The sequence below is a fragment of the Peromyscus eremicus genome, chromosome X, assembly GCF_949786415.1.
Source record: "Peromyscus eremicus chromosome X, PerEre_H2_v1, whole genome shotgun sequence".
Lineage (NCBI taxonomy): Eukaryota > Metazoa > Chordata > Mammalia > Rodentia > Cricetidae > Peromyscus > Peromyscus eremicus.
Window position 1 is genome coordinate 115,216,830 of NC_081439.1, and position 144,179 is coordinate 115,361,008.

A 144,179-nucleotide genomic window follows, 5' to 3' on the forward strand; every position below is an offset into this window, starting at 1 on the left:
TAGAATCGCAACATATACAGACACTCATTTCCAAGGGAAGAGAGGGAAGGAGCGGCACCAGAGGCGTAAAGCCGGAGTGGAAGAACAAATCATTTTGGTTCTCCAAATCTGGAGAAACAAGCAGAAAAGAAGACAAAAATGGTAAGGACATACAGTCAGTGGGATTTTCTCTGTATCAATGATTTAGTTATAAATATAGATTATTAGTCCTCTTTCTATACCTGTAACAAATGTCAAACTCACTACCATGAGATTTCTAAAGTTGACTCTTTCACATTTGTTAAAAAAGGTAAAAATCACATATTTTCCCCCTTTCAGTTTAAGCTCTAAACTGAACTACTACATGTACAACAGCTGGTCCTAACTTCTATAAAAAGTTAAAACATGTCAAGCTCCTTTGCCAATATAAAGAGCTACATAGTTCCTATCACACTTGCCTTGAATTTAGGCACGAGAAAAACTCAAAGCAACAACTCCAAAGGAACGGGTCAGAGAAGGGAAGGCTGCAGAGGAGGGAGAGAGAAGACCAGCAGATGAAATACTCGGTCACCTCGAATCTGCCATTCAAGTATGGAAGTACCCCAAAGGAGACGACCCACAGGATCTACTGTAGTGGCAGTCATCAGAACAGCACGCAAACGTCAAGCGCTGTCTGCTGGAAATGTAAGGCTAGCAATGCAGTCCACGATTCCTTTTGGACCCTACAGCAGGGGCTCATCTGAAGTCCTAACTCTCTCACTGCAATTTTCTCTTGGTCATCTTTAGAAAATAGTAGTTTGCTTGTTTTTCTCCATGTGATGCAGACTGTCTCTTTACACCCCCTCAGAGTAACAATTTCATGTTTTAAAAAACTTCTTTTAGAAAATGGACAGAAGAATATGAGGCCTCAGTGTTGACATTAGCAGTTGCTCTTCATTGCTTCTTTAGCTGCCAGGATCAGTGGCGTCAAGCTAGACAATGGTTTGGCCAGTTCAGGAAGGGATGCTGTAACAGTTCTTTGGCTGAACCACTTTTCTCCACATCCATCTCCAAACACCAATTTAAGAAATCCCGAAATATTGGGGAAAGGTTTTCTGGATTCTGAAGTTCAAGAGTTCCATTTGTTGCTATCAGGTACAAAGCACTCAGAGGATTTTCACTGGGGTATGGAGGCTTTCCCTCAACCATCTCGATAGGCATGATGCCCAGAGACCATATCTCAACTTTGGGACCATAGGCTTTTCGTGTAACCACCTCTGGTGCCATCCAACCATAGTACTGTGTTTGCTTTGCTCAGGGTGATCTGGGCACAGAAGCCAAAGTCAGTAAGTTTAACTGAGCCTTCCATTCCCAAAAGCATGTTGTCACTTTTGATGTCCCTGTGGATCACTTGATCAGCATGTAAAAACTCCAAGGCCTGTAAACACTCTCTGCACACAGGCTGCAATATGTGCTTCGTCCACGTAGGTTTCTGTTACAACATCATCAGCGAGTGACCTACCAACAAGGTACTCCATTCCACAAACAACTCATCTCCTACCAGGTAACTGTCCAAGAAATTAACTATGTTGGGATTCTTTCATTCTTTCATCACCAGAATTTCATTAATGATCAATTTCTTCTTTGGTTGTTTCTGTAAATTAATCTGCTTAATAGCAACCTCTTGCCCAATACCACATCAGTTGCAGTAAAAATTGTACCTGAAGCTCCTTGTCCAATTTTTTCATATCCTGTGTATTTTTTCTTAGGGTCACCTATGCTCACAATAGTTCTTAATTTCCCCAGAATCTCTTCATCTGTCATCTTGGCTTTCTTTTTCTGTTTGTCTGAAGACTTGACTCCACCATCAACATTAGAATCACCAACTAGAGCAGGAATGGGGTCGATGACAGACCGTGTGTAAACTGATTTTGTATGATCTGGCCAGGGACAGTGACAGGAGGAACAGCGTCTTCATCATCATCGTCTTCCTCTGTTACTGCTGCTGCTGTTTCTGATCCCTCGGTATTCAGTGCTGGTGTTCCAGAAGGGAAGCCATCTTTCTCAGGGGGGTGGAGATCAGGTACTTCTGCTTCACAGTGTTCGAGTTGTAGAACTTCAGGACATCCAGCACAGCCCAGCACAGCCTGAGGCGGCTTCTTCTGCTCTAGTTTGGTGATGTTGGAGGTCTGCAACAGCCTCGCCCATTGTTCTGACATGCCAGTGAATTAACAGCCAACATGGATTGTGTGTTCAAAATGAGAAGGAGGAGAAATCTCTGACTGTTCTTTGTCTTTCTTTTTACTTCCTTTTCCTGTGCCTGAGAATATGGCGATGATTTTGTCCCTGGGTTTTTTTTTCCCCTCCTCTGGAACAGAAGGCAAAGGCTTCAAACTGTGATTGGCCGATAAAGGATCTTTTCCTCCAGTACTAAAAATGGTACTGCTCATTCACACAGGAGGTGCTATGGACTTGTCTTCTAGTTCTCTGTTTTCAGACCTGATTGAGAATTATGAAATGGCCAGAGAGGGAAGGTCTCTGCCTAACCCCCGGGCGGGCTGCAGGGCTGATGCAGGCGAGTGCTGTGCTGGGCGGCAGAGAGGCAGGAGGGCAGGGCCTGTATGAGCTTTTCCAATGTCTGTGAAATAGAGAAATCTTCAAATTCTTAAAGTGTGGAAGAATCCCACCACATTTGAACAGCTTCCTTGAGATATTTGTATACCAGACAATTATCCCATTTAAAATGTATCATTCACTGATTTTTAGTATATTCAAGGTGTGCATTTATCACCATGCTCAATTGTAAAACTTTTAAAAACCACTCTCCTAAAAGAAGCCTTGAAGTTATTAGGAGACACTCCCCATTTCCCCCTTTCCTCTCCTCCCTGGCCAACACTAATATGCTTTCCATCTCTGTAGATTTGCTTCTCCTGGATAGCTTATTTCAGTAGACTCCTGAGTATGCGAATTTTTATCTGATTTCTTTTCCTTAGCATAATGGGAAAGAAATTCCATCCATGTGGCAATGTATATATCAGTATGTCATGCCTTTTTAATATGTTTTTGCTTGGTCAAAGAATTTTAATCAAGCTCATGGACAGCAGTAAAATTGCAATGCCATGCAAAGTCCTGAATTTTGCATGTTGAAACCGGTCATCACTATCTTTCCTTGTAAGGTGTTGAAGGTGGGATGGGACCTATTCTTAAACCTTCTTTCTAGTGGTGAGATAAGGTGCAGATGTGCCACTCACATTGAAATTCTGGTTTGCCCAAATGAATTTAGGAGCAGTAGGTGGCTGTGTTACTAGGAGATCTTCAGTCCTGCAGCAAAGCCAATGATGCCATTCAGGAAGCACCCTGTTTTCATCCATACCCCAAAACGTGTTTTTTCCCCTTCATTTCAGTGGCATACAGAACCCATTGGTGAGGGCTAAAGAAATGGCTCGTTATCCCCCATAGTGTTTGTTTCCATAGTTGTCTTCCTCCCCACTCCCTACTCATGTACTAACCTGCTGTGGGATGTTCTGTATGGCAAATGTGTTGCTAATTAGTCAATAAATAAAACACTGATTGGCCATTGGCTAGGCAGGAAGTGTAGGCGGGACAAGGAGGAGAATAAAGCTGGGAAGTGGAAGGCTGAGTCAGAGAGACACTGCCAGCCGCCACGATGACAAACAGCATATGAAGATGCCGGTAAGCCATGAGCCACGTGGCAAGGTATAGATTAATGGAAATGGATTAATTTAAGCTGTAAGAACAGTTAGCAAGAAGCCTGCCACGACCATACAGTTTGTAACCAATATAAGTCTCTGTGTTTACTTTACTTGGTCGGGTTTGAGCGGCTGTGAGACTGGCAGGTGAGAGAGATTTGTCCTGACTGTGGGCCAGGCAGGAAAACTTTAGCTACACTAACCCTCATGTTATTTGTCCTGAAGAAACTGTTAAAGAAGGGCTGATGAGGGTAAGGGCACCTGCCACCACCACCACTGGCTTATGTTTTCCAGGAATAAGTCACCACTTCTGGCCCATAATCAACTTTCTTAGGGCCCACCAGTTTTCCACAGCAGCTGTACCATCTTGCAGTTCCATCAATACAGCACAGGTCCCAATTTCTACATTCTCCCCAAGTGCCACTGTCTGTCTTTTGTGTTATCTTAGTAGATGTGAAACAGTTTCATGTTTTTCATGTTTCCTCAGTAACTGGTGATGTTGAACATCTTCTCCTGTGCTTATTGGCCTTTTGCTCATCATCTTTGGAGAATTATCTATTCGGTTCCTTTGCTAATCAAAACTATTTCTAGAATAAAATATACAGAAAGTAAAGGCTATCATTGGAACCATTCCAAGGGTACAGTTCAGTGGTACATTAACATCACTGTGCAGCAATCAGAACACATCTCCAGGATTCCTTTCGTCATGCCAAACTGACACTGTACTCGGGAGACAAATGTCCCTCCTCCATCCCCTGACAACTGTCGTTCTATGCTCTTCATGAATACAGCTGCTCTTGGTTCCTCAGACAGCAGTTGCAATTCTGTCTATATTGAGGACTGGCTTTGCATGCCTGCAGAAGAAGGTTTAGACATTTTGCTGGAGGTTGCATTGAATTGTAGGTCAGTTCAGAAGTTGTTCCTATCTTAACACTAGTAAATCTTTTGCACTTTGAACTCAGATGCCTTTGCATCAGTTTAGGTCTTTAATCTCTTTATACATATTTATAAGATAATTTATACACAATGTACTTTTAGAGCACAAGCTTTACATTTTTCGTGTTAAATCTGTTCCTCAGACTATGTCAAAAGGATAATGATTTCATTATTCTATGTGATTTTTGTATTGTCACTGTAACATTTGGAATAATATTTTTTAAAAGAATTCACCGTGGTCAACCTCTGAGTTTACAATCAAAAGCTGTGACTCTTTCCCAGTTGTCCTTTTCAGAGACTCCAGTGTTTTCCAATGGCCCACACAATAAAAAATGAAACTATGCTATGAGTATGTTTGCTAATTTGGAAACCATCAACTTTTCTAGTGAACTTAACATTATCATAAAGATTCCAAACCAGTCCCATCCTATTAGAGGAAGGTGAATGTGAAAACTCTGCTTGTCTCTGGAACTTGTCTGCTAGCACTTTAAATATTTAATATGTTCCTTGGGTGAGTGGGTTTTGCTGAAATTCCAATCCTTTTTTAAAGGACATGGAAAATTCCTGGGTGCTGGTATTAACCTCTCCCTCTTTTTAATGGACTGAAACATTGAATCCAGTGAGATGAAAATATTCTCAAGGGCCAAGATCAGGACTCAGCTGTTAGTGTTCTGGGTGAATTTGGGTTTTAGAGGTAGACATGAATTCATTCCACCCTCTCAACTAGAGAGGTTTACTCCTCCAGTTTTCTTCATCCTGGCCTTAAAACATCCCAGCTAGCATTCTCCTCTTTAAATTTCGAGCTTCCCACATTTTATGCTTAATTAAAGGATAATTTTATTAAAATATCTAGTATACTAGTCAAAATTCAAGTATGTGGTAAATACAATTTTGTTTTACTTGAAGCAATATTTTCTTTTGTTCTTAAAAAAGTTTCTGTGTTAATCAGGAGTTTAAAATGTTTATGCACATTTTGTGCCAACTTATAAAAAGAAATTTGACAGACTGGAGGCATTTGAGAAGTTGTAAGGGACCTCAGAAGCTAGGGCAGGGGTCTGTGATCCAAGTTCAGTCTGTAGTCATGTTTTATTTGGCCATTCTGGTATTTTTAAAAATAGCCAAATTAGTTGTCAACATTAAAAAAATCAGGTTGTTTCACATAAAAATTGAGACTTGTGATTTTTCTTATTACCTCTAGCCCACATTTATTTCAGCATGTGGCATTCTGAGGTCCCAGGCTACAGTTTGCTGAGGTCCTCCCCTGTCCCATTACATTCGGGAGTTTGAAATGGTAGCTGCAGGAGGCCACTGAGACTCTGCTGAGCGGATTCATTAATCCCCTTCTGAAATGTGGAGACATCATTATGTCTCAGAGTTAGTCAATAGCTAATTACTTATCAGTTTCTCAATATTTGTTTGAACTCCGATGCCAAGAATGCTATTTATATAGCAGATCATGTTAATGAAGGGCTGGCTAATTATTCTACATTTTCAAGGGATTTTCTTGCCTGGATGGCATCCTTATGGATGTATTTAGGTTTTTTAAAAATGTAATTCATTGACAGAGGTTCTAAAGAAGCCACAGGTAGTCAAGATTGGTTGCATCTATACATAATGAGTCATTATTTTAACCTGGATTTCCAGCCTTAATCTGGCTTCTCCAAAATTTTCTCTGTTTATCTCTCTCCTGCCCTTTCAAACACCAATGATTTCCTTGTGTTTCCAGGTTACAAGCAAGCTAGTAGGCAATGCTCTGTCTAGTCAATGTTTGTGTGATGAGGCTATGGCTGTAGTTAGGTGGCAGAACATATACCTAGCAGGCAGGAGACCCTGGCTCCCATACCCAGCACTGCAACCACTACATTAAAAGAAGTACATGTTTGAGCACTTATTAGATAGTAGGTGCTCTCCTAGGTTCTTGGGCTATACAGCACTCCAAAGAGACGAAAATCCCTTACAAGGCAACATGCTGGTGGGAGAGAGAAGACAAACAGGTTGGTTCGAAAAGTTGAAGTCAGAATTAAGATGCAATCATGGGTTACTGTGAGTGTGGCCTAGGTTTGGGAGTGTTATTTCAATAGAACAATGGTAATAGAGGAGCCCTATGAGGGTGTGGGGCAAAGATTAATCTAGGTAACTAGGAAAATAAATGTAAGGCTTGGAAGTGGACCAGTGTAGTAGAACAGGGGAGAGGGTGAAACTGGTAGGAGTTGAAAGAGGAGAGAGGGGCAAGCTGGGAGGCATACAAGGCCTGTTGGCCATAACCTATGGCTTCTGCTTTAGAAACTACTGGAGTCCCGGGATTCTATTAGATAGCCCATGTATTATATTTCTCAAGTCTTCCACATTGCTCCCAGGCATGCAGTAGTAAGTCAATCTGTACTCTTCAAGTTCAGAGGCCCTGGACAATCCTTTGGAAATGGGCTGTTACTAGAAGGACCTAGAATGGCAGTTTAGGAAAGCTCCATTTGCAAGAGATTGTTTCTATACAAGAGAGGAACTTCTTCAGTCTATATGGACCTGTGGGGTCATATGGCACTCTACAGATAAAGATAAGAAAATGATGGCACCAGTGTCATTAGTGCCCCTTCTCTGGAGTAGACAAGATGGAAGGAAGAGGAGTGGGATCATATGGGCCACCAGTTTTTGGCTGTGGCAAGATTTTTGCATGAGTCAGAAGGGATTGTGGGTGACAGGTGGTTGCAAGGGGCGAGTGTAGACATGGACACGTGAGTATGTGTTAGTTTTCAGAACCTGCCCAACCTTTGAAATAGTACCTCAGTTAGTGCAGAAACATTACAACAGAGGTGAAAGCAGTCCATGTGGGTCACATCTCCAATCACTGACTTTGCAAAAGTAGCAGAGAAAAGGGAATCATGTCTGTCTGTGACTAAAAAGTGCCCCCTGCAATGCCCATATAAGCCAATGGTAAAGCATAGTTCAACAGCTCTACATAAATTTCAGTGCCGTGGACAGGAACACACATATAAGGTCTATCCATTCAAGTGTAGTGGAATAAAACTGGGGCTAAAATATCAGTAACCCCTTTAATTACTGAAGTCTCGTCCAAAGCTTTACTCCATTGCACCTTTACTTTCTTCAAATATAACAGACTATAGCCTTCATGAAGTTCCTGTAAGGAGTAAATGAGACCATTTACCTCTAGCATTTTAAATAATGTCAGAAGCATCAACAAAGAATATCTGTCGTTTGTATCTTCAGTCTTGCTTTGTTTTTTGAAAGCCACAGAAGTAAGGTAGTTTAGATTTTCATTGCATTCGTAGCAATTAACAGTATACCATATGAGTTGAGTTTTGTGGGGAAGCGACAACAGGAAAAAAATAACTAGAATCCTTCAACCGATGGCCATTTCACATCATGACTTAACAGGGAAGTACCTCTTGAGCAATTCCCAAATATAGTCTGAATCTTGACCAAAAAATGATTCACACTCCTAAATCTTTCCACCCTAGAAAACAAGTCAAGAATTAATTTTCATCCGTTTATGTTCATATGGACTGAGCCATAAATTCTCTAAAGCTTGAGAATTCAAAGGCTGATAACATTCAGCGACCTCTAAGTGTAATTTCTCCCCAGGCTGAGAGAGCTAGGCATATTTGTACCATAAGCATGTAGGGCAGAAGTCTTCATGCAGCAATCTGGACATAACATAGGTTTTAACCCTACAAAGGAAAAACCTCTAAATCCCTAGTTGGCTCTGCCTTGATAGGTTTCTCTGGCTTCTCTCAGCTCTCATAGTTCCATAAAGGTATTATCAGCCTGTACTGTCTGTGACCTTATTTTGAAAAAAACCATTGCTGACATTTCTCAGCAGCTTTCATTTCTGAAGTAACAGAAAAAATAGCTGAAAATAACACTAACATATTCTAATATGTGTATTCCTTGTTTTGAGTTGCTTTTACTACAGTGATATGTTTGTGTTTAAACAGTCAACAATGGAAATATTAATGGATGAAAAATACTGTTTAATTAACTAGCTTTTATCAGACTCCATGTCAACAGCTATATTTAGCAACCGAACTAATGGAGAAAGCTGCTGCAGAATTAGTCAGCACATCAGCCTGTTAAATAGCAAAGAGCAGAGGACGCCTTTTGTCTCCTCATTGAACAAGAGATTGAAAATGCATCTAATTTTAGCATTTCCAGAGCAGGATAAAAGATGTGAAACACAATCATCAGGGAAAATGTCACGCACGGCCTAAGCACACATTTGTCAGAGAAGAAATGCTGAGAGGGTGGTAACAGCACAGGTCTGCCCGGAAGCTGGAATTCATCACCATGAGTGGACCCTTTAAAAGAACTTACCGTTAAAAAAAGGCGTCAGGTCCTAGGGAATAATACTGGATTTTGAGTAGGTGGCAGGGATATTTCTTTTTCTAGAAGTGATTTCAGCATTTAACGACATCATCAATACAACTGAAGGGAAAGGTTTCTTTCCAGGGGGAGCTGTTACTTCCGTGAGAGTCTTTTGAGAGGAGGAGGTGGGCTAGATGCAGATCTCTGTGAATTTAGCCATCTTGGTATATTTGAAAGGGTTCTACTAGATTATGAAGGCAAATTTCACATTCTTTTTGTTTGTTTTTAAAGATTTATTTATTTATTATGTATGTTGGGGTTTTGCTTGCATGTATGTCTGTGTGAGGATGCCAGATCCCCTGGAATTGGAGTTACAGACAGTTATGAGCTGTCATGTGGACGCTGGGAATTGAACCCAGGTCCTTTGGAAGAACAGCCAGTGCTCTTAACCTCTGAGCCATCTCTCCAGCCAAAAAAAAAAAAAAAAAAAAAAAAAAAAAACTTAAACAGAGCATAAAAAGACTCTTGAGCTTTGATCAGGTGTGATAATGTGTTTTGAAATTTCAGTATTTCAGGAACCTGGATTGGTACAAAGAGTGCCTTCAATAAGTATTCGTTGATTATGGGAAGCATAGCTCAGTGGTAGAGCCCTTGCCTAGCAACAGGCTCTGGATTTCACCTCCAGCACAACAAAAAGAAAAAAAAAGCTGAAGAAACAAACAAATGGTTTCATGGTGAAACCACAGTAAAGTGAGCATACGTGTGACTCTCCCAATATTACCGCAGTGATCCATGAGGCCTTTCAAAATATATTTAAAGTGATAGAGGGAAGTTTTCACAGATCCAAACTGAGAAAGAGGTAAGCCAGGAGCCGCTGGTAGTAGGGTTACAAATCCATGAGAATTTCCCTCGCAGCAAGAAGCCAGGGCCCAGCACTACTCCACTATTCTACCCACACACCAGGATTTTGCCAGAATTTCAGGCTTAAACTCTAGCTGTCATGAGACCTCCACCTATTTTTGTGTCATGTATGTATGGACACTAGAGCGGCTAAATCTTTAGGGAGGAAGCAATGATCTCAGCTATTGGAAGATTGAAGGGCCAGGACTGAGGCCCTTGAAATCTGCTTTCATGAGCATGGTTATGTACAGGAAAATTTACATAGAAAATTAGTTCTCAACAAAATGACAAAGTTTCTAAGCATGGTGGGTACCATGAAGAGCGACCTATAACCCAGCATCTGAGGAAATGAATCAAACAGAATGATCTAAAGAGTACTTGACTTTCTCTAAGTTTGAAAGTATAGTTTGAATAAAATCTTAACATAAATCTTGTGTTTGCAAGATGGAAAATGCTATCTATAATATTGTCTTAGTTAGGGTACTTCTATGATGAAACACCATGTCCAAAAGCATGTTGGGGAGGAAGGAGGAAATGGTTTATTTGGCTTACACTTCCACATCACTGTTCATCACTGAAGGAAGTCAGGACAGGAATGATCTGGGCCCTCCCCCATCAATCACTAATTAAGAAAATGCCCAACAGCTTGACCTTATGGAGGCATTTCCTCAGCTGAGGTTCCCTCCCCTCAAATGACTCTAGCATGTGTTAAGTTAACATAAAAACTCAACCAGGGCAAATATGTTGCCATTTAGGTAAGAAAAAAGGGGAAGTACATAGCTGTGTATCTGCTAATATTTGCAGAATATGTTTTACAGATAAAATTAACCAGAAATTAAGGAAATTGCTTTCCTAAAGGGAATAGATGCTAATGGAATTCAAGGAATAATTCTGTTTGTTTTTGCATATTTTGTTTTATGATTACATTAATATTTACACATAAAAAAATTGGATATAAAAATTTAATCTCACATAAACATTTATTTATTGTATCACACTAAAAATACAACTATGCACCAAAATAAAAATTAACATAATAACTTGTTGCACAGTGCTTTCATTGTGAATATTCAGTGACATACAGACTAAAAAGAAGCCAATTGGGTTGGGCAGTGGTGGTGCAAGCCTTTAATCTTCGTATTCAGGAGCCAGAGGCAGGCAGATCTCTGAGTTTGAGGCCAGCCTGGTCTATAGAGTGAGATCCAGGACAGCCAAGGGGTATACAGAGAAACCCTGTCTCGAAAAACCAGAAACAAAACAACAACAACAAAAACCCTAATCATCATGGTGCAAAAGTATAGTCCCAGGATAAGACACAAGGAGCCTTTGAGGCCCAGTGTTTGAAGCTGTTATGGATGACATAGCTAAATCCCATGTCTTTGTTTTCTTGTTGTTTTGTTTGTTTGTTTTTTAATGGATATCACTAGATAGCCCAAACTGGCTTCAAACTCACAATCCTCCAGATTTAGCCTCCTGATCATGAAGGCTGAAGTTACAGGCATGTGCTATCACATCCAATTTTGTTTTTGAAGATCCCTATCTTCTAAAAGGAAAAAAAATGACCTAAAACCATTGACCATTTCTTACTGGCTTATCTCTGGTGTTTCTGGAGAAGTAGCAAAGCTGTCAGGTCTTTATACCATGCCTCACCCATGACTGCATATGAGTGGTTCCAAGGAGGGCATGCACTTAGGTCAAGGGGTTTTGCAGCTGAGGCTGACCCAAAAGGAAATGACCATATTTTCCACAGGTAGGAAATAAGTCCTTTCTCGATGGTCGATCCAGATGGCACCTCTCTACATGTGTACCATGCTGCGTCACAATAAAAAGAACTAGATTTCTCTGGAATACTGGATCCAAGGAAAGAAGAAAGTTAGGGGGCTGGGGACATGGGTCAGTGGTTAAGAGTACACACCTTTAATAATAACACCTGGGAGGCAGAGACAGGTGGATTTCTGATTTCGGACCAGCCTGGTCTACAGAATGAGTTCCAGGACAGCCAGGGCTACACAGAGAAACCCTGTCTCAAAAAATAGAGAAACCCTGTCTCAAAAAATAGATAGATAGATAGATAGATAGATAGATAGATAGATAGATAGATAGATAGGCAGGCAGGCAGGCAGGCAGGCAGACAAGTGCCAAAACATTAGTTGTTCTTTATTGAAGAATCTCAACTAATAGATGTGGGAGAAACTGCAGGAATTTTTGTATAGGCACCATAGTAATAACTGAGTCCGACAAGGCGTCTGTCTCTCTCCACCCATGTTTTTAGTAGTTGCCACTGTTTTAGCTGAGATATACTGCACCTACTGTAAGAATGTATGGTGCACAGAAGTTAGTACAGCACCGTCGTCAAATCCCAGGACATTTTCACTTCTCTAAACGGAGTTCTGTGGCTACTCATTCTTCCAGCCATTCTCCATACTCCATCTTCTCCCTGGATCTTGGCAACCACTCATCTATTTCTGTCTCCAAGGGTTTGCCTATTCGTGATATTTCTTATAAATCAGTTCGGTAACATACTTCAGATCTTTTGGTTTATCTTTAATACTTTGAGACAGAGCCTCACTATGTAGCCCATCTGAGACTAGCCTCAAAGTCAAGATCCTCATGTTCCAGTCTCCTGTATAATGAAACAACAAGCGGGTACTACTATGGGTTTGTTTGTTTGTTTGTTTGTTTGTTTTTTGGTTATTTTGAGACAGGGTTTCTCTGTGTAGTTTTGGTGCCTGTCCTGGATCTTGCTCTGTAGACCAGGCTGGCCTCGAACTCACAGAGATCCACCTGGCTTTGCTTCCCGAGTGCTAGGATTAAAGGCATGCTTCACAACTGCCTGGCTTCTTTTATGGTTTTCTATGAATTTTGTTGTTTCAGCTCTTAGATTTGTTATATCCTTAGTCCCATTTGTGTTTTTTTTTTGTTATTGTGGTTACCTCGTTTTGTTTTAATTTTTATGCATATGGGTGATTTGCCTTCATGTATGACTGTGCACCACATGTGAGCCTGGTGTTATCCATAGAGGCCAGAATAGGGGGTTGCATTCCTTGGGAATGGAGTTACAGACAGTAGTGAGCTGTCACGTGAGTGCTGAGAATTGAACCTGGGTCCTTTGCAAGAGCTGCTGGTGGTCTATGCTCTTAACTGCTGAAGCATCTCTCCAGCCCCTTGATCCTTTTTGAATGAATTTCTGTGCTTGCTAAGAAAGGGGTCCAGTTTCATTTTTATGTATATATATATATATATATATATATCTCCAATTGTCCTACTACAACTATTGAATTGCATTATCATTCTCTCTCTCTTAAAGATTTATATTAGGGGATGAAAAAAAGGATATAAAGTTAATTGTTTTTCTAGTTGTAATTCTGTCATAGACATTGTTTCTGGTTGTGAATATGTACATAAAAGTATATTCAATAGTGAAAGTATAAAAGCCAATGTGAAGCTCCACATCTTCCATTTTAATGGCTATACTAACTGTATAGAAGTTCATTGAGTTGGGCCTGCTTAATTTTGGTGTGTAATTTTTTATTTGCAACATTTTATAATAAAATTTAAAATAAATTTAAAAGAAAAATAATATAAAACTATCCTAAACATATTTATGCATTTTAAAATTATATATATGGGTGTTTGTCTGCCTGTATTATACTACATGCGTGCCTTGTGCCTGCAGAAGCCAGAGGAGGCCTTTGGATCCTCTGGACCTGGAGTTAGGGATGGTTGTGAGCTGTCATGTGGGTGCTGGGAATTGAACCTGGGTCCGCTACAGAGTAACCAGTGCTCTTAACCTCTGAACAGTCTCTCCAGCTCTGCTTCCACCCTACCCTGTCTTGGCATGCTTGTTAAAAGCAATTCACCAGTGTAAGGGTTGCTCTGATAACTCCACTTTAATTCACATATGGATTTATACTTATTCACATGCCAACAGCACATAGTTTTGATTACCACAGCATTACATTTACTTTTTCAATTAAGCAGTATAATTCCTCCAGCTCTGTTCTTTCTTTTCAAGGTTACTTTGACTGTTCTGGGTCAACTGAAGAATCATGTACTAGTTTCTGAAGTAAAAAAAAAAGTTGTGATTTTGATAGGAATTGTGTTGACTTATTCATAAATTTGGGAAGTACTGTTATCTTTATAGTACTATATCTTCTAATCAAGAACATGGTTTTTCCTGATTTATCTAGATCTTCTTAATTTCTTTGAACAATTTGCAAGTACAAATTTTATGCTATTGTCAAATTTCTTCCTAGGTACTTTATTCTATTATCAATGAAATTATTTTAATTTCATTACTAAATTGCTGGTATAGTGCAGAATTACAAATGATTTTTACATATTTATCTTGTATCCTACAACCTGTCAAATTCTTTTATTCCTGGGATAAATCTTACTTGGACATGGTATATAATATTTTATTTGTTTAATTATGGGTTACTAGATTTGGTTTGATGTGTTTTGCTGAGATTTTTATACTTGTATGCATAAGAGATGTTGTATACGTTCTTTTCTTTTTAACTGTCCTTAGCTTTTAGACTGTTTGACTTTGGTATTCAGGGTATCAGGAAAAGTTAAGAAGGTTTTTGTTTTAGTTAGGGTTTCTATGGATGTGAAGAGACACCATGACCATGGCAACTCTTATGAAGGAGAACATGTAATTGGGGCTGGCTTAGAGTTTCAGAGGTTTAGCCCATTATCATCATGGGGGAAGCATGGCAGTGTGCAGGCAGACATGGTGCTGGAGAAGGAGCTGAGAGTTCTACATCTTGATCCGCAGGCAACAGGAAGTGAACTGTGTACCACAGTGAGTATAGCTTGAGCAAAGGAGACCTCAAAGCCCATCCCCACAGTGACACATTTCTGCCTACAAGGCCACACCTACTCCAACAAAGTCACACCTCCTAATAGTGCCATTCTCTTTGGGGGCCATTTTGTTTCAAACCACCACAGGTTTCTTCTTTCACGTTTGGAAGAGTTTGTCTAGAATTGGTGTTAAGTCTTTGTGGGAAATTTCCAAATTACTAATTCAGTCTCATCGTTTATTTGTTGGCACTTTATTTTTATTTGTTGTAGCTTGCTCAGATTTCTTAACTCTCCTTGGGTTATATTTAGTGATGTCTTTCCAGAAAATGTTCCTATAGTGGGTGGCTGTCTGAGCCATGTCCTGAAGCACTGCCTCTAGTGACATAGCAGGTAGCTGTTACACCTGCCTATGACCTTGAGGTACATGCCCCTGGGGCGTGGCTGCTGGGGGACCCCTAAGACCTGGGATGCACATACGCTCTCTCTCTTCACTATCTCGTGATATGGGATGCTGGGATGGACCAGGGCAGAGCTTGCCATAGAACTGTGTTAGACCGTGCCTCACCCTTCTAGGATCCTACGACAAATTCCTTTATTCTGTCTTGTGAGTTAACCCCTAGATAAATTGCTTTGATCATTAAGCAGGCTCTGTGGATTGCTAGCGATATAATCCCATTATGTTCCATTTCATTTAAGTTATCTAATGTGTTGGCATACATTTGTTCATAGTATTCATGTGTAATTCTTTTTCACTTCTGTAAGGCCAATAATAATGCATCCTCTTTCAGTTTAGAAAATTGAGGGTTTTTTAATTTTTCCCTCTGGCCCCCACCTTCCAAGTGCTGGGGTTACAGGTCTCTGTCATGGCCAGCCCATCCTCTTGTTATCTAGAATAATTTCCCAGCTTTAAAAATAATCTGGGCCAAGTTCTTTTTCCTCACAGTACACCTAATTTGAACTTGTCTGACTCTTCCCATTCTTGGCAGTAAAGCAACAGAACGGCCAGTGTGTTCTTTGTGCATCACATAGGAAGGTGATGTTGGCTTATTCCAACATTAGGTAAGCTTTGTTTAATAGATTCAGGTGGTTTCACCCGATTTCTCTATTGTGAAGTATCCTATCCTTAAAATTAATAAATAATCACTGGTGTGATATGTTGAGGGTGTGTGAATGTATTTATCAGCATGCATTCTCTGTATAGTTTCAGGACCTTCCTGAGTGCCTTTCTTTTATCTCTTATTCAACACTTTGTGTGTGTGTGTGTGTGTGTGTGTGTGTGTGTGTGTGTGTGTGTGTGGTTTTTCGAGACAGGGTTTCTCTGTATAGCCCTGGCTGTCCTGGATCTCAGTCTGTAGACCAGGCTGGCCTCAAACTCACAGACATCTGCCTGCCTCTGTCTCCTGAGTGCTGGGATTAAAGTGTGCACTACCACTGCCTGGCTAGCATCAATTTTTAAAATGTCTTTTGATAAATTCCAGTTCTGCTTCATACTGGCATGTTCTGAAATTCCTCTCTGTACTGAAACCAAAAAGCCAGGTTACCTCAATAGAGGTCCCTAAAATATAAAGGGATGCCTTAGGCTGCTGTGCATGGCAATGTAGGGCTGTGTCTTCTCCCTGCTGACAGTACCCCTAATGTGCATGATAGCATAACATCATAGGGAAAAATCACCTGAGAGTACTGGTGGACTCTGGAAAGCAAAGGTGGTAGTAGTCCCAATATCAAATATTTATCTGTGATATTTAATTCATTTCCTAAAAGAGGGACTAGGGTTGAAATAAACTGTTAGTAGTTACAAATTCTGGTTGTTGGGATTATGAGTGCCTGTTCAATTATTCTTTCTACTATTTATGTAGGGGGGGTTGTTTGATTGTTTTTTGTTTTTTAGACAGGGTCTCACTCTGTGGCCTTGGTTGGCTTAGAACTTGCTAGGTAGACTGGGCTGGCCTCAAATGCATAGAGACCTGCCTATGTCTGTCTATAGAATGCTGGGATTAAAGATGTATACCACTGGCTTATTTTTAATTTTTGAAAAGGTAGTATCTAGTATTAATAACTTTGTATCAATGTCTGACATATAATTATTTGAACATATATGTCTATGTAAACATGATTTTTATTTGTCTGAAGGTTTTAAAATATGTGGGGAAACGTTCAGATTGTATTTCAAACTCATTTTTGTTGATTTTTTAATGTTATCTTATCCAAATCACATACCTTTTTTTTAAAAAAAGCATGCTGTTTACTCTGTACCAGTCAAATAAGACGAAAGATAACAGCACTTGTGTAAAAGCAGGAGTATGAAAATGTCAAGTTGGGGCCAGGCGGTGGTGGTGCACGCCTGTAATCCCAGCACTCGGGAGGCAGAGGCAGGTGGATCTCTGTGAGTTCGAGGCCAGCCTGGTCTACAGAGCTAGTCCAGGACAGGCACCAAAGCTACACAGAGAAACCCTGTCTCAAAAAACCAAAAAAAAAAATGTCAAGTTGGGAAGGGACTGTCACATTTTCCACTCACCTATATGTCTAATGTTGTTCTAGGGAGCTTTACACATGATCCATAATGCCATCACCAGATAATCTTGTGACATAAGTACCCTCAGTTGCACATGTGGAAATTGGAATAAATGAAAATCACACTGGTGTCCACAGAGGATTGCCAGGACTCCACAGGTCACTACTGAGGAACAAGGAGACAGGCACTGTCCTTCCTACCACTGAAAATACTGGAGTTCCTTTTCTGCCTCCTCTCTCTCCACAGACCTTCTCTTACTCTAAAAAAGAAGCAAACCCTCTTCCCCAGGCACTCTGACTTTGGTGCGTTTCCCAGGGGATAGAGACTTCCCAGGGACAAAGAGGCAAATTAAAGGTGTTGATGTTCAAAGTCAAATCCTGGAATCCTCATCACTGCATATCTGAGGCTTTCGCATCCCTGAGGGTTTCAAATTCTTTTGCTTTCAACAAAGTTGTTGAAGGATCTAATAGAATGGTGGGCTAATACATCGGTAAAATGATTTTTGGTGGTAGACTGTCATAATATATAACTAAAAAAACCAGGGCTGGAGAGATGGCTCAGCGGTTAAGAGCACTGACTGCTTTTCCAGAGGACCTGGGTTCAATTCCCAGTCCCCATGTGAAAGCTCACAACTGTCTGTAGCTCCAGTTTTAGGGAATCAGACACCCTCACCCAGACATACATACATTAAGACAAGACACCAATAAAATAAACATAAAATAAAAATAAATAAACAAATAAAACATCTAAAAACAACAAAAAAACAAAACAAAACAAAAAGAAACAACAGATTGTGTGACAAATGCTGTGAGAAAAATTCTTCATCCCTTCTATTTAGTTGTGTGAACAAAACTTAGCATTTACATTTTCTAAAGTTAGTAAAGAAAAAAATAAAAACTGATATTTGTGTTATCTAATAATAAACAATATTTATCCACAAATATATGAACTAGATAAAAAATACTTCTTCAGTCTCTAGGGAGTGTATCTCCAAAATTTTTGTAATAGCATATTTGAACTATTTTTATTTTTTTAATTTGGCTTTTTGAGACAGGGTTTCTCTGTGTAACAGTCCTAGCTGTCCTCGAATTTACTTTGTAGACCAGTCTAGCCTCAAACTCACAGAGATCCTCTTGCCTCTGAGTGCTGGGATTAAAGGCGTGTGCCACTACCGCTCAGCATGAACTATTTTTAAAAATTTATAAAGTTTTTTAACTGAAGATACCTAGCAGGAGAGACACCATGAATAAGAAGGTGGTTTCCCAGGGCAAGGCTTCCCATTGCATTTTGGGTGAGCTGATTGTGTGATTTCTCCTAATATGGGAAACTTGACTAAATCATTTATGATAGTGGGAGACTGTGTTCATGCTCTCCCCTACTAAATAAAGGTCTATGTCAGATGATCAAATCCAGACTCGTATGCATAAAATGTGTTACATTAGGACAAACCTCTGTTGCAGAAGGGAATGGAGATATGACTTTGAGGAAATACAGAGAACAACATAAAACGTTCAACTGTTAAAGAAATTAATGGCCTATATTTAAGTGCCTGCTATGAGCTGTAGTATATAGATTTGACTAGATATATACAATAAGTGATGTAGCCATTTTACCATAGGATGTAAATATTTACAATAGATCAAAAATAAATTCTTGTTTGTTGCTATTTGAAAATGGAATGAAAGGTTTCTATATATCAATTTATAATATATAGGGAAAGATATACAGGTTGCTGGATTTATTGTAGGAAGCATGCCAGCAGAAATGTTTGAAGATGTATAAGTTTATAAATATCCCTGGACCACATAACCAACAGGAGGCCATACTCACAGTTGAGCCCATGTCTACAATAGTTTTTCTACTATACTTGAAGGAGACATAAATCTATGATGTTAATTTTGATTATTAATTCTATTCAGTTTAGAAATAAGTTATTTGGTTGTTCAGTATTAGCAAGACCTTGTTCTTGGTGCCAAGAGGTGTACAGAGAGGAGTAAAATGTGTTACTTACTTTTTAGGAGCTGGAACCTTATAGGGGAGATAAACTGTCTTTAGAATCTTAACATAGAATTCGTGTAATAAGGGCAAGAGGTCTTGATGAAAACTTCCATGGGAAAAGGGAGAGATTGTTTTGGACTGCGTCATCATGGAAGAGTTTCATCAGGATAGAATTTGGACTGTTGAAGAAAAGGGAGATGGTAATGCGAATTTATTTGTCCACACACCTACCCATTCATTCATCAAGGAAACATTAGCTAAAAACAGATTAATACAGTGTAATTAAATGGGTCTTTAAACATACTATGTTTGGAAGAAATAAACTGCATAAAAAACATTTGTGAGACATCTAGGGAATTCTGAAACCTTGCTATTTGTTGACAGTAAGGATTTTTAGTTAATTCTTCTTAGTGTGATGATATTGTGCTTTTGTTAAAAATGAAGAAAGTCTATCTTTTAACAATGTATACTGGGGTATTTTTTATGGAATAGATACTTTACATTTCATTTTTAAAAGTTCAGAGTCTGTGGTTTGGAGGGAATGAGTGGAGGGAGTCTAAGTAAAATAAAATGTAGGTAACTGTTAAAGAAAATGTTTGATGCATGCAAGTTTATTGTACTATTTTCTCTATTTTGCCTCCAAAAATATCTTTAAAAGAACTTCCAGGTTCCAAGAAATTAGAGGGAGATAGAATCGGGAAAGACATGTTACACTTGCCACCATTTTGGGGTGAAAATACCTAGTATGTCACTGTTGTCTGCTCTGCTAATGGTATGATTGATGGATGCTGTCTGAGATGCTCAGGGGCAGCTTGAAAGAGGGAGTGAGTGAGGCTTTACTATTTCAGGAGAATTTATCAGACTTTGTAATTTATTGGATATGAGATCAAAAGTGATGGGAATTTTGATTTTGAATGCTGGGGGTGACATGTCCACAATGGAGACAGGAAATATAGGAGGAGAAATGGGTTGGGATGAGGATTGGAACAGAGTTCTACTCTGGACCTCCAGAGACCGAGCTACTCCGGAAATGTAGAGATGATAAGGAATTCATGGGAACAATTCTAGGCAGAAGGAACTTCAATGATAAAGACAGGGGGAGGGAAATGCACAGACTACATTTCACGGTCCTGCTAGTCTTCAAGTTGATGCTCATAGGCTCTGAGTGGAAAGTATGGTTGGCTGGAGAGGTAGATGCACTCATTGAGGTCATGTTGGTCCCCATCATTGCCATGGGGCTTGATGAACCTGAAATGGACCAAGTGTTTTAAGTCTTAAGCTCTCTTGTGGAAGGGGATCTTGATGCTCAGGAATGACACTTTCAGAAAACAAATCACTTACCTGAAATAAATAGCCAATTAGGATTGGTAAAAGGTGATTAGCATTCTTCTTTTGTTGTTTTGGAATTACAGTTTATTGGTTTGGATTGTGGGCTCTAGAGCCTCCGTATTTTATTTTTAAATCCCGACTCCAAAGTGACTTAGCCTCACTCTTCTCCTCTGTAAGGTAGAAATCATAGTATCTAATATGAGAGTAAATCAGATGGTGACTATAAACTACTATACTCCTGATAACCTAAAATTATCAGTCCTTATGATTCTCTTTTCTCTCTCTCTTCTTCATGGTGCAGGCCTCATGCTAGACAGATACTCTACCACTGAGCTGTTTTCTTATCCCTCTCTCTATCAGTACTTTTGAAGAGAAGGCAAAGGACTTGATTGCTTTGTGTATTAAATGCTCCATATTTCCTTCCAAGGGGCTTTAAGTTCTACTGAAATTGACTACTGCTTTCCTTATGTCTATTACATTACTAAAAAAAAAATAACCCAAGTATACTCAGGTCTGAGATTATGCTATCTGAATCTAACCTATTATTTATCTTCACACTAGAACATTACAAAAATGTTCTAACACAAACACTCCACTTGGACAAATCCTTTCCTTCTATCTTGGTTATTCAGCAACACTACCATAGTTCTTTACATGTTTTAAGTGAAACAATGTGTTTCTGAGATCTCCAGAAGTTGAATTCCAATGAAGGAAGATGAAGTGTTAAGAAGGCGAGGTTGGCTTTGGGTGCAGATTTAACTGGGGTGGTGTGAGAGGTGGGGCCAGGGACCTTGGAGCTCCAGGGAGCTTGATGAATGTCTACACCGGGGAGGAGAGTAGGGAAGAAAGAAACAGGAAGGAAGGTGTGGAGCTGAGAGTGGTGAGGGTTGAAGGAGGGCAGTAAAGGAAGGATAATTAATACCAACTGAGCAATGGAAGGTTCCCTAAGAAAGGGTTTGTCGGATCTCTGTGAGTTCGAGGCCAGCCTGGTATACAAAGTGAGTGCCAGGACTGTTACACAGAAAAACCCTGTCTCGAAAGAAAGAGAGAGAGAGAGAGAGAGAGAGAGAGAGAGAGAGAGAGAGAGAGAGAGAGAGAGAGAGGAAAGAGTGAGTCTGTAACTTCTTGTCAGAAGATATATTCTAAAGATAGACACTTGTGCCCCTCCCTTTGGCTAGTAGAATAGTGAAATAATCACAATCTTCCCAGGAATCTCATGCTGGTTGAAGGGAAAGGTTGAAGGAGGAACCTGCTTTCCGAGAAGAGATTTCACAGTTTTGACAACTTATGGTCAGACCACCTTGCGCGCTGTATTAGAGCCTAGTGATGTGTCAATGATAGGCCAGATCACACACAACCAGCACTGCTTAGCTACACATACTTTCTGCTCTCTATTCAATCCTAATCCTCATGTTAGATGGACTTGAGGGTCACTAGACCTCTTTATTTGTTCCTCTTCTCAATGTGGCCACGTAGAGTAAATCTCCTTTCTTTGCTTTTCACTATCACTTCTGTCTTTAATTGGCATAAGCAGAGACAGGTGGTAGATCCGATCTTGTTAGGACTGCCAGAGCCCAGGCTTTGATCCTAAAATCTCCAGTAACAGGCTCTCTGTCCAGAGCCATCCAGAGCTTTCCATTGTCAGTGCTCTTGGTTATTTCTTTCTGGTTGAGCCCAGGGCTGGTATGCAGGGAGCTGCTTGAAGTGTTAATTGTTCATTGCTTTCCCATGATGGCCTGGGGCAGATTCGCTTCTTTTCCTAAGCAATGTGTAGCAAGACTTATCTTGCTAATCCAGAAATACCAAACCTGAGTGATTCCAGGGCTCAGGGTAAGAAAAGAGAACTAGGATCTGGGAAGCAAGGGAGAGAAAGACATTTTGCAAATAGCTATTGGCTTCCTGGTAAAAGAGGCCACCACCTGGTTTGTGAAGCATGGAGAAAACAGCAATGTTTAGACTGCTTAGCTTAAATACACAGCTGCCCCACCTCTCAGCAACATCTGCTTCTGCATAAAGGACCTATTCTCTCTTTCAATCCTGCCTTCATTTTGTGTCAAGACTTTGGACTCCTTTAATGAACCTTTCTCCTGCCTCACCAGCTATTCCCTACTGACTATCTCTACCTTTCAAATTCACAGCAGAAAATGGAAGTTTTCCTCGACCCTATTCATCCCCCTTGGTCCTTTCCCTTTCTGCTCCTCTTTACAAGAAGAAATTTCAAAGCAGATTTCTCTAGTTCACCTGCAATTCTCTCAATCCTCTTCTATCAAGTCCTTCTACTTCTGTTCACCGGCATGGTCGGATTCTCCTGGATTTTTGCTTCTGCTCCTTCTGTCTGGAAAGTTTTCCTTGGTTCTTTATATGGTACTGCTTTTATACCGTCCAGGGCTTAAATTAAATGCCACCTTCTTACCCACATTATTTGCAACCCCATCTTAACCTGCCGTTTATCCAAGTGTGATTACTTTCTCGCTTACTTATATTCTCTCTTGCTCCACTAGTAAGGGAGAGTGTGTGCACAACTGTGCTTGTATCTACAGCATTTGGCACAGTACTTGGCACATGGTGAGGCTCACTGAACTGGAGGAGTGAAAGAAGGAGTCACTATGTGAAGCTCTGTCCTAAGTGTTTTAGGAGTGATGGAAACCCCTCTGGATAAAGGCTCTTTTCCTTCTGTTCCGCATGTTAGTAAGGGGGAGAGGTCGTCGGTGGGTCTCTCAGCATGAGAACCAAGAGATCTGCAATCGCGGGCTGTAATGGGGTGTGCAGGTCAGCGAGGCCCCTGGAGAGGCGAGAGGCCACCTTGGCTGCCTCTCTTTGTTGCTCCCACCTCCCAGGCTCTGGCCGCGGCTGCCTGCAGTGACTCGTGACTCCCCGGCAGCTCGGGAAGGCCTGCGTCCGCTAGGGAGGGGGCGGCGAGCGCCCCCAGCCCGCCCTCCGCGTGCCCTTCCCAAGCGAGCGGCTGCTCCGGGAAGCCGCGCCACCGCGGGCTCGCGGCCACCTCCCGCGCGCACCCGCGCACGCCTTGCAGGCAGTCGGGCCTCTCCCGAGGCGGGGCCCACGCAGCCGCGCCCCCTTCCCGCGCTTGCCTGACCCGCTCCCGCGCGCGCACGCCGCTTTCCCGCACCGCAGCCCCCGAGAGAGCCACGGGCAGAGCCCAGGCGGACGCGCGCTCCGCCCTGCCCCACCCCGGCCCGAGTGGGCCGCGCCCGCCCCCGCCCCCGCGCGTGCTCCCTCCCTCCCTCCCTCCCTCCTTCCCTCCCTCCCACTCCCGTGCGCCCCTCCCCGCGCGCCCTACATCCAGCGCCTGCCCGAGGGGGCTCAGTCCGCAGTCGCCGCTGTCGCCGCCGCGCTTTGGCCTCGGAGCTGGCAGCGGCCACTGGTGCCGCCTAGACAGCTGTGCGGGTGAGCATCCCCAGACAGTAAGCCCGCTTTCCCTCCGGGTGTGCGGGTGCACCTCCCGCGTCCCTGGGGAGCCGCAGCTCAGTGCTCCGCGGCCGCCGCTCGGGCTTGCGCCGACCTGCAGGGCTTGAGTACCTGCGGCCTCCGGCCTCGGCTGGCGGCCTCGCCCACGCGGGGGGCTGCGGAACCCAGAGCTCCAAGGTCCCTTAGGGTGCGTGTCTCGGCCTCTTCCCCGGGGGGTTTCGCTCCCCTGGGGGGGGGGTCGGGATTCAGAGTGGGTGGCTCTGGGTCTTTCCTCTGCAAGGATGGAGGGTTGTAGTAAAAAGAGGGGGCTTTTGGTTTTCTCACCCAGGATGGCGGGCAGTGGGGGTGGGGCGAAGTGGGAATACCTTTGAATTTTTTTTTTCTTTTCTTTTTAAAGGATAGCTAGCAGCAGTTGAGAGTAGCAGGGAATGATGATGATGATGATGATGACGACGACGACAGCGATGCGGGGGGTGGGCGTGGGGGTGGGGGTGCTTCGTTGGTTTTCCATTAAGGATGGCGCCTGTTGGGCTGGAGAGGAAGGTGGAACCTGCCTTGGCTCCTTCCATAGAGGTGTTGAGGGAGCTGCGTGGTGGTTTTCCCTTTGGGGATTCTGGGGGGTGGAAGGAGGGGAGTGCAAGGAGAATGGTGAGGGAGGGAGAGGGCTGGTTGCGTGGTTCTGCTCTCCAAGGGGAATGGCAGGGACATGGGGAATGGGGGTGGGGAGAGGGGACTGGATTTCAGCTCTAGCATGGAAGGAAGCAAGGGGAAGGGTCTAGCACTTGGGTTGAGTCTTGGTTGAGCCTTAGCAAGGTGGGTTAGGAAAACTGCTTGCTGGGTGTGACCTTTCTATTTCAAAAAGCTTGAAATTCCCACTACATGCTGTCCTGGGCTCTGGGAAAGAGGTTTCTGCTTCCAAAGTTCCCATTGCTTAGCACAACTAGGTAGAGGTTTGAATCAGAAAGGCTAAAGGAAACACTGAGTATGCTGTATTATTTTCTGCATTTGGGCCTTTTGAGTTTCTCAGGCTCATTCTGATTACAGTGACCCCCACAAGTAGGGTGGCACATTGGGAACAGGAGACAAGAAAGTATGAATGTGATTTCAGATTTGGTTTTTGAATTTCCTGAAGGGCAAGAGTGGGACAAATGTCTTTGCTGGAAACCCTCTGTACTCTTCTTTAAGTTATGCCATTGGGACTAAGCCTCCTTTGATTTGAAGTTGGAATAGATCCAGTTTTCCTAATTGGAGCTATCATTTTGTAATTGCTTGTAATTCTCCATGTTAGCAAATGTATTTTGAGTTTATAAAATACTGGGAATATTTTCGTTATCTTGATTAAGGCTGTTTTAATATAAATGTAATGTTTTAAAATGTAATGAGAATATTTACAGAATAGCACAAGTTTAAATTATGGGTCATGTGGAATTGGGTAAAGCATTCCCATCCTTGCCCATCTCCAGGAACCGGCCACTCCCCATTCCATACACTTGAAAAAAAATCAAGGGCTTGGGGTTGGTAGTTTGTCTTTGGAAATTCATGTCCATATTTGCTTAAGAAGAATGTGCATTAAAAAGCTGTGGGCCTTAAATGTGCAACGACTATAATGCTTTTCCACTTTGGTTACATAAGGTTCCAATCTAGCCTACCTTCAGTCTTTACAAACATGTATTTAACATTTTTAAGGGCAAATAGAATCTTTATGCAACAGGAAATTTGTTAGATAGGCCATGATTTGTACAAACCACCACACAGAAAGTACGCATTCTAATAATACCATATAGATTCTGTAACCATACGTGGCTTTTGAAATTCTAGGCTTCCATTCCAATATTTAATTTTTTGGAGAAGGAAAATATTTATTTTTCTAGCAAGTCTAGATTTGGGGATGAAATCTAGACTTTTTGTGTAACATGCAAATTGGTACAAATTCCTCTTGAATGAGTTCTTTGGAGATAATTTAGTATGTATTAAATGAGTGGATCACTTGAATAAGATATCGACTTTGTTTATTGCAAATGTTAAAACTAGAAATGTTTAAGTGGAAATAGCACATGGGTCTACATGATTAACAAAAATGCATTTACTTGTGCTATTGTGTATACCATTCTAATGTGTAATGTGGTGTGTGTTCTGCACCAAGGCAATAGTGAGAAAGAGCATATTTTCACAATATAATTTAAGCCTTGTGTTTTTTCCTTTGAGGAATAAGAATGCTGAAAGTGGTAAAAAAAAAAAATTCTCTTAAAAGGAGCAGTATGTTGGTGGGAAAATGGGCCTTAAGTTTCTCTCTAAACAAAAGGAGCAAAGGGAGTCTTTCTGTTGGCTTTTTGAGGACCTGTTGTATAATGGGAGGAAAAAAAGATGAAGAACTTTCAGAAATTAACAGTCTGATGAAATAGTTGTTCTAAATAATCTTAAAGATTTGGCTAGTTATTGATTGGAAAAGTAACTTGTAAATCAAGCCTTTGTGTAAGAAACTGAGCATCGGGCCTTCAGTTAGGATATTTATTTATTCATTTGTTGTAGTACTGGGATGGAACCCAGGGCCTCACACATGCAGAGCAGGCGCCGTTATCATGGAACAACATCCCTAGCCCAAGTTTAGACATTAAAAACAAATAATTTCTTGAAAGCATGGCAGCTAATCTCCTGAGGCTGTGCCCTGTTTTCCTAATCTCTTCCTCCTGGTTCTCCTCTCCCCCCCTCTCCCCCCCTCCCCTCTCCCCCCTCCCTCTCCCCCCTCCCTGGTGCCAGCAGCATTGGCTTTTATAACCTTGTGAGAGTTGAACAAATGTGCCTGCTTGCTTGAACTTTAGTTGTTATCTTGCTGGCGGCTTTCCTTAACTTTTGTCTACACTTTTTTGTTAATGTTGTTGTTAACTGAACTACCCAGTTGTTTAGATTTGGGATAAAAGGGAGTATGTTGTAGTTATTTTTCTTAAGAGATTTTTTTTCTTTCAACTCCTGTTGAACATAGCAAAAAAAGTTTCTCTCTCTCTTTCTCTCTTTCTCTCTCTCTTTCTCTCTTTCTCTCCCTCCCTCTCCGTCCTCCTCCCCCTCCCTCCCTTCCTCCCTCCCTCTGTCTCTGTCTCTGTCTCTGTCTCTCTCTGCCAGCACAGTGCCTAATTAAGCAGAATATGTGACCAGATACCAAGTATTTAAGAAATCTCTCCTGCCTTTGTGGTGTGACTATAGAAAAGTAAAGTATAGACGGTTAATCTGTTGTGAATAATTAAGCCATGTCTGGAGTCTTTGAATATCCACATAGTAGCTGTGTATACATTTAACATTCTTCTGTCCTGCCAATAGTCATTTCTTTCCAGTGTCTTTTGCTTGAGACATAGTTTTCATTTTGGGTAATACAAATAGCTTTGGATTCAACCAATTAATTGTTGAAAATATTTACAAAATTGACATCTTTATTTAACATTTATAGACTTTCCTTTGTTGTATGAAAACTGCATAGTATTCACATGGTATTGGAAAGCCTAAGTAATTTAAGATGATTTAAAGTATATGAGAAAATGGTGTAGATTATGTGCAAATTACAATGTAATTTTATATGAAAGACTTGGTCATCTATGGATTCTGCTATCTATAGGTTGGTTCTGGAACCAATCACCCATGGATACTGAGAGACTGTGTCTTAGAGTTTATGGATTTTCTCTTTTAATTTTTTTTTGTTATTATTATTTTTGAGCCAAAGTCTCCTGTACTTCAGGGTGACCTTCAACTCTCAATCCTCCTGCCTCTGCCTCCTAATTGCTGGGAATATAGGCATGTACCATTGTGCTCATCTTTCTCTTTTTTAATAAGTCAATATAATTGTATATAATTATGAGGTACAGTGTGATAAGTTGATACATAGATACAATGTGTTAAGATATTTTCTATAAATCAAATGGAACATATCAGATTAACTGATGTTTTAATTCACCTTTCTTATTTTCTTAGATATCTTCTCACTATGTAGCTGTGGCTCTCTTGGAGCTCACTCTGTAGAGCAGGCTGGCCTTGAACACATAGAGATCCACCTGCCTCTGCTTCTGAGTGCTGGGATTAAAGGCGTGGCTAAATTTATCTTTCCATTATTGTATACCATAGTGAGAAGTGGATGACCAGCCTCCCTTCCTATGATTTCAAATGTTTTCTAATGGCAAATTGAGACCCCCAAATTATTTTTCTGTGGTCAGTTTTGAATTATAGTTTGTTATGGATGATGGAGCCCAGAAGAGTTAATAGTATTTAATAGTAGCTTGATAAACCTTTGATCTTCTGCAGAGTACCATCTGAGATCTTAGAGAACACTTCTGTTTGTGGAATGTGCTGGACTAGTGGTTTTCATCCCCCGGGAATTCACCACACAGGAGTCAACTGGACAATGCCCAGGATTTTTTTTTTTCCAGATGCACTTCCTGGAATCTTGTCACTAGAGGCCAGGGATGTTGCTTAAATATCCTAGAACTCATAGGGCAGCAACCCCAGCATAAATGTGTCCAGCTTGAAGTCTCAGTAATGCCAAGGTTGATGTAATTTCCTCTGCAAACACAGGAACACATAATTTCAGAAGAGGAAAGGACAATAGCAGTGTGTTCATGTGACCCTCTAGAGTACTCGGCTGAGTTCATTTGATTAGACTTCAAAGTGGCTAGTTCCTGCCTCCCAAACTGAACAATTAGAATAACAGCTTGTGTTTATGGCACTCTGTTCCAGGTACTTGCATACATTACATATTTCTCTTACTTGGAAAATGAGGAACAAGGTTTGGAGAGGTAAAATAAGTTGCCCAGGGTCTCACTGCTGATTAGCCTCGGAAGTAGAGATGAAAATCTTCTGAAGTTCATGGTCTCCCTTGTGGTGGGCACCATTCAAAAATCTTAACTAGCAAAATTTTAAATGCTATACAAGTTCATTAGTACATATAGATACTCTCATTTGCAAGTTTTTTTTATAATAAAAATAGAGTATAGTATTGAGAAAATTGAAAATTACTTTGTCCTAAGTACCATTGAACTTGCTTGAAATTAATTAAAACCAGGAATGATAAATTTGGCCAGGCTTGGAGTAAGTAGCAAGGGAAGAGGAAAAAAGGGGAACCAACATTAATTCTTTTGATTGCATTTCAGAAATTATGAGTTGTATTGGCACTCATGATCTGATTGGCTCCTCTTAGTTCAACAGAATCATGAAGATGTACATTTTATAGATAAGAGTCTGAGACTGGGGGCAGGCATGGTGGTGCACTCCTTTAATCCCAGCACTTGGAAGGCAACAGCAACAAAGAGTTCAAGACTGCAGTACTGAGAAGTGACAGAGGTGGGATTTGAGTTGCAGTTCCATGGCTAAGCCACTGTCCCTGCCATAATGTTGGTGGTAAGTTGGAGTACCTGGTAGAGAGAGAGGAGAGTAAGTAGATGTTGGGTAGAAAGTCATTTTAGAGGCAGTGTATGTTGCCAATGGATTTACTCTACTGAGGTTGAAACTAAGGGGGTGAGTATCTGCTCTCTCTTCAACTGATGAGAATTGAATTCAATATGGAATTTGTTTTAGAGGTCAACCCCAAAAGACTGCAGTGTTTATTTTGGAGAACTTTATTCCCTGGTTTACCTGAAAATTTCAAGGCAGTGCTTTTTTGATAGCCACAAACCTGGGCATTATCTCCATTGGCATCCGTCCAGCAACTTGCCTTTCCCTTCATTAGAGCTGCCTTAGAGAACTCACTAATGACAGCATCTTGTCTTCTCTTTTTATACAATGTGAACGTTTACACTTGCTATGGAAGTTGTTTTTGTAATAAACATCAGATTCATACTTGTGTTTTCCATTTGGGGGTATTTTGTTTTGACAGCTAAATATCTTAACTTTTGATGTATTTTGTTTTAGAGCATAAAATGAGAAGACATTTTTTAAAAGCCCAGTAACAATCATTTTTTGTATGGAAGACTCTGTGTGTGTGTGTGTGTGTGTACAGGCAGAAAAGGGTCATCACATTTCACTTCATTAAGTTGGAAAGGAATTTTAACCATGATCTCCAGGGCCAGGGTGCTGGGAAAAAAGAACTTTTATTTAGATAAAATGCATGTTTTGATTTCCACATAGGACTGTCAGCCATAGATTGTGATTATGATTAAATGTCCTGATTCTGACCACAGCAGCCAGCCAAGTGCTGATCATCCACTGCGTGCAGGCATGCATAGGGATACTGCCCAGTTTTCTCCCCACCTCAGCGACTGTGCTTTCTTTTAGTCTTCGCTGTGTGGGGTGTGGAAACAGGCCTTGTGCATGGGAGGTTAGTGAGCTGCCACTGACCTGCGTTCTCCAGACTCCCCCCACGAATTTCAGATCACAGGAGACCTGGGGAAACTTGTAAGAATGCACAATCCTTTCTGTCAATCAGAGTTTTCAATAAGATTAGTGCTTCTCTGTTGTAGGCAAATAGAGAGAACACAGGAAGGCTTTGGGAAGAAAACGAAAAGCACATATGATCTGCCGTCTAGAAGTTAGTGACAGTGTTTTGTGCTGCTTCTAAAAATGCAGTCCAGTTTTCAAGGTGGACTCAAGTCTGTTGCAAAGTTGCTAACTTCAAAATACTCTCAGGTTGGGTAAGCCCTCAGACGATTATCTGACTTACTGCTGCATAGCTAGCCGGTCACGATCGTATTGCAGGTGGAGGGGGAAAGCTGCTGGGAGTTGGAGTTGTCCTCTGGCCTGCTCCCGTCTGCAATGTAAAGAAGGTAAGAAGGACTCATGCAAGTTTCTCTTTCTTCCATTTGACGAGTAGATTTCAATATCAGAAAGAAACTCATCCCTCCCTTCATTTTACAGATGAGGAAACTGAGGCTCAGTTCATAGAAGAATTCTGACTTGGGTTCTTCCTTTTTTTCTAATTTGAGTTAAGCTTTTTGGTGGCCTGCCCCTCAACACATCAAGTTTGGGGGCAGATGAGATAGCTAGGTGGTAATGGGGTGGCTGGGTAAGTTCAAGGGCCTCATCTGAGTCTCCAGTGAAACATGCTTACAATCCCAGCTCCCGGGAGGTGCTTGTAGGCTCTGCCCTAGGGAGGAGATCCCAGGGGGGATCCTGAGGGCCTCACTGGCCTGCCGGCCAGCCTAGCCTGCCTGGCTAGATCAAAGCATGTCAAGTATGCCAGTAAATGTAAAAATGAAAGGCAACTTTAAGACACTTTGGATGTGGTAGGCCAGGAGACCATAATTAAGGCTTCTCCATGAAAAAAGTTTTTCCTTTATAAAATGAGATACCTGTTCAGATTGCGGGAGATTTGAAACTTTTTGTCTGTTTTAGATCCTTGGCAGGAAATTAAGATATGGTAGATTCTGGCAGTATAGCCATTAATGCATACATGTAGATGATACATATGCACACACTTTATTTTAATCTGACTCTCAATAAGTTCCTGGGGGTGATCCTGGAAAGAGGGTTCAGTGGTTAAAAACATTTGCTACTCTTGTAGAGGACCTGGGTTTAATTCCAAGGACCTACATGGCGGCTCATAACTGTCTATGACTGCAGTCCCAGGAGATTGGATGCCCTCTTCTGGCCTCCTCGGGCACAGGCACTTATGTAGTACACATACATTGAGGTGAAAAAAATCATACAAAAAATATGAATAAATAAATCTTCTTGGGTCTGGAGAGATGGCTCAGCAGTTAAGAATACTTGGAGTTCTTCTAGTAGATCTGGGTTCAATTCCTGGCACCCACATCAGGCCGGTGGCTCACAGCTGCCTCTAACTCCAGCTCCAGGGATCCAACATGCTCCTCTGGCATCTGTGGGCTCCTATAGTCAAATTCATATGCGCGCGCGCACACACACACACACTCACTGCATCTGTATTTTTAAGTATTTAGGGTCCCTCCCTTTCCCCCTGGATGAAGACTTTCCTTCCTGAGCTGTGTGGTCCCCCTCTCTCTGGATGGCCACTGCATGTCTTTACTATAGAGCAACTTTGGTCAGCCTGTCCCACTGTGTCACTGTGCCCACTTCCCTTTCCTCCCAATCATCCCTGTAGCACATTTTCCAGCCACTACATCCGCCTTTCTTTTATCCATATTCGCCACTGTTGTAGTTACACTAGCTCAACTGGGCTAGGTCAGTTTCTCCACTAGAGATGATTGCCAGAGTAGAGGGGAGGTGAGAACATGTGGTGTTACTCAACACAGAAATGTCATTGGTAGAACAGACCGAACCAAATATGGAGAGATTGCATGGGCTCTATACATGGCAACTTGTGAATGCACAGTGATTTTTCTTTATAGCTAGGGTACCAGCACATGGAAAAGGGTGTGTAACGATGCACATGGATGCTTTATGCTGAGGGATATGAGTGGAACAAAGGATAAAATTGTCCCTTTGACTAGGCGTGTATTTTCAAATAGCCTTTGCTCTTGTTCATCACTATGCCTGATAGTGAATATGGTGCATCACCAGCAAGTGACTAGCTCCTTGTAGGGTTCAAAAGTCCAATGGCTGTCATCTGAGAATGGATTTTCCTTCCAATTTCAGCTACCGAGACATACTGTCTTTTGAATATGATAGATAAAATGGACACAGAAGAATCACGTAGACTTTAAAAATGCAGTACAACTTTTCAAAGGGAGCAATCATAAGTCTTCTTGGTCATGTCTTCACCACTTGTCAAAGCTATGTTTTATTTGAGCACATAAAATGTAGCATATGTATGCTAAGATACAAATGTTCCTGAGACATTCTAATAAAAGGAATTGGTAGTATCCATGAGATTGTATTTTTTATTTATTTATTTTTTTGAGACAAGTTCTCACTATGAAGTCCAGGCTGGCCTTGGATTCCTCCTGCCTCAACTTCCCAATTGTTAGGAATTTGGCCATAAGGTATTGCACCTGGAGACACATGGTTTTTAATTTATTTTTTCTTATTGAAAAAAAAAGATAGCTGATAACTCTGTGTGAATAGTTGGAAAATCTTGTGACTCGCTTCAGTTTTAGAGTATGGTTAAGGCTGTTGGTTCCTGTTCAGTTTGAAATGTATGATTTGTTAGGAAGACTTGAAGGGTTGGCTTTTCAGTGAACTATGACAGGTCTAGTTTTCTGCACCATCCCTGTCTGTGAAGCCCATTGCTAACATCTGCCTGTACTCACTTATCTTCACTTTCATGTGAATTTCTCTCCAGGCTTGCCAGAAACTAAGGTACCTGGGGCTGGGGCGTGGCAGGGAGAAAGTGGGAGAGGGAGGAAAATAGGGAGAGAGAGAGAGATAAATTAGAAAGTTGATGATTTTGAGAGAACAAAATGCATGCTCATCGACAATTTATAAACAAACAACACAACAAAAAGCAGACCCTGTGAAAGATCGAGACTCTGAGAGGAAGAACTGAGAAGGAATTTTCCAGTGTAGCAAATATATCACACTAAGGAGAGAAGCGATGAGGGGTGTGTTGGTATACACCTGTAATCCCAGCACTTGAGAGGTGGAGGCAAAAGGGTCATGAGTTTGAGGCCAGCTTAGGGGACACAGCAAGACCCAGTCTCAGAAAAACCCAAATCTAGAAAAGAAGAGACGAAATGAAGCCCCCAAATGCAAACAAGGTGCTGCAAGTGTGTGCCTGCACACGGAGAGAAAGCCGCTGCCTTTTTAAGGCCTCCTTGATCAAACGATAGATGACCGGTTAAGAGCTTGAGTTGTGACAACCGTATATACCAGGAAACTACTCTTAAAGTTGGGCTGTGCGTCTTTCACCCCCCCCCAAATTTTCCTGTGCCCCTTGCTCCTACTGATTGTGCTTTTGTGTGAAAACCCCTTTCCAAATTAGCTTTAGAAGTTTGTGGGTCTTCCTTTATACAAAAACCGGATTATGTCTTCGGTGCAGTCTTGTCCTCTGTATTTAAAGCAAAGTAATGTTACAGAGGAATCCTGGGTGTGGCTTTTCTGAAACACTTTCCTGATTACCTCCCAGGAAACTATTTAGTAAATAGTTTCATTGCATATCTGGACAGAAGGCAGATTACAGCCAGAGAGCAGTAATTGTGTAAATAGAAGAGCCGTGTATATTCTTACATAGTTTTCCCAGAAAGTCAAATGCTCACCAACAGGAACAGTGGGCTAGGGCTGTTGCTCAGTGGGAAAGTACTTGCCTTAGAGTCACACGGCCACCAGTTCAATTCCCAGTCCTGCCAAACAAACCGACAAAAACAAACAGAAAATCCAGGAAATGCAACAATTGAAATTTTTCCTCAAACTTATTCATGAAACAAAAAATGAAAAAAGAGAATAAAAGATATTTATATATGGTTATGTTACTAAAGATGGGTATATTTTCTGAGAAACTTGTCAGGACACTTTACTACTGTACAAACATCAGAATATACTTGTACAAACCTAGATGATATGGCCTCCTAAACATCAACAGATCTCTAATTTGATGAGTTGTGACAAATGTATATACCCAGGAAACACACACACACATACACACACAGTATAGAAAAATTCACAGTCCCAGTGTTTTTTTTTTCTCAGCTCAAGTATAATCAGGATAGGAATACATATAGCATGGCATTGACTGAAATCTTAAGTGGCACATGATTGTACATCTGTATCTTCAAGTACACAGAGACACATACGGTCATCTTATAGGAATAACCTATGAGCCTTCCAGTAGATTTGGGGCCGATTTGGGGCTTTCTGTGATTAGCCTCCATACCCTGTTTACACATTTATGTGTAGAACAGGCTTTTGGTATATCCAGTCTTTTCTCCTCTGCCTTATTGAATTAAATAATTATTGGAAGAAGTTGGGGGCTGCTGTAGTCAAGTGCAATTCATCCCCTACTGTCAGAACACTTCAAAAGTCAGGAAGTGTTTTTGCTGCCACTCTGTTGATTGCTGTGACCCTGGTCTGTGCCCAGTCCCCTGCCACTCCTGCTTTGCCCTGTGGCTGCCCTCTCTGACTTCCTTCCTGGTTTTCTCTTTATGTGTCTTTCCTGTTTCCTCATGCTATTTCTTATGCACTGCCTCTGCTGTGCCTTAAAAAAAGCCATTTTCATAAATGTCTCCAGACTGAGTAGACACCAAACAGGAATTCCAGCATCTTTGGGGCTGTGTTTCCGATTTTTCCTTTTGGGATCCAGTAAAACTTGCAGACTCCTTTCAAGTTTGGAGCCACCCTGGAGGTTGTAGAGTTGTGGAAGGCTGGCATTCAGAAAACTAAAACAGTCTATTTCCTGCTCTACATTACAACAGTTTGGAAACAATGAATCAATAAAACTAAAGAAAGAATTTATGATAGTCCTGTGATGCATCCTTTAACAATGCTTAAGCAGTTCAGTGCTCTTGAGGTAGAGGTACTTATTGTTCTTCAGAGTGGACTGAAAAGATATTATCCCCCTTCAACATTTGTCAAAGCCTGTAAAATGCATGGCACAAGTTATAGTCCAGAAGATAGACTTTAGTTCATAATAATGTATTAATATTGTTCCATCAGAGATTTTAGTTCATAATAATGTACTAATATTGTTCCATCAGTGTGGCAGATGTACCACACCAATGGAAGATGTTGAACGTTCAGTTCCAGGACCCTATCCTGGAATGCAAGAATCTACAATACCCAAGTCCCTTATATAAAGTGGAGTATATGAGTATATACATGCATATGAGTTATGTGTATCCTTCTGTGTATTTTAAACCATCTTTATATTCTTCACAATACCTAAGGTAATATAAATGCTCTGTACCTATTGTTATGTTGTTTAGAATAATTACAAGAGAAAAATCTACATACTCCACATACATGTAATATTCAATTCTGAATATTTTCCATACCAAGTTGGTTGAATCTGCGCATGTGCAACCTGTGGATAGGGAGGTGTCAGCTTTACCCAGAAGGACTGGGGAGGAAAATGGTAATAGCTCCAGGGCAGGTATGTGACAGCATCTTCTTGTTCTCTTGATGTTTTCTCACTTGCTTCTTGCCGTCTTTCGACAGCTCTTTGTTTCCCCTTCCCTTTGTCTCCTCCTTACCCTTGTGTGGTTATTTGGGGATTGTCTACTAAAGAACAAGGAGGGCCCCTGCATGAAAAAAAGATTGGCTGACATACCAAAGCTACCAGTGCATTGCACTTTAGAATTTTCTAGCACTCAGAACTTTATTGCTGTAGCAGTTTCTTTAGAATAAAATGGTAGGCACTACTTGTAAATGTCTTCTGGCATGGCATTTGAAAGAATTGTCACTTTGTAAACTTAGTTAGTTCTCATCCCTGCCATGTTTCAGACCCCATACATTTTCTTTATGTGTTTGTCATGGTCCCTGTAACAGATAATGGCAGCACACATGTGGATATGATGTGCTCTGTGGCTAATTGATTGTAGTGGAGCTGCATGTTTGCCAGTATGGAGCTTGCCAGCCTCAGCTTCTGACAGGTATGGGGCTGAGTACATCATAGAGCGAAATCAACAAGTGCTTAGTCAATGCTCACTCTAAAACACATCCACATAGGTGTGCTACATATTATGATGAAGAGTAAAGTCAATCTCTCCAAGCAAGGAATGTTCATTATAATTGGAGATGCTCTTAGCAATGCAGCAAAGATGTGCCTGCAAGAGTACTGAACTGGGCAGGGCAGGGAGTGGGGAGAGTCAGGAATTTTGAACCCTACCCAGAGGATCATTTGATTCTCTGAGAAAATAACTTCTCTACTTAGGCTTCAGTTTATAAAAAGACAGTTTCACTGGATTGTCTTAAGACATTTGTTGATATTTCAGAAGATGCTACATTTTCTTGTCATTAAATGAGATGTACAAGGTTAAACATCCCTAAATGCTCTGGTATTGGGACATTTCGTATTTCAGATTAGGGATTTATGAGTGGTGAAGTCTACACAAATACTCTAAAATCTTGGCAAAAAACCTAAATCTGAAATACCAGTAGTTTTAAGATTTCAGGGGAGGGGCTGGGTGTGGTGGTGCATGCCTTTTCATCCCAGCACTCAGGGCAGAGGTTGGCAGATACACCTCTGGTCTACATAGTGAGTTCTAGGACAGCCAAAGCTACATTGGCAAGACCCTATCTCAGAAAACAACAACAACAAAAACATACAGATTTCAGGGAAGGGATGCTTAACCTATATATATATATATATATATTTACTATTTGTTTTATGGTACATCTATTTATAACATATAATTATACTCATCATGACTACATATCAGTGCTTCTCCATGTGGGGTCCTTAGACCCAGAGCACAGAGCATCAGAGATTCTAAGTCTTAGAAGCTTGTTAGAAAGTCAGGTTCATGAGCTCTACCCAAGCTGACTGAATCAGAAGTGCTGGGGAATGGGGCCTCGCCACCTGTGTTAGAACAAGGACCCCCGTCAGGTAATTCTGATATCTACCAAAGCGTGACAGCCACGAGCTACACAAACTTGGGGCGGTGACTCTCAGCTTTGGCTCCATATAAGATTTGTCTAGGGAATCTTTGTTGGGGGTGGGGTACTGTATTATTCTGTATTGCTATAACAGAATACCCAAGACGGGGGGGGGTGACTTTAAAAGAACACATTTATTTCTCACTGTTCTAGAGGCTGAGTAGTTCATAATGAAGGCACCAGCACATCCATTGTCTGGTGAATACTGCTTATAGTTAACAGCATGGCTTCTTGATGCTGCATCCTCTGGAATGAAGGGATGATGTATCTTCACATGAAGTGGGGTGCAAGGCCCAGAGTGAACTCTGTCAGCCATTTTGTAAGGGAACCTAACTTTACTCACCAGGGTTTCCCCTTCCTTATGTCACCTCAAGACCTTACCTCTTAATGTTGTCTTGTTACTTACACTTAAAAATGGATTTCAGAGAATATGGAAATATTCACCTTCTTGCACCAAGGAAGGTCAGGAAAGCTGGTAGAGGAGAGAGAGGAAGGGAAGGCCACGTGGGGCGGAGGGGGGGCAGGGTCCTTGACTATTGTACAATCTGAAGAGGTCCTCAAGCCCCCAGAGGTGGTCCTGCTTTGGCAATGTTGCACTGCAGCTGCTAAATAGGAAGCACCATTGGGAAGCCTGGCCTGGGAAGCCTGGCCTGGGAAGCCTGGCCAGACACGCGCGGCCCGCTGGAAAGGTGTGCTTAGTGGAAAAGACACTACATATGGGGAAAGGCAGAAAGGCCGGAGGGCTTCACAAAAAGCAGTGGAACCGCTTTGGAAGGGCCTCAATTTCTTTCCAGGAGGGAGGAACCTCCATGTTCTAATCCCTTAAAGCAGTGCTTTTTAACCTGAGGGTCGGGACCCCTTTGGGGGTCATATATCAGATATATATATATACACACACACAGTAGTGAATTACAGTTATGAAGTAGCAACAAAATAATTTTATGGTTGGGGTCACCACAGCATAAGGAACTGTATTAAAGGGTCACAGCATTAGGAAGGTTGGGAACCACTGCCTTAAAGGGTCCACCTAGTAATAAATGTCACACTGGCTATTAAGTTTCAACACCTGAGTTTTGGAGGGGGCACATTCAGAGCATAACAGTACCCATATATATCACTGGTCTCTGGCTCCCCCAAGTGCAGCCAGTTTTGAGAGGCATTGGTTTAGATGGAAGCAGTACCTGTGTGCTCCTTAGTGGCCTAGAACTCTCGAGGTAATGAGGCAGCCAAAGATAGGGCTGTGGACAGGAGGCCAGAGTCCCACCCAGCGAAAGGACTTGTATTCCATGGGGAACACCTTGGCTCTTAAGTCAGACATAGGAGGAGGTTTATTTAGAGAAAGGGTGTAAAACTTCTTTCTTTCTTTTTTTTTTTTTTTCTCTCTTTTGATTTTTTGAGACAGGGTTTCTCTGTGTAGCCCTGGCTGTCCTGGCGCTCACTTTGTGGACCAGGCTGACCTCAAACTCAAAGATCTGCCTGCCTCTGCCTCTGCCTCTGCCTCTGCCTCTGCCTCCCGAGTGCTAGGATTAAAGGTATGTGCCACCACCCCCAGCTAGTATAAAACATTTGAGGTGATATATTAGAAAAATGATTCTGGCAGTTGCATGAAGAAGAGATTGTGCCCAACATTAGAAAGTCCAATAAGGAGCTAGAGAAAAGGTTCAGAACCTGTGTTGCATTCCCAGCACCTACATGGGGGTTCACAACCACCTGAACTCCAGTTCCAGGGGCTCTGACAACCTTCTTTAGCCTCCTTGGCACCAGGTACACAGGTGGTTCAGAGGCACACAAGCAGGCAGAGCACCCAGACACACAAAATACACTTTAAAATCTTCGGTCTTACGATGCAGTCAAGCTGCAGTTAACAGGAAGCTAGGACAGTGGGGATGATGAGGAAGAACAGGTCTGCACGTTTGTTCATGAAGAATGGCGGGTTTAGGGGTGGTCATGGGGCTGACAGTCTTAGAGTGACTGTGGTGTCGTGCGTCTGTCAGAATTGTCATATGGGCTCTGTACAGTCCTGTCCTTCACGCCTTCCATTTAGCTCTAGGTTGGGGAGTGGTCTACAGAGAGTTAGATAAAAATAGAAGTTATACTTGCCTAAAAAGCTACCCATGGTCATCATGTCAGAAGGGAAAAATGCTGTTTTCTTTTTAATATGAAAGAATGCTTGGAGTTGTGGGAAAGTTGTAAACTTGGCAATGAGTAATTCAAGCCTCCCAGTCAATTAAGTGAATTTTTACTTTATCATTTGTTTTATTTGGGAGCCACTGTAATGGTCATTGAAAGAACATCAATCTTCTTATTTTTAAAACACAACAAAAATACCATTGAACATTAGGGCAAAGGACAAGAATGTGAAGGGCTTACCTTTGACTGTAGCAAATATTTGTCGCTCCATTTTCCTTTCTGGATTTCACTATTTGACTCATGCTTTTGTATGCATTTTTTCTGAGTGCCTAATAGGTCTGGTTTCACACCTATTTTAAATGGCTCTTGAAATTTGTAAATATTATAAATATTTTAACATTTCAGTAAAAAGTAGACAAATATATATTCTTCTCCCTTTTGGCCAAAGGTCCCTGACTTGTATCAAGCAATGGTCATAGAAAGAGCTTGTCCTTAGCCTTGGAATTAGGAATGGCGAGACGTACTTTTCACTCTTCCACCTTTTGCGGGTTTAGAGGAAAGACACAGCTTAGTATCTGTACCTACCAAAACGTGTTCGCATCTATTCCAGTGCAAAGGTTTAAAATGGCTCATTGCTCTAACTTTGGGAAATCTGTGCATTTTGTAGTTTTTGAATGAAATGAAATCTGTAGAAAAATCTGGACTGATTGCAACTTTAAATGTGTAGCACATACAACAGATGCCTTTAAAGAAGAGAATGGATCTTTCCCCAAACTGTATAATGATGACACTTATCTCCAAATTGTGAAGAAGCTATGAGTACTTAAATAAATGTAGAGGGATTGAGGAGATGGCTCAGTGGATAAAGTTCTTGCCACACTAGCATGATGACCCGAGTTCAGATCTCCAGAACCTGTGTAAAAAAAAAAAAAATCTATGCAAGGCTGCATGTCTGTAATAATCCCAGTGCTATGGAGAATGGAGACAGGAGGATTTGGGGAGTTACTGACTAGCTACTCTAGCCAGTTGGTGGGCTCTGAGTTCAGTGAGAGACTGTGTTAAAAGCAGAGAGTGACCAAGGAAGGCACCAAGTAAGTGAGTGTACCTCCTCACATCCCCAAACAAAAACAAATGCTCAAGTAGTCGGCATGTGTAGTAAAATGGAGATAGTACAGAGGAGATTAGCATGGCCATCCATGATGATGGTATGCAAATTTGTGAAGTGCTCCATATTTCTAAAAAAACTAAATAAATGTAAAAACTTGTATGTAATAAATGATTTTCCAGAGTACAAGAGTATATTATCAGATATACTATATACTTAATCTTATTTTAATAATAAAACTTAGACAGTGTTAACATTTATATGACTGAAAATATACTGTAAATTTTCTTTTATTAAACTAATGTATTACTGAATAGCTAGTTATGTTACAGGCCTTATGTTGAAATTATTAAAATAAGGCATCTTTTATTGAACCATTTATCTCAGTAAATTATTTTCAGTTCTTCTAGAGGAAAGGAGCCAGCAGACATTTCAGCTAGATTTATTGTTGCATTTTATGGTAACATCAAAAAAATGTTTTGAATGGCACATATACTAGTGTTTCAGACTCACGTATTAATACAAGTAGGGGAAGTAAGTAACAGTAGGATATATGGGAAGTCCGAGCCTATTGGTTACCATCACAAGTGTCTCTAATTAAGGAGATACTTAGAGTTCACCCCTCTTTGATTTCTTAGGTGGAACATAGTATCCTGAAGAACATAATTAAGGATGGTTGCCATGACAATCACATCCAACACATCTGAAAGGAAACACTGAATACATGGAGATCATCCATTTTGATTGATTCAACTTGTCATTTAAGTTCATTTAAACAGCTATTGTCTCTGCATTTTGTTTTTTCACATAATTCACTCAATTATTAGCAACTTGGGGATCCTTTAAGCTTGGCTGAAAGTTATGATAGGGTCATCAGTGTCTATGATCAGAATACTTTCATTAAACCTAAAGTGTCTTAAATGCCTCAAAGATGAAAGAAATGTCTGGCTTATTCCAGAATAACAAAATGGCATTTGTAATTTGACTTACTAATTGGTCAGACTAGGGTAAGATTGGCAGGATTTATTTGCAAGTGTAACTGACTACAGTATTTCAGGTTTGTTTAAGATTAATTTGCTGTCATCACATTTACTCAAGGTTTGGCTGTTCTGCTTTTCGTCTTTGTTTTGCATTATGTCTGATCAAAGCCATGGTTCTGTTCTGTATAGTGAGAAGTGCACACATATAGTGCCTACTGTGTCTTTATTCTCATAACCCCAACTAGTGGGAAGTGGAACTAGTACAGAGAAGAAAGGGAGGGAAGGTGCAGATGCAGTCCAGGTCTCACTGTAAGTTGTCTCCGTGTTACTGATGGAAACTCTCAGTTAGGGAATAGAAGACGGCTCCATCAGGCTCAGTGGAACCCAGTGTATGAGCTTTGCCTCCTCAGTCCAACTCTTTCTCTCTCCTGCCCTCTGGAGGGTGCCAGGCAACATGAGATGCAAGGACTTCTGGAATGGATAGCCAGTATCCTGGTGTGGTTAATACAAGATTTTCAGCATCATCTGACTGGTAGTACCTCCCTACCCAGCAAGAAATTGTATAGGTAGCAAGACGGCATTTGTAGGGCCAAGATCTTAGGAAGGAAGATGACTCTTTTAAGTATAGAACCAGATTCCTTTTTAGTAAAACCCAATATAAATTGCATCTATCTCCAGGAATAATCCGTTCTGGAAGGGTAAGATGAAATAGGATATTGAAACTAGAGTATGAAGAGTTCAAGTTTGAAATTAAAGGTGGGTTGGGTCTAAAAGAAGAATACATTTGGTGTGAAGTATTTGTAGGAACATAACAAATTGTTCCCCAAGTTGATCGTGTCTTACGTGCTTGTCTGCGCTAAGAAGTGATGGCTGTGTATCTAATATTCATACTCGTTTGATTGTTTGCCTTTGTGAGGTTGGTTACCATTAGGAAATTCAGAAAGGTTGGGCGGCTAATGTAAGATAGAGCCAGTGTTTCACCTCAGCCTGTAAACAGCTGTGATAACGCTGTATTCTTTCACAGCTGCATGAAAGGGTGTGGCACCTTCTAGAAACAGCAAGTTTCATGAGTGGAGTGTGGGTGACAGATGAGATTTTTGTATAGACATGCCATGCAGCCTAGCTAGAAGTAGGAAAGAAAGGTTTTTGTATCTGCCATCATAAAATATTAAAACAAAAATGTAACATGAAATAAATAACAGTATTTTCTCTTGTGTAGGTGGGAAGAGGAGTAAAAGGTAGTCTTCTGAGTTCATTGTTGTTGTTTTCTTTTTCAAGACAGGGTTTCTCTGTGTAGCCTTGGCTGTCCTGGAACTCTCTCTGTAGACCAGGCAGGCTGGTCTCAAACTCAGAGATCCACCTGCCTGAATCTGCTTTGAGTGATGAGATCAAAGGTGTGCACCACCACTGCCTGGCCCGGAGTTCACTTCTAAACAACTCTCTTTGAATGTTAGCTCTTTACCACTGACACAGATTGACCGTGCTTTTGACTTGGCCAGCAAGAACCCTGTCTTTCAGTTAACAGTGTGTTCATTTGGACTTCAGAATAGTTGTCCTTAACTATGACAGTCGCCATTAAGATCTCAAAACCAGGCAAACCTATAGAGATCTCTCTCAGCATATAGAACTAACTGCACCAGCTCTTGTCTGGCACCCACAAAAAATGAAATGTGTAGTCACTGCCTGTTGGATAATCAGCCTGGAAATGGTTGTGGGGGCACAGGAGGGATTTCAGATCTGATAGCAGTACTTGGTTTATGTTTGTCCCATTGAAACTTCCTGAGAGCCTGTTCTGGGTGTGGGAACAAAGCAGTTGGCAGCTGATTGTGGTGACACATACCTGTGATGCCAGCAGTGGGGGAGGTGGAAGCGGGGGGGATCCTGAATTTGAGGCTAGTATGGATCACACAGTGGGATCCTTTCTCAAATAAACAAAACCCAGACAGGATCCTGCTCAGGGAGCGGTCATTCACCAGGTTCCCTGTACAAGTGATAGAAGGTACAAGATGGGGATATGTGTGGGTTTGTGGGGCAGCTGTATGTCAGGAGGACATTGTGTTGTGCGTTTGTGTCATGGGTAGCAGCAGCCAGGGGACACCTGTTTCCTAGTCCCACAGCACCATTCACATTGGGAAGATCCTGCAAACTAGCCTGCATCCTAATCCTGTTGTTGATGGGAGATAACTTCAATGGTCACGGGGTACCTCATCTCCATGGCAACACCTAAATATTCCTCTGGTGACTTGTGCTCTATATTCTGACTGGATCAGAGCCCTCCTGTGGCAAAATATTCTAAAGATGTTAAAAGAGAAAGGAAAAAAGGCTCAACTAATAAATCTCTTCTAAATGACTGAATCATTTGTTTTGATTACCTGGGTGATTGCCAAGTGTTCATTTAAAACTGAAATAGGCCGTGAGCTCACCCACCTAACAATGCTGAGAGTTTGAGCTAATACAGCTTGATAATGAGGGAGCGGGAGCCACTGCCAGGGCTAACGTTATGTGATAAACAGACGTTCACAGAAATGTACAGACCATCTTGGCTGTCTTCGTTAACTTTTTGGGTTATAAATACAAAGGAGAATGTGTTGCCATGAGTCTTCAAAGGAAGATATTTTTTTTTTATTTCTGACTTTTATTCTAAAAAGGTAATTTTGCTAATTTTTTTTTTTTTTCCAATTTAGGCAACCGGTAGCTGTTCTTAGCTGTGTCCAGCCCTTCGGGAACACATCCTGTGTGAGGTAAGAGCTACTAATTGCTACAGATTCTTATGCTGATCTCTAACTTTCCAATTTGTGGCATTATACAAGAGCTTTATTTGTTTGAGAAATTTAAGAAGGTTTATTTTAATTGGCTCAACCGATATTACTGCTTACCCTAAATATTAGCTCTCTGGGGAATGCCTTTTCAAGCACAAGCCTCATTTGCTTTGAATTTGAGAACATAGAAGTGAGTGTGGCAGGCACCACAGACCTTCAGAAGCTTGGCTTGGAAAGAAAGAAAGAGCAGCTCATGTTGCAGTGTGAACAGTAGGGAGCAGGAAAGCTGCATGGAGCAAATGCTGGGATGAGCGAAAGGACAACCGATGGTGACCGGAACACTGTGTCCTGGGTGGAAGGAGTCAAGTCGGTAAAAACCTGGTGGTAACACCACCCAGGAGCGTTTCCGCTGGGTCGCCTTGACGTGAGGCAGCATGCTTTTTCTGGTTCGCCCTCCAGTTGAGAAGCGGCCATTGGCGTATGTAGCCACACTGTTTGGACCTTTCATTTACCACACGCATTGGCTAGAGAGCCTTTGCTTCCTCTAGCCTGTGGCTGATTTATGCTCTGTGGGAATCCAGGCTTCCTTATTTCTTGAGAGAAGGGACACCCATCTTTGAAAAGAACAGGAGGGACATCTGAGAGAGATCTACTCCAGGTACAATGCAGAAGTGACTGCTTCCTCTTGTCCCCGTCTCTGTACTAATGAGAGACATATTTGCGAGCACTGTACCTGTTGAGATTTCCAGTTTCATACATGAAAAGGTTGCTCTGCCATTGTCTCTACCTAGGTAAACCTGCGAAATTGCTTCCCTCCCCTCAATTCTTTTTAATCACTACAGAAATACACAGGGTTACACCCCTGAATCTTGTGTTGAGTCTTCCTTTAATCTGCTGAGCCCCACTGTGTGCCAAGGCAGGAGTGTTGTGGCAAAAGCCAAGCACTTTAGATCCAGTATGGTGTAGGGCAAACCTAGATTATTTTCCCTTTACCAGGTAAAGGAGACTGAAAATTGCTTTATAAAATACCACCTTGCTAATAATATTGAAAAGGTCGTCATCCAGGCCCTGCTTCCACTCTGATCCTTGACGCCTGCAATTTCCACTACCTCCGCAATAAGCAGGTATGAGCGAGAAAGTGCATGATGCTGGCTGCAGATACAGCTGTGCCTAGGTCCAAATGGAAACTGCCTTTCACACCCTACTTCTAAACATTTTTTTGGGCAAATTAAACCTTTGAAGGAAATGGAGTTTGCAATTTCCACAGGAGGATGGTTAAGTTTTTAAAAATGATGTATCCCTTTTAAAGCTTTATACAGCATTTATCTTCCACAAAGTTTACAATTCAAGGACTTGACATTATTTCATTTGGCTGCCTTCAGTTTACAAAATTATTTGGAATATAGTTGAACACAACATAATTCTTTTATAAAAAATTCTAAAGGCTTACTTTATGTGTATGGGTGTTTTGCCTGCATATATGTCTGTGCAGTCCCTGCGGAGACCAGAAGGGGTTGCTGGATTCCCTATAACTGGATTCACAATACCCTGTGAGCTGCCATGTGGGTGCTAATCAAACCTGGGTCCTCTAGAAGAGCAGCCACTAGGCCATCTCTCCAGCCCTTACAACGTAATTGTTAGCAGACACAGGAGCGGGGCTAAACATGACTACTCTAATTTGTACTGTAGAAATGATAATATTGTTAATGAATTGGATACGTTTCACGTTTAAGAAATATTTGTATAACTGCCATATGGTTATTTTCATTATTGATTTGGCAGGGTTTGTTTTTTTTTAAATATTCACCAAACTAAATTTTCAAAGACAGTAGTCATAGTGATTTGATGTGTGCCATTGATTTGATGTGATCCCTCTCTTGGCGCTCACATAGTCAGCATACAAATCAGCACAGATGGATTACACAGGCTTAAAGAGTTCAGAACTCTTCCATCTAGAACCATGGTCTCAAGCTGGTAGGCTGGATCTGGCATGCAGAGGTGTTCTTTTAAAATGCAAGTGAGTTGCCAGCCTTGAAAACTCGAGAGATTTCACACTTTTAAACATCCACATTTCTGCCTCTTGAAATATCTGAAGTTTTGGCACCACCAAGCCTACGTTCCCATTTGGCTACACTAGGCTGAAGCCAAATTGCTGCTGTTCCTTTAGGGAGAGCAAGGCGGCGAGGCTTGCCACAGCCTCCAGCTCTCTCTGTAGTCTTCTTGACACAGGGTGGGAGCCTGTTGCCATACTAGAACACTGTGCTCACATAGGCACTGGGCTTTTCAACTTCAGTTCAAGATAACATTGTGGGTGCAAAGTTCAGATTGTCCTTTCTTACAGGAGATCACTTTGCTTATTTTTCTGGCCTGAGCCATCCATGTTTATTTTTAAGGGGGTGCCTTAAAAGAGTAGCAGGTGAACCCTGATAGGGAAGGGATACTTTCTGGTGGTATATAATTAAGGGGAGCATCAAAACATATGAGTGATGTTTTTTTTAAATCTTATTCTAGAAGATCCCTGTGGTCTCCCTCAGTGCTTCTCAAATTCGAATGTGCACATTGTGACAGGGCTGGAGATCCTGCTTGTCACACTGCTCCTTGTCTGGGCCTCCACTGCTCTGAGTCACAAAAGGGTTTTACTCTAAAGCAGCCTAAAGATGAAAAGCCTCATGCAGATCCATTGTTTTTTTCTTTGGCTTTAGAGAGAGCAGTATCCTCTTACAAAGGCTTGCTTGGGGTCAGTCTTTCTCAGATACATCTGAGGTCCCTTCTGATTGCAACAAGGTAGCTTAAAAACACAACTCATTTTAATACATCATACCACATGTGGTGGATAAAGAAAACTCATGTTCTTACTCTAAATTATATGCTTCTAGTAAAAAATGTTATTATTTTAGAGCAGAAGAATTAGGAATTATGGATAAGAACTTTAATTACCGGAGAACATATTTATGTGGCTCTTAGAATAGTTTGAACAAAGACCACAGGAAATAGACTATCAAATCCCTAGGTGTGAAATCACCATGTAAGCTGTAACAAGATAGAAAAGTCAGAAGATAGACCAAAAGATTCACATATCTCCAACTCAACTGTGAAAAAGTATAATTATAACAAAAAGGAAGTCATGCCCAGAAAATTGTCTGCATATAGAAAAAGATAATTTCTACATTATGTACGAAGTCATGCAAGTAGTGAGAAGGTCTGCATAGCCCTGGCATGAGGTAGATGTTCCAGAACGACTGGCTGAACGAACTCTTCAGGAGGTAGATTGGTAAAAGCCGTTCACATTACATCACAAAGTAAGTATGTACATGAGAACACATCTAGCATTAGTGGTATTTAAAGACAAACAATTGAAACATTAACCTAGTTCATCTTTACCCTTAAAACTAAGAAAAACAAAATGAAAATCTGATGCTAAGGTAGCCATCTTATTTGAGTGACATTAACTTGTAAATGGTGGCAGTACATGGCAGAAGTCAATCTTATAATCCTGTTTGGGGAAATGTGTTCTAAGAAACAGATTGTCCCAAGAAAAGGAGAAAAATGACCCATGTTCTAGGTATCCATCACAGTGTTACTTGTAAAAATAAACAATTAGAACAAAGTGTCCAGCATTAGAAAAATGGTTCATTTATGCAACAGGTATAATTTCTTTTCAATATTAGTAATTGAATCTAGGGCCCTGTGCATGCTAGACAGTCACTCTACAGCCTTCTTTTTACTTTTTTATTTTGAAACAGTCAAAACAAGTTGCCCACACTGGTCTTGGAACTTACTCTGTAGCCCAGGCAGGCCTTGAACTAGTGATCCTCCTGCCTTATTTTCTCAAGTAGCTGGGATTGCAGGCCTAAGGCTCAACAAATACTTCTGGTTAAGTAAATTCTGATGGATCTGTAATGGCCATGAATATGATAAAAATTTAAGTTTTGATGTTTGCTTATTAATATGAAAGAATATAGCTAGCAAAAACTTACTAAGATGCAGGCTGGAAAATTATGTTTTTATGTATGTATGTATGTATATATGTGTATATATACACATGCACACACACACACACATATATATAGTAGCTATAACTGTGCAAGGTGATAGGGATGTATGGACAAGAACTGGAGGGCACATGGATGAATGTAAGTACCATTTTATTTGTGGTTTCATGGTGCTTGTTCATTTTAACATAAGCTTGTACTCCAAGGATGAGAATCACAGAATATTCCTGTATATCACACAGTAGGTAACTATTTGAAACAAATTATCATAGGAGGATATTCCTGTTTATCATACAGTAGGTAAATAACCATGAAGCATAATGTCCTTTTGTCTTGTCTAGAGCTTAAACATGGAGTTCCAATTATACAGGTCTTTCTTGTGTATTTTTCACATTAGCTCAAATTTCCTGTTTCTCTTTCTTCTGTGTAGCACGAATCCTAATTGGTCTTAATAAAAACCTACAGCCAGATATCGGGGTAAGTGCTGAAAGATCAGAGAGACAGAGGAGCAAGCCACAGCCACTTCTTACCTCTATAGAATCCTCAGCCTGAAAAGGACCGAGCTCCTTTCTACTCCTACCTTATAGTCCTTTCTCCGCTCAGCCATGTAACTTCCTGTCTCAGCCTCCCTAGTGCTGAGCTTCAAGGCATATGTGAGATCCCAAGTGCTGGGATTAAAGGTGTGTGCCACCCCTGCCTGGCCTCTATGGCTAACTAGTGGCTTAGCCTCTACACTCTGATCTTCAGGCCAGCTTTATTTGTTAGATCACAAACAAAATATCACCACACTTCTGTGTTCTTGGTGACCTCCATGACAAAGAACACGTATTTTTTAAGAGCTGCTTGATGTGGGCCAGTACCAGGCGGGAGATGAGACTTCATTCTAGAAGGTCCAGCATACCCTGGAGAAGAATCTTCATTGTGTTCTAACTGGAGGAGGGCACTGTCCAGGCCACCGTCTCCATTCCTGTGCAGAAGCCTGCACCATTCACTTGAACGTTAACGGTCTTCTGCGGTGCCCTTCCCCTCAGCTGTGCTCTGTTTCAGATGTACTTGCTTTCCTTTTAATTAGGTCAGTTACTTCATGTCTGTTTTCCTTTTTTGACATGGTTTCCTCTGGCTTTGGCATCACATATTTTCCCCATATGTCATTGCCTCTAGAGCTTCATGTTGCAATCATTTTGCAAGGGGAATGGAGAGCACATGGGGGGGGGGGTTAACTTTTGACTCTGTTGCTTGCCCTTTGCTTGAATGAGCAATTCATATTTCTTTTGGGTCTAGTTCTGTTTGGTTTTGGAGTCCTCACAGTCGGTTATGTTTGGACTAGGAGATACTTAAGTAAAAATAATGGTAAGTCAAAGATATGTCTGGCAAAGGTGAGGCATGTTTGTTAAGGGTACTGGTTTATTTCTCTCCCGTCTCTATGGTGACTAAAGTGGAGTCTGGGATTTAATGGACTTAATTTTGACCTTCTGTAACATCTCCTAACTTTCCCAGCCTTTTACTGAAGAGGAATTCATTTTCACTTGAGGAAAGAAATCCACTTTACTTACAGAAGGAGTCTTAACCAGAATCTCAGAGGTGCTCGCTAGAGTCTTTGATTTTTTTCAATTTAAAAATCGTATTTTTTTAAAAAGTTTTATATGAATGTTTGCTCCCCTCCGTGTGTGTGTGTGTGTGTGTGTGTGTGTGTGTGTGTGTGTACGTACGTGTACACATTCCATGTGTTTGCTTGGTGTCCTCAGAGACCAGAAGAGGGAATCAAACCCTGGTACGGGGGTTACAGACTGTGATTTGCTGTGTGAATGCTGGGAACTGAACTCAGGTCCTCAAGATCAGCCAGTGCTTTTAACTGCCGAGCCAGCTTGGCCCCCAGAATCTTTGATTTTTACAATTTTCAGTCAGAGTACACATCACACACACATATATATATATATTCAGTACTACTGTGTCCAAAGAGTAATTTTCTTTTTGGTGAAATAAAGTATCATTTAGTCATTGTGAATGAATTCTTTGTGAACATATTATAAAAGAGTTTATTGTAAGGATATTAAATCAAAGGGAACGTTGATTATATACAATGTATTTTTTAAATTATCTCTTATTCATTATAGGATTATAAATTTACATGCTCATAAATGTTCAGACTATATCTCAGAATTTAAATGTGTTAAACTGCACCATAGAAGTCCATAAGAAAGTTTAGTCTGACTGGAAGTCATCTTTGGATACTGACATTGAAATCTGTCATTTCATCTGCATCTGACTCATGTGAATAAAGACAGAGTATCTGTCTGAGGAAGCTGGAGTCAAACCATGTTTGACCTCGATTGGTTGAAATGTCATATAGCACTTTGCAGGACATTTCAAAGGCATTCCAATTCAGGCAGTGCAATTATTTATCCAAAATAAAGTCAGAGTACATTACTGTATTTAAGTCTAGTGCATAGTGTGTTGGTCTACTTATGAAAAAATGTCTATTTGAAATCGTTTCACCTTCTCTTAGAGCAAACTCCCGTGTGAATTTTCCTTAAAACCCAAACACAGGAATCAGAAAATGATTAATAAGGTTTGCAACAAAGGCCACGGCAAGGGAAGCAGCCTGTGTTCTTCTGACCTTGCTCTGCAAGCACAAAATTAAATAGAGTTCAGATCTGTCATCAAGTTGAACTCAGGTCCAGTACAAATTGGTAAAAACAAAAACTTCATCTGAGATACCATAAAGTCTCCGTAGATGTGGAGATTGTTTTAAGATCTTGTCTATCATTACCTCTTCTATTTATAGGTCAAAGTCTTGAGAAGCAGCTACAGATGCACACTTGGGAAAGATCCACACTTGGGAGACGATAGTTGGCTACTCCTTAGTTTCTGGATTTGAAACCTTGACTCACGTATCTTATAACCAACTATGAACTCGGAAAATGTATTAGGTCAAGTTCATAGGTACATCTTATAAATTTTGTTCTGGCCATCATGAGAAGTATATCTGAGATCAAAGCTTTTAGGGAAATTAATCAGAGCTTCAGGCCAGAAGCCGTCAGTAACACTAAAGTGGAACAATACTTCTGCCATATTCATTATCATTATTATCATATGAGCTTTATGTTACATGTTGAAAGCCCAGTGTAATGTGCTGATAATTGTTATAATTTATTTGTTTCATTACTTCTTTTATTGGTAATATTTCAGCTTTGCTTAAAACAGCACTAAGAATGAATTTAAGGAGAAGTGGATGAATTATGTAGAATTCATTTAGAAAAGTACCCACATTCTTTTGTCCTGCTAGCCAGATAATCTTCACACACTCTAGACCATCTCTCACTGAGAATATCCAGTTGTTGGAGAAGTAGTTTCTTAAACTGTTCTTTACCCGAAGAGAAAAGTTATGGTGAATAGGTAGTTTAGTGTTTATCTGTGGTCCTCATTGGGTTTGTGGGCATCCCTTAAACCATGAGATTTGTATATGTGACAGAACTATGTCTCTCTATCGTTCAAGACTCTGAAAAATAATTTACTTAAGGTATTCATATGTTTCTTTCCTAGAACTAGTAGAGATTTTGTGAGCGATGGTAAACATTTACATACATAATTGTTAGTGTATACTAGCTAAGAGATTCATAACCCATTTTGCCTTTTTAAAATTTTTATGTGTATGGGTTTGATGGCTTTTTTGGTTTTTCGAGACAGGGTTTCTCTGTGTAGCTTTGGTGCCTGTCCTGGATCTCACTCTGTAGACCAGGCTGGCCTCGAACTCACAGAGATCCGCCTGGCTCTGCCTCCCGAGTGCTGGGATTAAAGGCGTGCGCCACCACCGCCTGGCGATGGCTATTCTTGGTTGTGGTATTTTGCCTGCATGTATGTCTGTGGCCACAAAAGCCAGAAGAGGGGATCAGATTTGCTGGGACTGGAGTTGCAGACAGTTGTGAGCTGCCATGTGGGTGCTGGGAATTGAACTCAGGTCTTCTGGAAGAACCATAAGTGCTCTTAACTGCTGAGCCATCTCTCGAACCTCCCCTACAGTGATAACTTTTGCTCCTTTTAATGCTTTGACTGCAGACTAAGTGGAGACGATGTAGTCCACCCTTTGCATTGGCTCATGTGACAGATGTGAACTGGGAAACAATACAAAATGCTCCAATATTTTAAACTCGGTGCATGTTCCAAACCTTGTCTTCTGCATTGTGTCAATCTTTATAAACTACACGGGTTCTTGACCCGTCTCTTGGTCCCCTCCTGAGTGTTTCCCATTTTTCCCACTGGAACTGTCTAAATAATAAAGAGTAAAGAATTTTATTGAGATTTACCATCTTAAATTGCATTCACCTTTCCCCCAGGAAACTGGAAGCTCCCAGGGAGCAACACTCCTGGTAGTTCTTTAGTTTCTCTACATCATTTATTATCCAGTGCCAGGGGCTTGGTAGACATTAACTTGTAACACGAATTCCTAAATGGTCTCACCAAGTCCTCCGGCTGAAAAACCTTCCTCGGCCCAAAGCCTTTAGTTCCTGTCTCCTTTTGCCTTATATACTTTTCTCTGCCCACCCGTATAATTTCCTGTCTCAATTTTCCTGGTGCTGGGATTAAAGGCGTGTGACTCGCAAGTATTGGGATTAAAGGTGTGTGTCACCACTGCCTGACTCTGTTTCTCTCCTAGACTGAGTCAATCTCATGTAGTCTAGGGTGGCTTTGAATTCACAGAGATCCAGGTGGATCTCTGCCTCCCGAGTGCTAGGATTAAAGGTGCGTGCCATCACTATCTGGCCTCTATGTTTAATCTAGTGGCTTGTTCTGTCCTCTGATCTTCAGGTAAATTTTATTAGGGTATACAATATATCACCACATTGACTGGTTATAGAAGGAATTGAATGAAAGGCATTATATCACTTACTAATGATGGAAGTAGCTGGTATCACACAGAAAAATCTCAGTATCTGTGTTTCACTCTCTTTTCCTCCAGTAGCCATATTATTGACATCATTGTAGATTTCTGTTGCATGGAACAGTCTTTTCTATCTCTTTATAGCATAGCACCACCCCATCGATTTTTATTAGGTTGTTCGAGAGAAAAGTTGAGCATTCAAACACTGAACACTAGTTCATATCACCTGGATCCTCTAATTAAACCTTTTACAACATTTGGCTTATCATATCATCTGTCTTAAATTTTTGGATGATTTAACCCTAAACAAGCTGGCATATATTTCATTCCATGGCTTCAATTTTGACATTTTAATGCGGTTATCAGGCTTGACTGAAATCTTGGCATGCATTTTGGTGGTGGCTAAGAAGAGGTACTGACTTGAGTGTGAAATACAATTTTCAGACTCTAGGAATTTTATTTCTGCCAGCAAGTAGACAGACACATATACTGTTATCTTTCCCACCACGTTTCATGATCACAGTTTCGAATGATTGAGTCTTGGAAGGACAGCCTAGGAAATACAGTTAAGGGTTCTTTTCCTATGAATGAAAGCAGACAGTTGGGATGGAGGAGAGTAGCACAAAATGTGAGTTTAGGTCCCACAGTGTGGGAGGGGGCTAGAGTTAGATATTGAGGTGGGAAATCAAATCAGGAAGTTATTTACCAGTGTGACATCACTTTTTCTGTGACATCTACAGCGTGGTTAGGGCTTATGGTACCTAAACTCCATGGATTTAGTAAGTACTAAGAGTACAGAAAAGTCATTTTAGTCTGACAGTTTTTACATTATAGTCCATAGAACTCTGGAATTTACAGAAGTGTTTTAGAGGTTGGCCCAATAGTTGACTTACATTTTAAAAATTTATTATACTATTTTTAAAAACTTAAAACAACAGACACATCCAACTGTGTTTTATACTACATTTTAGCATTCAGAAGGAACACTTACTGATCAACTTTAAAATAAAATAAGTAAAGGTTATTAATGTCAACCTAAAAAAGATTTGACTAGCACTTATCAGTCATCCATCAATGTCAGTGTAGCATTTCTGTTGGGAGACTAAAGACAAAAGGTCTTCAGAAAGGCCATTACACTAAAGCCATTGGTGTTAAGGTATTGGCCTGTGAGAGCTGATGTTACATTTGGGTTTCCAGTTACAGTGAGCACTTACCCATCTGTTATATTTAGTTTTTTCTGCTGCCTTCAGGAATCTGGGAATGGATGAGTGGACACTTTAAATTTGAAACAGCCATAAAGAGGAATATACAGTTAAGAAGTTGGAGGCTGGCTCCAGCATCATCCCTCAGATAGGGCTATGAGTAGATTAGGAAACTTCATTAAAAGCCTCGAAATGCATGTGTGCAACATTGCTGTGCGGTATGAGATTTTTAAGGACTCTCCAGTTGTGCCAGCAAACCCTTCACATGGGTTCGGCAGAGTCCTTTCATTTGGAGACAGTAGTACTCACTCTGCTTCCTTCCATTCCAGACGGCATTACTCGCCCATAGTCTTAAATACCTTTTGGAAGCCACTGTCTGCTTGTGTAGACTTGCAATCACTTGCAAAGTTTTCACATTTTTTCCATATCTATATTTTATTCCCCATCTTTTTTTTTTTTTCTTAAGAGACCGGTCTCATACGTAGGCCAGTCTTGCTTTCACCTTACTGTGCAGTTAAGGGTTAAAGATGACCTTGAACTTGAGGTCTTCCTGCCTTTCCCTGCCTAGTGCTGGGTTTCCAGGCTTGTGTGCCAACACTTGAGTTTTATGCCATGCTGGGGATGGGATCCAGGATCTTGTGCATGCGAGGCAAGTGCTCTACCACTTGCACCCTGAGCACTGTGCACCCATAAACCTCTACCAACGTTTGATGGCGGACACTTTCAGAGTTGATTTTTTTCAGTGACTGCTTGCATGCTTCTCCTCTGTAGTCTCAGTAACATTTGGTTCTGCCTGTTTGTATTGTGTATGTCCGTATGCCAGTCTGTTTTACTTGGGGATGTATCTCAATGCAAAGCTAGTGGATTTCTTCGCCAGTTAACTTTGTATAGTTTATACACTCACAGTCTAGCTTTTTGAACACTGCCCTAATGTACCTAAGTTGGCATAGCATGCCATGAAAGAAAGATGGAAAATAAATTCCTTAATTTTACTTTTAAAAGTGATAGTTTTTTTTTTGTTTTGTTTTTTTTTTTTTTTTGGAATTCTGGCATAGAGTTGGGAAAAAATAGCTGACTCATTTTAAAACCTAAAACTCTTTCTGTGACCCAGACTCAGCTGACTTCTCATTAAAGCAGAATATACTTGTAATTCTTATTTTCACCAGTTAGAAGCTAGATAACTTCTTATAGAGAGGTGTGATCATCCTTAAAAGAGTTGTTGTCATCAAATGTTGGTTCTTCCCACCTTCTCTGTTGGATTTGGAAGGCAGGAGAGCAGCTAAATTGGTGTGTGCTGGACTCAGTCCCAAGCCCTGCTCTTAAAGTCAAAGTGTTGAGTGCGAATTATTAAAACGTCACTAACATTGCTGCAGTTTGAGCAGAGCATGTGGGATGGACATGAAAGGTTCTGGTGCATGGCTTTTTGTACAGAGAGCTCTCCTTCTATTCCTCCTTCATTCTGTCCCCCAAATTGGCCCATGAGGCTGACTGGGCATATTTCCTTCTGGAAGTCTTCACTAGCACTCTTGAGGTAGCTGGCAGGAAGACCCTTAAAAGCATATCTAAGCAGTTTTCCCCACTCCTGTATAGGCTAATCCTCGACTTTCCACTTTGGTTTCAGCTGCTGTTGCTTGGCTTGAAAAATAGACTTCTACTGTGTCAGGAGAGAATGAATTTAAAAGAATTAGATATAAAGAGCTATATAAACTTGACCAACTGCTTCCAACAGCACATGGCCCTTTACTGCCTGTAAAAACTCATTGGCATGGGATAATGTGCATGTCAGTCTTGAGAAAGACTATTAGGTTGCAGTGCTTTTGATTCATCTACCACTGACTTGCCCTTTGATCTCAAAATGTGACTGACTTCTCCTTTGATGGCTTCATAATCACCCATAATAAAATTGATTTACTATATATGGTGTAAGAGTTGAGTTTTAAGCTATATCTAGTTTCTGTTATAGGTCAAATGTATGGAAGACTTCATTAGAATTTAGGTATGCACATTAAGCTTTCAAATCAGATTTATTTTTACCAATAAAAGTTAGTTTGTATAGAAATACTGCATATTCTGTAGTTCATATGCACAGTGATATATATGTGCATGACTGAGTTGAGAAGATGAATGGTATCAACTATAAGACATACGTTGGAAGTATTTGGAACTTGATTACACTGTGTGATTCTGGCTCGTGGGAGATGGGAAGCTTTCTGGATCTATGCTTAGAACAGGTGACAGTACTTGAGCTTCTATTCTTAGTTTGACCTCACCCCCTCTCTTAAGGTACTTAATCCAGTGTCTTGGTTCGTCCATCTGTAACACCTAAGATGCTGTTCCGTTAAAAGAGGACCTGTTTTACATTTGCTAGCATCTGAGGATTTAACATAGAAGGTGGCAGGCACAGCAGCTCAGATTGCTGGGTAGTGAGTATCTGTTTGTGTGCCTAATGACAATCTGGACAAATTACTAATTACTACATTTAGAAAGTTACAGCTCTGGAGGGAATTGATATCTGATATTGTTGTTCTGTGTGGTCTAAGTTACCATCATAACAGTAGGAAAATAAACCCCGTCCTGGCTGTGTTACAGAGGGATTAATCACTTCTTCAAGTCATTGCTAAAGCTCTAGCCCTTTGAAACAACAGAGAACAGAAGCGGTCCTTCTTTTATTGCCTCTTCCTCCAAATAAAAGTCTTACAACTAACTTTCGTTCTACTGCTTCACTGGTTGAAGTCTTTTCAAGTTAGTTTCTTCATAAAGAATGAAGGATGGACCATGTCAATTACTAAAAGCAGCAAAAAATACCCTATACAAATATGTAGCGGAGAGTGCTTTGAGTTGTACATCGAAGCAAAGAACCAAAATTCCATGAGCTTGCCTTTTATATGTTTGTCCCCAGCTACTTGTGCCTTTGCAAAGACTCAGATGTCACCTGAGTAGAAGATGATTAGAATAGTTCAACTCTGGGTGAAACTGAAAAACCTGTATTACTATTTTCTAAATCCAACGGACTTGAAAGTTTGGGCCAACATGAGGGAGAGGATTCTTATCACAGGGATTCTTGGTCTTTTCATATTCATCTACCTTAAGGTTTTATGCCATGTGATACATGTGAGTCATGTGAAAAATGAGAATGTTGACTTAGAACTAGGCCTGGTTAACTTATGTATTGATGTTAGCTACACAATATTGAGCACATACCATTCATTAAAATAATTCTATAGGGAAAGCAGGACAGCTATTAATATCCCCATTTCATCGATGAAAGAAAATTAGTTTTCTGGTAAATAACTCGGTAGTTCGACCATCATGTTTGTGGAGACATTGATTTCAAGACTGGTGTATATCCTCTAGGTACAGCACACTAAAGTCAGAAAAAATGCTCATTACTCTTAATTTTGCTAAATAAAAACTTAAAATGAGTTTAAGTTCAATCTCGTTATCTCAATCCAATTGTACTAAAATTTAAATTGATTTTTTGTGTTTTGAGACAGTCTCGGGAGGTTGTCTGAGGTTGCCTATTACTTGCTGTATATACTAAGCTGTCCTTGAAATTGTGGTAACACTTCCATCTCTGGCTTCCACGTGCTAGAATTATAGGTTTGTATCATCAACTCTTGCTTAAATGATTTGTGAAGTTGTTCAGAGAGATTGAAAATTAACTATCTTATTTTACATTCCTGAATTCATGTCTTCTCTGTACAGTTCCTGATCCAAAACGGTTATTTATATAAGCTTAAATATGTATTTGTAGCATTAAATGGGGGGATACTTTGGAGGGAAATAAGAGTAATTAGGTTTTTCTATACTTCCACAGTCCTGGTTTGCTGCAACATTCCACGTTAACATCTAGCAAAAATAGATAGCCTGTGTACTTTTAAACAGTTCCCTCAGAGTCGCCCACCATCTGGCTCTTACACTCTTCTGCCTCCTCTTCTCGTAGATCTCTGAGCCTTGAGGGGGAGGTGTTTGATCAAAACTACCCCATTTAGGTTATGCCAATTTATAAACATCAGCCCTTCCCTTGCAGCCCACAGTTACTCTTTTGTAGTGTTTGCTGTGAAATTGGAGTAAAGGGGCTGGTGATACTGCCTTGCCTTGTGTGTCTGTAGAAATGGGGTCATCAGTCACAAATAGTCAAGGAGCTTCCATCCCTTCTGTAAGTTACTTATGTGACCTTTTAAAAAGCAAGTGCCTGTTTCAGAAAGGACTGAACTTTGAGGCTCTAGGAGTCAAGGTACTCTTTTGGTTTTGAAGCAGGAACAATTGCAGGCTGAATTGGAAATTTTCTGATGCAGATATAGTTGAAGATTCCGTGGCAGACTTACATAATGAACAGGGCTGTTACTTTTGTTTTCCCCAGCATGCAGTAGTTTTAAGGTCAGACCTGTGACTCAGAGTTGTGCACTTTCTTGGTAGTATGCATCAGAGTGGTATGTCTCCAGTCTCATCCCAGAAGGGCTTGTGCCCAGCTCAGGTTGCTCGCATTATAATCCCCAGCTGGGAGGCCACCTTGCCTTTTTTTAATAGGTAAAGAAAACAACACGGACATTTGGAAGCCAAGTGCTTTAAAGTTGTTTTTCAGCCTAAAGACTTCATGAACACCAAGGCACCCTCTTGACTGAGAAGTAGGTCCTGCATGGCCACCAATCTCTCATGGTGTGGCTCTGCATGAATATGTACATGGTCAATATAAGTGTTTTGCTAAGGTGAATGTTTTAAATTCATTTCAAATCAAAAGCAAGGCCCTTTGATTTACTGTAAAGAGTGCAGATTTGGGATCAAAAGCCGCTTGCTCTCTGGGTGGCTTATTAGGTAAAGGTGATCTTAAGCATAGTTGGCATAAGATTTCTAGATGGCATCTTCTCTGTATGCACAGAAATAATCTAGGCTTTGGGAACTACCTGATTCATTTGAGATTTCCATTTGCTTTTCTCTCTTTCCATATTTTTTCTTTAGGTTTTTTGAAACAGGGTTTTCTTTTTTGTGTAGTCCTAGCTGTCCTGGAACTCACTCTGTAGCTGGCCTTGAACTCACAGAGATCCACCTGGCCCTGCCTCCTGAGTGCTGGCATTAAAGGTGTGCACCACCACCACCCGGCACCTATTGCCTATTGTCTTTTAAAAAATTAATTAAAATATATAATATCTCCCTCTTCTCCCTGCAACCTCTCCCATGTTGACACCCCCAAACTCCCTTTCAAATTCATGCCTCTTTTTGTTTAGTTAGTATTGTTACAAAAAGAATGAAAAAGATAACAGCTACTTAGCTCCTTGCTTCTTATATGCGTAGTCTGTCTCGAAACATCAGAAGACAGCAGTAGCTGAGCGTGGGAATATAGCATGCCTGTAATTCTATCACTCGGGAGGCTGAGGTAGGAGGAGCATGAGTTTAAGGCCAGCCTGGGCTACATGATGTGACTATATTTCAAACATCTCCCCCCCCCCAAAAAAAAAAGGAGGAGGAAGAGGAAGAAAGAAACAGTGGTGCCAGTGGTTGTGAATTCACAGGGGGAAGTAGATATCTGGTGACAGGCAGTGGAAGGGAGACTTCATTATATACTCTTGCACTTTTTTATTTTTTTGAGACACGCTCTCACTACTTACCTCTGGTTGTTCTGGAACTTGATATGTAGACCAGGCTGGCCTTAAACTCACAGATCTGCCCACCTCGGCCTCCCGAGTGCTGGGATTATAGATGTATGCACCATGCTGGACTCCTGTCTCCTTTTAAAATGTATGTATTTAAGGGCTGATGAAATGGCTTTGCAGGGAAAGGTGCTTGCTGCCAAGCCTGATCATCTGAGTTCAATACATGGAGAGAACCAACTCCAAGTTGTCCTGATCTCTGCCTGTGTATACACCAGCCAATAAAGAAATAAATGTAAGAATACTTAAAAGCATATATTTAAAAAATCCTCATACAAAACGATGCTAGTAGTAGCATTTCTTATACTAGCCAAAAAGTAGAGATGACTCAAATGTGTCAGCTAATACATGGATGAACAATATATTGTGCATATATATGAATGTGAATATCATTCAACCATGAAACAAGGTATTAATTGATGTTATAACATTCTTGAAAATATCTAATGGAATAAAAATAGTGGAAGATATCAGACATAGACTACCACTTGTCTTCATTAGGGTTACTATTGCTGTAGTGAAACACCCTGACCAAAAGCAACTTGTGGAGGAAAGGGTTTATTTCGCTCATGGTTCCATATAGCAGTTCATCCTCAAAGGCAGTGAGGGCAGGAACCTGGAGGCAGGAGCTGATGTAGAAGCCATGGAGGAGTGTTGCTTACCTGCTTGCTCATCATTGCTTGCTCAGCCTGCTTTCTTATAGAACCCACGGCCACCAGCCCAGAGATGGTACCACCTACAGTGGGCTCGGCCCTCTCTCATCAGTCACTAATTAAGAAAATGCCTTAGGTAGATCTTATGGAGGCATTTTCTCAATTGAGGTTCCTTCCTTTCAGGTGACTTTAGCTTGTGTCAAGTTGACATAAAACTAGCCGGGATACCACATACTATATGATCCCATTTATATAAAATGTCCTGAACAGGCAACTCCATGGAGACAGGAATTAGTCTTGTGCTTGTGAGAGGCTGGCCTGGGGTGGGGAAGGGAAGTAGGCTTGTGCTTGTGAGGGGCTGGCCTGGGGTGGGGAGGGTGCTGGTCGTGGGGAGAAAGAAGAGTGACTGCTTAGAAGGCCAGACTTCTTTGGGAGTGCTTAACATCCTCTGGAGTTAGATAGTATGGATGGATATATAACTAAGTGAATATGCTGTAGACACATTGAAGTATGCATATTAAAAGGGTAGATTCTTATGCTGTGTTATTTTTATGGCGTATTTCATCTGAGTAGATAATGATCAGCTTGGTGAGGTCTAGAACTTGGAAGCTTTAACAATTACTGTGAACATGTAAAACCATGCACAGCTTTCTTGAGTTTCCACCCAAGAAATATCCTTTTTATCGTTCTGAAATATTTTTATATACTATTATGGGTAACTCCAGAAGACTACCTTTACTACCCTTCACCGATGACCTTTCATTTTATAGAGGGATATTGTTAACCCAAACGAATCCCTGATTGGAAGCATAGGTAAAATACTAAAGACGCAGGGTTGAGACAGTATGACTGTGGGCCTTCCCCAAGCTCTGCCACTAGAGAGGTGATGGGAGTTTGCAGGGGAGTCTCAGGAAGACATTGAGAGCAGTCTGCTCTTTCCTCCAAGTCGATCCCACAGCTATCCCCTGCCTCTGTCTTACTACTTCTCAGGGGCTGTACATTGTTCTTGTCCCTTTCCTTGCGTTCTCTTGGGGTGAGCCGAGTCATAGGGTTAGGGAAGGGAAGGGTTAGCTTTAGGAGTCCTGGGTGATCTCTGTAGGCCCGACAATACAGCTTTTCTTCCCTGGTCATTGTGGATAGCTGTCTGGAAGGCCAGGTGCTGCCATTTCATCTATCCTGTCCACAGGCCGGTTAGAAAATTCTTCTTGACTTTTAACCCAGAAGTCATCTTGGCATAGACATGTGGGAAATTTTTGAAAAAAATGCATATTTGATCATGTATAGGATAAATGGTGTATATTTCTAACACTTGAGACCTTAGGCCTTGTTGTACTTGCCCAAGCTGTGAGCCAAGGTAACTATTTCACCTGAGCTTCTGAACCTGTCCTATACATGGTTTAATAAAATAGGTCTTTCATATCTACATCCCTGGTGTTCATTGAAAATTAGCTTACAGAATGCAATTGTAGTTTGCATCCTGGAGATGGTTTCTGGCTATCAAGTAGCCTCTTTTTGTTGTTGGTCCTGAGAAATCAACTTAGGTTCTGAGATGTGTATGACGCAGTTAACCTGCCTTATTCATTCATACTCAGAAGTTGTGTGGGAAGTCTGTTAACTCTAGGTAGGAAAGGCCTCCTCGTCCACTCTATCATCTGGGTTTTTTTTTTTTCTTGTAGGAAGGATATAGGAAAGACTCACTCCTAGATCAGGCAGGTGCCCTTCAATTTGCCTAGCCATTCCCTTGAGAATTCAAAGAGTTTTGTTCTCACATGGTCTCTCTCATGTGTTCAGAAACCATTCTTACTCAGGTTTGGATATGCAGCCCTCTCCTTTGGGCTGTTGTATTCCAGCCTCCATTCCTCTGAGTCCTGAGGACTTTGAACTTTGCTCGAAGTTCTCCAGTTATTCACAGGCCCATGGTCTTTGAGACTGGGCTCTTGGCCAAGATTCTGAGCTCTTATCTCCTTTCCACATACCTCCTGTGAACTGGTGAACTTAATAAATTCTCCTTGCAGGAAGCTGAGGTTTGGGACAGCTACATTTTTGCAATATTTTTAAATAAATAATATATAGTGATTGCTGTGTGTCAGTCACTCCCCTGAGTAACAAATATGCTTTATTTTTCATAAGAATGATATCACACACAGGCCAGGCAGTGGTGGTGCACACCTTTAATCCCAGCATTCGGGAGGCAGAGGCAGGCGGATCTCTGTGAGTTCGAGGCCAGCCAGGTCTACAAAGTGAGTTCCAGGAAAGGTGCAAAACTACAGAGAAACCCTGTCTCGAAAAACCAAAAAAAAAAAAAAAAAGAATGATATCACACAGGTCTTCACAATGAGATCACATAGGCACTATTATTATTTCCAGTTTGCAGATGAGCAAGTTGAATTACAGAGAAGTTAGATAAAATATTTCCCATGTCATAGAACCAGAAAGTGGTAAAGGTAGAATTCTCCTCTAGACATTGTGGCTCCAGAGTCCATTCTATTAGGCACTGCATTATGTTCACCTGAACGTTATAAAGTCAATATATCCATATTAAATTTGGAGAAAATCAATTCTTTATCTTCAAGATGATGTTAATTGTTGAACCAATCTCATGTAAAATTAAGCCTTGAATTTTCTTTATGGGGGGATTTGAAAAGTTAAGTGTGATTCACACCACTCTGAAGTTCATTAATGAAGTAGAATAATTGCTATTCATTACTCTTTGTCTCGTTTTTCATACCTTAAGAAGCAATCTTGATTTATGTACATTTAGGCACACATTTCACATATTTGTTCTTTTTGATTGTTACACTGCTTGAAAATAACATGAAGTTTAGAAAACAAGATGGGCTGAAATTAAGGTTAATGTGGCAATCTTTCCAAGTGTATGTCCTTTACTAGCTTTTGCTACATTAGACCTAGTTAAGATCCTTTTGGGGGGTGTTCTAATGGCCTGTGTTCAGGGTCTTGCCTATGTGCAGGCCTGTGCTCTCCTACTGAGTTCTGACTCCAGCTCTGCTGCTCTCCTTTCTGTCAGACCTGTTTGCTGCCCCCTGTGTTTTCATCATTCTTTTCAATGTACTTGCTAACTGCCATAGAGAACACATTGCATTGCTTGACTCTGGGAAATTGGAAATTAATCACGATTGTTCTTAGGTGTCAGTGGTTCTCGTAGACCCCCTTTCAACCTAGTCTGTCTATCTTGTAGCTCATTGTCAACTACCACTTTGAAGTTAGCCAGAGTTTATGGTTTTGTCAACTAGATTCTAGCCTTTGCATGAGAGAATCCACCATATTTCATTCCCAGCTCAGGGTTAGTGATCTCAGTTCATCTCCATTGATAATTAGGAAAGATAAGGGACCATGATCATCATTTACTATAAACTTTATCCCTAGGTTTTGTGCCATAATGAGTAAAGACCCCTTGGTGGAATCATCTTGATTGGGTACAAGGAACAGTGCCTTGTGTTGGAAATCATTTTTACCATGACCATGAAGCACTCTATGCAAATGAAAACACCCTCAGACTTGGCCCACAGTATATCCCAGTCCTTCCAAAATCTCTGTTCTCATCATATATAGACTGGCTGCTCAAAGACAAGTTACCCATTGGGGCAGCGATCTGTTGGTAGACCACACACCAAGATCACTAGGTCAGTTTTCACAAAGTAGTGCCTGGCACAGCAGAATAGCTCTTTCCACAGAAAGTTATTCTTGTTTGCTTTCAACATGAGTCACTGTGGGCTACCACTCTCTTGGATGTCCCTGTAAGTACTCGTGGGTGGAGTCTAGATTGAGAGACTTGTAGAGCAAACAAGACAGATAGAAGCCAAGTAAGCTTTAGCCCTCTGTGATTTTTCAATTTGCCACAAATCTAGAGTGGCTCCATTATCAAAATAGTTAACTCCAGTACCTAACAAAATGGGGACTTCCTGAGTCACATGCAGATCACTTCTTGGTCTTTCTTCCTATCATCCTCACACTCCACCATATTAAGTTCAGATTGTCTTTTGGGCAAACCTTACTTAACCATGCATGAGTTTCTTCAACTTCAACATTCAGTTCAATAGCTATGCTCTGTTTACAGTTTGAAAAGAGGAATGCATAATATTGTAAAATATTTAACATAGTCTTTTAATAAAAAGAAGATAGATTATATACCACTAGTCTGAATATTTCACACCAGAAAGGAAGGCTCACAAAGAACTAACTCTTAACAATCAGGGTAGTCAATCATAGTTGTCAGCACTAAGGATAAAGGTATGAGGGAGAGGGTTGTAGCTTAGTGGTAGAGTGTCTGCTCAGCATGTTCAAGACCCTGGATTCCAGCCCCACTACCAAAGAAAGAATAAAGGCATGGGTACTTTATTTGGCCTGTTCTTTTTCCTTTTTAGGATATGAATCAGCTGAGTGAATGGTAGACTAAGGCCACAGAATGCTTAGCCCTCTAACATCTCTCAGAAGCTTGAAAGGCCCATAACAGGTGGAGTTGGTAACTGCCAGGACTTGGGATGACTGAAAGGGTGTTTTGAATCATGGCACATGGCAACATGGAAATAAAACAGATATATCACAAGTGGATGGTAGAAATAGACTAGGAGAGAATTTTAACACCTAAAATATGACAAAGATTTATCCCTACCAGTAGTGTCTCAGATTCATAAGACATTTATTTTCCCTTGATCTGATGGTCTATATTTATATTATATATTCTAAAATTTTTCTGGGTTCTTATTTCCTTGTTCCACTTTTCTCTTCATTTCTCATCTAAATGCAATCTCTGTTTTTTTGTTTGTTTGTTTTAAAGTCTGATATCATCATCATAGAGACTTTCTTTGATAGCCATATGTTCAGTGTTATTCTAATGGTAATTTCTGGTGAGAGTCTCACAAAAATATCTATATGATGTGGTTTTGATAGTTTTTGTATCTTGGTAAGGGTCTTTAAAAACATGGGAAAGGACAGACTTAAGGGACAAGAAACTTTAAAGCTATTGCTAATCATGAGATGACATTTCAAAAATCAAATAACAGACACCATAGCATATACCATTCTTAATCCCTGAGTGAGTATTATAAAGAAACCATAGGGCATGGAGAATTGCAAAATAAATTATTTTCAGTAGACTTACTTGGCATTTTCAAGTTGCCTCGCTATTTATAGTCTTCTTTTTGTGTATCTTATATCATTTGTAATGGGCCTTCCCTTTTCCATAGCCACTCCTGTCTTTTCTCTGAGACTCAGAGACCCTTTAGGTGAGCAGAATTCTGGGTTTTCATTTGGCTCTTATGTTACGAAGCAGCACTTGTGTGGTCCCAGCGTGTTCCTTCATTTTGCTCTTTCATGGGTATGCTGGGAATTGTGACATTTAAGAAGTGACATTGCAAAATTGGACATGTCAGTTGGCAAAAGGGCTCTTTTCAACCTTAAAGATTGCCAGGAACCCGAGATGGCTGAAGTGGCTCTGGACTTATTTCTGGCAAGAGTACACAGGGCAAAAAATACTCTGGACAGTTCAACATTGAATCACATCATATCATAGTACATGACGAGATGCTTTAATCATGTGTTTAGACTCAGGAGAAATGGTGGAGGGACTTGTAGCCTGACAAAATTATACTGGGAGAGACTTACAATGTATTTATTGGTAGTAGGAAAGAATAAAATAATGTATAAAAGTTTAAGCTGAAACCACCAAGACTCCATAACAGGTTGTAATTAGGCTCTTGCTTTTGGCTATGACTAGTGGCTTTAATTGTTTTAATAAGTTTTCAGTAATTCGGAAATTTTCTTGAGTAAAAAGAAAATGGAGTAAAACAGAAGGCTGACCACAAGTCATGCTGTGAAGGAGGAGGAGCTCTTGAGCTATATATGGACCAAGTGGGTCACCGAATTTGCTTTTTGACTCTTGGGTTTCACCCATTTGAACTTTGAGTTGTGATCCTCCCAGTGGCATTCAGAGGTAGAGTCTAAGGTTGTATTGCATGCAGCATGAGAATTCTCACAAACGGGATTCCATTATGAGCTTACCTTTGGTCTTTCTGACCTGAAATGCTAGATACCGTTAACGTGTGTTTGCTGTCGACGTCTCAGAAGAACCTCACTGGAAAGGGCTGGCGAAGTGCCACTCTTTCACACTGGCTCCACCTCACACCTTCTCTCCTATTTTCCTACTCACACGGAATTTCAACTTCAGGCAGCTTTTGGACTCTTATCTCTTCCTTTGCAACTAGTAACTCCTCTATCCCATCCTATAATATCCCTTCTACCTAGTCTTTTCCTTCTGTCCCCATTGCTAGTACCTCTTCTTCATTTAGCCTACCATACATATCATCTGGTTAAATGCAGTGCCCTTCAAGGCCATGCCCCAGCCTGTAGACTCTGTAACAGTGATAGCTACCCTTATCACTGCTTACATCACTCAGATCTTACCCTGCTCTGCACCAATTGGGGAAAAAAGCTCTGTGTGTTCTGGCTTTCCTGCCCCTAGCTATGGTTACATCACTTCCTTATCACTCCGCTTCTGACAACCTTCTCCCAACCAGAATTCATCCTGCTTCTTGAGCATGCCTCATATTCCTCTCATAACTTGACCCACCTTCTACCTTTTTCTCGAATGACCCCTCCCATTCTCTACACAGTACTGTCTTCACTATTCAGGAATCAGTCATGGCATAGATGCCATGATATCTATCAAGTGTTTTCTGGTCCCCATCCTGATAGGATTTCTGTCAATGACAAATAGTGTTAACATTGTATATCTTTCCTATAACATGCTCTGCCTTGCATGGAAATAATTTGTATATTTATCCAGGTAACACTTCACAGTAAGGACCGTATTTTATTTTTCCTGTTTAGCAAATCACTTTGTAGTACATAGTAGTAGGACATCTGTCTAAGTGTTGGTCATATAAGAGAAATGAGTGGATAGAGTAGCATAATCACGGATGGATCCCAGTGAGACGATAGAATGCATCCATGGATTGTTGGAAGACAAGGATGAGTAGATAAACTCTGATGTAAATGGTCTTGAGAGGATAGATCACATGCTAGAGGGGACTGAAGGGATTTGATGCCTAGCACTCAATAAAAAGTTATGCTGATCTGGCTAGCGTAGGATAGGTGCCAAAGAGAATTGTTCACTATCTGCCAGCCAGCTCCCCTAACAGTGTAAACAGTACACTGATTATCAAAGAGATTGTTCAATATCGTGCAGTTAATGTATAACAAGATCAGCTCAAATGCCAATGAAGTTAGTGAATGTTTGGATATCTGCTAAGTAACCATCAAAGTGTCTGAACAATTGAGCCAAGATGGGACAATTTATTAACTGTTCTTACTGAGAAATTCTTTTTTTCTCATGGAAAAGGGCATTTTAAAAAAACTGTTCATTTTGTTTCTTTTTACCCTCATTTTTAATTAGTTCTTTGAGAATTTCATGCAATGTGTCTTGATTATATTCACCTCCCCCCCTCTGAACTCCTCCCAAATCCAACCCCCCCCACTCTGTGTTGTCTGTTTTTAACCCCATCAGGTAGAGTCTGTGCTGCTCATATACTCTTAGATGTATGGCCTTCCACTGAAGCATGGTCAACCTTCCAGGGGCCATATCCTTGAGGAAAACAGACCCTTCTTCTCCTAGCAAATGTCAGTTGCCAGTGGCTATTAAGCTAGTGGTTGGATTTGGTAGCCACCCTTCCCTCTCTGTGCTGGGCTTTTGTCTGGCTAGAACCTCTGAAGATTTGGGCATGCTGTCTTGACTGGTGTGAATTCTTATGTGCAAATACCCTGCTGTACCTAGCCCTGGCTCTTAAAATCTATCTGCCCCCCTCTTCCACAACGATCTTTGAACCTTGGGAAAAGGGAATGCAGTGTGAGATGTCTCATTTAGGAATGAGCATTCTTCAGTCTTAGTCTCTGCACTTTGATCAGTTGTGGGTTTTCTGTGTTAATCATCATCTGCAAAAAGAAGCTTCCCTGATGAGAGTTGAAAAATATACTAATTGATGGGTATAATGATAATTCATCAGAAGTCAGATTAATACTATGCCATATAGCAGAGCAATAGTGTTATGTTCTCTCCTATGGTCTATGACCTATCTAGCCACAAGTTGTTAGCCCCAGTAATGGAACCAAATGTGGGTTTCATCTTGTGGAGTGGGACTTAAATATAATCAGAAAGTGGTTGGATATTCCCATAACATTCATGCCACTATTGCCCCAGTGGACCTATCTTATCAGGCCAGTTATTACTATAGCTTGCAGGGTTCATAGCTGGTAAGACTGATGACTGTGGCCGGGTGGTGGTGGTGGCGGCGGCGGCGGCGGCGGCAGCGGCGGCGGCGCACACCTTTAATCCCAGCACTCGGGAGACAGAGGCAGGAGATCTCTGTGAGTTCGAGGCCAGCCTGTTCTACAGAGCGAGATACAGGACAGGCACCAAAACTACACAGAGAAACCCTGTCTCAAAATAACCAAAACAAAAAAAAAAAAAAAAAAGACCGATGACTGCTTTTCTCCTCTGGTAGTGTGCATAGTACCTTCTAGCCAGTAGGGATGAAGCTTCCAGGTGAGTACCAGTTTGATTTCTCAATGTTCTATGACTCAGGTATGTGGTATCTCTACAACAGGGTCTTACCATCAAGTTCTGTAAGGTAACCAGGAACATTGACAGTAAATAGCCCCTAATGCTTTTAGTTTGGTAAAAGATCTAATTGTGTGAGAGTTGACATTAATGCTAGGGGCCAATGTCCAAAGAGACAGTACATGTCTTATAGTCTCTTAGGAAATCTGGGTTACATGGTTGGTGTATGTTGCAAGTGGAATAAATTCAGTAGTAGGTTGAGCACCAGATCACACTGTCATTATTGACTAGTGGTCACAAAGTAGTTCTCTTATCTTTGTATATTCTCTTCTATTTGAGGCAAAATAGACCCAAGTATATTTGCCTGCTTCATGAAGCCATATGTCCATAATCTCTATTTGCTTTTCAAAATGAACCAACACCTAAATGAGCAGTCGAGTTGCTATAAAACCTCCATCCCAGTGTCAAGCTTGAAACCAGAGTTGATGTCCTGTAAGACCACATTAGATCCACGGGGCTTGCTGCTCACAGCACTGTTAAGAGGGACATTTCCAGATACACTGACTACTGAAAGGAGTGCCTCACTAAAACAGAAAGTTTAGGACTTTTAAAGGTTAATCATCAAATAAAATAAGAACACTTCCCCTATGTGAAAATTGTGCGTTGATTTTAGGGGTGTGGTATTACTGTAACTAGTCAGTCTGTTATAATTTAATCATCCTGAACAAGGAAATGTCTGGGAAGGTGTGGAAGAAAGCACAATGCCCGTACTTATTTTCCTAGGCTAATTTTTTTTTAACTGAACAACCTGAATTTTATTCTTATGCCAGGCTCCAGATAACCAAGAGTAGGCAGAAATTTCATTTATCTTTTTGAGTAACTTTTCCTTGAAAGCTTAAAGGTCAAAAGAGTTAGGAACTCATTGACCCATCTGTCCACATCACATTTGCATACTCTGTGCTGCAGGAACATGGGGGCAGGCGAAGCAGTGCCCTAGCCCCAGCCTGGAGTGTCCATGAGCAGACAGACCAGTGGTTGTTAAGTCACCAGCCCAGGGCCTGTCCCGGAGTGAAAGTCTGCTCCCTTTCTTGGAGTTCATAACCAAAGCCACTCTTTTTTCTTCCTTTCTTCCTTTTTTTTAAAAACAGGGTTTCTTTCTCTGTGTGGCCCTGGCTGCCCTGGAACTTGCTGTGTAGACCAGGCTGACCTCAAACTCTCAGACATCTTCCTGCCTCTGCCTCCTGAGTGCCGGGATTAAAGGCGTATGCCACCACTACCCAGCGCTAAAGCTACCCTTTAGATTCCAGATAGGACTGTTTTGGAGGACTAAGTGACACAGCCAGTGAGATGGGAGCCAGGGCAAAGGAAAGGTCCTAGACAGACTTTGAGGCTTTTCTTAGAACCTGTTCACAATCGCCAAGTATCCAGCCAATGATGACCCGTGGAGCTACTATAATGTGTGACGGTTGATCTCTGTATTCATATTTTATCATTGTCTCTGGCAGCAGAAAGTGTAAGACAGACCGCCTCTATTGTAGATGCAGCAGGGTTGTGCTTGGGTGGGACCTTTACCATTCCGTCCTCTCTGGGGCTGGGGCGAGAGTGGCTCCAATTGCTCCCCATTTCACTGATCTGCTGTTTGCTGGCACATAGCCAGGAAGACATTAAATGTCCTTAACGCTCTTAAGTTCTCTCATTGTAGTGCCTAACCTCCTTTAACTACACTGGTAGCAAAAGTCCATCTCCTATAGTTACTTTTCAATTAGCAGGATAAAAATGCATTATTTATAGGACCAAAGGCAAGCTCTGGTGGCATATAAAGTGAATTAATAAGGTTGGCTCAGCATTAAGCTATGTCAGAGCTGAGTCCAAATTTTATTCCGGTACAGGGATGACTTTCTATGTGGCCTCTCTGGCTCTGAAGCTAATTTGGATGCTGAGTAGCCCCACAGGTATTTATATGTAGCGTTTGGTATTTTTACTGGGTCCTATTCTTCTCCCTTGGATCACCTAAAATGGTTAAGAATTTTCTAGTGGGATTAAGGTTGTGATCTCAGGGGAGGGGTGGGACATCTGCTCTTGGTTATTTTTGTGTGAGCTGCTTCCCCTTAAATGTATGTTCACCAATGAGCCACAGCGTTATCATCTGGGCTTGAGAGAAGACAGGTCTAGGTGCTGCTCCGAAACTTGGCCTCTGAGCCATGGCTTCTCAAAGACACTCAGGTAAAAACTCTCTGTTCTTCTCTTATCTTAATGACACTGTTCCAGGCCAGTGAATCTGTCATTTGTCTAAAGATAATTTTGGATTGAGTGATTTTAGTGTTGTGTAAATGGTAAGTAAATCCCAGCTGGTATCTGTTTTGTTCTCATGCTATTTCAAAGATGAAAGTGTTCTTCCTCGAGTAAGCTTAGACATTGGATTTTTTAAAATTTGTTTCACATTTTCAGGATGTCTTATGAAACTAAGAAATGATGTGAGGAAAGAAGTTTGATTTTTGTTGTTGTTGTAGGGTTGGGTTACTAGGAATTTTGGTCCTTTATAAGGCTGCTCTTCAGCTCTACAGTGCTTGAAATCTAACTTAAGGTGTTTGGGAAAGGTAAATTGAAACAAGAGAGGGAAGAAGGATTATTTGTTACTAAAAGTTTCTTAAAGGACTTAACACATCTCTCCTTTTTCTGAAGAGTAGTCTTCCTTTTTCTAAAGAAACAGTTATAGGTCTCTTTGTTGTGGAAATTATGGTGTTTGTTATTCTTACCTGAAAAAGTTTCCTATCCCCTAGATAAAGACCAGGAGTGAGGATTTTCCTCATGTTTTCTAGCCTGCCATTAAGGAGCCTTTTGGCCCTAAAACAAGATGCCTGTGAAATAGGGTGGAGGCTGGAAGCCCAGTTCTGTATCACTCCACAAAGCTAAGAATGGGGCTCTTGCTCTCTTGCCCTCTGCCCAAGTAACACTTCCCTCTCTTGGAGCTGATGAAGAAAGATAGATGGGCAGAAACCAAACACTTGGTCCTGTCTCTCAACTTTCAGGTTAAGGGGCGAAGTTACTACTGATGGTAGTCTTTTTATTTGATTCAATTTTTATTTTGGGAAGTTTTATTTTTTGAAACTCGGGATTGTCTGTTGATACACTTTTTGAAGAAATGACCTTTTTGATGGTTGAAAGCACATATGCTGCAGTGGCGTCTCACACTTTCATTCATTAGTATCTACTTCTTGCTTTGTTTCTAAGTGTTTAAAAGCTGTTTGAGGATTTTTCTGTAACCCTCAGTGACAGTTTTACAAACATGGTTGCCACATGCCTGAGATTGTGGTAATCTGCCAACCAGGCAGCTGTACCAGTTGTCCTAATGGACCTTGACTACACATCAACTACCTAAGTTGTGAGGTAATAATAATAATAATAATAATAATAAATAACGATAATGTAATAAAATAAAATAATAAATGATAAAAAAATACCTAACTTGTGAGAACAATTGTTTACACTTGGTACATGATTTTTCAAGTCAAGAAATAACGCTTTGTATTGTGTTACATTCATTGGTCTATAGAAGCAGAGAATAACTAGTTCCATAGAGGAGAAAGAAGTCCTCACAGAAGAAAAGTCAATGTTGCTCTGAAATGGGCTTCAATTGAGCAAAATGAAGGTTCAGATCTTTGGATTTGGATTCATTTTTAGTGGCCATCCACACAATCAGAGGACATTTTAAGAACAAAAATGTGTACATTCAGCATTGAACATTTTTGTCTGCAAAAGCATCAGTTCAATTCCTTTTACTCTTTTGCTTACTCAAGGCCCAGGATGAAGTGTGTAGAGAGAGTTAAGATCATTTTTACATCCTACAGTTATTAGTTCTTTTCACCAGCCAACTGCCCAGTAGCCCTCATACATGCCAGGCCTTTTTAATGCCAGAAATGGAAGTTGAGAGTTGGGGGACGAAGAACCGAAATGGACTGCCTTCTTAAATCACTGAAGAATAGGAGGCAGAAGATTAGGCTGAGGGGAAACCCAATGTTATTCTGTATTCTTTTACTTTTTTCATTTTGATTCTTTACATCCACTGGATTCCAGCTGCAGTTTCCCCTCCCTCCACTGCTCACAGCCCCTCCTCTCCTACCTCCTCTCTCCCCTAGAGCCACTCCTCCTCCATTTTCCTTCCCTAAAAAAAGAGCAGGCCTCCCAGGGATATCAATCAAATGTGCTGTGACTAGGCACAAACCTTCATATCAAGATGTACGAGGAAACCAGTAGAGAGTCAGATGCCCCCTCCCACTGTTAGGAGTCCCACAAGAATACCAAGCTGTGTACAACCATAATGTTTATGCAGAGGACCTAGCTCAGGCCCATTACAAGTTCCATGATTGTCACTTCAGTCTTTGTGAGTCCGTGTGAGCTCTGCTTAATTGATTCTGTGGGTCAGTTACTGTGATGCCCTCTACCTCTCTGGTTCCTAGAATCCTTCCTCCCCATCTTTTGTGGGGTTCCCTTGGCTCTGAAGAACTAAATATGATTGATAAAAAAGTCAATGAAATGGTTCCTAATGATATTTTGCTAAACTCACAGATTGGTGCCTAGCTCAACTGTCATCAGAGAGGCTTCGCCCACGACTGATGGGAGCAGATGCAGAGATCCACAGCCAAACACTAGGCGAAGCCAGGGGAACATTTTGTATTCTTAATGACCACTAAATGACTGCCTACCACTTTCGCACAGCTGAAGAAATCAAAAAGACATGGTCCATGGTCACGAACTTCCTTCCTATATGAGAGAGAGAACATGCTGCATGTGGCATGTACAGCATTAAGGGAAAATTTCCCAGGCAGATAGAGTGGTAGTAGGATACCAACTTTGTCAGGTGGAAAAATAGTAGCTGATTTGTTTTCATTTACTAATACTGTATCCAACCCTTCTGACACCAGACATAAATTAAAATGATGTTATCTGCACATCAGTGACCCAAAAGAGCTTTTAATTTTTTTACCAAATGTGGCATTCTAGAAAAATTGCTAGTATCATTGAATCATTGTGTTCATGTTCTATTTTTAAGCTAGAAAAAAACACTTGCTGAATTTTCTATGATATTTGATAGACTGCTTTTCAGCTATGACTCATAAGCTCCATCTCCCTGAGGCTATTTAGGTGTTTATTTCCAAATGTCTGATGACACATCCAGGTGTATTAGCAGGTCTGTGACACAAGTGTCCTATTCATCAGCTGAGGCTTCTTTCCATTTGTTGAATGTCCTCAGGAGTGCAATATGTCCTTTTCTTTGGAAGCCAACGTTCATTGCTATGGCACTGATGTGCTGCACTGAGCATTGAACAGACTAGGAAGAAGCTGGCTTTTGTTTTCCATCTGGGTGGTGTTCAGTGTTTGCACTGTTAGAGTAGTCAGGCAAAGCACACAAAAGAAGGCTGCCTAGATACAGCGCCCGCTTCCTCCTGAAATGTTGATTTGAACCACTTGGTTTGAGGGACAAGTGGACTTTAGCAAGTTCCTACTTTGTTTCTCGGTGCTAATTGGGTAGGTGTATGATTAAATTTGAAGCTAGGTCATTTTTCTTTTTTGTGTGTATACATCTGTGTGAGAGTGCTTAAGTGTGTGTGTGTGTGTGTGTGTGTGTGTGTGTGTGTGTGTACGCTCACACACACGTACTTACAGAGGTCAGTGGTCAGTGTTGGGTGTTTTCAATCCCTCTCCACCTTATTTTTGGAGACAGGATCTCTCACTGAACCTGGAGCTCACCAGTTGAGCTAGACTAGCTGGTCAGTAGAAGGTTCAGGGATTGTCCTGTCTGTCACTTCTTCCTCAGGCACACACCACTGCACCTGTCTTTTTATGTGGGTATTCTCACAATGAGCATCTTACTGATAGAGACACCCCCAGCCTCTTCAGTCTCTTTGTTGAGACATTGAGGTTTCTGTACGCACCTCTTGGCATGTTGCATATAAATCGGGATTTTTTTATTTCTGAAAGAGGAAGCTTGCTTATTAGGTGAAGAATGATGTATGTTCTGAAGCAGGCATAGAAAGAAAGTCAGGCTGCCACCTTAGAGTAAATAGGTAACATTTGATCACTCAGCCACATTTCTCACTGTATTAAGCTAAGCATCCAGAGTTGATTTCCTTAAATACATTTATACCAAAGATATCTTACAAAAATCAGATGACAGTTCACATGACTGGGAGGTATAATTTAGTTCTGGGGACCTTAGGAAATGGGAGGTGAGATTTAAAATCAGGACATAGTGTTTTGCATTGTATTAGGTTCCTTCATCTGTGAAAGCAGAAGGAATTTGGTTTACGAAAGAGAAAACATTTTCTCAGAAGGAAATCAATATTGCCTTGAAATAGAGGCTGAGATCATTGGATCAGAATCCATTGTGAATGCCTGTCCACACACTGAAGGTTTAGAAGGTTAACAGTGGCGACCTTTCTCCACCTGCCTGCCAGCAGGGCACACTGAAGGATTTTGATATGTAAGGTCCTGGACTAGGTCCCTGGGCTCCTATTATAGTGGCAGAATTTTCTGTGACAGAATCCTCACTACCATGTACAAAGGAAGGCCACATTGAGATTCAAATTCATCAGAGAAGCTACCCTAGGACACGATGTCCTCCACAAAAGAAGCAATAAAGGAGGCAGCACTGTGATCACGTGTAGCAAAATTTTCATTTAATGATGTATGACCTTTCCAAGTTCAAACCACCGTAGGGCAAGGCAAATGTGTCTGGAAGTTTGTAGGGTATAAAAGGTTGAACATTTCGTGTACTTACAAATTGCTAAAGGGATAAAATTATGTCTTAAGAGATAAATGCTACTGGAGTATGAGATCAGCAGGAGTAGAGAGAGCTCCACCAGAGGGGTTCATTTTTCTTTCTCATATAATTTCTAATGAAGGCCAGGAGGGGGATGGCAAGCTTTTCTCCTCCCATTTTTTCCTCTGAAGTGTGGCTCCATCTTCCATGGTGCCCAGCACTTAGGATATTTATTCTCCTTTAAAGACCTCTGTGTGGGCATTGCTATTTGTCAGATGGGTTCTTGGCATTGTTAATTCCTGTGACTGTTCTAGTCTTGAACATACTACCCCTATTTTCTGTGAAGTTTTGGGGTAATGACTATGTCACCAGTAAGAATATATTCTCCAGCTTTGTAGTAAAGCACATGCTGCAAGGTTTGAATAGTTTTGTACGTTTGTACGACATAATTAGACAGGCAAACGAAGTTGGATAATCCAGGCTGCCCAAAGTTTCACTTAGATTTCTTGCAAAAAAAAAAAAAGTTTGTGAGTTTGACATTACTAATATACTTTAAGTATTCCAGCTTGTTTGTGCATTAGGCAATAAAGCCAACATTCCTAGATTTCTATTTTATCTTGATTAATAGGTGTTTCCACACATAGAAATGACTTAAGTCAACTGTTAAAAATCAGTCCTAAAATAGTCCCTTGGAAGCCTGTTTTCTCCAGCTGTACACAGAGTCTGGGCTTAAGTATACTGTGGTGGGGAATCTGAGGTGATCCTGATTTCTCCTGGTTTTAAAATACAAAAAAATTATACTGCCAAAAGCGAAAACTTAGAAGTACTGAGACCCAAGGCCTTTCTTATTGGTACCATTAACTTAGAGTTGGCTCCTTTAATGACTCCATTGGTATGCTTTAGGACACTGTGTTAAAGGAATGATATGGAGGGGCGTGCTTTCATTGATGGGCATTTTCAATACACTTCGGTAAGGCATGTCCAGCCTGCAACCCACAGACTATATGCATCCCAGGAGAGCTACAAACATGGCCCAACACATTTGTAGATCACAGCATCATGTCACAGTGTCAAAAGGTTGGAACCCCGCTCCTGGATACTTCTCTGTTCATTGGTGAGCTGTGAATTCTTTTGTCATTTGCATGCCTAGAAACTGAGCAGGTCACATTCTGTAGGTGTGGGACTTAGCAGTGAAGAACATGGACTGGCTCTGAAAATTCCTGCTTTTAAAGTGAGGAAGGCTTGGCACATACCTCTCTGGTATTAGAAACCATAGTGTAACTCTCCTTTTCTGGAAAACCTCTAGATACCAGCTAGCCATAGTGGCTCATGCCTATAAAAATTTTAACAGTTAAGAGGTCAAAGTAGAAGGTTGACCACAAGTTCAAGACCAGCCCTGGACTACAGAATTAGACTTTGTCTCAAAGAAAAGCCAAAACAAAGCTCCTGGATACCCAGAAAGAGAGTTTGCTGTGTTTTCTAACATTTTTTCTTTTTGTATGACCCAGCACACTATAAAATTAGAGCTCAGCGATACCAAAAGCAGGGCTCCTTTTAGGTGCAAATCAGTGCACTTCTTGAGTATAGAAATATTTAGAATCCACTAATGCTTTTCTAGACTTTGAAAGAGTTGATAGTAAAAAGAAAGAACTCAGTAAGGGAGAATGACTGCTTTTCAAATATGGCCCAAGATGATAGGGTCTGAAGGGCTGATTCCATTAGGGTTGGTGTGCTGCACAGATTGGTTCCTTGCCATTGGTTCTTAGGAACCACTGATCATTTGAGTTCCTTGTAGTTATTCTTTCATTTTACTTATTTTGTGGTACCAAGGGTTAAAACCAGGGCTTCGTGTGTGTTACACAAGGATCCTGCCCCTAAGCTGTATTCTCAGCCTTTTGAAACTTAAAAAAAAAATAAATCATGAGATGACAGTTTCATTACATCGTGTAGGCTAGCTTTGAACTCATTCTGTCGTGCAAACAGGCGTTGGACCTGTGGTCCTTCTCTATCAGTCTCCTGAGTAGCAAGGGTCACAAGTCTGTACCACCAGGCTGACATGGTATATACCCTTACTAAAGAATCACTTGGTTTCTCAGATCAGCCCTTAGCAAGAAAACAAGAGTCTTGTATGAGGTGGAAGAGACCAGCTAGAACAAATGGAGAGTGATTTTCCATAGGCTCCAGGTACTCATGCCTGTAGGCGACAGGAAGTTGAACAGATGCCTCACAGTAACTTAGTAACTCGGGGAGATAGGCCTGGCTTCCTTGTGTGTATGCACTGTGTATTTAACCTAGGCACACAAGGGAACCTCCCTGGTATTCTTCCCTATTGACCTGACGGTGATCGAACTGTGCTCGGCAACTGTTGTACAGAAACATGGCTTATTCGCTCCCGGGTCAGCTCTTTGAGACGAGGGGCCTGGAGGTGGGAGTGTAAAGCAGTGGGCATTGTGTGTGTTCCCTGGCTTCCTTTCCCTTGGTGAGTGACAGGCCGCAGGGACTGACTGACAGGGGTCTGAGTGAGAGTTTATCAGCCTCTGGCCAAGCCGCCCAGGCGGGTTCCCAGACAAAGGGTGTGGTTTCCTTAGCTCACTCTCTGCTATTTGGTTGCCTATGGCAACAAGATCCAAACAACTTGGACATGTGGTTGTATTTAAAAAAAAGCCTTGGGAATGGAAGCCGGAGCAGGAGTTTGGGGCCGTCCACTTGGTGGAAGAGCTGCCGTGAGTAGAGGGTACCTGCTCCTTTCTTCCCCACTCCGCTAAATTACATGCTGGACGACTAGTCGAGGTCAGACAGTCACAGTTCTTGGATTCCTAGCATAAATTAAATAATTGCTGTCTATCTAGTCATGTAAATTCCTTGTTTTAAGTGGGAGAGGAGCAATTAGCACATGTGTAAAGAAATTGGGAACTAATAGAAACCCGAATTCGGTGCCTGCCTGGTGGCAGGAGTCTCTGAAAAATGACTTACTTGGCGGAGGGGCTACGGAAAAGCTAGCAAGGCTCTGGGTCTTGGCAGGCCTGTTCTGTATGGTTATCTAGGGCCACAGCTGGGGTGAGGGTGGGGAGCAGAGGGAGTTGGTGCATGCGAAGGGGATGGAGAGAGGAGGGTCTTGAAATGATTAGTTTAACCCTTCGCAAAAGTCAGTTTTCCAGATTATACTTGAAACTTTTGAGAATATGCTAAAAGGTAACACTTGAGTGAATAGCAGTAATCATTGCTTTGACCTGAGAAAGATTTGATTTTGATTCTTCATAAAACTGCACCTCACTGTGGCAAATAATTCATAATTGCAAATGTACCTGTGCCAGGCAAGAATGCCACTCTGTAGCCCTGTTGTCCAGGCCTCAGCTATCAATAAAGTGTCTGGGACAAAACTTTTTGGGATCTCTTTGAGGAATGAAACTGCTTCTGCTGTGTTTCAAGTCCACTTTAACATTTGAAACAAGTTTGTGAGGGCCGCAGATGTGCCTGGTGGTAAGGACTTAGCTGTTCAATTTCTGTTCTGATTAATAGAACTGTGTAGATGGCAGGGAAGTGGGACCACCAGGAAATACCCCCCACCCCCCACCTCCTGCGAAGGTGACATGGTGTGAGGTGAAAGCTAGCAGGGAGGCTTCTGGTCCAGGAGCAGTGGGCCCAGCCCTGCTGTGCCCTCCTCCTTTTGAATTGTCTGTGCTAGCCAATAGGGCAGCACACGGACCAGTGCTGTGGTGCCCAGGTACACCTGCCTTCCCAGTGGTCTTCTCCCTTTTCCTGTCCCACCTCACCTTTCTGTTCCCCTCTCCATTCCTGGTCACTGTTTAACAATGGATGAATCTCCCAGAATCCCCGTGTGGTGACATTAGCATAAGTACTGGTCTACTTGTCCTCCTTAGTGTCCTCTGTGAGTCAGCATAGCTGACATGTCCCCAGGGAGTCACTGGCCCTTGACGTGTGGCACTTAGACTTCAAATCAGAGGTATTTTCTTCCTGGGAGCCCCAGTGAAGTATCAGTTGCCGTGGCACTTGGTAACTAGCCAGGCTTAAGTGGAAGCTGGGCCCCGAGGACTCAGAGTTTTCCTAGCTACCCTTGTAGTTCCCCCTTGCTCATTTCTTCTGCTTGCTTGCCTCCACAGGTCCCTCCAGCTATAAGGTGGGCACCATGTCTGAGAAGTTCGACTGTCACTACTGCAGGGACCCCCTGCAGGGGAAGAAGTATGTGCAGAAGGATGGCCACCATTGCTGCCTGAAGTGCTTTGACAAGTTCTGCGCCAACACCTGCGTGGAGTGCCGCAAGCCCATAAGTGCTGACGCCAAGGTAGCTTTGCTTCCTGAGGGGGAGCGGGGCAGGCTGGGCTTCATGCACTTTCTTGCAGCCTTGTCAGCGACACCGCCATTTTGAGTTTTCATCACAGCAGCCTTAAGTACTTGAGACAGGCTCTCTGCTTCCCAGGGTACTTCTGATACCCCTAGCTTAAAAAAGGAATAACATGGGCCTTGGACTAGATGGTCCACTAAGGCCTTTGTCAGCTCTTGCGTTATACAGGTTGAATGGTTTTTATCTGAAGTGCTTGGCAACAGAAGTGTTTGAGTTTGGATTTTCTTATTTTATAATTCTTCCACATATTTAATGAAAGATCTTGAGAATGATACCCAAGTCTAAACACAAAATTTATTCACATTCTGCTTATCCTCTGTGTACATAGCCTGAAGGTGATTTTGTACAGTGTTTTTATTTTTTAGTTAAATATAATTATATCATTTTCTCCTTTCCTCCTTCCAACCCCTTTTGGGCATTCTCCAGCCCCCGCACTCTTTTTCTCAAATTCATGACCTCTGGCCTCCTTTTCTTTTATTGTTGTTACTTTTTTCAAGTAATTGTGTGTGGAATGACATTTATGTGCTGTAGCTAAAGGTACTGGCAGGGTCTTGTTTTCCCCAGGGACACAGGATAAACTATGTGTTGTGCTTTGACATTGTGACTGTGACCCAGCACATGAGACCAGATGTGCTTTTCTTCTGTGGGATCTGTTAACCCTCAAAAAGCTTCAGATTTTGGAGCGTTTTGGATTTCAGATTTGTGATGAGGGTTCTCCTACCTCTCCTCTTATGTCCTTTGGGAACTATGAGGCTTTCGTCTCCACTACAGTATTCTTCCTGTTACTCCTAAAAGCACTCACCACAGGGCATCCCCACATGGAAGGGGCTGACATCTGAGTGAGTAGTTACCTGGCCCTGGAGAACCTGGTATCTGATGGTAAGGCTCCTGCCGCTGCCCCCAGTGCCCCTCACAGTGGCCACCCTGCTCTGCTTGATGTCCAGGAGGTGCACTATAAGAATCGCTACTGGCACGACACCTGCTTCCGTTGTGCCAAGTGCCTTCACCCCTTGGCCAGCGAGACCTTTGTGTCCAAGGATGGCAAGATCCTGTGCAACAAATGCGCCACTCGGGAGGACTCCCCCAGGTGCAAAGGGTGCTTCAAGGCCATTGTGGCAGGTACTGGCCCCTTCCCACCCTGAGGGCAGACATGATGTGTGCTTGCTTGTCATGGTGGGGCTAACATTGCTGTGAGCTGCTTTGAGATTTTAGCATATGTATGTACACATATACATACACGTCTATATGCGTACATATATATGCTCGCACACACGCACACACTCGGAGACTAAAGAACACTGGCGAGAGCAGTCTGTGCCAAGAGAATGAAGTGAAAAGTATGTAGCGTTTTCTCCTTTGGGTGTAGTAAGTGATCGATGCATGCTTCTTCCTCTGGCATTTTGGGGTTAGGTAGCCCCCTAGTGAAACTCTAAGTCATTGCAGGGGTGGAGGTGGGGGGTGGGTGCTCAGGTACTTCCTCCTCAATAGTACTGCCAGGATCCCCACCTGTAACAGAAGCCTGGGTTGGCATGATTGCAAGTAACACACAGGGATAGGTTGAGGGAGGCCACCGACTGCAGGGCCTGCATCCCCTCACCTCTGGGGTGGGCTGGGGAGCTGAGTGGATGCAGCCCCCTGCAGAGCCTGTCAGTGGGGCTATTGGATTGCTTCCCTTTGCAGGAGACCAGAACGTGGAGTACAAGGGCACCATCTGGCATAAAGACTGCTTCACCTGCAGCAACTGCAAGCAAGTCATTGGGACCGGAAGCTTCTTCCCTAAAGGGGAGGACTTCTACTGTGTGACTTGCCATGAGACCAAGTTCGCCAAGCATTGCGTGAAATGCAACAAGGTATGTTGTGGTAATTGTGCATTGAGTGTCGTTCCCTAGTGTTTGACAGTTTGCAGAGCTCTTGCACACGCACACTATCTCATTCCATCCTCATGATAGCCCTGTGACGTAGGAATTATTGTGTCCATTTTACAGACGAGGAGCCTGGGGTTAGAAAGCATTGCCACAGCTCTTTCTGGCTGTCAGTGTATGTGCCCCTCCATTCTGAGCCGGGCAGCCCTGACTCTGGAGGCCTGCCTCCTCCACTTCATTGGCTTCTGAAGAGGCTCACCATCTCTAGGCCTTGGTGTCTTCATCTGTAAATTGGGGATAATAATAGCACCTGCCTCCCATGGCTGTAATGGCGATGAAATGAGATACTGTAGACCAAAGCACCCAGCACAGTGCCTGGTTGTTGAATCTGAATCCCGGTGCTACACTCCCTGGTCTAGGCCATCACATCTGGAGGAATCACTTACCAGGATCAGCCCTGGCATGCCGAGTGCTTTGTGTGTGTTACCTGCTCTAAGAAGCTGGCTGGGCAGCGTTTCACCGCTGTGGAGGACCAGTATTACTGCGTGGATTGCTACAAGAGCTTTGTGGCCAAGAAGTGTGCTGGATGCAAGAACCCCATCACTGGTAGGCTAAAGAGTCCTTGCTAAGTCTGCCAGGCTAGGTTTTGTGCATGGTAACCATCTCTCATTTCCTGGCGTCGGTTTCATCCACAAAAGGCCCCCAGATAATGCCCATCTGCCCCTACCATTGTGGCCCCAAAGGGCCCCCCCAAGTAGTTTGGATTATCTCCCAGGCCAGGTTAACCTTGCAATGCAGAACACTTCCTGACTACTGTTGACCAACTAACCATGCCAGTTTACAAGCCTGAGAGCAAGGCACTGCACAGGGGTGAAATGGGGGGGGGCAAGGACAAGGGGTGGGAGGGGCTGGTGGCGGGAGAGCGAGGAGAGGGAGGGAGGGAAAGGAGGGAATGGGGAGGGCTAGGGAGTCTGGAAAGCTAAAACCTGGCATTATACCACCCCATAGTGGAAGGCTAGTGCAGAGGGGCCTGCTAGCAGGGTCATTTTTATTTATTTTTAATCTTTTTGTGATCAGAAGCAAAGCTAATCACTTCATTCCTCATCTTGCGGCCGCGATCCACGTGCCCTGAGCCCTTTCCCTTGCCTCCAATTTTCCCATCTCCCCGGGGAGCCTTGAAATGTACATTTGAGAAGACTTTTGCCATCCTCAGGGAAAAGGACTGTGTCAAGAGTGAGCCACCCAGTCTCTAAAGCTAGGAAGCCCCCAGTGTGCCACGGGAAACGCTTGCCTCTCACCCTGTTTCCCAGCGCCAACCTCCGGGGCAGGCATCCGGGTGGAGAGAGGACTTGTCCCTCGTGGGTGGTGGTTCTTTATAGAAAAAATCGAAGCTTAGCAGCTCCTCGAGGCCCGGTAAGTGCACACCCCACAAACAGCCCAAGTTTGCCTCCTGGTGGCCACTTTGATGCCATGGCCCTGACTTTAAAAGACACTGGTTATGCTGGGAGGTCGGTGCGCGTCACAGAGCTATAGTGGTGGTGGCATGGGAACAGGGGTTCTTGAAATCAGGGAAGCCATTGGCTGAGCTCTGGCATCTTTTCAGGTCCTTGACAGCCATAGAAGGGTTGCTGCGGCGCGGGGGACAGTGGCGGCGCGGGGGACAGTGCGCGGTGGGAGACAGTGCGCGGTCGGTCGAGTAGAGGGGAGCAGAGAGCCGGGCAGACACTGACTGTGTGCCTGTCGGCTCTATGATCGGGCAAGTTGTCATTTTATCTCTGACTCCTGGCTTCCTCATCAGTCTTCATTCAGCTGTCTCTCTGTTTTCTTGTGCTTTTCCACAGGGTTTGGTAAAGGCTCCAGTGTGGTGGCCTATGAAGGACAATCCTGGCACGACTACTGCTTCCACTGCAAAAAATGCTCCGTGAATCTGGCCAACAAGCGCTTTGTGTTTCATAATGAGCAGGTGTATTGCCCTGACTGTGCCAAAAAGCTGTAACTTGACAGGGGCTCCTGTCCTGTAAAATGCTTTGTGTCCTTTGCTCACTCCCTCTGTACCATCCATAGGGGAGGAGTGGGTTTTCACCTCTTTAAAGTTGCTCCTTCTGTCTTTTCTCCCATTTTACAGTATTAATCAACCAAGGGCACACAGTGATCATATTAGAAATTAGCAAAGAGCAACCTTGCAGCAAAAATAATTTCTCTGTTGCTGCAGTGGAAAAACAAAAAACAAAAAAACAAAAAAACAAAAAACAAACAAAAAAAAACTTAGATTGACTCTTCTGCATGTTTCTCATAGAGCAGAAAAGTGCTAACCATGTAGCCACTTGATGATGTAAGCAAGAAGCATAGGTGATAAGGCTCCCACTGAGATGCCTTCCAGGGCTCATCTGGGACCCACTGTGCGGTCACATGACTGATGTGCAAGAGTTGTAGCGGCTGCTCCAGCTCCCTGCTCACCTTAGTCTGTGGGCAGTAAAGAACTTGCCAGAATGCATGGTTGAACTTCATCAGAACTCTGACCTTCCTTCTGTTCTTTTGTGCTTTCACATGACTAACACAAATTTCCAGAAAATTAACATTTTGAACTTAGCTGTAATTCTTAACTGACTTTTCCCCATACTAACGTTTGATTCCCCCACGTGGCGTGTTCTCTGAGTGTTCCTACTTTAAAGCCTGGAGCACACAGGTGGTTTGGAAAGTCTAAGAAGATCTGAGAAACAAGCTTGTTTCAGAACAACATCGTCACAGTGACTACTTCTGGAAGCTTAACAAAACTAACCCTCCTGTTCTTTTTAATTTTTTTTAAAAAATTGTTTTGTTTTAATTAATAGTAAAAATAGTTTATGGGTTTGGAAACTTGCATGACAGTATTTGAGCCTCCTCAGACGTTCCTGCAGTTTTGAGATTCATCCTATAAAGAGACAAAAACTCTAGAGGGCCAGCTGAGCAGGCACAGGGCTGTCGTCAACAAGAATAGAACATTTCAAAATCGGGACAAGTTGAATCCCTTGTAACAGAGTTGTCTGCTCTTTGTCTGTGTTCAAGACTGCAAAGTCCTTTATCTTGTGATTCTTAGAACTTTCCCTCAAGAGTTTAACAGGTCTCGGGGGAAGTTGGGGGTGGTTTCCCACCTCCTGCTTCTCTGAAATGCAGGATACCTACCTACTTAACTGTATTCTCCATTATGATATTACATATATAAAGAGACAATATCAAAGTAAACATGTAATGAAAATACAGATTCATATATTACTGTAGCAGTGGTTGTAGATGCCGACACCTCATTTCCACATGTTGTCGTTAGCTGTTTCCATCTAACGTTTCAGTGTATCCTTACGAAAATAAAGCAGCATAGAAAGAACACGTCTCTTGTCCTTTTCATTCTGCCCAGAGGAAGCACATGAATATAATGTGCTGCTACCCCAGAAACTCGGGGACCTTGTTCCTGACATCAAGATATACTCAGTTCAGGCCGGGCGGTGGTGGCGCACGCCTTTAATCCCAGCACTTCGGGAGGCAGAGGCAGGCGGATCTCTGTGAGTTCAAGGCCAGCCTGGGCTACAGAGTGAGTTCCAGGACAGGCGCAAAGTTGCACAGAGAAACCCTGTCTCGAAGAAAAAAAAAAAAAGACATACTCAGTTCAATGCTATACACAAACCTGTTGCACTGCTCTGGTCCAGTTTAAAAAAAAAAAAAACCAGTCTCAAAGTGTTGCCCAGATTTCCACATTCCACAAAAGGCAAGAACTGATGGTTCTTACTGGGACAGGATAGCACAGGCGGGGAGCATCCCCGATGAGTCCACTTGAGAAGGAATCGAGGTTTTTCCTCCCTTCCTTCCTTTCCCTTTGTTCCTCTAGAGCCTGGGATCCGTGTGCTGTTGTAGCTTCATCACCTGCCCTTCCTGCCTGCATCCTCCCTGTGCTTGGGGCATATGTCTCCTGTTGGGAGACTGGGGAGAGCAGAGGGAGAGGCTGGCTCGGTATCGTGTGCATGTGTGGTTGGAATGCCTGAAGCTCATACCCATCCACCCTCCCCCTACCCTGGGGGTGATTTTAAGAGGGCCCAAGGGGTCAACAGCAATGGCAGTGGCAGTGGGTGACTGCTGTGCTCCCTTCCTGTGCCCAGTCCTTCCTCCCATAGGATGCTCTAAAAACCTTGGGGTAACTTTGATAAGCTACACTTCAGCTAAAGGTGGGTTGGAGGGGTGGCAGGGTTAGGCTTTCACAAGCCCCACTCTAGCAAAGTAAAAATTGGTCCTCTTTGGTGGGTGTCAGACTGTTGAGAAATCCTGGGATCGGAATGGTCTCTCTTCTTCAACTGAAGCATTTGCCGTCTGAGAAGGGTTGAGACCTGTCAGAATCCACCTCAAGACACTTGTCCGTTGTGCTGCAGACTGAACCCAGACCTCTTAATGATCATGAAGAGTGTGGAACGTCCCCCTGGGTGTGTCTCTTTTTAGAGAGGTTACCTGTGGAAGCCCCCCTAAACCACTGAAAGAGCCTATCTGGGTTTCTGAGGCCCCGCCTCTGCACCATGCCGGCATCCTCCACCTCTGTGAGCTCTGCTTTTCTTGCTCTCAGCCTCGCCGTTCTGCTCAGCACCCCTTCCCTTCCCAGAGTTCCAAACCCCCCTCCCCAGCATGAGGTGTGTGGCCTCCAGTCCGGTGGCCACTCGGTCTCTTCTCAGCTTCATGTCCCTCAAGTCTTCGCTGACTCCGGCTTCTATCACTTCAGCCGTTCTTTCATGGCCTCAGCTCTGTCACCCCTCCTGTGCTTCCACTGCGCTGGAAAAACGTTAGCTGGTGTCCTGACTTGTGCTGAAGAAGAGCCACATGGCCTAAAATGCCCAGAACCACCTCTACCACTTGCTCCAGCCTGCAATAGTCACTTCCACCCCCAACCCCCCCAAAAAAAACGCCCTGCCTTCCTTACCCAAGAAACAGGCCCACCAGGCATGTCTCTGCAGCTGTTTGCCCTCAACACTGATCTTTAGAAGCAAACACGTCCTTCACACTGGGTCTAATCTCAACCAATGCTGGGCCCATTTTCCAGGTGAGAAAAGCCCAAGTTCAGAGAGATTAAGCTTGCCTAAAAGTTACACAGCTCATTGGAGAGAGGCCATTGTGGGCATACTACTAGTATGCCAATCACGACTGCACTGTCACAGAAATGGACATATCAATAAGGAAATTCATCAGGATACCCACTACTTTAGAAGACACCTATTTATTGCATGACAGGGCTCAAGAAGAATGGGGTTACATATCTAGTTACTACACTGTCAGCAGAGAGGCATCACAAGGGCAAGAACATAGCAACCTATTGCAAACAGGGTGATGACTGAAGCCAGGTTGCCTGGGTTCAAATCCTGGGCAAGTGATGACTCACTAAGCTTATTTCTCACTTAAAATGAGATAGAATGGCTCGTTTCAAAATCGTATGCATATGATAGGATCATAGGAGAGCTTAGTGGGGGACTGGTATCACGTTAATATGCAATCGGTGTTAGCAAGGACTCTGTCTGCAGCACCAGATACTGCTTTGGTGTCTTTGACCTACTCTACAAGTCACACGATACCACTCATGAAGCGTGTGGAGGGTTGATCCAAGTCAGACAGACTCGGATTTGGACACTAGTGCCACCACTTTCTAGGCGGGTGATCGAAATACATATCAGTGTCTGTGTACTGCCATGTTGTTTTAGGTAGAAATACCCACACGTGCCTCCCAGAGATGCTGTGAAGACTGCCCAGTTTGGCCTCCCTAGGATCTGGCACTTTGTACATGGATACCAGACTTCAATGGCCTCAGTGCAGCTGGGGAAGTCAGGAAGAGTGGCTAGGGCCTATGGGGAAACAGGAATGCTGGGAACGGAGACCTGGCTGCTGCTTTGACTAATTGGGGAAGACACTGAGAGTGAGCATTGACCTTTGGCACTAGCTACTCCTATGTCTCAACACCCTAGCTCTAGCCACAGAGGGTGGCCTTTAGGAATGAAAACGCCCAGGGATTGCAGTAAGGGTCCCTTTGCCTGATAAAGAGGTCCCAGAGGGGAGGCAGCATGTGACCACACCTAGCCAACTGGCAGCTTCTTCAGCTGGGGTTCCAGTCTTTGGAGTCCTCTGTAGGATTCCTTGCAGTACCCATGCTGTACTTCTGGGGAGTCTGGGCACTGAGCCTGTTCAAAGCATCATGCTACATGTTGTGGTCATGGTAACAAGGGCACAGGAAGTGCCCTGCACTGAAGAATCTGTGTCCCTTAGGGGACAAGACATAATAATAATAGGAAGGACAATGTGAAGAAGCTAACACATGAAGAGTGGTCTTACAAAGTCTTAGCACCTTGGAGCTGTGAACAGAACACAGTGGTTCCCACAGGTGGATTGATAGGACCTGGTGCTGATAGGAATGAGAGATGTCCAGATTGTGCTGATTCAAATATACATAGAAAATGCTAGAATGTTGGCAAGGTATTTGTCACCAAGCCAGATGGCCTGACTTTGATTCCCAGCCCCCACATGGTGAAAGAACTGCAATTTATCTTCTGACCTACGTCTACATGCATGCTATGAGACACCCACCACCAACCACACAAAATAAATACATGTAAAAAAAAAAAGAAAGAAAAAGCTCTAGAATATTAAGCAAGGAATGGTTGCCACAGTCTTATAAACATCAGATCACAAAGACGAGGGATAAATAAGGGCCTAGCTGTATTAAAAGCAAATATAAGTGAGGTAAAGCATGACTAACAGATTGAATTAACTGATGGATTTGTTCACTGAGAATTTCTATCTTCCAGCTTGAGTCACCTAGAGTGCTAGGATTACAAGCATTGTGCTACAAGGCCTGCACAAACCATATTTTAATATGAGAACCTTGGAGCCAGGTGGTGGTGGTGCACACTTTTAATCCCAGCACTTGGGAGGCGGAGGCAGGTGAATCTCTTCGAGTTCAAGGCCAGCCTAGTCTACACAGTGAGTTGTAGGACCACCAGGGCTACATAGAGAAACCCTGTTTGAAAAATCTTGAAAAATAAAACAAAACAAAACAAAACATTAGAACCTTGGGCCAGTAAGATGGTTCATTGGGTAGAGCACTTGCTATGCAAACCCGATAATCCGAGTTTGATCCTTGGAACACATGTAAAGGTGGAAGGTGGGAGAGAACTGACTCCCGAAAGTTGTTCACTGACCTCCACAAACACACTGTAGCATGCATGTTCCCACACTCAACGATGATGATGATGATGATGGAAGCCAAAAATTATGCAGGCATGTCAGGACATATGTCAGGCATGTTACAGTAATGCCACGAAGAAATGTGTACATTAAGAGCATCCAAACTGCCTCACATTTATAAAGAAAATAAAGGGGGAAAAGTTACAAGTTGGGGAGATGGCTCAGTTGGTAAAGTGTTTGCCTCTTAAGCATAAGACCTGAATTTGATCCAAAGCTCCCACATAAAACCTTGGGATGTGGTACTCATACTGGTAACTTTGGTGCTAGGGAGGTGGAGACAAGACTAGCCTAATCAGTAAGCCTCAGGTCTCAATGAGGTCTCAAAAAATAAAGTGAAGGCTCCCGAGGAATGACACGAGACTGATCTCTGGCTTCCATTAGCATATACATATATGTGTGCATACCTCACACTCATATGTGTACACACGTGGACATACATATGTCCCCCATAACATTTGCAAAAAAATGTTTTCATCAGAGAGAAATACCAAATCTAAGGGTTAAAAGGCCCAGGGGAGGAGGGAATGGGTTTCTTTGAAGAGAATGTTTTAAAACAAGACAGTGGGGATGGTTACACAACCTTGTACCTACATACTTGTGTTAAAATGGTGATTTCTAACTGGGTGAAATGGCTCATACCTGCAACTACATGGGAGGCTGAGTCAGAAGGCAGCTTGAATTCACAAGTTCATGACCAAACTGGGGAACACAGCAAGATCCAGACTCACTCACTAACTAACAAATAAATAAACAATAGCAGAATGTAATTAATACATGATTATTACATTATTTACTGTAGTGACAAGGAAAAAAACAAAACAAAAAGCCTACTTTAACAATGGATCAGCTATAACAGCTCAGGCGGCAAAGAATAAAGACTGGTTCTGCTGGACTGTGATGACACATGCCTTTAATCCCAGCACTTTGGAGGCAGAGGCAGGTGATGTCTGTGAGTTCGAGGCCAGTCTGGTCTATAGAGAAAGTTCCAGGACAGCCGCGTCTACACACAGAGACACCCTGTCTCAAAAGCCCAAAACAAACAAAAAGACCAGAGTTTGAAGATGCATTTTTTTCTGTTCCAAACCTGGAACTCTGCTAAATCACCAAGTAAACGCATAGATCTGATTATTATTTGTTAGACTTGCCAATGGCCTGCATTCATAGCTTGCTTGACACTTGGTATCACCTTTACATCACCACCAGTGCATTTTTATTATAACGAAAACAAAGCTTGTTTTATCTGAGACATTTATTTCATACGGCACATACTTACAGAAAGTATTTCGGCACATGACATTTGTAGAAAAACACATCAGAAGCTCATCTTTCAGGATGATTGCCTTTTGCTGTCTACATGTAAGAAGCAGTATCTAAAAATAGATCTTAAAGCTAAGGCCTCCTGCCCTAATACATAACAAAGGTAGCAAAGGACCAAGAGTCAGAACATAAAATTACCTCCTTTTGGGAATCCAGGATTGGCAGCCAAAGGAACACTGGCCTATTTTAAACCATTTGTGACTCAACACTGAAGCTTGGTGGTGTTAGGACAAGGAATGTGTTTGCTACTTTTATGGACTCACATCACCTTTGTGTGCACATGTGCCAATGCACACATGTGTATGTCCATGTGCCTGGCACCAGAACTGAAGAATAGCACTGCTCTTGTCTTCACTTGTTGCAAGCGCCCACAAAAGGCAAACATGCTTTGTTTCTATGTCCCAAGCCTGAGTGTATACTGAAGGACAGGCCTAGGAAGCAAGTCAGAAAAGGCTCTAAGTACACACTATTGAAAGGAATTAATGGTACTCTGTGAGACAACAGCCAAGTACTGTCGCAACAAAATAGAGCTCATTTTGTGCATAAATCCTGCTAGGTACTTCAAGATGAAACACTAATGAGAGAGAGCATGGTTCTAAACTTAGATTTTCTGGTTCTGGCATTTGGAGGTATCAGCACTGGACAGGGATGAGAGCTAAGTTTAAAAAGTGTACATATGAGGGGTTGGGGATTTAGCTCAGTGGTAGAGCGCTTGCCTAGCAAGCGCAAGGCCTTGGGTTCGGTCCTCAGCTCTGGAGAAAAATAAGTGTACCTATGTATAGGCAATAATGCTGTGCTGCTCCACAACCTTTGCTGTCTATTAGGAACACTGGGACAGAACTGTAGTGAACACTCTGAGTTCCTTACACGGTCTGGTATGCTCTGCGAGAGCAGACTATGTTTCTAGTTGTTGAAGTAGTGTCACCATTAACCAGAATCAACTCTGTTAGGGTTTCAAAGAGATCCTGACATAGAGACACTCCTTTAATAGGACTTTTTGAGGGACTGAAATTGATTATTTAAAGAAAACATCCTTGAGGAATCCCCTGACATACACCCATTGATAGAAAGCCCAAGAAAGACAATAGAGAGTTTTGTCAAGGAAAACAGAAATCTTTTTACTTAAAACTCTTACTAGAGAACAAGGTGACCATTGCATGGGATTTTTTGTTTTCCTGTTTTTTGATGGTAAATTCCTTTACCAGTTTCAAGTATGGAGAAGACAATTTTGAGTCTTGGCCTTGGGAGTTTTAATGTGGAAGATGATCAATCCCCTAGGCTCCATGGGGTTTATATATCTAGCCAGGGGAGAAAAGAAAAGATTAGTAAAGTAGGTGCTTATGGTGTCAAGGTAACTCACCCCAGTTTCCCTTTGGGCTGACTCCCTCTGAACATTCTGACACCCTACTGCTCTTCTCTAAATGTCCCCATCAACACCAGAAGAGCCCATACTGCTTTTGGCAAGGAGAGCTGTTTTGGGGGTGTGTGTGTGTGTGTGTGTGTGCGCGCATACATGCCCATATGCATGCTCATGTCCCAGTGTGGAGGCCAGGGTTAGCTGTCCAGTGTCTTCTATTGGTTCTTTGGCTTTTTTTTTTTTTAAATAAATACAGGGCCTCACTGAATCTGGAACTGACTCAGCTTACATTGGCTGACCAGCAAACCTCAAAGGCTCCTCCTGTCTGCCTCCTCAGTGCTGAGATTACACCTGTCTTTTTTTACATGGTTGCTGGGGATCAAACTCAAGTCCTAAAGGTTGCCCCCACAACTATCTTCTCAGCCCTAATAACTTTTTTTTTTTTTTTTTCGAGACAGGGTTTCTCTGTGTAGCTTTGGTGCCTGTCCTGGAACTCGCTTTGTAAACCAGGCTGGCCTCGAACTCACAGAGATCCGCCTGGCTCTGCCTCCCGAGTGCTGGGATTAAAGGCGTGAGCCACCACCGCCCGGATTTTGAAAACTTGTATTTTATATGTGGCAGGAGATGCAGGGTGCAGAAATTATTCTCACTATCTATTCTCTCCAATATAACTTAATGGAAGATTCTTCTAGATCATTCCTGCAGACTCACCACTGTCTTCTTCCTCTCCTCCAAATGCCATCCTGGAACAGCCATAGGAAAAGGGATTTTCGAGATCAGTTGTTCCTCCAGCTAGATTAAGGTGCGACAAAACCTTCGTCAAAGGAGCAGAAACAGATTTGCCTCTCTTCTTACTGTCCAAAGGTGCCTGAGGAGCTTGGTGAGCTGTCATAGAATCCTTCGAATTGTGTCTGCTGCTACCAGCAGTGGTCTTTGTGACAGGTGATTCAGTCATGTGACTAAAGTCTATAATTTTGTCACAAACCCACTCCTGATTGGTGGTGACACTTAGAGCAGATCGGATGGTGGGATTGGCTTCCCTTGTTTTTCTGGTTCTCACTGTTCGGGTAGGTGGTTTTTTGGTAGGCATTCTGGAATGAAGTATTGTAGTTAGAGTCCTGGCTATTCAAAACCATGAAAGAAGCTTTATCATTTAACCTCTGAGAAGTGCCTTGGATATAATAAACAAACTCTCCACATCCTAAAATGAAAAGGCTGGAAGGGATCATGTAGGTCACAGAACACACTGGCATTCAAATGTATCTTAGACAGTGCTAAGGTACCCTGAAAATACAAGGGCACATGAGCAGCTGAGCATGCCCAAACCCAGGAACTCTGTGCTCTGTGTGTGTGTGTGTGTGTGTGTGTGTGTGTGTGTGTGTGTGTGTGTGAGAGAGAGAGAGAGAGAGAGAGAGAGAGAGAGAGAGAGAGAGAGAGAGAGAGAGAAAGCATACGCATGCGCGCTGAGGCTGCCAAAGGAGGATACTTGATGCTCTGCTCTATCACTTTCTACCTGAACCTGGAGCTAAAATGGCAGCCTGCAAGCCCTAGAGATCCTCCTGTCTCTAGCCCCCAATCCCATCACTGGGGTTATAGGTAGGCATGTGGCCACACCTGGCTTTTTTTGTGTGATGCTGGGATTTGAACTCTAGTCCTCATGCTTGAGCAACAGGTGCTCTTCCCTACTGAGCCATCTCTGCAGACCCCCCCTGCCCTACTTAAAGTCAGTTAAGGACACCGATGGTAAGAAGCAACCTGAGAACTGGTGCAGGAGTTGAATGCGGTGCCCCTTTTCAACCGGAACCAGAACTTAGCCCCTTGGCAACCACTCCAGTGGGCCTCAGAGCTTTAGAATGTTTTAGGCTATCATCTGGGCAGTGCTGCTTCTCAACAAACAATTCCTACTCCCCCGACTTAACCTCTGAGCCTCTTTACCCAGATGTGAAATGAGAATATGATTATCAATCTCTAAGTAACAGTGAAAATGAGAAGAGACAGTATTTTCACATCTTTGAATATCGACTATCCACTCAATAAATGAAAGCACATTCATTCACCGTGCAAACACAAGTAATTTGGTGTCACATGAATCTGGGTTTGAATTTGGCAAATAAAGTCTAAAGCCTGTGTGTGCCTCAGTTTGTTTGTCTGTAGAAGATGGAGGTGCCAGACAGTGGTGGTGCACCCCAGCACTTGGGAGGCAGAGGCAGGCAGATCTCTGTGAGTTGGAGGCCAGCCTGCTTTACAGAGCTAGATCCACGACAGGCTATACAGAGAAACCCTGCCCTGAAAAACCAAAAAGATGAGGCTGATGATCCTGACCCAGCAAGACTGCTGCGGGCACTATTTTGTTTGCATTAAGCAGGGTGCTTGACATGAAGTTTGGTATATGCAGACTAAGTCTTCAAGCAGTAATAAATATTGTCAGGATTCTAAGAATATCACTCATACTTCTCCCACATTTATTTGGATAAATAAGGTGCTAAGTGACTCACTTAATGCCCCTTGCTTGAGTCGTAGAGTCCTTTGGGTCGTTTTGTTTGGCAGTTTTCGTGTTCCCATTAAAATGTATTTTCTTCTCCATATCAACCTTACCCGATCCCGCTTGCAAAAACACTAGCTTTGGGGGCCTTCTTTTGGCATTTTTGTGGTACTTTTTGTGCTTGGTTAATGTTTTCATTCCTGGAGGGGGAGAAGGGAATTAAAGCTGGAACTTCAACAACCAAGACAAGAGAAATCAAACCTCCGATCCTGCTGTGCTAGGGTGTGTGTGTGTGTGTGTGTGTGTGTGTGTGTGTGTGTGTGTGTCTGTCTGTCCCTGCCTAAGGCAAGAAGGGCCAGGCAGGCAAGGCTCTGGGGCCCAGTCAAGCCTGAGCAGCCTCCATGTGACAGGCCAGCTGAGGGGCTGTCCAGCATGTGCACTAATTTGCCTGACTCTTAATTCACTGGTGGTGATGGGGAATGTTTCTTTAAGGAATCTCTTTGCTAGTAAAGGCTGATGGGTCAAAGGTCAGAATTATTCCTTGACTCCCTTGCCCTCGATCTGCCTTTGAGTCTGGTTTTTCTTCCAATGTCCTTACTGCCTTCAGCTCTCCTGACTCAAAGTCAGACCGAGACTCTAGTCACTGTGTTCTGATTGCATTTTCACGACACTGCTTAAGCCCAATCGTCATTTTGGTAGTACCACTGTTTGCTTCTGTGTCTAACCATGAGGACCACGCAAACCTGGTGGGAACATCTCAAGGGAGTCCTCATCACTTTCTGTTTCGCCTTCATCATCAGCTTCATCCTCTTCAGACAGGCAATTACCAGATATTTCTGAAGCCTGTGGTTAGCAGAGAAAGTCATGTTTTAGAATTTCAAAGAAGTAAGAAAAGACTAGACCGATGGCTAATTTTTGGCATTTTGAATAAAGGGTAAAAAAAAAATCAGTCTCTTTAACTGGTCTCATGATGGGCAGGTGGCCTTAATTCTGTCATTCAGCTAGGGCGACACTCGAGGATAAACTTTCAAGAGTGCAGGCAGAACCAACAGCCCTCAATTCACATTCATCCGCTATCAAAAGCTATTGGGATCCAGAGCCTCGATAGCCTTCACCCAGAGGTCCACAAGAGAGGCTACCAGTGGCAGATTAATCTGAGGGGTTCACTAATAAATCTACACACACGAAACTATTCCATACACTTTATTCTTCTGAGTCAGTTCTCTCTACACAGCTTCTATTCTGCTCTCATGCCTAGCTCCTTTCTTGCCAGATTCCTCTCTACATCTTTCTGTTGTTCCCTCTAAAAGCTATCTTGATTCCTTCAACTCAGTTCTGCCTCATCTTGGTCTTTCTCATCTTGTTCTTAGCCACCTAGTTCTTCCCCATCAGGCTCTTCCTCATCTCCCATCTTGTCCTCCTAGTTCTCCATCCAATTCTCCCATCTAGTCCCCCAAGTCTCTGAGGTTTATAGTCATATACCCATTTGACAGCAATGCTCTGGCTAAGGCAAGGTCACCAGGCTTGAATTCTTATGGGGCATAAAGGCAGGTAAGAGTTTTCCTCAGGCAGTGACTGTCAGGGTTTTACAACCCTGGCTCGAAGCAATCCTGTGCTCAGAATGCTAGTGAAGCCAGAGTGGGAAGAGTCAGCAAAGACCAAGATGAACTCGGGAGCAGCTGCTGATGTAAAAGGTCTTGGGCCAATGAGTTGATGAGCTTTGAGGCAGTGACTCAAATGACTTCAGAAATGACATTTCTATCAGACACTGTCCTGCTCCTTGATGGTGGGGATAACTATGACTAGTAAAAAGGGCAGTTTGTAAATGAATGTTAACTGGCTCAGAATGTAGAGAAAAAACAAGCCTTATGAGTGCATGTGCTATACTCAGAAGACATGTTAGGAGAAGCAAATAGAAAACAGATGCAACTCGAAAAACCAAAAAAAAAAAAAAAGAAAGAAAACAGATGCAAAAAGCAGTCACTAGAAAGGGGGAAGGTCTAAGTTCGTTTGCTGAAATGAAGAATTCGGGTTCATCAAAAGATATTAAAAGATAGGAACACACACCTCCAAAGGACTCCTACTTAGAGCAGGTAAAAACTCCCGTAAGTCAGTAAGGAAAGGCAGGTCACAACATAGGCATGTGATGGGAAAAGCACGTCACCAAAGTGATGCCCAAGTGTTCAGTAAGTGCATAAAAAGTGCTTACGTTACCAGAAGATGTTGATAAATTCAACATTAACATCAGCAGCTTCTCCCCAGCAGAAAACGACAATAAGACAAGGCACAGACTGGGAGAGGAGAGAGCTACAAATATAACAACAACACCAACAACACCGAAAGTAGGATCTAGAACCCTCAAGGAACTATCTAGAACACTAGGAAAAAGACAAACCAACCCCAACATTTTAGGCAAGAAGACCTAAGCAAGCATTCATGCATGAGAACGTGAAAGCAAACTAGAGACAGAAAAACAAGCTCTGGGTTTTTAAGGACCAGGGAAACACAAACGGGACACCGTACTTCATTACCACCAGACTGGTAAAAATGAAGAGATGCCAAGCGCAGGAAGCAAGAGGAACTCATACATACTCTGGTAGGAGTGGAGACTACCTTTGAGGCACTCACATCTGTCTTCCGTGTCCGCTTCATTATTTCTTCAACCCTCTATTCAAAGGGAAATAAAAATGAAAATGTAAAAGAGATTTTAAAAAATAGTGGCCCTGAAGCAGGTGATTACCCCATTTTATAGCAAGCAATGCCTGTAATTGTCCCCAAACCACAGACTTAACAAAAGTCTTGGGGCAGCAGCTGGGTTCCTCTTTTGTCCCTGATTTCAGCCATAAAATGCTGTGAATGGCAGTAATTGTTCTTCTATACAACACAAACACCCAAATGGCAATCCCGTGTTCCCATTTTCACACAGACTAAACATATTATTGCAAAGCAATTAGAACTCTTAGACCATGGCAAGGCAAACATTAATGAAAACAATGCGCTTCAATGATGCTATGGTTCTAAGAGACCTTGTCCCTAAACCAACAGAAGACTGAGGAACGATGTTCTCTAGGGAGGGATAAGAATTCTATCCACTGCATAAGGTGAGGAGAGCTGTGGTTTGCTGGCTACCTCAGAGTGACAGAGACCTGGCAGTAGTCCAGCCTCGGCAGGGACTTCTACACGAACCACATGGAGTTGCATAAAATGAGGCCCTACCTTACGAACACCGGCCTTTCTAACAGGCCTCCACTGCCCCCCCCCCCCAACCCCATATGTAGCGCCATCTCCTGCCCAGTCTAGAAGAAACTCTAACTTCCACTAACCTCTGTCAGCCTGGAGTCATCCTGCTAAAGGGAATGTTGGTCCTACAGGTTCGATATATTGAGACATTGCTATAATGCCATCCATGAGGTACAAATACCACCAATAAGAGGGTAGCTTCCTATATAGAAGTCAGCACCTTTGGATGAGCAACCACAGTGGGCAGACAGCTAGGAACTCACACATACCTGACTGAGGATTTTCGGAAAAATGTTGCTAACTTGTACCCAGCTTTAACACAAAGCACATGCAACAGAGAATTACCTTTTTCCTTTCTAATCTTTCTTGCAAATTTTGTAGCATAATCTTTTCCTGTTCCTTCTTTCTTGTTTCAGCAATGTCTTGAGATTTCATCATGGTGTTGTTCCCTTTCTAGGAAAATTTGTGCCAAAATATCATTAGTTTCAAAATATCTGGATGACAAGAAAGTTTTTAGCTGAAAAAAATTAAATAGTTGCAAGTCTGGTGGCCATTTATTATCCATTTTCAAAGCCTTGTTAAAAAGCACAGATTGAGGCCAATGTCTGAAATGCTTCAGACATCATGGTTACACTTCTGAACATGTGCCTACCTTACTTTAAGTCAGTGGTTCTCAGCTTTCCTAATGCTGGGGTCCTTTACTATAGTTCCTCGTGTTGTGGCGACCTCCAATCATAAAATTATTTCCATTGCTACATCATAACTATAATTTTGCTAGTTGTGAATTGTAATGTAAATATCTGTGTTTTCTGATGGTCTTAGGCAACCCCTGTGAAAGGATCCTTTGACTCCCAAATAGATCATGACTCCCAGGTTGAGAACCACTACTTTAAAAGCATGCGTTTTTGAGTTATTAACACAGCAAGGAGTCAACTTTCTTACATTCCTTAAAAGCTATGGAAAAATTTGTAAAGGTTCCCTGCCAAGGAATACAAGTATACGCAATCATTTAAGGAGATTACATGTAACCAGTTCTGATGAATGACATCCTAAAACTGGGAATATAGATTGGGCTATGGCAACGTGGGTTTTGGAGACTGCAATGCGAAAGTGCAGCCCCCCGAGAATGCTGTCTGCAGTGCACTCCCCCGAGAATGCTGTCTGTGCAGTGGCCCAGCCGGCTACTTGGCATGGCAACTGCACTTTCTAAGCAGGTTCTCTGGTACAGCAGCAGCGGCAAGGTTACAAACCTGTAGCTGTCCTTTCTGCTCTTCCGGTGGCTCGAAATGTCTCATTGCCAGATCTTTTGCTTGCTGCTCATCTTTGCGAGGTGAGAATTCTGCTGGGACTTCATCCGCTCTCTCTGCCAGACCTTGTGATTTTTTAGCAACACTGAGGGTATTTAAATAACTTTAGTATTTTTCTTAGCTGCTAGCACATATAGTTTGCAGGAGTATGGAAGCATTAATGGTGAAATTGCTTGAGTATAGTAATACATTTATGGAAGATTTACTATATTTTCTGGGCTTCTTACTATCCGAGTTATATGTCACCCTTTTTAAATGAGGCCTTCGGGCGTACCAAAGGATTTCTAACAATGACTACTTTACACACGTGCACATATGCAAGAGAGGAATGGTTGACCTTTAATTACGTTAGGTCTTATTTAAATGTGAACGCACCCAAGCTCACCTAGGGATGATGATATGCAATCTGGAGGAGGGTCTAACGGTGTGCCAGTATTTAGTGCTTTCAAATGCTAATTAGCTCTGTTTGCAGAAGACAAGGAATAATAATTTCCAAGTTATAAATCTCTTGCTGTTCAAAGTATCGCCTTCCTCCTTTTTCCAAGCAACTGTACTTTAAACACTACTTGGAAATAAAGTCAGTACTATAGTATTCCTTGTCCGCAGTGGACAGGGGTTTACAAGACACAACACAAACTGGGTCTCTAGATGAAGTTACGAGAACATTTCAAGTTTAAGTCAACATAGCTGGACTTGAAATGTGTTGTCAGGGACAACCTTCTAGGACTAATTCACTGGCTAAATGGGACCCTGGTGACATAGAGATGAATCTCATTATCTTTCTGTGTCTGTCTGCCCCCTATCCATGTCCCTCTGCCTTTCCAGTGAAGGCAAACAGAAATATCATGCAGTTGTCTGGGTGCTGCTGCTGAGATTGGAATCCTGGAAATGACCTTGGTTTCTTTCTACATTGGCCTAGCACACCTTAATGGTGCTGAATGTATGGAGACTGAAAAGGATGTGGGGAGATGTTATCACTCTGCTCAGCCAGTTATAACACCTCTCTAAGTGTTTCCTACTTTCGTTTTTAAATTAGTACTTATTTTTTTATGTATATGGTGTTCTATCTGCATGTACACCTGTGTGCCAGAAGAGGACATCGGATTCCATTATAGATGGCTGTGAGCCACCATGTGGTTGCTGGGAATTGAACTCAGGACCTCTGGAAGAGCTGTCAATGCTCTTAACCACTGAGCCATCTCTCCAGCCCCGTGTTTTCTACTTTCTTCCTTTTTCTTTCCTTTCTCTTTCTCTTTCTTTCTTTCTTTCTTTCTTTCTTTCTTTCTTTCTTTTTTGATGGGGAGGGTTAAGACAGGGTTTTTCTGTGTAACAGCCCTGGCATTGTTACCACAGTGCTGTGAAACTGTCCTGGATCTCGCTCTGTAGCCCAGGCTGGCCTTGAATTCAGAGATCCACCTGCCTCTGCCTCCCGAGTGCTGGGATTAAAGGCGTGCGCCACTGCCGCCCAGCTTTTCTTCCTTTCTCTCCTTGACTACAAAGCAATGATTGACTTCTCAGCAGAGAAAAAGTTAATTGCTGTTTTGAAACTTAGAATTTGAGGACAAAATTTCAAAGTGTGGACTCCCACCGAAGTTTAAGGCTAGAAAGGACGATTTTGTGATCACCTTTGCTTTGTCTCTTTCTGGACTCCTCCACTTTCCTTGTTGCCTTTTTGTTCAAAAGCAGCATGGTGCATCTCTACGGAAACGTTCTTGGCCGATTCACTGCTTGGCATACTTCTATTGCCAAATTCTAGTTTAAAGAAACATGTGAACAGTTGGTTAGGGAACCTATTTCTTCTCAACTCCTCGAAGAAATGAGGGGTAAATAAATGAGACTCCCCCAAACATTAAATAAATGGTCAGACCAAAATTAATCACATGCTAATTAGGGGAATTGTTCAAAACGCCAACTCCTCCCTAGCAAAAGAATTAGCATGTTGTCTCTTTCAAACAAGTGCATATTCAAATACTCAAAATGCAATGATGTGTTTCTACTTCGGCTTACCTATTTAGAGAGGTAAATCAAGGACTCTATGAGGAAAGGTTCAAATATGCTGAAGCCAAGCTTATGCCTGATCCAAATGAAGAGTAAAAATCTTAAATACTCAACCAATCAAATATCTGGTATATGTGTGGAATTTGTGTATCATTTTTATTGCCATTTACCTGAACTCTGACAACTCTATATACAAGGGGTTATCATACAGTGGTAGCTATAAGTAACAAAAGAAGCCAAGACTATCATTAAAATAAGGTATATTTTACACGTATCTATCTATCTGTCTCTGTCTTTGTTCTCTCTCTCTCTCTCTCTCTCTCTCTCTCTCTCTCTCTCTCTCTCTCTCTCGTGTGTGTGTGTGTGTGTGTGTGTGTGTGTGTGTGTGTGTGTACATATAGATACATTCTCACTATTTACTGTCCTGGAACTCACTCTGTAGACCAGGCCAGCCTTGAACTCACAGAGTTCTGCTTCTGCCTCCCAAGTGCTGGAATTAAAGACATGCACCACCATGCCTGTCTCAACACGGAGGCATATTATAATATTAAGTTTATATAACTATTGTTGTTTTAGATAAATTATGTAGAAATTAAAATTTCTAGACACTAAGAACGACTAACTCATAATAAAAAGATCACTTGATATAGAGAATTCATTGGATTTTCTTATAAAAGCTGAATTCCCAGTACATTTGAGACCAAGTAGCATTGACATGTGTAAAAATGCATGTTACAGGCAAAGTAACAGTGTGAACATGCATACAGCACAAATCAGGACATGCCACATGCCATATATGTATATGGAAACTGGCCTGTATCTGATGAAAACTTATTTAACCACATGTATCTAAACTCTTGAAGAACAAGCTAATATCTGAGCTGGAATGGACCACAAGGATCATAGACCAACCCTCTCATCCAACTTATGCTTCTAACAATGGTTCTAAAAATGAAATTTCCAAACAGAGGGGTGAGTAAGCAGAGAAGTATTCCACTGGACCAGTGCTTGGTTAATTCTCTTTATCTAAAAGGAAGACCACTTCCCAAAGTCCTGTTACTTACAGAACAAAATTGTGATGATTTTCAAGTACTTCAAGATTTTCTGTGTTGCTAAAATTAATTTCTTAGGGAAAGAATTTACCTGTGTTGATCATACGCTTTTCTTTTTCTTTGTTATCATACTTAATGCATTTGGCACATACAGGATATGTGGCAAATTATAATATTATAATTCTTAGGTAAAGAATTTACCTGTGTTGATCATACGCTTTTCTTTTTTCTTTGTTATCATACTTAATGCATTTGGCACATACAGGATATTCTGAACCGGGGTTACTTTATACAATAGAGAAGTCTTCGCTGATAGTCTTGATGAGACTGGTAGAGGAGATGGAGGTCGGATCTTTTGATTCTGCCTGCTGAGAAAAAGTAACAAATGTGTGCTGATTACTTTTCAGTATATAATTATAAGCAATGCAATGCATTGATACTATAAGGTAATTATAAACTGGAAATTTTTGTAATGGAGAAATAAAGCTACTTCACTTTTCCCATTTGCCATTGTTTACCTTGCATTCTATATTATTTCATTTAGGAAACACTGATATGACATTCGTTCCAGTAAAATGCCTTTCAGAAATAACTGCAAATAGGTTACTTACACAGCCTTCATGGGAGAAGGTGGGCGCCACCCAAGTGCGGGGGATGATGGCCATCTGTAACATGGTATATGGGATGGTAGTTGTTTCTTGGTGGTAAGGTTTATGCTTCTTTTGCCAACTTCTGGGTTCTGAACATACCAATTCAATAAGATAAAAAATTAATAGCAATTATTATACTATACCTATCTTTTCATAAGAAAATATTCTGAATAAAAGTCATAGTCCCTGAAACCTCTAATTTTCTTTTAATTCACGAAAATTAGATATGTTTTTTTTCTAGGCTATGAAGTTACACAATGTAAGTATATCACAGAAATAAAGTTTTAAAATCTTCTACTTCAAAATCTAATTCCATTTCTAGACCTCACTGGATGGTCCAGAACACTCCTGAAAAACCTTTTTTCCTCCAAGTGTTTCACATTAACTGCCTTACCAATTTCTAGAGTCTCTCCTTTGAGCTTTGGGAGGTGTTTTCATGTCATGGGAGTCATTTCTCCACTTGCCTGAGGTGAAACTTCCATCATCACCTCAAGGAGTGCTCCCACACTCACCGTGCCTAGGCTGTGCTCCCACACTCACCATGCCTAGGCCGTGCTCCCACACTCACTGTGCCTAGGCCATGCTTCCACACTCACCATGCCTAGGCCGTGCTCCCACACTCACCTTGGGTGGCGAGGCTTCAACATTCATCCTAGGTCGTGCTTCCACACTTGTCTCAAGGTTTAACTCCCCGCTGGTCTTAGGAGATGTTTCTAGATTTCCTTCTGAGGCCACAGCACTTACTGAGTCCGTACTTAATTCTGGTGAGGTATCTACGCTTGCCTCAGGTGAGGCATCCATGCTGACAACTGGAGATATTTCCACACTCACAAAGGAGGATGACCCCGTACTCAGGACAGGGGATGAATCCTCACTCACGACGGGGGATGGTTCAACACTTGAGGAGGCATCCACATTCACTGTGGGTAATTCTTCACCATTTGATTCTGGGTGCCTTGTTGAGTTCACATCAGCGAGTACTTCGTTATTCACCTTAGGGGAAACGTCCACCTTCACTTCAGAGATGTCCTCCATATTCTGGAATGCTATTTCCAAATTAGCCTTAGATGGTCCTTCCAAGTTTGCCTGAGAGGGTACTTTCATGTTCATCTTGGGTAGAGTTTCTGCATTCACCTTTGCTAGTCTTTCTGCATCTTCCTTGAGAGGTGTTTCTACTTTCTTTGTGGGTGTTATTTCTAATTTTGGTGGAACTGGCATTTTCACGGATGATTTACAGAACATTGTGGAAGACTTTAGCTCATCACTGGTAAACATTGGTACAGTCACATAGCGGAAAACGTATTTGGTCATTCCTATAAGTGAATGAGAAAAGAGTAAAATTCCATATAAAGGTAGTAATCTGACTAGCTAAAAACACTCCATGTGCACAATATGAGAACAGAAGGGCTGTTTAATAGGAAGTACAGGAATTTCACACACTGTAGGAACTGCTCAGTGAAATGTACCATTAACAGAGCAGAACTATCAGAAATTTAGTATTTCAGAAGCAACATCAACACCAGAGGTCCTGTAATCACAGTGCTTCACTACAAATGAAAATAAACTGGCCCTGTAAAACGGATACTTGCAGCAAAACATTGTATTTCAAAATCTCAACCACATTTTTAAATGATTTATTTTTATTGTATGTGTATGAGTGTTTGCCTGCTTGCCTGGTGCCCTCAGAGGCCAGAAGAGGAAGTTGGATCCACTAGAACTGGATTTGCAGACAGTTGTGAGCTGCCATGTGGATGCTGGGAACATAACCCGGGGCCTCTGGAAGAGCAGCAAGCGTTCATAACTGTTGAGCCAGGCCTAGAGCGCTCAGTTACCGTTATAGGTGATTATACAAAATACTCCATACTTGATTGTTTTAGAACAGAATTAACAGGCCCGGTGGTGGTGGCTCACGCCTTTAATCCCAGCACTCGGGAGGCAGAGCCAGGCAGATCTCTGTGAGTTTGAGGCCAGCCTGGGCTACAAAGTGAGTTCCAGGACAGGCACCAAAACACCACAGAGAACCCTGTCTGGAAAAACCAAAAAAAAAAAAAAAAGAATTAACAAAAAATATTTACTTATTCATTCTAAAAACTGCATTAAAGCCAGATAAGAGTGCAGATGAAAACATTCGTTTTGAGGTTTCACATACAAATAAATGGAAGAGTGATCACTAGTAATAAAACTGTCTTATGACTGTACTAAACTGTCAGAGATATCTAAAGATAAAGGCCACCGCATAACACAATAATTCCAAGGAAGGAAGCAATGCAGGATATATCAGAACTCCTCCATGTGTCTCTATAGTGGAACTCACACATACAGAAAAAGATAGCTCCTTACAAATTCATTTTTTCAGGGATTCGTACAGATAAAGACCTCTGACAGACATAATGGCCATGTCCACTGACAAAAATTCACTGCCAAATGCTACCATTGAACAAAATGCTCTTGTTAAAGGTAATTTTTTTGCCTGGACAGTGGTGGCACACTCCTTTAATCCCAGTACTCAGGAGGCAGAGGCAGGTGGATCTCTGTGAGTTCGAGGCCAGCCTGGTCTACAGAGCAAGTTCCAGGACAGGCTCCAAAGCTACACAGAGAAACCCTGTCTCAGAAAAAAAAAAAGTGATCTTTTGGTCAATATTTTGCTCCAATAATCCTTTTTATGTATAAAGATCCCTAGCAGAAATTGCATTTCTTCCCAAAGGATTTAACCTGAATCAGTTAAGGAAAGTCTTCTGTAGTAGATCATTATGTATACTGGTTAGTTTTTATTGTCAACTTGACACAAACTGGAGATACCTGGGAAGGTGGACCTTCAGTTGAATAATTAATTGCCTCCATCAGATTGGCCTCTGAGCACGTCTGTGGGGCATTTTCTTGACTGCTGATTGTTATATTGTCTGATCTCCATAGAGACATTATGTCTGATCTCCATAAGAAATGTATCTGAGAGCTAGGCGGTGGTGGCGCCCACCTTTAATCCCAGCACTCAGGAGGCAGAGCCAGGCGGATCTCTGTGAGTTCAAGGCCAGCCTGGTCTACAAAGTGAGTTCCAGGGCAGCCAGAGAAACCCTGTCTCAAGAAACCAAAAAGAAATGTATGTGAGCAAGGCCAGGGGATTGAGCCCGGAAACAGTATTCCTTTGTGGTTTCTGCTCCACGCTCTAGCCTGAGTTCCTGCCTTGGCTTCCCTCAGTGATGGGATACAAACTATAAGTCAAACAACCCTTTTTTCCCTAGGATGCTTTTGCTTAGTGTCTTAGCACAGCAACAAAGAAGCAAATTAACACAATGTGAATCAATACAAGAGGACCATGAAAGGGAAATGGTAGACTGAGGAAAGCTGTCAGAAAGAAATCACTTTAAAGCCAGATGGTGGTGGTGTACTCGGGAGGCAGAGCCAGGCGGATCTCTGTGAGTTCGAGGCCAGCCTGGTCTACAGAGCAAGATTCAGGAAAGGTGCAAAGCTACACAGAGAAACCCTGTCTCAAAAAAAAAGGGAAAAAGAGAAATCACTTTAAGACTTTAAGGCTAGGCATAATAGCTGATGCCTGGAACATCAGTTCTCAAAAGGCTGAGACAGTAGGATTGCTATAAGGTTAAGGCCATTCTGGAGTACGCCAGGACTACAATGTGAGATCTATAAAATAAGAGGCATTGGGGAGTCGGGGGTGGGGAGGAGGACTTTGAGATGGCTCAGTGGGTAAAGACACTTGGCACTAAGCCTAAAGACTTGAGTTCAGTCCCTGGAACCCACATGGTAAAGTCGACTCCCACAAACTGTCCTCTGACCTTCACACACACATTGTAGCTTGTGTGCACATGTATATGTACATATATACAATCAATAAATAAATATAGCCGGGCAGTGGTGGCGCACGCCTTTAATCCCAGCACTCGGGAGGCAGAGGCAGGCGGATCTCTGTGAGTTCGAGGCTAGCCTGGGCTACCAAGTGAGTTCCCGGAAAGGCGCAAAGCTACACAGAGAAACCCTGTCTCGGAAAATAAATAAATAAATAAATAAATAAATAAATAAATAAATAAATAAATAAATAAATAAATAAATATAAAAATAAAAACTTACTTTAAAGAAATGTTTCAATAATAATTATGATTTTTGTGTAAAAATCAGTAGTAAGAACAGAAAGTCGGGGGCTGGAGAGATGGCTCAGAGGTTAAGAGCACTGGCTGTTCTTCCAGAGGTCCTGAGTTCAATTCTCAGCAACTACATGGTGGCTCACAACCCTCTGTAGTGAGATCTGATGCCCTCTTCTGGTGTGCAGGTGCACATGCAGATAGAGCACTTATATACAAGAAATAAATAAATAAAACTTAAAAAAGAAAGAAAGAAAAGAACAGAAAGGCGGTCTAGAGAGATGGCTCAGCAGTTTAAGAACACTGCTCTTTTCAGAGGACCCAGGTTCAATTCCCAGCACCCACATGGCAGTTAACAACTGTTTGTAACTTAAGATCTGACATCCTCACACAGGCAAAACACCAGTGCACATAAAATAAAAATAAATTTTAAAAAAGGCAACAGATTAAAGCTTTGTTTAAAATAGGGCCAATCTTTATAATTTCCAAATGAAAATTCATAATGTTTGAAATGAATCAAAAAAGCAGTCCTTCAGTACAAATCCAATTATAATAAAATTAATTTATTTCTTCAGCTTTACTCTAGACTCTATCATATGCCAGGAATTATGTACCTTATGGAAAGATAAAACTCTTTTTTCTTACCATAGTACATTCTTTTAGTTCAAGAAGGGATAGTTTGGCTTGCAGTTTCTTTAATGACTTTTTAAGTTTCTTTCGAGACTAGAGGATAATTGCATCATGTCCTCCTTCCCTTTCTTCCCTCCAAACCTCCCCATGTCCCCCCTCCCTTCCTCACTCTTTCAGATCCATGACCTCTCTTTTCATTAGTTGTTGGTTCATGCACATATACCTATGTCCCTAAATATAATCTGCTCAGTTTGTATAATGATACTCATATGTCCGTTTTCTTGAATGACTTTTTAAGCAACATAAAACTGAGCTAAACACATTTCTTTCCAGCAGTACTTGAGATCTATTCTCTACTCACCAGGCGTGTTGTCCATGTGTCCCATAGCAACATTGGGATGTAACTGGTTGTCTTTTCTATTCAGAGAGGAACTTCGTTTACTCTCTGTTTTTCCTAAACATCAAGTGCAAAGGAATGTTACTTTCCTAGAGACTAAGATTTCAAGAGTGACTCACTCATTTTATTAAACAGTTTAAAATGCTTTTCAACTCTTGCTTGTAAGAATTTATTTAATTTCAAATATTATGTAGTTTACAACCCCAAACTTAAAAAATTTACTCATTATTGCAGTTGAGGTGAAAATAAAGTAACTTAGAAAATTATGACAATCATTAGCCAGGTGGTGGTGGCACACACCTTTAATCCCAGCACTCAGGAGGCAGGAGGATCTCTGTGAGTTCGAAGCCAGTCTGGTCTACAGAGTGAGTTCCAGGAAAGCTAGGGCTATTACATGGAGGAACCCTGTCTCAAAAACTAAACAAAACGAAAATGATAAAAATTAATAGGGAAAATGCCCACTATTGACACCACCCATCTTCCTAAATTGTGAATATGTAATCTTTAATTTTAGACGCAATCTACAATGGTTTCTAAGTATAATGGATAATTTAATTATAACTATTTTTTTCCCCCGAGACAGGGTTTCTCTGTGTAGCTTTGCACCTTTCCTGGAACTCACTTGGTAGCCCAGGCTGGCCTCGAACTCATAGATCAGCCTGCCTCTGCCTCCCGAGTGCTGGGATTAAAGGCGTGCACCACCACCGCCCAATTGTAACTATTTTTAAACCAAAACCATTTATATTTGCTATAGATGTCACAAGGTAACAAAACTGTTTATAACAGAAAACAATTGGCTTTGTGTAAGGACTTCTCATTTTATCTGAAATATTCTAGCTCAGGATACTGAGGGGTAGCCATTTAAACAAGAATTCCTTTTCTTTCTTTTTTTTTTTTTAAAGATTTATTTATTTATTATGTATACAGTGTTCTGTCTGCACATATCCCTGCAGGCCAGAAGAGGGCGCCAGGTCTCATTACAGATGATTGTGAGCCACCATGTGGTTGCTGGGAATTGAACTCAAGTCCTCTGGAAGAGCAGCCAGTGCTCTTAACCTGTGAGCCATCTCTCCAGCCCAAGAATTCCTTTTCTTTAAGACTTGTAAAATAAAGTACACATTAACACTATTGTGCCACATGAAAGTTCCTTGAATTGATAATGTAATGAGCATCGCCCCAGAGTTGTAAGCCAATCAGTCATGTGACTAAGTCATGTACTCCTTTCATTGACATACTTCAAGAAATAATAATCATCCCCTGCCTTGCTAGTGCTGGACTTATGAGTGCATACTAACAGACTTGGATTATTTTTAAGTGGGTTCTGGAGAGCAAAGTCGGGTCTTACAGCTTGTAAGGTAAGTTCTTTACTGACTGACCTATTTCTCCAGCCTTGGCCTGAGTTCATTACCAAATGAACAAACAACAAACAAACCAACAAGGACTGGCTAAGCTGACTTTGTATTTGTCACTTTGGTGTTGATTGTAAATTTAGGACATAAGAAGTAGAACATGTTGCAGATACAGCCATCTACCAATAACTGACAGTTAAAAATGGACATTAATGAACTTAAATTTAACAAGTATTGCCAGGTGGTGGTGGCGGTGGCGGCAGCGGCAGCGGCGGCGCACGCCTTTAATCCCAGCACTGGGGGAGAGAGGCAGGCGAATCTCTGAGTTCGAGGCCAGCCTGGTCTACTGGACAGTCACAACTACACAGAGAAACCCTGTCTGGAAACCCCGCCTCCCCCAAATGAACAACTAACTATACCACTTACCAGATTTGTCAATGTTGGTCGCACCGCCCTCCCACGACCACCTTTTCTGTCGTTGGTCAACACGATTGCATCGCTCCATTGTACGAGACACAACAGCCTTGAATTTTTCCTGTTTTAAAAAAAATGCCAGACCATTTTATGTGGCTATTATATTACCACTAATTATTGTTTCTAAAACTAACCCCATCACTGCATTTCTTTTTCAAGTAGGTGAAAGTCTAAAAGAATTGGAGACAAGTTTTAGTTTCATCAATGAATACCAGTGCTATCCCTGAATTATTAGTTTTTTATTTTGTGGATGCTTCCCTTTCCGCTTTTTATCATTGGGAAACTCAGAGCCAGACTTCTGCAGCCAATGTACAAAGACTGAGTGGTGTACTTTTAGGCATGCCAATCATACCTATACTTCACTGTTTGCCCACCTTGACTTTCACTTTCCCTGGCTGCCCTTAGTCATGTATTTTACCACATAATATAGTTTATTTTGTAGTTACCTTTTTTGGTATATGGAAAGAAACAGGAAAAGGTGACATGCCTATGTCAAATCTATGCCAAAGTTATTTATCTATGATGTTCATATCTATAAGAGTTTAAATCCTGGTGCTCAGTAAGAATTTTTTTAAGGCAAGTAGTGTGTTTATCTTGACCTCAGCTGCCACCTGAACTGGTCAGGATAAGAGCCACACAAATCACATGCCACATTGTGGTAGATTAAGTACAAGTTTAGGAATGAGTTCTTTGCTTGGAGATTTTTCATTCCTGTACTATAATATACTATGGACTATGTTCCAGCCAGCAAATCAACTTCAGGGCCAGAGGTTTCCTATTATTTCCTAGCAGCAACTGTTACAGAAGAACTTCTTTACAGTGCCTGCCCTGTCCCTCTTTGGCCAAAGAGAAACGTGTTAGCCTCCTTACAATGAATGTCCATGTACCAGGCTGTGGCGAGGCCTCACCCCACCAGCTCTTTGGAGTGGATACCCTTTGCCTTTTCTCCTGCCATGTTTCCAGTTCCCTCTCTGTCTACACGGATATTTGCTTCTGTTCCGTTCTGTGTTTTCTCTCTCAATTTTCTCTTTTACTAAGATGGACTGTTTCTGTCCACCAGGAACCCTCTCTCACTTGGTATTGTTCCTATTTTATGTTTGTTGATTCTCAACACTGTCTTTAATGATTCCACTCTCTCAGGGAGTCACAACATTAGGTAAGTTGGAGAAATCGGCCTGCCAGATGGGACCTGTGAGAGAGGTGAGGTGGTAGGGTTTGGGGTCTTTATGCAGCTGGTAGAGAACAACAGTTTTGAGCTAACCCCAAGCCAAGGTACGCTGTGAATTGCATTCTAAAGGCCAACAGAGTTCAGTTTCTGGACCTCCACACCTCCTCTCTCCTCCCTGAAATTACTGTTGAAGCCCTTGGACTGAGGGTAAGGAAAATGGAAAAAAAAAATAGGAAAAACTGAGGTTGTTCCCTTGCTCTCTCCAGGACCAGTAAATGCAGACAAGGCTAAGCAGTAGTTCAGCGGCACACAATGGCCACTAAACGGGCAGACTCGGACGTTGCCTACTTTGTCTTCCGCCTGCTTCTGTTTTCTTTTTTCTTCTGCAGATACTCGGCGGCGTTCGTCCTTTTCCTTCTGTTCTCTCAGTTTGCGGTGTCTTTCTTCCAACTGTTTTTCATACTGTACCTTAGCCTTTTGTTCTTTCTCAAGCAGTTGTTTCTCCTTGTTGGCTGAAATAGTCCAGGTACATTTTCATGGTGTTAAAGCCAAGAAAAATTTTCAACATTAAACACAAAGAAGGAAAAATGTCACTCTATCTCATTATCATTCTTAGACAACATAGCCTGGTCCAGTAAATAACATGGACAGTTCGTGTGTGTAAATATATATGGCCACTAAAGAACCACTTTTCACAAGGTGTTCACTGTACTGTGAAGAACTGGCATTTCTAAGCCAGATGACTCTTGGCCTATCCAAACTAAAATTCTAAAGCAGGAAGAAATGTTTTCTTTCATGCGGTATTTTGCTAGTTGGAGCTAAGATCAACCTATATCAGAAAAACATAAATTAAAGAACACATGGGCTGAATCTCTATTTTGCTTCATTCTACTCTGAAACTTCTTTCAAAGTCCTCATCTCTCCGGATGCTATTAAAGAAGCGAGTGCTACAGGAATAGACTCAGAAGTCGACCCAAGCTGGAAGGGCATGCTTTACTATATTCAGGTTTTCTCTGACTACAACCAGAGGATCTTATCTGTGCAATTATAAAATATTCTCCCTAACATTACCACTGCAACGAAGATCATTTATAGCATTCCATTTGCATAAATTTGAGCGTTTATTCTGTGAGTTGATTTAGACCAAAGAAATACATATAGTTACAAAGCATGCTCCCAAGTTGTAGGAAGTCTTCATTTCTACCAAGTCCCATTTTCACTGAAATCCCATCCTGCTTGTTTCCACAACTGTTGAAGGAAATTCCAGGCCTCAGTTTTCAGATAACTGAAGCCACTCCTTCAAAAATTAAATAATCTGGTCACAGGTTCTTCATGGGCCTTTGGATTGGTAAATGGACTTAATTTCATACAATATTTTACATAAAATTACAATATATCATATAAACAGATTAAGCAAAGTGATTAAAACCAAGTCAGAAATATATAACATATACATAAAGGGAAATGTCTAACATACATACCCTCTTGCTGACGTTTCCTCTCTTCTCTGCGTTCTTTGGCTAATTGCTGTTTGATATCATTTTTAAGGACAGAACCATCTAAAACTACACAAAAATAATTACCCATTAGAATTATATTAATTCTATCTATTTATTATTTATGTTTTCTGATACAAGGTTTCTCTATGTAACAGTCCTGTAGATCAGGCTGGCCTCGAACTCACAGATATATGCCCCCCTCTGCCTCCCAAGTGCTGGGATTAAAGGTGTGTGCCACCACCCGACTTATGATATCAAATTTGAAAGCTACAGCACTGATATATCGAGACATTATTGAAAGTATACCAGGTGTACATGACGATCTCTTAGTAGTAACTGCAGAAGAATTAATACCACGTTTACGTCGCCGTTCTTCAGCTAGTTCTTGAGCCATGGCAGCTAGAACACAGAGAAATAAGGAAAAGGCATTAGGTATTAATGGTTAGTACAAGGACAGCAACCCACAACCATTTGTCATTGATGGTAAAAGGTCAGATCATTTCTGTGAAGTAAAAATATTACTGCTTAATGGGTTAAGTACTTATGATGTTCAACAACACTTTAATAAAAGTTTGGGTCGGGAGGTGATGGCACACGCCTTTAATCCCAGCACTCGGGAGGCAGAGCCAGGCAGATCTCTGTGAGTTCAAGGCCAGCCTGGTCTACAGAGCGAGATCTAGGACAGGGACCAAAGCTACACAGAGAAACCCTGTATTTGTGGACATGAAGACAGTTCCAGTTGTGGATGGCAGGGAAGCACAAGAGCGGGTAGATGAGTAAGAAGGTCAGTGATGAACGGCTGTTTAAAATATGTCAGACAAAATGCTACACCATTTCTTTTAAGAGTTTGCAAGAAATTAAGGGGGAAACGTTTTGTCAAAATAAATTAAGAATTTGGGCTGGAGAGGTGACTCCGTGGTTCTGAGCACTCACTGCTCTTGCAGAGGACTCAGGTTCAGTTTTCAGCACGTATTTGGCATCTGACTTGTCTTAAACTCACAGTTCCAGGGGCCCTGATGCCCTCTTCTGGCCTTTACAGGCACTGCATGCCAATAGTGTATTTACATACACTAGGCAAAACATTCACTCATAAAATCAAAATCTTTTAAAAATTAAGAATGTATAGACTCAAATATAGAAGCAATGCATTAACAATTAGATAGTCAGAGATTGAGTCAAATATTATAAGACATTTATAAATTCCCCACATCAGGTACTCTCTAGGCTATTTGTGTACTCGTTACCCAAGTGGCTTTCAAAACAAGACTGAACCTCCCTTATGGGAGTGGGACTCAAGCACTTGGAACTGTTTACAAAGTAGCCCTTTTACTTCCTTCTTTCCTTCTTTCCTTCTTTCCTTCTTTCCTTCCTTCCTTCCTTCCTTCCTTCCTTCCTTCCTTCCTTCCTTCCTTCCTGTGGTGGTTGAGATTGATCTCAGGGCCTCTAATATGCTAAGCAATGCACCCTTCCCCCATGAAGCCACACCTGCATGCCCCCTAAGGCTCTATTCTAATGCACTGTGAAGATGCAAGGACAGCCAATGTTAAGGTTTAAAACATGTAAGGCAAATACATATATATATATATATTTTTTTTTACCATGCAACAAAACCTTTATTAACATTTTTAACAGAGGTTCAGCTATTACTGAAACTTGTAATTTCTAAACTTAAATTGGGGCAAATGGCTATAGTGCAGAGTAATGCCATCATTGCCCACTGGGAATGCAGACTGAAGAATTAATAGCCACCCCTCAGACGGAGGACCAGGTGCAGGGTGGACTCTTTCTGGATGTTGTAGTCAGAAATTATACCAGATATATATGCCTTCTGTTGACATGCAGAAAAGTGGTCAGTAAACATCAATAAGGTGATATGTAAATTGAGGGAAAGAAAAATTATAATGTACATTAGACAGATTCTAGAGGATTCCTGAACCTTGAATTCCATGGATGATTGCATCTAAAATTCCCCACAATCCTGGACAAGGGCCTGGATGGAGAACACTGAAAATTGTTTTTTGGTTTGTTTGTTTGTTTGTTTTTCCTGACTCTTCGAGGCAGGGTTTCTGTGTTTCTGTGTGTAGCCTTGGTTGCCCTGGAACTTGCTCTGTAGATCAGGCTGGCCTTGAATTCACAGAGATGCTCCTGCCTCTACCCCTCAAATTCTGGGATTGAAGGCGTCCACCACCACTGCCAGGCTTAGTTTTTACCTTTGTGCAAAGCACAGCAAATATGCTCCAGGTCATACCTCAAGTCTGGTTATTAACTATTAAGAGATTCATAACAGTTGAAAATAGACAGCTCAAATAATTAAGGTGTTAGAGGGATTGCCCCAGTGCTCACAGAACGAATAGTTTCTGAAGTTGGCTGCATTGAAGAAAAGCTACCTGGGACTCATTTTAAGAAGTAACCTTGAAAATGACCCTGAGATTGCTACCATAGGATCATAATTTCAAAAAAGAAAAAGGATTTGTTTGTAAGCCCTAGAGACCTAACAGCCCAGATAAACTATAACCTAGTTAAACTTAAAGATTACAGTCTTCTCTGCTTTACTTATAATTCAACTGCTATTATTTTTGTGAACACATTATTTCTGAGTAGCATACTAGCACAAATTCTCTTAATCTGTTCTCTAAAGAAGAAAATGTTTTTAAAACTTTCTTTGGTCTGCAACAATTGATTCCAGAAGAAATGGCTACTGAAAGCTTACAGATAAAAGGCTGGTGAGGAACTGCTGTAATCTTCATGCCCAGCAGCTACAATGGTTAAGAGCACATTTCCTCCCCAGTGTTGGGAGGCAGAGGCAGGCGGATCACTGTGAGTTCAAGGCCAGCCTGGGCTACAGAGTGAGTTCCAGGAAAGGCGCAAAGCTACACAGAGAAACCCTGTCTCGAAAAAAAAAAAAAAACAAAAAGAAAAAAGAAAAGAAAAGAAAAGAAAAGAAAAAAAGAGCACATTTCCAAGCAGATTGTCCCATTCTAAATATTAACACAAATACCAGGCTGTCCAATACAGCACACATTCAAGCTGTGGCAGCTGCCCAGGATTTCTGAGTCTGGGATTCTGGCTGCTAGACTAACTTTAAGGTTTCTCCAGCTCTGAGACGCTGATAATCTGGCTCTCAGCCTCAGTACCTTTGCCTGCATTTTTTTTAATAGGACCCTGTCTTTGAGTAAGCTATACTCAACTGAGAAACCATGTATGGATTTAAACAAACAAGAAGGGAAAAGTGACAAGTTAGTTACAAAGTTTTATATGCTCATCTGGCTGAACAGGTTTAATTTAAAACAATTGTGTAGAAAATATGAAATGTGTTCTGATAAAATAAGTGTAGTTCTTCAGTATATAGCATTAGCCTACTACAATGCGTAGAAAACCCATTAAGTGCATGTATGTTCATCTAATGTGTGTTAATACATACGTAAATACATTTATAAAATGTATGTATGTAAATGGCATTGTGCACCCCACAGAGGTTGTTTAGGACACCCTTTTAATTCATGCAGTCAAGATTCTAGCAGGCGATGAAATTGACCTTTTAGTAAAAACATTTCACTTGACTTTACTCCTTTATTCCTACAGAAAATGCTGGGCAGTTCAACTGGTGCGTTATGCAAATCCAACATGTGGTGTTTTCAACCTAATGTACAAGAGGCAGCTAGGATGTAAACAACGGATCAGGATTAAATCCCCCCTCTTTGCATGGCTTAAAGCTTTTTTAGTTTGAAGTGCTGTAAATGCAAACAACTGCCTCATAATTTTAGCTATTTTCTAACATTTAATAAACAAATAATGTTAGGGGGCATCAGACCACAGCTCCTTCAATATATTGGAATACATGCTAGCTAATTTCCATTACTTTAAACTAATACCAGGGAGCTATAAATGTCAATAAACAATATAGCAATTGATTGCAAACTCTCTAGAGTCTACAATAAACTAGAGGCTCAAGGAATATTACTTTGCCCCTATGGAATGGTAAAAGCGTACTTGCTTCTGACACTTTTTGGAGAGTTGATTCAAAGTGTTCTTCAGTAACATGGTCTTCGAATCTTAGCCAATCTAAATTAATTTTTTAATTACAATTTAAAACTCCCTAAGGATTTCAATAGCAATCAAAATCATTTTATTCACAGGCATATCTGAGGAAACTAGACTGTTAGCAAGCCGAAAGCAACCAGCAAGAAATACTACCTCCTCACACAATTTCCTGAATTAAGCAGGTGCGGCCAAAATTGGTAAGAGTAACACACCTCGCCAGTTTTTTATTTCTCCCCTAGACGGGAAAAGTTTTGATTAAAGGACCTGTTGAGGAGAAAGCATTGCTAGGTGTAGATTCTCATTCTGTTCAGCCTAGGGACAGTCACGTGCTATTGCAGGGCAACTTTGCAGAGAATCAAGTCTCTTCCCAACTTCCTAAGCCCTAAGTCCCAGTTCCCTCCTCCCTTGACCTTGACATGGAAAGTACCAACATCCTGGGATACTAGGAAACCCCAAACTTCCTGATCCTGGCAGGGCCACCCCGACTGCAGCTATGCCCAGCACGCACCAGCGCCCACTCATCCCTGCGTGTTCCTGCAATTGCGCGGGTGTCACTGGTCTCTGATGGCAGGCAGGGCTGCTGAAGCCCGAGTTCGATGGCACCCGTCAGGCAGGAGCCTTTGGGCCGTTGACAGCACTGACCAACCCTTTCTCTCCTACGTCCCGGGCCTCCGGTCTTTCTTATACCATCCCAGGGTGTTCAGGGAGATGAGGGGACCACAGACCAGATAGGACGAGGGGACTGCCCACAGAAAAGTTGCCCAGCCACGCCACTCTGCTGGTCCCTGGGGCTACAGTAACCGCACTGCCCCACGAGGGCCCCTATGCCCCTGAGGGGTTCCCAGCCCACTCACCCAAGCGTTCGCGTAGACTCCTCAAAGATGTGTTGCCACTGATACCCGCAAAAGCGTGGTCCGCCATCTTCAGAGCGGAGTTGAGAACCACTGGTGGTTCTCGGGCGGCAAGGCGCAGGCGCCGCCTCTGCCTCTGCCGGGGCCCTCGCTGGGACCCCGGGGGGCGGGGCGGGGCGGGGCTCGGGGAGTCCCCGCACTGCCCTGAGACCCTCAATCTTGGTAGCATTAGCACTCACATGCTGGGTCGCTACACCGACTGACTGGCCAGCGACTAACTTTGAAGAAACCGTTTCTTATATTCGAGGCTCTATAGTGATGCGTTCTGGACACCAGCCAATCAGCTGCCTACTTAGCCATTGAACATTCCTTTCCTTTTATCACCTCTACCTAGGAATGTTATAACATTCCATATTTCCCCATCCTTAAGTTCATTTGGAACATTTAGAGATCATTTGCCAAATATCTTCCTGTACTATGAGTTTACTACCTTTGAACACTACATGAAAAGCCCAGTTTTGGGGGGAGAGGGGGTAATAGATAATGTGCCACCTCTCTTAACTAATGTATATGCTGACACATGGTTGTAGGAAGACAGGTTATGACTGAGGTAGTGGGTAAGGTGCAAAGGTCTATAGGATAAGCACTTTGATGAGCTCACTGAGTCTTCAAACGATGTAGGAGTTATAAACTAAAGAGGGTAATAGTGGGTACCCGTATTTTACTTTGTAACATGACACTTATCACTTACAGTAATACAAAAACTTATTTATCCCCCTACTATCCTATGACTTATGTACCACTACTGTCCCCACCGTACAGACAAGGAAACTAAAGAGAAAATTAAAATCATTTGTCTAATGTCACATGGTTAGTGACAATATTGGAATTCGGACCCTAAACATCTCACTAGAGTAGCCATGTGTTTTTATTCTTATACATGATAGTTTCATGAGAGTGAAGGAAGAGAAGTGGAGCTGGGCAATGGTGATGCAAGCCTTTAATCCCAGCACTTGGGAGGCAGAGCCAGGTTGATCTCTGTGAGTTCAAGGCTAGCCTGGTCTACAGAGCTAGTTCCAGGATAGTGAAGGCTGTTACACAGTGAAACCCTGTCTCAAAAAAAACCCCATAAATAAATAAATAATAAAATTTTAGAGAAGGAAAGAGAAATGTATCTGGAGTGATGGCTCAGCAGATAAGAGTATATACAGCTCTTGCAGAGGACCTGAGTTTGATTCCCAGCACCCACATCAGGTGGTTCACGACTTCAGCTCCAGGGTGACTCATCACCTCTGGCCTTCAAGAGCACTTGCACTCATACACACCTTCCCCAACAATACATATAATTTAAAAATAAAGAGAAATCTTTTGAAAATAAAAAATGAAAAAAAATGTAAGTTATAATGCACAAAGATATATGATCTCTAAATGTGGTCAAAAGACAAAGAGGCCTCTTCAAAGGACAAAAAACTCAATGGCCACTAATCATTTAAAATAACCATTCGAACTCTTTAGCAGTCAACACAAATGACAGTTACCACAAAACAACATGCCTTTCCTCTCAATCCAGCACACGCTCACACACACACACACACACACAACACAAGGTGGACAATAAGTATTGGGGGGAATGAAATCAATTATAGCATCAAAGCCCTGCTTCTCAGCAAGTACAGTATTTTGCAGTAGATCCGTGATGGTAGTAGCCATGATTATCAGTATGGCACGCCTATATTGAGGACATTAGTAAAGCACACACATGCACAAATACATACTTACAGACAATCTGGCAAAACAGAAAAGCATCCTTGTCATTTCTTATTTTTAAATGGTTAAACCCAAATCTAGCAATGAAGGAATGTTCATACAAATATAGGCTGGCATAAAATGCCAATATGAGCCAGGCAGTGGTGGCATCCGCTTTTAATCCCAGTACTCAGGAGGCAGAGGCAGACAGATCTCTGTGAGTTTGAGGCCAGCCTGGTCTACAGAGCAAGATCCAGGACAGGCTCCAAAACTACACAGAATCCTGTCTCAAAAAACCAAAAAAAAAAAAAAAAAAAAAGCCAATTTAATGAAAGACTGCAAAATTAGGGAGTTATTCTTTTCCTTTTCTTTCTTGTTTGCTTCTTTTAAATTTTTTTTAGATTTTCTTATTTTCTTATTTTATGTGCTTAGGTGTTTTGCCTGCATGTATACATGTGCAGCACATGCATGCCTGGTGCCCACAGAGGCCAAAAGAGGTCACTGGAGTTACAGATGACTATGAATCACCATGTAGGTGCTGAGAATTGAACCCAGGTCCTCTGTAAGAGCAACACGTGCTTTTAACTGCTGAGTCATCTCTCCAGCCCAGGTTTACTTTTTTTTTTTTTAATCTAGAGATTGTCCTTAGCTTATTTTTCCATATCACAACTTTGAATTTGGGAATTACATGTAAGGCAGCATAACCCATCATCTTATAGTGTTTATAGCCTCTCAAGGATGCTGGAGCAGGAGGAAAGACATTTGCAAAGAACTCAAAGCAGACAATGTGTGAAGAGCTAGTTGGATAATTAAAATGTATTCTAAGAGGCCACATGGATGAGACATCAGCAGAGTTTAGGGTGAGCAAAGAAGTCTTTAGGAAAAAATTGGCACTTTGGTCTTGAGGTTGAGATGGAGGGTAATCATGCCTTTGTTGTAGCCCATGGTAGCTGAGTGAGAGATGGGCTCATCTGTGGCCTAATCTCCCCTATTTTCAAACTAATCTAGAGAATCTGGGTTTTTTTGTTTTTTGTTCTTTTGAGACAGGGTTTCTCTGTGTAACAGTCCTGGCTGTGCCTTGAACTCACAGAGATCTACCTACCTCTGCCTCCCAAGTGCTGAGATTAAAGGCATCTGCCACCATTGCCCTGCCGGGAATTTTGATTTTTAATGTAAAAAAAAAATCTTATTTATTTTTAAGTATACGTTTATTTTTCTGTGTATGAGGGTTTTACCTGCATGCATGTCTGTGTACCATGTATGTAGTGCTTGCAAAAGACAGAAAGAAGAAATTGGGTCCTTGGGACTAGAGTTACAGACACTTGGTGAGTTGCCATGTCAGTGCTGGGAATTGAACTTGGATTCTCTGGAAAAGCAGACAGTGCTCTCTAGGCCCCAAATCTCTTATTTTAAAATGATGACATTTACAGTTTTTCAAAACATTACAGGGTACATAAAGTTATGGTTCTAATGTTGTAACTGGTGTTTAGAATTTCCAATTATCTCATCATTCAATGTTTGACTAGAAATCCAAATGAGGTCTTTATGTTTCCGTAATTGATATGCCCCTCCCTTTTTTTACTTCTTGACGCAGGATCTCACTTTGCAGCCTAGGCTGGCCTTGAACTCGTGATCTCCTGCTTCTGCCTCTTCAGTACTAGGATCATAGCTGTGTGCCAGCGTGCACAGCATTGATATGCCTTTTAAGCATCTTTTAATCTATAGGTAACCTTTTGTTCTAACATCTTTGATAGACTGCTGTGAAATTAAACTTTCATGCATGAGGTAAGTCACTCAATTGTACTTTTATTGACCACCTACTCTGCGTGTAAAGGAGATCTAGAAGCAAGGAAGGAAGCCCTTCCCTCCAGGGTCTACAAGTCTCAAACTGACTCTAGCTAATGATTCATTTCTTGGGGCTAGAACCGTTCCCAAAGGAGCCCCAAGTATGCTGTACATTTCTCAGAAAAAGATTGGAACTCAAGGCCGCCAGCTTAAGGAGAGCTAAGTTTATTTGGGAGCCAAAAGAGACTCAGAGCTGGCAAAGAACCCTGGCAGGGTTTCGCCTTTCTTCCCTGAATTGGAAAGTGTATATTCCCTTGTGAGAAGAAGAGAACTGGAATCCTGCTAATTTTTTGTCTCTTACTTGGCTATTTCTTTCCCTCTAATCTTGCATTAGCAGGAAATACATTCAGAAAACCACAGCCATGATATGCCTAAGAATTGTTATGTTTTTTCCCCAATTAAAGGTGAAGTTTTTAAAAATTGACTTCATACTAAAGAAACATCCAGAAGAACTTACTGGCTCTGACACATTTGCATTTCAGCTGCCACAAGCTCTGCCCTATCCCGTGACTGGTAAGCTTTACCAGAGATATGGTGGCACTTTCTAGCCATCCTAACTTCCTGTCAGCTTCATCTATCACATCTGGAGTTGGGACCAAGCTCTGCTTTTGCATTCTTTCCTCTTTCATCTCTGCCTCTTGCCCTGAACCAGATGTATAGGAAATACTTCATTCTGGCCTCATCTCTTGTTCCACCTGCCCCCAGGCTCTTGCCTTTGCCCAAATCTATACTACCTTCCTGCATGTTACATACTTCTGGACGTGGAGATTTTCCACTTGGTTGATGGAAGTCTTATTGGCTCCAGAATTGCAACAGTAATTGTAACCCCTATCTCCAACTGACCCTTCAGATCCCTGTCCTCTTTACATGGATTACCGGGGTGGGGGTTGGGAGGGGGTAATTGCTTTCCCGTTTCAGGTAACTCTCCTCCTGTATGTACCATTGCATTTTAGAAAGGTGCCTGATCTTTCTTGAAATGAGGGGCTGATTTTCATCCCCTGAGCTCATCAGGGTGGGAAAAAGAAGTTAGGAGAAGGGGAAGAAGTGGCCATCAGTACCATCAAGGGCAAATGGAAATTAAAAACTCAGAAAGGAAGGGTGTGGCCGAGAGCGAGCTGCTGGAGCTGTACGTAAGTCTTGCATACTTACTAGGAGATAGCAAATGCCGCCATTTGTGGAGTACAGGTCTGATAGAGATTATTTCTCATAATTCGTACAACTACTTTAGGAGCTAGCTTCCATCATCATCCCTAGCAGGCCCAGAAGAATAACTAATTTGCCCAAATTAGCACTGAAGTGGCAGGGTCAAGATTCAGATCTATTTATTTTTCTAGGGCTGGTATTCCTTTTACCAAGCCTCTTGATTTCTAAGTCAAGTCCTAGGGCACACTTGCTTCCTAACCCATGCCTTCCATTTTTGTCTTGATCCAGTCCTAATACTGGGTCCTGAGCTTATTCAAAGTTGTCGTTTCTAACTGGGGAGATCTTATTACAACTATCTCTGCAAACACAGGTTATCAGCATAGCTATCTCATAAGCCTATAGTAGAGTTAACTCAAGCTACTGAATAAGAAATTATTAAATCCAGGAGTTTAGCATACATCTGGCAATGGAGATGGATTAGACTCTTCTTAAGGAGCTCCCTTCCAGAAAGGCTTAACTCTAATATTGGGCCTCATTTCAAAATATGTGCATGAAGGAAAATTAGCACATTTATCACACTGTTTATCCTTCAAGGAATATTTGCTGAATAAATGAAAGAAAGTACTCAAAACCTCCTTGGATACCAAAGTGGAAGAAATGAAAATATTTGTGATGGCCTCTTGGGGTGTTGAAAAGGTCTAGACTTAAAATTATTAAGGGGCAAGAAGATGGTCCTTTTTCCCCATTTTTTTCCTTTGACTTCAAATAAAGTAGAATAAACACCGTTATTCTAAAAGCAGTCCTGAAATATAAAGGAAGGTTCATAGGATGCCAAGAAGCATAAAACAGCAAGGAATGCCCTTTAGAGGCATGGTGGAATTATTAATAGAGTTAAAATTTGGTAAAATACAGATGGAAGAAAATGAAGAATCAGGATGCTTTGTTAAGATACACATTGCTGGGCTCCATGCTCATAGTTGCTGTTGTTATAAATGTTATTATTTATATAACATATATTCTTAAAGAAAGGTACTGAATAATGTTTAATGTTATGTCAGTTACATCATAGTACTTGATACCAGTAAACTTTGGCATGGAGAAATACTAAAAATGTGAAGTGAATATATATCTAATGCTTTATATATCCTGAATATTTAATTTGTTTTTTCCTGATAGCTGGCAGAAGTTTCACCCTGGGGTGCATCCAAATCCAAGGTATCACCCTGGCATCACTACCATGAGCATCATAAAGCAAAGAAGCACCATACAAAGTAGGCAGGTAAGAGGTGCATCACATCTGAAATGCCTGGGATGACATCTTGTGCCCCAGGACCACTGTGGAAGAGTCTGATACAACTCACACCAACACGCAGTCTTCCTTATTTTTGCCCGTTACATGTGCTATCCCATGCTATCTACATTTTCAAGTGAGATATCTAAATGAACAACAGGAAAGGCAAAATATTCATCTCATACCTATGAAGTTAAAAAGGAGAAAACCTCCCTGCTGTGATTCCAGGGGAAGGTTTCCCAGGGAAGCCTTGGGTCAGGTTGAAAGTAGATTACACCTCATCACCCACAGAAGTCAGCTCCCTTTATTGCCACTCCTTGCTCCAAAGATGTCTCCTCCAAAGATGCCTGATGCCTTCACAGCAAAGGGAGTGGCTTATTACTTTAAGCGTTGCTATGGATGTTCAGAAGCTATGTGGATGAAAGGTATCCCATCCATATTTATATGTTTTACTTCATGACCCATGAAGTCCTATTGTTCTAAAAAGTCATCGTTAAGAAACTTTGAGACTCAAGCCGAAACTGGTTTCAGCGTTACAAATCTTTTGATAATTTCCATTTGCAAAATTGAATTGCCAAAAGTCTGATTCAGTTCTGCAGCTGAAAGGCTTCCCTGGAAAACGAGTCGCTTTTTACAGGGTCACTTTGAGGATCTATTTTGAGAACGTGTAATTGGGGGAGACAAACAGGCTCAGGACTAGAACCCCACCGTGTCCTCACTCTCCAGGGCTTGGGGGTCTGTTTGCCATGCACACGGGAGCAGCTAAGACCAGAAGCATGTTTCAGCGATAGGTTCCCTTGGCCTCTGTGTGCAGCTGGGATAAAGGGCTCAACAACAAATGGAGCAACACTTCTAAGGCTCAAGTTGGCCCCAGAGCCACCCCTTCCAAGACTTCAAGAAGAGTGTGTAGAAGACCCAGGGCAGAGGAGGAAGGAAAAGCAGAAAGGCGAAGGTTATCTTTGAGTTAGTGGGTAATCTAAGCGTGTTTCTCTGCTCTCCGGAAAGGCGTTGCTGCTACAGTTACTGGTAGACTGATGGCAGAATGAATGTCACAGCTAGGAAGGCGTGTCAGCGCTACCAGTTAAGTCCTCACATTTTCATTTGAGGCTCAGGGACAGGCCTTAACTCAAGTCCCTATTGTTGACACCCTTTCTAATGCTATCTTCTATTCATATGTGAAGGGCTGTGGAAAGAACCTTCTGAAAGAAATGTAAAATGAGCATTACCCCTTGCTCCAATACTGGCAAGGAACAATGAGACAACCCAGCTGGAATTTGACTAATACTCACCTGATGAAACTGAAGAAAATAATGTTAAGAGGGAAATGCAAGGAGATGCAGCAAAGTTGTCAAAGACCTACTTCTGGCTGTCCATCAAGCCTTTCTGTAAAGGTTCCTAGGGCTGGGCCCTTACTTGCTATTCTAGAGTTGTTTCTCACAGCTTCCTCCCAGGCATTCACCTTGGCCTGAAAGCTTTTGCGTCTTGATCCTTTCCCTTCCCCCACCTCTCAGTCAGTTTTCAAAATCAGGCTCATTTGACTCCTACACTCGGGATTTTTCCAGCAGATTGAGGAACCAGAGGAAGAGCGGCATTAAAAACAGTGCCTGGAAGCCTAAAGAAAAGGCCAGATGAACACTGAATCTATAAATCCGTGGTGGGAAGGGAGAGATGGCCAAACACCAGTGTACCTGAGAGACTTCATGAAAGAAAGAGCGCTTCTGATTGAGTTTTACAGGCCTGGAGGGCAAGTTCTTGTATGAGTTTTCCTTAGTGGCCAGTACAGTGCTCTCTGTGTGGTTTCTGTTCAGCAACGTTTTGTGGATGATGATGATGAAATTTGCTATTATAATTAAGTCAATGGAAACCATTCAGTCTTTGGGAGCTAACAGTTATTTCTCTTTTCTTTGCCTGGTGTGGGGGTGGGGATGGGCAGAGGCAGTTTTGATTTCTTCTGGATAAATGTGTGCTAGCATCCTGTAGATGGGGTTCCCTTCAAGAAGAAAGGTGTGAGAAACAAAACACCGACTTCGATCTTGGGTCTGTAGACACCTTTGGATAGCTTGCTTTGTGGTGTTTTCATGATTTAAAATGACCCAGCCTGTATGTTTAATAGGAGCATTGGCCCCAGCATGCCTGACATATGCTTTTTCCCCACCTCCGTGTTTCATTTATGTCTTAATCCAGGGCCTTCTGGGAAATAGTTGGGTAAGGAAGTACTGGGGGATCTCTCAGTTGCTCTCATGCTATTTTGTTAGCCTACAGTACTCACACATCCTCCACTGTGAGCTGGAATTTGGCCCTGGACCTGTGGAACTGCCATAGGGCTGAGTACAGGGGAAAGAAAATGTGAAATGTGAAATGGCTTTGTTCAAATGTGAGTCAGGGATGTGTTCTGTTTATAGAAGGAGGAAATGACATTTGGAGGAAATTGGTTCAGGGAGAAATGCTGTCATTATGTAAGCATTCAAGTTTTAGTAACAGACTAGCAAGGGGAGTAACCTTGGCTGACTTGGAAAGGTCCCAAATGTGTCTTTTATCCATTGCAGGGGGATGAAGAGTGGAGGCTTTCGAACCTAACAGTCCTGGGTCCAGGACCCAGTTGAGCCACCCAAGGACAATGTGGCCCTCAGTCTCGGTTTCTTCCTCTGTTATGTGAGCGAGAGTAACGACAGTTGCTTATAACTGTTTCACTGGAATTCTGATCAGTTGATGTAAAAGATCAGGATCCATGTAAAGTGGCTAGTAGTGATTAGAACGGTAGATATTAGAAGGCGGTGTGTGGAAGGCACCGAATTACACACTCCAGTTACATAGCTTCGCTTGTTCTTGACAGTAGTCGTACGAAGTCAGTAGAAACAGCCCATATCCCTCTTAAATCTCATTATGTCTCCCTGACTAGCCTGGAATTCTCTATGCAGACCAGGTTGGTCTTGAACTCACAGAGACATGGGGCACCATGCCCAAAACAACTATTTTTTTTTTAATTTTAAGATTTTTAAGTTTACTTTTATTTTATGTGCATTGGTGTTTTGCCTGAATGTGTGTCTGTGTGAGGGTGCCAGATGCCTTGGAACTAGAATTACAGACAGCCGTGAGCTGCCATGTGAGTGCCGGGAATTGAACCCTGGTCCTCTGGAAGAGCAGTCAGTGCTCTTAACCATTGAGCCATTTCTCTAGCCCCCCAAAACAACTATTATTATTAATGTTAATATACCACACAGCTCAGATTGAAATAAGTAATTCTACCTCCTAACCCTACCCTGATAGGAGTTTCTAGAAAACCTCTCCTGTGGCTCCCTCACCCCCAGTGCCTTAAAAATCTTCCCGTGGGGCTTGAGTGCTGGGGACAAATCCACCTGGTGATTTGCTAGGAAAGACAGAAGGCCTAGAGAGCAAGTGTTTATAATGCAAATAGTGGCTGAGAGCTTTTGCAGTCCGAGACAGGAGGTCAAGTTTTTCAGGCAAAGAATAATAATTGTGGGTAATTCTCTAACAAACAAGCTTGTTTTGGGAGGAGATTGCAAATAAGAGTCATTCATATGCTGGAATCTTTCTTAAAGAAAAAAATGCTGGAGCTTCCCAGAGAGCCAGCACTTCCTCAACTACTAGGGAAGAGAAAGCCTCCTTCAGAAACCGGACAAGGTAGAGTCTGTTCACAAGGGGCGGCGGCAAAGCACTGTGGGCCTTCTCCCAGCCGGCCCCTGCCCTGGGCTTGTCTTCTTGTGCAGAAGCCAGAAGGCAGAGCAAACAGATGGATCCCCGCCAGCACCACCGCTGCCACCATGGCATTTGAACCTTCCCCTTACTTCGTCCACATTGAGGCGGCCTTCCACACTGAGGCGGCCTTTCTGGAAACTAGATCTTACAGGAAGAGGAGAAAGGCTCTCTCTCAAGAGAGTGTGGAGTTCAGAATGTGAGCCAGAGGTCCACAGCCTTGGCAGTTTCTGGCAGAGAGAGAGAGGCATACAGGCTTGGCTGAAGGTCAGATCTGTGAGACAGGGGTTAGGGCCAATCAGGCAACCGAACACACTCCTCCAGCCCCCTCAGGATAGCTTGTTTGTGGCCCCTAGAAGCCCAAGTTACTTGAATGCTAACTGAAAACAATGTGGGCTCAAGTTTTCCTTCGGCCTTGGCGACACAACATTATAGAGTGTCAACAGCTCACTTCAGCTTTCTAGACCCAAATTCTTTCAGTTTACATTCCTCACCCTCCACCCCAGTCCCTGCCAGTTCTGTGGATGTGGTAGAAAGGGAGCCCTCTGGGTATGGTCTCCAAAATCCATGGGAATATGAATAGTTGTCATAGATTTCATGTTGTGTGTTGCTTCATAGTAGGAAGGTCAGTTACACTGTTCTCCAGGGGTGTTTTGCAATGTTCTTTCCTTTCGTTTTTTTGAGACAGGGTCTCTCTACATAGCACTGGCTGTCCTAGGACTCACTCTCTAGGTCGGGCTGGCCTTGAACTCACAGAGATCCACCTGCTTCAGCTTCCTAAGTGCCGGGATTAAAGGTGTGCACCACCAAGAGTGGCTTCACTGTACTCTTCTAAGTCCATCAGTGGGCACTAGTGGTCATTAGTGGACATCAGTGGTCAGTAGACTGAGCTGAATTCCCAGGAGCACCAAAGACAGGAAAATTAAGTATAATTTGCCTGATAATGCAGAGACACTAAGATTTAACATCCAACCAATTTCTCCCTCATTTTACAAAAGAGGCAATTGAGATGTAGTGATTTGTCCAAGATCTAACAGCTAGTAAATGACAGAACCATTCATTTGAAATTTGCATTTTCAAAATGCTGCAGTTACAATATGAAATGTGAATTATAGTTTAAGCAGGATTTGGGGGTGAAGAAATTATCAAAAAGGTGTGCTGTCCTGAGGCATGCACAGTAGCTAAACCCAAATCAGTGTGAAAATGTTCTAGCTACTACACAGTTTTCTCTTTGTATTAATGTCCGTATATTTTAGCTGTACATAGACGTAATGTTTGAATCTACATTATGTTGCAGTCTACATTTTTCACTTAATACAGTCCACATACTTACCACTTTGGTTCCTAAATAGCATTTTATGTAGTCAAATAGGTTACCTGTTTTTAATTACTGTTGAGGAACTTCAGGATTGTTTTCTCTTCTAGTTTTGCCATCATTAAAAACAGTGGGCCTTGGATTGGCCTGGCAATTTCCCGCCCCCTACCCTCGGTTTTATTTGAGATCAGTTCTTTGAAATGTGCTCTTGGGAACAGGAGGGCAGGTAGGTGGAGGATGTGTGTAAAGAGCTTTCAAACCAAACTGCCCTTCACCAGTTTGTTGTCTCTGTGTATCAACAGGGATGAGGAGATTAGATCATTGGAGAGATGGCGTACATGTGATCTTTAGGCAGAGAAAGGAAGCTGAGGCTTCTTGGTTGGACACTTGCTTCTCCTCAGTCCCCTCCCCTCCCACACTGTGAGCCTTGGCTTGGCCCTTCTGGGACTTCCTCTTTGCTGTGCAGAATCGTGGCACAGAAACAGCCTTGCTGCTGCACAGTAGGATGGATGGTTTGTGCACCAAGACTAGGCAAAGCCACACATGGAGGAGTGTGACCATCTACTGTGCTTTGACGAATCAAATGCTTGACACTCATTTGTATACTCATGTGTATAAAGTGGGGATTTGCATTCCAAATATCAGCCCGCAATTAAACTTACCCTCACCCTCCAGTAGCCTTTTTTGGTTTGGTTCTTTTGAGAAAGAGTCTTATCAGGTAACTCTGTCTAGCTTGGTACTCAGTGTGTAGTCCACACTTGCTCAAACTCATGTCAATCCTCCTGCCTCAGCTGCCTCAGGCTGGGATTACAGATATGTTCTCATTCCCAAGCACTGCACGTTCCCCTCTCCCCTTTTAAAAAACATTGACTGGATCTACGTACACTTGGACTTGGGTATGCTTTTGATCACTTACAAACTATTCTTTTAGTAATAAGTAGTATGTTTGAGTGTCCAGTCCATGACTTCTTGGTCCTCATTACAATTTTTGGGATGAATGTTTTTGTTCCATTTTTATGGAGGAAGAAACTGAGGCTTAGAAAGATATTTAACTTGGACCAGCTTAATTGGTAAAAGTGCATGCTGCCTGACAATGAGTAGAGTCTCTAGAATCCACAGTAAAAGGAGAGAATAGACTCCTGAATGTTGTCCTCTGACCTCCGTGCTGAAGCCATGACATTCACCCACTTGAGTGCAAGCATGCGCATTCGGACACACACACACACACACACACACACAGACACACACACAGACACACACACAGACACACAAACACACACACACACACACACACACACACACACACACACACGATACTACTCAATCCCCAGGGGAGTCTTTGCCATGGAGGAGATGGGAATGGGGGTGGGCTGGGGGGAAGGGGGGGCCGCGGGGAGAGGGGAGGACAAGGGAATCCATGGCTGATATGTAAAATTAAATCAAATTATAAAAGAAAAAAAAGAAAAAAGAAATCCTCAAAGAATCAATAAAAAATAAAAATTAAAAAATAAAAATTAAAAGAGAGAGAGGAAAGAAGGAAGGAAACTAATTTGCCCAGAGTCATATAGCTCGGATGTGCCAGATCTATGATAAAAATCAAATTTGTCTGATTCTAGATCCTTTGGCCCCCACCCTTTTTTGATTTTTTTTTTTTTGAGACACAGTACCCCTGGGTTGCTCAGTTTGGCTCCAAACTCTTGGGCTGTCCCGATTGTCCTGTCTCAGTCTCCTCAGAGATGGGATTACAGACATGTTGCCATCATACCCTCATCTTATACTTGACCTTGTTCTGCCCCATATACTATACTCACTTATGATGACTAACACTCATGATAATGACTACATAGTGTTAACTATCAAATGAGATACAAACTACCAAAGTGCCTTGTAAAGTATAACAAAACCTGGCATAAAAATATGTAAGCATTTTGTAAAGGTAAGGTGCTGCCATCACCCGGTTTTTGTTTAGCTACAGTGATTAGGTTTTCTTTTTCAGAATGGGTCTTACTGTGTCACCTTGGCTGGCCTGGAAGTCTTAGAGGGCCATGCTAGCTTCAAACTTACAGAGATTTACCTGTGTCTGCCTCCCAACTTCTGGGATTAAAGGCTTGTGCCATGATGCCTGGCCCAAACTTTTAAAAAGAATTTATTTTGTGTGAATACACACACACACACACACACACACACACACACACACACACACACACACATCATGTGCATACCCAGTGCCTGTGGAGGCCAGAAGAGCGAGTTGAATCCCCTAGACCTGGAGTCTTAGGCAGTTGTAAGCCACTGGATGTGGGTGCTGGAAACCAAACCTCTGTCCTTTTCTTTTCTTTCTTTCCTTTTTTTTCAAGACAGGGTTTCTCTGTGTAGCTCTGGCTGTCCTGGAACTTGCGCTGTACGCCAGGCTGGCCTCGAACTCACAGAGATCCACCTGCCTTTGCTTCCCCAGTGCTGGGATCAAAGGTGTGTGCCACCACCCAGCTCCCTTGTCCTTTTCAAAGAGAAGCCAGTGTTCTTAGCTGCTGAGCCCTCTCTCCAGCCCTTAATTTACCTACACTGATTCTATAGGCTGCTATCAGCCACATAACCTGGTCTAATAGTCATGTGACTGAAGGGGCTTGGTAGTTTTTGTACTAAAATATGTGTTTTTGGGAGTGTGCCCCTGGTGATTGCTAGAAGGTGTTAATTTGCATTGAGATACTCACCAGTATGGGGTTTACCAATATTGATGTTCTTTTGACACATAGGAGTCTTATTCATATTTTCAAAGGGATTAGATGTTGCAGATGTTGCTCCCAGAGACTGTAAGGGGAAGTCTCTTCTACCTCAGATCTTGTGGGTGATTGATGAAATGGGATAGCACTTGAGGGACTTGCTATCCTTTGTTGTTACTTCCCCTCCTAAGGGAGAGAGCCAGAATTAGACACATGCGATCTTCATACTCAATCAGATACCATTCACACTGGGAGAGGCCGGAGATAACCGTTCTTGGGATACCCTCCACCATTTCTTAGTTCTTTTCTTTTTCTTCTTTCTTTCTTTCTTTCTTTCTTTCTTTCTTTCTTTCTTTCTTTCTTTTCTTCTTCTTCTTCTTCTTCTTCTTCTTCTTCTTCTTCTTCTTCTTCTTCTTCTTCTTCGAGACAGGGTTTTTCTGTGTAACAGTCCTAGCTGTCCTGGAACCCACTCTGTAGACCAGGCTGGCCTCGAACTCACAGAGATCCTCCTCTGCCTCTGCCTCTAGAGTGCTGGGATTAAAGGTATGCGCCACCACCGCCCAGCTCCATTTCTTATTCCTTAAATCTGTTCTTGTTGAAAATGCATACCATGTCCAATATCGGGGAGAGGGACATATGCTGTATCAGGCTTTATCACAGGAAATCCAAGTATAAAATGTTACCAAACATCCTGGCATGTTACCTGTGTGTACTGTTGTCCCTCCGTTTCTGTGAAATGCCTGCTGTGTGTAACTCCTTCCTGAGTATGATGTGCCTCACTATTTCACTTAATTCTGATGGGACCCTCCAACACAGATACTATTATCCTTATATTACCGATGAGGAATTGAAGCCTCAGAGGGATTAACTACCTTGTACCAGGATGTAGCTACCAAACAAAACTTTTGGGTGCTTTCACCTTCCAAAGAAGAAAAGGGTAAGAGATTGGCATTGAGAATAAAGAGACTTGAGCCATTAACCTGGACAATGTCGTTCCATCTCTCTTCCTCCTATGGAAATTCACGAAAGGATTGCGTCCAACAATTACTGGCTTTATTTCCCAGCCTTATATTGATGCCCCTCTCTGAAATCTGTACACTTATTTGTGACCACTTTTCATTGGAATTAAACACGTTTAGTTGTTTAGAAAATAAAAATAGAGAATTAAAATATGAAGGTGTGTAGTAGAGGTCATCTTAGAAATGGCAACTGAAAATGCCCTGCTCTCTCGGTAAAGCTGAGCGTTGCTGCCACCTAGTGAGTGAAAGTAACATGGCATGCATGCAAGGTCAAGCCTGTACAGGCCCACAGAAAAACACCAGCAGTCAGCTGAGAAGTTAGTTAACTCAGGGATACCATTGGTATATTAGACATCACCGTGTTGATTTACTTTATGTTTTTGAGACTGGGTTTCTTTATGTAGCTTTTTTTTTCGAAGACAGGGTTTCTCTGTGTAGCCCTAGCTGTCCTGGAACTCACTCTGTAGACTAGGATGGCTTTGAACTCAGATATTTGCCTGCTTCTGCCTCCCAAGTGCTGGAATTAATGGCATGTGCCACCAGACTTGGACTTCTTTATTTTTTTAAAGGATTTATTCATTTATTTTATGTATGTGACTGTTTTGCCTGCATATACATATGTGTGTGCACCACACGTGCCCAGTGCTGGAAGAAGTCAAAAAAGGGTATCTCATCTCCTAGAAATGGAGTTACAGATGGTTGTGAGCCATCTAATGTAAGTGCTGAGAACAAAACCCAGGCCCTGCACAAGAGCAGTAAGTGCTTTTAACTGCTGAGCCCTGTTTTTATTATCTTTAAGCCAATATATTTTCCTTTGAGCAAAATGGGTTGGGAGAAGACCTACTCTGGTCATAAGTTAAGTAGTCTGCTTGACTTATAGATGTTACTCTCAGAGGTTGTCAGAGGAAGCCCAGCTCCAAACATCCACTTATACTGTGTTCTCCCCATCTCCTAGCTAGATTCCTGGGACCTTACAAAATCTGAAAAGGCGAGACCCATCCTCAGAGACCATCTAGACCATGTAATATAAACTGAAGAGGAAAGTTAAATTGACCAAAGTCACACATAGAGTTGATGTAGGTGAGACTGGCCTGGTTGGCTATTGCCAAAGCACTGTTGAAAGGGACTAGAGGTGCTTTAGGACTAGATTAGGAGATGTATCAGTGCTGGGGACATATTCTGGTTGGGAGGAATTCTGAAAAACTGGAAATTTGGGATGCCTCAAGCACCAAGAGGCACTCTCTCCCAGACTGAGGGAAAGGAACTGTCATTGGGACTTTTGTAGAAAGGAAGCCTGGGCTGCAGAGAAGGTCTCTCACTGCAGTGGACTGCAAACGTCATTAGATAAGGTCCTGTCCTGGGCTCCCAGCACACCAGGCAGAACCTTACCTTTGTCCCTGCCACTAAGAAAGAATGTTGGAAGTGAAACTAAAAAGCAGAAGTTCCTGCACACTGACTTGGTTTGAAGAGCTGGAGATTGGTCCTGGGGTGTCAGGCATATCAGATCAGAGCCAGGTTGCTGTGCTACATCTTCTGTCCTTCTCCTGCCCACTCTTCTCACCCTTTCCTGTTGAGACTGTCTCATCAAGTTCCTCAGTCTGTCCTGGAACTCACTCTGTAGACCAGGCAGGCCCTGATTTTGAGATTCTCCTTCCTCAGCCTCCAGAGTCACTGGGATTGTGGGCCTGTGTCACCAGGCCCAGTTTAGGCCATGTTTTCTTTGAAAACCCAGAAGCACTTATTCCCCTGATCAGAAATACACCAAACTCGCATCCCCCAGTCGAGATAATCCACTTATTCCTGTCCTTTCAGTACACCCAACAACCGTAATAAGAATACCAGTAGTAACAATTGCTGCTATCAGCATGGGTACCCACTGTACCTGGTGTTTCACAGTTCCAGTTTACAGTCGAGTAAGCGGAGGCTCAGAGAGCAGCTTACTTTAAAGTCACACAGCTTTCCTTGATGATCTCAGTTCTCCATCAGCTCCTCCAATTCATTAATACTGGGAAACTGGAGGTGAGTGTGCACCTAGCTCCTACAGGGCATTTGTCCTTCTGTGGAGTTTCCCTCCATAGATACTTAGTCCCTTTCGTCAACTGGCACACAGTGGACCATCAGTCTAGCTTTTTCTCAGGAAATAATCAATTGGCCTGTAGGGGGAGAGATTACCCCAGAAAAATATTTTACCTACTGCACAAACAATTGCTTGCTTGCTGTGGGTGGAAAAAGAAAACTGACTGTAGGAAGACATGTGACTGATGGGAAGAATACTGGAGTATCTATTATTGTTTGAGATTTTCAGAACAACTGCGTCTGCCCATTAACACGGATAATTGAAGAATTAATTGTAGTGGAGAAAATCAAATCTTTCTCTTTCACAGGCAAAAATCTCATCAGTAGTAAACAATTGTTTACAGAATTAATCACAGAATGTACCTCCTACTAGTATTTGTTGTTAAATATACCTTCTTTCTCCTTGAATTAGTGATTAATTGAAGTGGATCATTAAGTATCTATCTATCTGTCCATCTATCCATCACCTACCTAGCATATATCTTTGTGCTACAAACAGAATATTCGCCAACGTAATTTCCATCTTGCTCCACCTCTCCTTCGACCTTTTTTGGTACGTTGGGCGGGAGTATAGGTTAACATAAATTTAACGTTTTCTAGAGACTACTAAGCAGGGACATTTATAGTATATGAACAGGAAATAGGAAGAAAGGAAGTGAGGGAGTGAGGTTAGGATTAAAGGCAGCTTTGTGTTCAGTGGGGGTCATCAAGAGAGAAGAATGGAGAGGCAGGGGAGATGGTTCAATAGTTAATAGCATTTGCTGCTCTTCCAGAGGACCTGGGCTTGATTTCCAATGCTCACAAGGCAGTTAACAACTGTATGTAGTTCCAGTTTCAGGGAACCTGATGCCATCTCCTAACCGCTGTAGGTACCAAATACACATGGGGTGCACATACAAACATGAAGGCAAAGCAGTTAGTCAAACAGAAAAGTTTAAAAATCTGAAAGAATAATGGACCGTTTCATATCTAGACCCTGAGCACCAAGATGAGTACTAAGGAAAGCAAGCAGAATTTCAGTTGTTTTCTAAATTCAGTCTGAGATACAAAAAGACAAGAAGACCAGGAGTTCTTTTCCAGGAATTAAGAGAAGGCCTCATGGATCATGAGATTTTTCCCGTGTTGTCAAGTTTGTTGCTGGGCATGGTTTAGGCATTCATTGAATATTTAGTAAAGCAAAAGGAATTTTAGAATCATATCCTAGGCTTCAAGAATCAAGCTCTCTCCTCTCTCCTCTCTCCTCTCTCCCTCTCTCCTCTCTCTCTCTCTCTCTCTCTGTGTGTGTGTGTGTGTGTGTGTGTGTGTTTGTGTTTAAAGTACAAAAGAAATAGAGACTTTATTTTTGAGTGCCAAGGGAAGATTGTAAAGATAGTAAAAGTTCTCATTGCATTTTGTATGAGTTCTAACTGCAATAATGAAGCACACATGGACAGTTCCTCAGTGACTTCTTATAGCCCCCTTTTAATCTATCTACCGAGGGCTGGAGAGATGGCTCAGTAATTAAGAGCACTTGTTCTTTAAGAAGACCTAGGTTCACTTTCCAGCAGCTACATGGTGGCTCAAAGCTCCAGTTCCAGGGAATCCAATGCCTTCTTCTGACCTCTTTGGGCACAAGGCACACATACTGTGCACATACATACATGCAGGTGAAAATCTCATGTTCATAAAATAGATAAATCTAAAAAAAAATCTATCTATAGTGTGCATTTCACCCTTTGTGTGTGTGTGTGTGTGTGTGTGTGTGTGTGTGTGTGTGTGTGTGTGTGTGTGTAAAACACAAAGGAGCTAATTGTGAAGTTTCCTTTTCAGGATTACGTCAGTTTTTACTCTCAGAGGTCAGTGGTCACTTTCTATGATATGGTATGTGAACAGTTCCCCCCAATACTCCCTTTCTTGCCTTGCTCTGCAGTGCCATTTTCTCCAAGCTTGTGAGTGCTACTTTCAATTTAAAGCAGGTAGCCACTGCTGAAATTATGCATCTGGGGAAGAGGCAGATGGAAATGATGTGAAATCCTGTGTAGGAGCATTTATTATATACCAGGCAGGGTGCTAACAAACAAGCAGATGAAAAGGTTCTCAACAGCATTAGTCATCCGAGAAGTGCTGATTAAAGCCACAGTAAGACGCTATTGTGTGCCTATTAGGATGGCTAAAACAAAGACAAAATGGATAGCATCCGAAGCTGACCAGGAGACAGAGTACATGAACCTCTTATAGACTGCTAGTGAGATGAGAAATCTTCAAGGGAAATGGGATGGAATGTGTAATAATTCTCTCTGCAAAGAGAAGACTTAAGTTCCCGATCTTAACCTGAAATTTGGTCAAAAAGGAGAGTTTATCTGCCCTGATTGTTATTTAAATTAAATACTTCTGGGAAAAAGGGATTCAGTGTCAATATCACACTGCCATTTTTAGCTAGCAGGTTTTTATAAAGCTCCCCAGGATCAGTGGCTCTTGCAGAACAACTGATAAAAGGAAGCATGTGATCACAGGATTTACTGTACCCTTCACAATCAATATTGATTCCTTTGCCTCATTAATGGCTGCTGCATTCATCAAGAATAGGGTTCCTCCCTAGCTCTGTCCTTTCCCCAACAACTATAAATTACCATCAAGGCCCCCTCTTATCTCTACCTGACTCCAATCACTCTCCTGGCTTAAGAACTCTAGGCAGCTTACTACACAGATGTTGCTATGACTATGTTTACCTGAGTATCTGCCAGGCTGGTTGATACAGAAAAATAAATCTATGCTTTCTACTTTTTGTTTCGGGAGGGGATCTGTCTGGAGTTAATTGAAATGATGATCATCGAGCTGTCTGAACAAGCATGCATGCATTGCACAAGGCAACTAAACTAAGCTGAAAAGTAATCTAAAGTGATGACTACTATATGTAACCAGGAGCTTGTGTTGTTACTACTTATCTGAATTGTTCATTGGGAAGCCATTTTTTTGGACTGGAAAATTATATAAACAATACCATTGCCATCTGGTTAATTTCATTCTGGGAAGTTTGGCTAAATACCATCCACCAGAAATCTTTGTAACTGTGATCATTTATAATTGTTCTAACAGAATTGATTGAACACTTTTTCATCTGTGGAAATCAAGTGATTTTTGTATGGTTTTGATAGGGAATAACTTGGGAGACTTGTCCTTCTGTAAATGATTCAAAACTTTCACCCTCATTTATAAATAAATCACAAATCTTTCTGAAGGCAGAAAAAGTGCGCTATGTCAGTTATGTGTGACAGAATCACTGAACACTGAAAACAGTTTTCCTCTTTTCCTTTAGTTCTGCCTCATCTCGGGTGGGACTTTAGATCTTTATTCCTCTCCACCTATACCACTCTATGATTCTCAGCATCTCCCAGCATCTCTCCTCTCTGTCTCCCTCTCTATATCTCTCTGTCTCTCTCTGTCTGTATGTCTCTGTCTCTGTCTCTCCACCTGTCCATCAATCCTCCCAAAGAAACTCAGTGTTAGCTAGCTAAAGACTGTAGAAAGAAGTTCTGTGTTTCTTGAACTTTCTGTATGGCGTTTGGGGATGGATGTGTCATGCTTTAGTGGCCACCATTACTTCTCTAAGCCCCATGGAGGATGAACAGGAAGCAAGCACAATAGCAAACAAAGGAGAAAAGGAGCAGAGAGTCAGGAGGTGGTCAGGAAACATTAGAATGAGCCAGTAATGCCAGTAATGGTCATAATAACTTCCATTTACCAAGTGTTAGCCCCAGTGCTTGATATTTCCCTATGCCTTATCTCATTTCTTCCTCGTGCTATGTCTGTGAGAGAGACATTATCTCCATTGATGCTGTGGAACACTGATGAGTTTGGTACAGTCCTCGGCAATGTTCCCAAAGTATACTCCAAAGCACTCAAACACTGGTGCTTTTTGTATTCAGAGGCAGAACTCCCTTTCAACCACTAACCTATTAGCTGGCAAAAAGAGTCTAGAAACATACAGAGCCATCTATGAGAGCATGGGCAAACCAGCTTCCTGGATGCACTTTGCTCTGTTCCTAGGGAGCCAGACAAAAGACATTTGTTTACTTATTGGGCAGGGGATCTGTAAGAGCAGGATCCAGACAATCAATATGAGGTTTGGACACAGGATGGGGCCAGGAAGGACCAGGCTGATAATAAGCAGAGGCACTCATCACCAAGGACAGCTCCAGGCTTGCTTCTCAGGCGGCAGGCCCTTTGATTTGCCCAGGAGCTTTCTTGCCACATCAAGTAGTCCTTCCCGCATCCCACCTGGGGGCATGTGCTGCTACTGCTGCTGCCGCTGGCCTGGCCGAAGTGGCAGCGGACAGCCCCCAAGTGTGAACAGTGTCAAGGTGGGGGTTAGACTTCTAAGGAGTAGCCCGTGTAAATCCTCCAGCCCCAATCTTGCCCAGCTCTGAATTCTAGAGTAGCACACAGGACAGCAGCATCTAAGAAAACAAGCAGCCTGCCCTGTTCATCTCAGCACTAGGTTATAGAATACATCATTATAGACAGAATCAGTAACATCTGTCTTTTCTGGCCCTTATTTAACTTATCTGAATTATGAAGCCTCTCCATGTTTCCAGTTTGTAACCATTGTAAATGATGCAAAAGGAGAATTGGAGACAGAGACAGATAGGAAGAACGAGGGAGAATTAATTTACCACAGGGTGAAATGAAAATGTACCAAAGTGTAATGGAATTTCATTAACTTCGGAAATGATGATGAATGCTGTCCAAATAATTCTTACTAATGCATAATTCACAGCTGAAAATAGAGCCAAATTCTCCTAAAAAGCACATCCATTTATGCCCCCAAATTAATTTGGTATGTTATTCAGGATGGTTGACAGGATAAAAGATCTACTATGAAATATAATCATCTATTAAGCTTGAGAATCTACGAGTCTTTCCAGTTTAGTAGAAGCTGGTAGCTGATAACAAGTGGAACCTTGAGAGGCAGACACCCACAGTCCTCGTTCTCATAATTTGAATTTCCCCAAAGACATAATTTCAGACATAACCACACAGAAGTTTGGATGAGCTTTAAGGTCTCCATAGCAACCGTGGCCCAATTCATATACATCTATATACACACAGAAAGCAAATTAAAATCCGTTTCAAAAGATCCCAATGGGGTCAGGAAAGGGCCCATACATATTCTGATTGGCAATGCCACTACTAATTAATATTATGTTTGTAAAATATGCAAATTATATAGGTAGTATATTACATATATTTATGTATAATTATACCAAGAGATTTTGAATGTCTTTTCCATTGTTCACAATAAGTATCCTATTCCACAAACCCTCAGTGACATTTTGCACTTAATGTCTCAAGACTACGAGCTTTTAAATGATTTCTTCCCCAAAAACCTCCCTTCTATGCTTTTTCTATACTCAGGAGAGTGGTAATGGGAGAGAGACCTTTTTACCTTTACATCTGACACAAAGCCCACCTGTGGTTGGCAGAGAGAGAAGACTGTCATTGGCTCAGATCCCATCAATGGGAATCTGTAGATCCACAAGCCCCTCAACACCATGTACACATTATGGCTTTTCTAATCTGTGGGTTCCTTAGCCAGAGTGCTGGTCACATATGTTGGCAGTTTACTCAGAGGTGAACTCCTTCCTCTTGTAGGAAGCACTACACTTAAGGGAAAGCTGGTAAGGGGAGGGTTAAGGCCCACAGGGTTACCTGAGTCTATGATAAAGAGGTCCTGGGATAGGAATCAGATACGATGGCTTGGTGATACTGACACCTTAGTAAAATAGGAGGGTGACCACCAATCCCTTACAATGGAGATATCACAGCTTCTTCCTGCTAGGAATCCATTAATGCAGAGAATCCCTTTTGTAGGAGTATGGGCAAGAAAGTCAGATTTGACTTCTGAAACTCGTAATGACATCCTTTTAGCAGAGGGTCGGGTAAAGGTAGGGAGGTATACTAATACAGGGAAATTCTTTTTTCTTTTTCTTTTTCTTTTCTTTTTTGATGTCTTGAGACAGGGTTTCTCTGTGTAGCCCTGGCTGTCCTGAAACTCACTCTGTAGACAGGCTGGCCTCGAACTCACAGAGATCCACTTGCCTCTGCCTCCCTGAGTGCTGGGATTAAAGGGATGCTCCACCACTACCCAGCACTTTTTATTTTTGAGAAAGAATGTATAATTCTGAATTCTGTGGTTCTAAGTGAATGCAATGGTTGATCTTGGAATCAGTGGCTTTGACTAAGTACGAGAAAAGCCATTGACTACGCTCACCTGATGGAAATCCTTAGTGAGAGGCCATCTATCCATACTTCTCAATGGTGGTTGCACAAGAGTGCCTTCAATTACAGACTGACACATTGCATAGAAGTATGAAGGGTAGGGATGACTACTCCAAACCTATAATCTCCTTTCCCTAGGTGAAGTGCAGGGTATTGGTATGGAGGTATAATTTGGGAGTCACTAATTTCTAGAACTACCCCTTCTCTATCTTAATGCAGAACCCATGATGTGGATTTTAGTACTATTAAACCAATACAAGGAGGGTAGCAACAAGTGATGTCATCACGAAAGAGGGCAGCCATTGGCTTACATTATACCATTAGGGAACACTGGAGAATGAGCTCATGTTGTCCCCCTCCCCTGATTTTTAAATTTTATTTTATTTTATTTTTGAGACATGGTCTTTCTGTGTAGTCCTGGCTGTCCTGGAACTCACTATGTAGACCAGGCTGGCCTCAAACTCACAGAGATCCACCTGCCTCTTCTCCCAAGTAGTGGGATTAAAGGCTTGTGCCACTATACCCAGCTCACTGGGATCCCGTAACCTCTAGATTTAATGGGTGCTATATTCTCCATTGTACTATATTGGTAGTCTGAATATTTATGTTATTTGTGGAAATACTAACATTTTACTCATTCTAAATCATTATTCATGACTGAGTGATCTCTGTGGAGGTACAGATGTCATAGATGGCCAATGCTTCCTTCATTAACATTAAGACTAATAGAGTATTCCTAGAAAATATGACAAACCCTACGAATCTTTTTTTTTTTTTTTGAGACAGGGTCTCTCTATGTTGTCAAAGCTGTCCTGGAACTTCCTATGCAGAGCAGGCTGGCCTAGAACTCACAGAAGTCCACCTGCTTCTGCCTCCCAAGTGCTGGGATTAAAGACTTGTGCCACGGTGCCAGGCCCAAACCCTATCAATCTTAGTGGCAGATCCTATGATAGAGTGATGTGCTATTACTGGTACATAATCACTGTGGCAACAGGTGATGTCATTATGAAGGAGGTCAGCCATTGGACCTTGTTCCACCAATGAAAAAACTTCCATAAATGAGCCATAAAAGTAGGAACACAGCCATTGGCCACTTCCTTTTACAGGAAAAAGTAATTGGAAAGGTGGCTGACTTCTCAAAATAGAGGCATACTGGCTTGCTTGGGGTCCCTTTGGCCAATTAAAGTACTTTGCACAGATATATGAAGAATAACATCAGAATGATTTCTGAATTTCTCTATTTTCTTATCTTGGGTAGATGTGTGGGGTATTGATGTGAAGATGTTATTTCTCTGTGTAGCTTTGCACCTTTCCTGGAACTCATTTGGTAGCCCAGGCTGGCCTCGAACTCACAGAGATCCACCTGCCTCTGCCTCCTGAGTGCTGGGATTAAAGGCATGCACCACCACCGTCCCGCTACCCGTGTTTCTTAATGACAAACCTCATTATTTGGAGTTCTGTGGTGTTAAAGTAGTCTATTGAAGATGGTGACAGAAGATATAGTCATGGAGTAAGCCAGGCATTGGCTCAATTTCCACCAATGGAAAAACTTGGGTAAAGAGGTCAAGATGCCAAAGGAGACATCATGGCCCCTCCCTTCCATTGATTCCCTCAGTTTCTCAGATATTCTTGTGCTGAAAAATGAATTTTAGGTAGGTAATCTCTTAACATTGGGTTTGTTCTGGTATTTATGACATCTGCAGCACTCAGCATTTCATCCTTTAGGGAGAGTGTGTCTTTTGGTGAGTTGCAGTTGTTGATGTAGAGAACACTACCTCACATTCTCTATTCTGGATAAACATATGACTTGGGCTTCTTTGGTGACAAGTGAACACAACGCCTGAGTTTTGACCATTCTTTAAGTAGGAAGATAGTTATTGACCAAATTTCTAAAATGAGAAACATTAGTGGAGAGGCCACCCATGTTTTGCAGTAAATACTTCATGTCTTTTTTACTACTAAGGGTGCTTCCAGTCACTCAAAGAGCATCTTGTGTAGCTATGTGAAAAGTAGTGTCAGAAATGACTACCTCAAACCTCCGGACTTTACCACTGGTGGGAAGCAGGGTGTTGAGTGGAGGTGTAATTTGAGGATCACTACCTTCTAATTCTACCCCTTCCATGTTAATCCAGAACTCACATGAATTGAGGTTCAGTAGCATTAAACCAGTACAGTAAAGGCAACAACACTGATGTCATGAATAAGAAAGGCAAACATTGGTTCACCCTCCACCAGTAAGAAACCTTTCTCCTCTTGTAGCAAGCATAGCACCCTCCAGTACTATGAAAGCTTGCCAGTAAGGATGAAACTTCCAGGTGAGTATCAGCTTGATTTCTCCAGTGAGTCACTTCAGAATGCTGTGTCTTGAGCAACAGGGTCTTAGCATCAAGTTCTGGAGGGTAGCCAAGAGTATTGGCAACTCTTTTCTTAATATAGTTTTCAAATTTTAAATTTAGTTTCAAATATAATTACATTGTTACATCATTTCATCCCTTCCCTTTCCTCCCTCCAATCCCTCCCATGCCTCTGCCACCATTGCTCCCTCTCATATCCATGGCTTTTTTCTTTGTTATTGTTTTATACACACACACACACACACACACACACACACACACACACACACACACACACAAGCTTAAATACATAAATACAAACTGTTAGGGACTTTTAGTTTTGCTTGTATGTGTATATATGATTTCAGCATTGACCACTTGCTATTAGGTAACCAATTAGAGAGCTCATCCCCCAGAAAGACAATTCACCCATTCTCAGCATTCCTTAAATACTTTTAGATATTTTATCTAGTGGTAGGGACCCATGAGATTACCCCTTCCAAATTAGCATGTCTATTGGTGTCCTTGTTTAGGCAGCCATGTTGTTAGGGTATCATTGTTGAAGCTTCCGTCATTTCTAGGAGAGACAATCTCACAGCAGACTTCCTGGTCCTCTGACTCTTACCATATTTCCATCCTCTCCCCATTTTGTTTTTGTTTTTGTTTTTTGTTTGTTTATTTTAATTTCTTCTTCTTCTTCTTTCTTCCTTCTTCTTCTTCTTCTTCTTCTTCTTCTTCTTCTTCTTCTTCTTCTTCTTCTTCTTCTCCTCCTCCTCCTCCTCCTCCTCCTCCTCCTCCTCCTCCTCCTCCTTCTCCTCCTTCTTTTTCAGAGACAGGGTTTTTCTGTGTAGCTCTGGCTGTCCTGGAACTCACTCTGTAGACCAGGCTGACCTGGAACTCACAGAGATCCCCCTGCCTCTGGAATGCTGGGATTAAAGGTGTGTGTCACCACTGCTTGGTGGCAATTGCTTTTGTCAAATACATTGGCAATTACTTTTTTTTTAGACAGAATTTCTCTGTGTAACAGGTCTAGCTGTTCTAGTACTTGTTCTGTGGACCAGGATGGCCTCGAACTCACAGAGATCCTCCTGCCTTTGTCTCCTGAGTGCTGGGATTAAAGGCCTGCCGCTTTAAGTGCTGTGCTGTTAACCTGGCCGCCTAACTGGGGCAACAGATGATGTCATCACAAAGGAGTGTAGCTATTGGTTAATTTTCCACCAATGGGACCATTTTAAAAGTTCTTGCTCCCAAAGGTAGCTTCACTGGCTCTTGTCTTCCATATGTGCCCTCAGCACCTCAGTATCCTTGTGTTGAAAAGTAGATTGTAATATGTGAGCAATTTTTAAACATTGGAT

At 42.0% G+C, this 144,179-nt stretch overlaps 2 protein-coding genes, 1 non-coding gene and 2 pseudogenes across 7 annotated transcripts; 3 read left to right on the plus strand and 2 right to left on the minus strand.

Annotated features, from left to right (window-relative positions):
• Positions 1 to 898: 898 nt before the first annotated feature.
• LOC131900211 (serine/threonine-protein kinase PAK 2-like) lies at positions 899 to 2,192 on the minus strand (annotated as a pseudogene).
• A 16,168-nt stretch (positions 2,193 to 18,360) lies between these two features.
• LOC131900334 (U1 spliceosomal RNA) lies at positions 18,361 to 18,515 on the plus strand (annotated as a pseudogene).
• A 5,236-nt stretch (positions 18,516 to 23,751) lies between these two features.
• Positions 23,752 to 85,577, plus strand: Fhl1 (four and a half LIM domains 1). Of its 5 annotated transcripts, none has more exons than XM_059250833.1 (8): positions 23,752 to 23,871; positions 44,211 to 44,267; positions 80,113 to 80,294; positions 81,299 to 81,473; positions 82,035 to 82,204; positions 82,636 to 82,822; positions 83,430 to 83,629; positions 84,058 to 85,577. In XM_059250833.1, exons 3-8 carry the CDS (start codon positions 80,139 to 80,141, stop codon positions 84,139 to 84,141), a joined length of 972 nt encoding a protein of 323 aa, XP_059106816.1. In that variant the 5' UTR covers positions 23,752 to 23,871; positions 44,211 to 44,267; positions 80,113 to 80,138; the 3' UTR covers positions 84,142 to 85,577. The 5 variants fall into 5 exon arrangements, with proteins under 5 accessions (XP_059106816.1, XP_059106817.1, XP_059106815.1 ...); XM_059250834.1 differs by lacking the exon at positions 23,752 to 23,871 and adding an exon at positions 24,423 to 24,465; XM_059250832.1 differs by lacking the exons at positions 23,752 to 23,871; positions 44,211 to 44,267 and adding an exon at positions 71,338 to 71,454.
• On the plus strand, positions 40,573 to 40,678 carry LOC131900274 (U6 spliceosomal RNA). Its single transcript, XR_009376185.1, has one exon. It is a non-coding gene; the product is annotated as a U6 spliceosomal RNA (small nuclear RNA).
• A 6,290-nt stretch (positions 85,578 to 91,867) lies between the features above and the next one.
• On the minus strand, positions 91,868 to 117,563 carry Map7d3 (MAP7 domain containing 3). The gene is made up of 17 exons (XM_059250775.1): positions 117,368 to 117,563; positions 112,779 to 112,871; positions 112,455 to 112,538; positions 111,322 to 111,485; positions 109,758 to 109,866; positions 107,947 to 108,039; positions 103,486 to 104,174; positions 102,823 to 102,950; positions 102,413 to 102,576; positions 100,787 to 100,913; positions 99,105 to 99,246; positions 98,200 to 98,307; positions 97,228 to 97,281; positions 95,358 to 95,457; positions 94,628 to 94,814; positions 92,844 to 93,223; positions 91,868 to 92,073 (listed from the first exon to the last, which is right to left on the minus strand). The coding sequence occupies exons 1-17, from the start codon at positions 117,432 to 117,434 to the stop codon at positions 92,066 to 92,068; spliced, it is 2,697 nt and encodes an 898-aa protein (XP_059106758.1). The 5' UTR covers positions 117,435 to 117,563; the 3' UTR covers positions 91,868 to 92,065.
• Positions 117,564 to 144,179: the final 26,616 nt, after the last annotated feature.

What these genes read in the sequence shown, in the direction of transcription:
- Fhl1 (XM_059250832.1), top strand. Translation starts at nt 71,433, where the DNA reads ATGGCTTCTCAAAGACACTCAG. An exon ending in ATTGCGTGAAATGCAACAAG is followed by an intron (nt 82,205 to 82,635) that starts GTATGTTGTGGT and finishes TCCCTGGTCTAG; the next exon opens with GCCATCACATCTGGAGGAAT. An exon ending in ATGCAAGAACCCCATCACTG is followed by an intron (nt 82,823 to 83,429) that starts GTAGGCTAAAGA and finishes TGCCATCCTCAG; the next exon opens with GGAAAAGGACTGTGTCAAGA.
- Map7d3 (XM_059250775.1), bottom strand. Translation starts at nt 117,434, where the DNA reads ATGGCGGACCACGCTTTTGCGGGTATCAGTGGCAACACATCTTTGAGG. An exon ending in ACACATGGACAACACGCCTG is followed by an intron (nt 104,175 to 107,946) that starts GTGAGTAGAGAA and finishes ATTCACTTATAG; the next exon opens with GAATGACCAAATACGTTTTC. An exon ending in CAGAAAGAGACAAAGCAAAG is followed by an intron (nt 99,247 to 100,786) that starts GTGATCACAAAA and finishes AAATACCCTCAG; the next exon opens with TGTTGCTAAAAAATCACAAG.